Source organism: Miscanthus floridulus, chromosome 1, assembly GCF_019320115.1.
Source record: "Miscanthus floridulus cultivar M001 chromosome 1, ASM1932011v1, whole genome shotgun sequence".
NCBI lineage: Eukaryota > Viridiplantae > Streptophyta > Magnoliopsida > Poales > Poaceae > Miscanthus > Miscanthus floridulus.
The window spans coordinates 176,582,611-176,726,789 of record NC_089580.1 but is presented as its reverse complement, the minus strand read 5'-3'; the positions used below and the strand labels follow the sequence as shown (position 1 = coordinate 176,726,789).

Sequence of the window (144,179 nt, the reverse complement as noted above, 5' to 3'; positions counted from 1 at the left end):
TGTGTGTACATCAGATGATGCCTGAAAGCCAGAAACTAGTGTTTCCTTGGAAGAATCAACAGCATCATCAGAAATGCTTGATGCTTCACTGCTTGAAACACCATCATTATCTACAAGAGAACAACTCCCTCAAAATACACAAAGAAAAAATAGGCATAACAATGCAAGCAGTAAAAATTAATAACATGATACATAGAACATTCATCTCCAAATTAATCATCACATGTTCTATCCAAGTCTTTCTGAAACAGAAATTGGTGGATCTGTGATGACTGCAATATCGATCAGAAATACTATATAAAAACAGTTACCTGCTGGCAGATTTGCAAATGTTGAATATGCAACTGAATAAGACATGTCATAATAGAAGTCCCAATCTTTAGTGAACTGAGCTCTACCTTGGGGAGCCATCTAGTTCAGGAAAAAAAACACATTAAAAAAATTCCGAGCAAACATGAGAAATAACATGGAGCAAGTATGAAAAATTCATGCATGAAAATGAAGGCACTCACATTTGGATTAAGATGAATGATCTTAACCTTTGAGACTATACACTCAATCATGTTATCATTCCTTTCCTCTGAAAGGAAAACTCTCTTTTCATCATGCTTGTGGTCATGAAATTTTAGTAATTTTGGTGAGATAACCTGCAAAGAAATGTCTGTGTCACACATGGTGCCTTCTTTCTAAGAAATGGGCAAATAGCTTGCCACCTACAGTATCTGTTGTACGGAAAAACCACTGGCATGTGAAATAGGATCCATGATCTAGTCCTTCAAAAAACTCTGTAATCCGTCCAATGTAATTTTCCTCGTTGGGACCAGACTGCAGAAGTAAGAATCATGGGCAAACATTAATAACAAAGACTAAATAGAAGTTGCACATGAATTGTTAAAACCATATTATGCATTGAAACACACACACAAAAAAAACCTCCACAACATGTCTACTACCTGAGGTCCTGAATAAGAATTTACTGTGTGAGATAAAAAAGGAATGAAGTTGTTTGCTCTATAAGCAGTAACAGCGCACTTCAAATTTCATGCTATCATAAACATTTAGACCACCAGGAGAATACTATAAATACAAGCATGGGGTAAAAATGTCCACGTGTACTGGAGAAAATATTAGCCCATGTCAACTATAGTTTAGCACTTGTTTTGCAAAACAACCATTAATATCCACCATAGCGAATAAGTAACACAATGGTGTAGAAACTCAGTTTTTTGCAAGCAAGCAAGCTCAGGTAACTAATCACAAAATGAATGCATGGTGATTTACAGCAATGTGGAAAGCAACGATGATCCTATATTTGCGATGAGTACCGTAACAAAAAAGGCAAACGAGGTAGCAAAAGAAGAGACGGGGGGAGCAATGCAAGCTAAATGGAGTAACCTTGACATAGACATCATCATCAAGGTGATAGATCATGGGCGGACCCAGCACTAGGGCAGCCCAGGCCATGGCCCAAGTCGTGGCCCATGTAACAAGAGAGCAGGTCTTCAGTTTTTGGTCCATCAAACAGCCCAACACAAGCAGGCCAGGCAACAGAGCACTAGAGCCGCTCGGGGCTTGCCTTCTCGCTCCATAGCTTGCTCGCTTCGCGAGACTCGTGACTGCCATTGCCGCCCGTCGCACACGCTGCACCGCCCACCGCCGTCGCCCGTCACCCCCTCCAGCCCTCTGCTCCGCGCTCCGATTCCATGGCCTCGCCCCCTCCGCTCTGCGCTCTGCACCGGCGCCGACCACCCGCCCGCTGCCCGCTGCGACGTTGCTGGCTACCCAGCTCCTTCCTTGCATGCGAGCAGAGCAACTGAGCAAGCTTCCCTTCTTAGATTTAGACCTGAAACTGATTTTGATTCCAAATTTCCAGTTTTCAATTTCGCTATGCCGTCGCTCGCCGGCCGGAGCCCCGCGCTGGCAGAGCAGGAACTCTGGAATAGGAAGAGTGAATGGAGGGTTTTGTTTTTCGTTTACATTTAATACTCCATGCATATGCCGCGAGATTCGATGTGACACTTTGAGTTGAAAATTTTTGGAATCTAAACAGGGCCTGATTGCGTGTGGATGGGTGGGGAAAGCAGGGGGAGGGTTCTCAGTCTATCCGTACTCATCCACCTCTATTTCCATCTCTTAGAAGAATTATTCTATTCTAGTCATCGAGATTCTCTACTCTATACTCATTTCTCCCGCATCCGTGTTATTTTTATCACATACTCTATATCCACTATTCCATATTTTATTCTCCTCCTTCCCCTTTCTCTCTCTCCCCCCTGGGATGTACAGTCATGGATAGCGCACGGCACGCAGCTCCTTCAGGAATAGTGGTCCATCGACCGGCCGGTACCGTAGCGCACGCTTTGCAGACGAGCGGTGCAGGCTTTAGCGGTGCGGCCGGTACCGTAGCGCACGCTTTGCTGGTCCACGGTGCGGACAGCCTTAACGCGGCGCAGCCACCTCTTTGCCCACTTCAGCAGTTCGCACGCCGAGCGGCGCGGCGGATTAGAGGGGCTCGATTGGTCCGGTGCGGCCCCCGTTCACGTCCGCTTACTCTCGTGGCGGCATGGGCCCGCGTGTCATTGGCGTTCAGTGGGTGGAGAGGCTGTGAACGGAGAGGCGAGAGCGGGATAATTCAAAATTTTGGTTTGAGATTCGGGATTCTGTTGAACTCAACGAGCCTCTGTGCCCTCTGGGCTCTGGTCGTACTACGTAGTCATCCGATGGACTGGGTGACTGGCGCGTTTCTCGCTGACAACTGCGCTGTTCTGAGGAAAGTGCGGAATTTCCTCGTTTGCCCATTTTGCGCCTCGTTTAGTTGCCTGAATCTGAACCGTCAAAATTACTGTAGTGGTACTGTAGCGTTACGTTTATATTTGGTAATAATTGTCCAATCGTTGACTAATTAGACTCAAAACGTTCGTCTCGTAAAGTACAACCAAACTGTGCAATTAGTTTTTGATTTCGTCAATATTTAGTACTACATGCATGTACCGCAAATTTGATGTGACGGAGAATCTTTTTTTTACATAGTGTCAAAGTTTGGAGTATGGGGTGACCTAAACACCCCCGACGATTTGCTCAGTGATCCGTCGACATGATAAAAAGGAAAAGAAAATTTCTTGCCATCAGTTTTCCGGTACAAACAATTTTGTTGGTCGAGTTTCCCATTGGAACGTTAAGAACTTTCACATAAACTTTTTTGAATAAAACATTGCAAGTCCAGTGGCTAACAATTTTTTTTACGATTCCCATATGAACTAGACCCCAGCCTTTACCAGATTGAATCAACTTATCTCAAAATTAATGAAGTCATCACGTGGTCTCATTATCGACAGGAATGTTACTTACCACCGAAAGAATCTCATCATAAAAAACGCATGCCGGCATGGATATAAGAATCTCTTCATCAAATCACGTGCACTCATAACTTATTATATTGGGTCGGTCTACCCTGCACTCAGGTGTTGCAACACCCGATTTACTGTTCATCGTCCACCTTGGTATGTTCGTCGCCCCCGCAGCGGACACGCTAGAGTTCACCAGAGCTCCGACACGCTAGGATGGCGAAACCTAGCGCGCCCGCGGCGTCCGCCTTCTTCCCTTCCCTCCTCACGCGCGGAGCTCTGCCATTGGCCATACTCGGGGGCGACGCCGCGACGCCCCCGTCCCTCCCTGGCTCGGTTGTCTCCGTGGCCGCCAGAGCCCCTAAGCTATGCGACCGCCGTCCCCACCACCTAGCCGGCTATCGACGAAATACGTCCGGCAATCTACAGAGGGGTATGCCCACGGTAGTAGATGAATCGGTGGAGGTGCACGTGAGGAAACCAGATGGTGATATAGAACGCAAGAGACATCGATTGGTCAGGTTCAGGCCGTCAATCTGACATAATACCATACGTCCTGTGTCTTTGTGGATTGTATTACGAGAGATTGGATTAAAACAAGGGGGTTCCTACCCGCCTTATATAGCCCGAGAGTAGGGTTACGGGTCGGTTGTTTCTATCTCGATCGGTTTACAAGATAGGAATTACAGAGATTGTGGAATCTAGCATATCCGAACAGATCATCCTTGATCGCCAAAGATCTTCACGCAGTCTTGCGAGGCACGCTGACCTATGTCGTGCTCCGCGCGGCGTAGTCTTGCGGGCTGGGCCTCCCCTAGCGGCTCAGCCCATGTACAGCCCTGTGGGTATCGGGGGTCATACCCCCACATCTAGTCCCCAAACATCTTGTATCCGCTGAGCAACACCGTGTGGAGCTTGTTCGAGCTGTCCAACTTGTTGTCGATCATCAGGTGTAGGCTTCTGACCAGTTTAATTGGGAGCCGAGATGTTGAAGCAAGCGTCCGAGCGGTTGAACGAGCGTCAGAGCTGTTGAGGCAGATGTCTGAGCAGTTGGACTGGTCGATGAAAACCGGACTCATTCAAAGTTGAGGTTTGTTAGAAGGATGTAAGGGACATTTGGCCGGAGCCAGTATAATCCTCGTGTCCTCTTAGCACACCATCCGGGTCAGACGCGCAATATACAAATTTACTGGTCAACTATTTGAAACACCGACAGTTGGCACGCTAGGTAGGGGTACTTTTGCGCGTCTTGACATCAACACCAGGCCTCAGATGGCTAGTCACAACATCAGCTAGGTCCTAGGCGCACACGTGCACTTCGGGGACCTATACTTCATCGTCACGGCGGAGGGAGAGCTGGTGCGGGCGCCCATCGTCGTTCAACCCCTCCACTCCACCGGCCTCGACGCGATCATCGAGGCGCTCGAGGAACTGCAGCTGCATGCACCGGAGGCCCACGCCCTCGGGAGCGGCCAGCTCCTCGACTTCGACTACAGGAGGTTGGAGAGTCAGCTCGGCGTATTCCTAGGACTCCAACCGTCCTGGGAGGGCCTGCGCCACCTCACCTTCTCGTTCGCCAATGTCATGGCACAACTTATCGGGGGAGAGCCGCTCTCCCTGGAATACCTCATCCGGAGCGCCCCGACAGTGCTCTCGTTCGGTCTCCGCAATGCCGCAGAGACCGTTGGCCACTTTGTGGTGCAACGCATGATTCCATCCCCCGTGAACGACTAGTTTGTGGGGGTGATTGAACACATCGTGGAGTCTTTCCATGACCTCCTCGCAGAGGAGCCGGAGTTGCCCTCTGGCTCTGACTCTAGCAGGGGGAGCCATCACCCCTCTCGTGAATCGTGAATGCTTCATGACAGGTACCCCCGAGGGACATGTCGAAAGCATCCACGAGGAGGAGGCTACCCCAATGAATGACCTCGATGACGAGGTTGAGGGAGATGTAGGAGCCCCACCCCGCCTATGGGTGGATCAACTGAAAGCTTGGCACCCAGAGCTTGAGGAAGCGTGACTCCAGCTCGAGCAGGAACGCGCAGAGCTCGATCGTGAGATCGAGCGCCATGGAGATGGGGGGCGCGCAAGCGCCATGGCCCGTGACGTGAACTGGAGGATCATCGAGGATGATCAAGCGCTCTCGCCCTTCGTTTGGGCAAGCCAGAACATCACAGCTACAATAGTCTTGCTCAGGGGGCTTATGGGGCCTATGACGCTTGAGGATCAATGGGTCCACCGTGAGATTCACACGCTGCTTGAGCGTGCGGCTATACAGCAGACTGAGAGCTTGCTGTCTCAACGACGGGAGCTCGACGCTAGCCAGTGCACGCCCTTAGTGCAACCCGACAAGGATGCATCAGTCCACCAGGCACCGCATGGTGGCAGGCCATGCATCACGGTTCCGATGTAGGAGCATCTCGACCGCAACCGTGACGCGCACGACACCCTCGACGCTCACCGGCGTACCCATAGCGATGCGGGGGAGGGGGCCAGCCATGGTTACCACCCTCGATGGGGTAGACGCTACGACCGTGAGGAGGACCAGAGTCATAGTCCCGAACCAATAGGGCCCCAGGCCTTCGGTTGGCATATCCTCAAGGCGGCGCTCGCCCTGGATACCGCCTGTCGACTAACATCCCAAAATACTCCAAGGAAACAAACCCCAGTTTGTGGCTCGTGGACTACCAGCTTGCCTGTCGGGCCAGCGGTGCGGTCAGTGATGACATCGTCATCCGCAATCTCCCCATGTTCCTAGCCGATTCAGCGTGAACATGGCTGGAGCACCTTCCGCCCAATTGCGTTCAGAGTTGGGTGGACCTGAAACAAATCTTTGTGGGAAACTTTCAGGGCACTTATGTGCACCCTGGGAACCCCTGGGACTTGAAAAATTGCTGACAAAAGTCAGGAGAGACTCTCCATGAGTACATCCGACGCTTCTCCCAGCGGTGCAACGAGCTCCCCAATGTCGCCGATGTCGACGTCGTCAGAGCCTTTCTATTAGGGACCACATGCAAATCCCTAGTCCATAAGTTAGGACGTAAGGGCCCACAGACTATAAAGGAACTCCTCGATATCGCGACCAGCCACACTTCCGACGAGGAGGCGGTTGGAGAAATTTTCAATCGCCCTAGAGGCAAGGTGAAGCAGGACAAGGATGCCGATGAAGGCCTGTCCGACCGTTCAAATAAGAAGAATAATCGGAAATGGCATGGGGGCTTGCTCGTGGCCGCCGCCGAGCAAAAAGCCGATCGAGCGCCGATCGAGGGCACCCCCGATTACTTTGACAAGCTGCTTGAAGGGCCATGCCCAAACCATGCCTTCCCCGTCAAACACATGTACAAGGACTGCTCCCTCATGAAGCATTTCTTCACCAGTGGATCCAAGAAATGGGAGCAGAAGAAGAAGGTCGAGGCAGAAGCCGACGACGCCAGAGAGAAGGACGGCGACTTTCTGTGGCCGGATGGCCACCTCATGATCTTTGGTGGGCCAGAGGCATCTGGTTCCAAGCGCCGATAGAAGCTCGTGCACCGAAAGGTCTACGAAGTTGAGCCTTCTAGGTTCGCTTTCCTCAAATGGTTAGGGTCTCCCATAACCTTCGACTGATTTGACCACCCGGATAGCATCACACACCTAGGTAGTTACCCACTTGTGGTCGACCCTATCATTGGCATGAAGTGGCTCACTAAGGTACTGATGGATGGAGGCAGCGGCCTCAACATCATGTATATAGAGACACTTGATGCCATGGGCATCAACCGATCGTGCATTGGGCCGACTAGGGCGCCTTTCCACGCATCGTGCCGGGAAAGCAGGCCATACCGATTGGGCAGATCAACCTGCCTGCCACCTTCAGGAATCCATCCAACTATAGGATAGAGACCCTCACCTTTAAGGTAGTTAGGTTCCCCCCGATCTACCATGCCATTTTGGGGTGACTATGTTACGCGAAGTTCATGGCCGTCCCCAACTACACCTACCTCAAGCTCAAGATGCCAGGCCCACGTAGGGTCATCACCATCGGCACTTCTTTCTAGAGGGCCTACGAGTGCGAGGTCGAGAGCTACAAGCTCGCTTTGGCAACCCTTACTTCCATGGAGCTTGTAGCCATCAGAAAGGACATCATTGAAGGAGCACCCGATGCGAAGCGGGCGTCCGGATCCTTTGAGCCTGTGGAAAATGTCAAGGAGGTCCTCGTCAACCCCGACAACTTTGCCAACAAGATGGTGCGCATCGCCACCGCCCTCTCCCCCAAGTAGGAAGGCACGCTCGTCGACTTCCTCCGCACTAATCAAGACATCTTTGTGTGGAAACCCTTGGATATGCCGGGGGCGCCTTTAGCATAGGCGATGTAGTCCTTCGCCGCATCTAGAGCAACAAAAATCGCCATAAGCTTTCGGCACCATGAGAAGGACCGTACATCATCGCATAAGTACTCTGACCCGACACCTACAAGCTCAAGATTGATGACGGCAAAGCCATCGCCAATGCCTGGAACATCGAACAGCTACGTCACTTTTACCCTTAGTCTTTCTGTTCCGAAGCTTCCAATATGCTTATCAAACTAAGTAATGTTTCTAAAAAAATGAAAAATGTTACCTCTTATCTGGTTCGCTTCCGATCTGATCGGTCTTTAGTAACACCCGACCTCGGCAACTACCTAGGGTTGGGTTTTACTCAAGGGCTGATAGGAGTACATATACTCAGAAACATTTTGCCATCTGACCCTTATTTTTTATGACAAGACCTAGAAATAAGAGTTGTCAAAAGCTAACGATGAGTAAAACTGGTCGGAATGCAAAAACCCTACGCCCCGATGGCTATGGCATCGCTTGCTCACCAGCGTAATCATTACTTAGTCGCTCGTAACTTAAGTTTCTAATGCCTTAACATAAAACAAGGGTCAGATCGCAACAAACTTTATATATATATATAGAACTACTACCCTGTAGCTAGCTACAAAATAATTTATTCTATAGTCACTTTGAGTTACAATAATTACTATGTTAATTTACGAGATTATAGTAACTCCTTGCTAAGTGGTTTACTATAACGTTATGGTAAATATCCCCATGTGTTATAGTAACCCAACTATCATAAATATGTATTGACATTATCGTAAATTAATATATAAAATTATCGTAAATGGAGGTGGCTATAGAATAACTTATTTTGTAGCTGGCTACTGAATATACTCTCCCTCTCTATATATAAGCCAAACAACATTTCCATCCATAATAAAAGTCTTTACAAAAAGACCGATGCTGGACTCAGCTATCTAACTAAACATCCTTGGGCAGGATTTCTTCTTCGACCTTCTCTGCTAGGTCCTACGTTGGGGGAGTCGCTTCCTTCTCAATTTTGTCCAGCTTGGTGTCAGTGTAGCCAGGCGCGAAGCCCTCACAGATCACTGGCAGGTCGATGCTAATGTAGTGGGAGCAGGCGATGGCGAACGTGCGATGGACGCCAGTGTACAGGGCCTCCCTTGCGAGCGCGCGTGCCTAATCTTGGACCTGGGTAACCCAGACTATGAGCGAGCTCGTCTCCACGGCCGGGGTGACCCCGAGGTCATTGAAGACCAACCCGATGGCAGCGCACAAGGTGTCGTGGTCGTCGCTCTCCGACTAGAGTTGACCCTGCACCTCAGAGAGTTGCCTCTATAGGACTACCTAAGCCGAACATCAAAGAGCATCAGAAAACCGACTACAAACATCAAGCAAAAAGGTAACCAGAGCCTCACCTTTCACTTGCTCCTCGAGGACCATCTTATCCCTCTAGAGCACGCCAACATCCCCGACCAAGGCGGCACCTAGGCCCTCAGCTTCTTCCTTCAACTTCTGCTCATTTTCGAGAGCGCGCCGAGCGTCGGCGCTCTCTTGACGAGCAAGGTCGAGTGCCAGGCGGAGTAGTCCAAGCTCCATGGCATCTTCCTCGACCTTGGTGACCATAGCCTTGAGCTTGTCCTCAGCCTCATCGGCGTGTTGATAGGCTTCCCGTTCCTTGGTCTAGAGGCTCGCCACCTCCTCCTGCAGCCATGGTACTTTGGTAGCAAGCACCCAAACCTCCCTCTTGCAACAAAGGAACATGGACTTCTCCCGGCTACACATCATAAGGAACTACGAAAAAAAACTTAGGTTAGAATTATATAAACAGGGCTTGAAAGTAGAAAATGTGAAGACACGACAAACCTGGCTGGCTAGGGTGACGTCATCCTTCAACACCCACAATGCGCCGGTCAGAGAGCAGACTATGGACTCAAGTCCCGAGTGCACGCTCATCCAGTCCCTCACCTTCGCTGGGTCACTGAGGGTGAACACCAAGTTGCTCGGGTCCAGCCGCCTGGCCTAATGGAGCTGGTTTCTTCCCCACATGAGCGGATCGACACTAGGCAGGACAAGGGACCACGAGGGCCTAGCCCTAACCATCGACTTTAGCCCAACTGGAGCTGACGGTACCTCCTTCATCACTGGTGCTCCCTCAGGAGTGGACCCTCCGATGGCAGAGGAGGCTAGTAGCTTAGGCTCTGAAGTCCGAGCCATCGTGCCTCCTCCCATCTGCCCCACCTTAGGCATGTTGATAGGTGCGGGCGCCGATTCCACGAGCGCCTCCTTCGGCATAGTCGGTGCCTCTACCTCCCCAGCTTCCTTAGGCGGCACTATGTCCACCTCGGTGCCATCACGGCGTGCCCTGGTGGGGTCAGTCGGAGCAGGGCAGACTTGCTCCGATGACCTTAGGGGCGCGTCCTCCCTCGCTGATCTTGGAGGCGCGTCCTCTTCGGTTTGCACCAGGGCGTGCTGTGGAATCAAGGTCATGTTGGCCTGCCCCGCATCGGCCTACTCATCCTCACGCATAAGCACGCCCCATGGGATGTTGGGGTTGGACTCGTCCTCCTCCTCTTCCTCCTCCTTGTCGTCGTCGCTCTCCTTTCAGCCTTGCCAGCGCTTTACACGCTATAGCTTCGCTCACTCCTTCTTCGCCTTCTTCGCCTTCACCGCCTCAGCCACGGTGTGGTTCACCGCCCTCTTGGCTGCATCCTCTGGCAGTGGCAGGTCAGACTCATGGGCGAAGAGGTCGGGCTACAAATCCTAGTGCTTAGAATTTGAGAACAGAGGAGGGTCAGCCAAGGAAAGAAACTCAAAGAAGGTTTACTAGTTCGATGAAACCTGCATCCGGCCGCATCGTGGGATGTCTTGGGACCGGGTACACTAGGGCGAGATCCATCGATGGATCCATCGGGCACTCCATTGACTCCTTGATGTGTTGTGCCATTTCATTGACGCTAAGGGCCTCATCGATGGCCATCACTGTCCCTTTGGGCGCGTAATCCAGCATCATCCTATACATTGGAAGAGCGTGCACCATCAGTGGCGCCAGCCTCCAAACGTGGTATGCTCTGACAACGCCAGTCCCATGAATACCGTGGCCCTTCAGAGCCGTGATGTCTTTGAGAAGGTCGCCGAGCCTCTTCTGCTCCTTCACGACGGGCCCATACCTCCATGCGTCCGGTGCCTCCTCGATCAGGCGGCCTGTGAAGATCGACAGGGGGCGTCGTCATTCCTCAAGTAGAACCAGAGCTTATGGCACCCCTTGTTGGACTTCGACAGCAGGATGCACATGTACTCCGATGATCGGTTGCCTCGAAGACAGATGCTCACACATCCCATTGGCACCGCTAGGTCCGGCTTCTTCCTTTCCTTCTTCTTCTATAGCTCGATGGTGAAGAAGTACTTCTACAGCTTGAAGTGGGGCTTGATCCCCAGATACCCCTCGCACAGCGCGACAAAGGCTGAGATGTGCTAAATCACGTTGGGATTTAGATGCTGTAGCTCAAGCCCCTAGTAGTGCAGTAGCCCTTAGAGGAATTGGTGGGGAGGAGTCACAAACCCACACTTGTGGAAGGGGACAAAGGAGACGATGTAGTCGTTGGGCGGCGACAGCGCATCCTAACCACCAGGTACGATCCACTCTATCGCCGTAGTCCTTATGTGGAGAAGGCCCTTCTTAACTAGACCCTCCATGCATGCATGGAAAACATTGGAGTGAAGCCACGGCTCCATCGAGAAATGGGGATGACAATGCAGAAGATCCAGCGGTGGCGTAGGGCTGGAGAGTGAGAACTTCACTGGCGGCGGAGCGGAAATAGGGGAGAAACAACTCTGTTTATAAGGTAAGGGTGGAACGGGCGAGGTGCGAACCATCCGCCTAAATTAACGCGCCCCATGCCTCGCTAGATCCACTTCCTTTAGGGGTTGTGCCCTCACTGTTCCATGCCACATCAGTCACATCGATGCCTCGAGAGATGAGTGCGTGCCTATCTAAATCTTCCCCACAAAGGATCCATCGGGTGATGGTTTGCCTTCAAAGGCTATGGGCCGCCGTAGGTAAGTGGGATATGGAGCTAAAAACGGTCATGTGGCCCATTAACACCCAGGAGACCAGTGGTTCATCCTCCTGCCATCCTATGCGATCGATCCCACCTCCTACGCTGTCCAACAGGCGAGCGAGAAAAGGAAAGACGCGATAGAAAAAGAAATTGTCATCCCTACGATCCCCGCCTGCTTTGAGGGAAACAAATCGATCACCTAAGGCCACATGCATGGAAAGAAACAATAATCATGCATGGAAGGAAACAATAATCATGCATAGAAGGAAACAATAATCATGTATGAAACAATAATTATGTATGGAAGGAAACAATAATCATGCATGGAAGGAAACATCAGTGGTGCCAAATAAAATATGTGCAAGTTATACATGGTGAGACTGGTGAATATTCTACAATTTTCTAAACAAATATTCCCACCATTAGTATATAGGTCCATTCCCCTATGTTTCTTCGTGCTCCCATTAACATATAATATGAAAGTATTGTTGTGTTCATCATCACTTTCAGTTGACTACTCCCATTAGCATATACTTCCTCTACCCCAAAATATAAGTCATTATGGATGCGTGTAGGTCAAACTTTCTTAACTTTGACTAGGTTTGTAAAAAATACGTGCAACATTTATATCTCCAAATAAGTTTTGTAGGGGTATGGCCCCTGGTATCCATAAGACAAGACATGGGCCGCACCATCAGAGGTGGCCTAACCCACAAGATCAAGGCGTGCACGGCGTTGCTCGGCGTGCACTGTAAGATATTGTATAGTACCAAATAGGCTACTTTCCTTGTAACCCTGCTCCTCCAGAGTATATAAGGAGAGGCAGGGGTCCCCTAGCGGACAAGATACATACATCTACACAACGATCCATATATCTCAATGCAATACATTAGACCACATGATGTAGGTATTACGTCATACTAACGGCCGAACCTATCTAAATCTTGTGTCTTAGTGCTTGTATTACCATCTCGCTCCTGATCTCGCTCACCTCTACGATAAATCTACCATCGTGGGATACCCCCTCGGTGGACTGCTGAGCATCTTTTGTCGACAGTTGGTGCGCCAGGTAGGGGTGTGCGCTTGATCCATGGTGAGCCAGTTGGACCTCAAATCAATAGCGCGTTCTCATCATCAATCTCGTGGAGATCCATGTCAGTCCACGACGATGATTCATCATTGGCTACATCAGCCCCCGTGACAGTAGATCCGATCTCAGAACCACCTCCGAGGTCGTCTTCACCAACAACTCACCGCCCGCTAGGTGCTCGCCGTCAACGCCAACCAGATAACACCATACATCGCCGACTAGACTTTTTGTCTAAAGCTAAGTCATATTTTAATATTCTTCTAAATATTCTTCAATCTCCGTATATCGCCATGATGTTTCTCCGAACTATTTTCTCCATATTTGCTCTCCAAATGATTTTCCGAACCCCCAAACGGTCCTATTGATGCTCGGACGCCTCCAGAGACAGCCCTGTCTCCGGCTCCTCCGTACACATGCACGAGCGTCTACCCTCTGCGTTACGGGTGGTTGGCAGCAGCTCCTTAGCGACGCTTGTTTCTCCTACACGTGCACGGGCTCCGCGCTCCGCGTTATGGTTAACAGGCTAGCTAGGGCTGGAGACTCAGTTACATACTAACTGTTTGAGCGGTTTATATTACATAAATCTTCACACCAAATAATCGCCGAGCTATTTACACTATTTCATCGCCATTGCTGATTTTTCTCCAGAGTTCATATATCTTTACATCATGTACTACCCGTTCTACATGTTTGTATTATAGGATCATCGTCCAGGTGATCGGATCACCTAGTGCTCGGGCTTCTCCACCGATCAACTGGTCGGACTGCTCAGTTCATAGACTCCGTCGTCGACCAGTTGATTGGACTATTCATCGGTCGCTTCTACTGAATGCTCACTTCGCCGTCGACCAGTTGACCAGACTATTTATCGCTCGTGCTTCATCGCCAGCTACGCCGGGGACTCCTTAACGCTCGGTTTCTTCGTGCTCGAGGAGTAAGTGGGCACACTTCACTACACGGACGTCGCCAGCTACGCTGGGGACTCCTCGGTGCTCAGATCTTGCTACGTCTCATCGGTGTGCTATCAAGCTACTCCATGCTGTTCAGATCAGGGTGCTGATCTTAGGCAGCATGTCTAGGGTCTTGATACGCGCATGTCAGACGACATCAGCAAGCTTTCAGACTTCTTTTTCTTTGACCCTGCTACAAGATTCATTCATCATCTTTTAGCAGGCTTGGGGACTAAGTGGGCACACTTCACCTTACGGTGAATGTGCTTTTTCTCATCTCAAGGCTACACCTGGGGACTAGCTGCTTGTTCGGCTAGTCTTCTACTTTCTGACCCTGGCACCACGTGACTACTGATGAGGACATCACTTCTTCAGAGGTACCCGCTGATCCTCCAACCGTCATGCAAGGTCCAATGACCCGGGCACGAAAGCGATAACTCAATTTAGAGGTGAGCTCGTTCTTAAGCGATACTTTTCTTACTTTTGAGAATAGACTACTACGTAATGATGTTATCTTGCTTAGGAACATTGGAGAGGGTCATGAAGGACTTAGAGGAAGTGGTGGAGGTGATGATGACCAGCAAGGACGTCCAACACAAGCAAGAGGCCCAGTCCAACAAGAATTTGAGTCTGTCTCGGCATTTAGGACCAGTCTGCCTTAAACTGGTCGCCCAGGACGCATTCGGACTTCGTTTTTGATGATCCACATATGGATGGAAAGTTAATTTGATAAGGAAGCCAATCCAAGTGGTTTCACATCAACAGCTATTCGGAATCAACAGGAATCGTCGAAACAAGTCAGCATCCAGAATCTGCCAGGGTGCTGCGACACCGTCTTTTGGTCCGTTGGACCATGTATCGAGTTTGGGCCCATTAGGGGTGCGTCTAGGAGTCTTGAACGACCCTAGAGTCTTCATAAACAGCCACCGCCCCTCTATTAGGGTTTGAGTTTTACTTAGATTATTCTGTCAAGAACAGTTTCGCCGTTCATCGGTTTGTGAGACCCCAACTTCGTGAGATAATCATTCATCTGCAATTTGGTTGCGTTCTTTCTTGTTCTTACTTGTGTTGTTCGTTGCGCAGGTAGGGATTAGCCTTCTTGGCGAGGTCAACCTGGTCCATGACTTGGTTGATAACCAGAGGAGCTGTGGTGCTAAGATTGCAGGGTTCGATCTTTCGATCTGAAGCCGGATTGGTGTGTCATTCTCCGCCACAACGATAGTTACCATCACCTGACGGAAGATTAGGATCCCCGTTCCCAACAAGTGGTAATCAAAGCTAAGGTATACCGTCAGGTTCACTTTTATTCCTTAGTTTGAGTGTTTCGCATTCGTCCCTTAGTCTAGTGCCATACTTGTTTTTTCTGTCCTAGAACCTTCCGCGCCATAGCCTTTGCATATTTCAGTTTCAGAGTTCGTCGTGTTGAGTTTGTGTCCTGGTCGATGTCTTGTTGCTGGTTAGGTCGTGTTAGAGTCCAGTTTGTGTGTTTTCCCCCATTGTTTCCATCAAATCTTTGCTTCCGTGACCAATTTTGTGCACATTGTTCCCGTTTTGTCATCTAATTCGGAGCCAATTCTTAAAACTGGTCTAGTTTTCGCATACAGACTCCGATTTCGACGTTCCATATATGCAAATCAATCAAAAAAAATTTCGGATCTGTCCATCCCCGTCTTGTCAGGGTTCGGAAATTTTAGATTGGTCAAAAAGTGGTCACAAGATCCTCATTTCGTGGTCACAAGGTTTTTGTCGATTTTGATCTAGTTTTCTGAAAATTCCACAGGCCACGTCTTTCAGTTGTTTGAGCTCATATTTTCTGTGGTTACTTCTTTTATGCTCCTAAGTAAAGGAAAAATATCAAAAAATAAAATAAAAAAGTCAAAATTTCCCAAAAAAACAACAACAGCCCAAAAAATAGAAAAGAAGAGAGGGGCAAAAGAGGAACAATATCTAGAGGAGCACATAGAGAAGACCAAAGTGAGCTGTATTAGCGTGTGTTGTCTGGTTCCTTGTTTGTGTTGCTGTTTCCATCGATCATACTTATTTTTCTCATACCTATCACCTTGCTATCCACCATACTTTTGTCACACACCTGGTACTTGCAACACTTTAGACCAGCAACGAGAATAAGTACTTTGGACTATAATTCAGCATTACTTTCTGTTACTGACTTGTGTGCTAGATATACATATTACTCTTTGTTTGCCTTCCAAGCTCCACAAATTCTTCAGATCAGTATATAAAAAGGGCCTTGCAATCTCGGTACCACTACCTCAAAGGTATCACGAACCAGCCACCGGTTGTACCACCCACTACTTGTGTTGGTAAGAACTTTGTAAGAGCTTGGTAAGATGTTTTCACTTGCTGTGAAAAGTGACACCACTACAACCACATAGTCATTTGGTAGGGATAACTTTCACGTTTGTTCCTGTTTTTATGTTTACAATGGCAGGAGGTGATCAGACTGAAGATAACAATCCTAAGGGTTTCAACGAGTGTGTTAGCCAAGAGCAACTACAAGCTGTTGTAGAGGATGCCCAAAAAAGGATGAATGAGGCCGTCAGGAAGGCCATCACTGACGCACTCATTGAACTCAACATTGGCAACAGCATGGAGAGATTGGACAAACGAATTTCCACGCTAACCGACAAGGTTACTGAGTTGGAAACCTTCGTGGCGGGCAACAATGACGTCTCCGACAGCAACATCGATGGTCAAGACATGGTGTATGATTCCAATGGGAACATAGGTCGAGCAGCTGTCTGACAAGAGAGATTACGACAATGTCTTCGCCGCAACACGACAGGTATGGGTGGTGTCCACCACCACCACCGTCAAGGTAATAATCACCGTGTGCCTGATGATCCTTATGCTAAAATTAAGTTCACAATACCATCTTTTTTGGGTCATTATGATGCTGAGGGATATCTTGATTAGGAGATGATGGCAGAACAAAAGTTTAGTGCCCACCTTGTACTTGAGCAGCATAGAGTTAGACAAGCTACTAGTGAGTTTCAGAATTTTGCCATTATTTGGTGGAATGGGCTAGCTGCATAGAATGCTTTACCTAGTACGTGGGAAGAACTTAAGGTAGCTATGCGTGATCATTTTGTTCCTCCTTCTTATCATAGAGACTTGCGTAAGAAATTGATACGTTTAGAACAAGGAGATAAATCAGTACATGATTACTATGGTGAGCTCCAAAAGGGATTGATGCGTTGTAGTGTTGTGGAGGAAAACAAAGATGCCATTTGTCGTTTTTATTTGGGTTTGAGGCGTGAGATTTAGGACATTGGCCCCATTCGCTTGTCTTAAAAATGACTTGTTCGGCTTCTTTTTTCAACCGGAACAGTATTTTTCTCTCACAACAATTTAGCCAGAACAGTGTTTTTCAGCCAGTTTCAGCCAAGTTTCAGACCAGCGAACGGGGCCATTGTTGATTATAAAGAATTTAACACTGTCAACCAGTTATTTTAGTTTGCTATACTTGTAGAAAAGGAATTGCAGGGGCGTGAACAATAGGGCAAGAGCAAGGTCAGCACCAGCACATACACGCCACGCTCAGCACCATCTTTGGGGCTGACAAAGCCAATCACTTTTCGAGCACCTCCACCAGCGAGCAAGCGACCAGCAACCTCTGGAGTTTCCGCTACACCTAAGGCACCTCTCGCAAGACCTTCAGATTCAGGTAAAAATTCTTTGCAGGTGCCTACCAAGAGTTTCTCATCCGTTGCATTAACAGGACACACTTTGGGTATTCAGTGCCACCGCTGCCATGGCATTAGCCATGTGTAGAAGGACTGCCCAAGTCAGCGGGCATATATTGCTATAGAAGATGGTTACATTAGCACCTCTAACATTGAGGATGAAGAAGACCAAGATGCAGATGAGGAGGACGACAAAGTCCTTGGTGACGAGGCCACGACGTCCTATATGAGCATCATTGTACAATGGGTGCTCAGTTCACAAGTCCAGCAACCTAAGAAGCTACAGTGCCATAACTTGTTCCAGATTTTCTTCGTCATCAGCGACCGTCGAGCACGTGTCATTATTGATGGAGGTAGCTGCAATAATTTGGTGAGTTCTGATTTGGTCAAGAAGCTTGGCTTGACCACACGCCCACATCTACGTCCATACCATATTCAGTGGCTAAATGATTCTGGTAAAGCAAAGACAACACAAACTTGTAGAGTTTCATTTTCTATTGGTTCTTATGCTGATTCTATTGATTGTGATGTGGTACCTATACAAGCTTGTTTACTTTTATTGGGTCATCCTTGGGAACATGATAATGATGCTATACACCATGGTAGAAGCAATAAATACACTTTTGTGCATAAAGGAAAGAAAATTACTTTGGTACCTTTGACCCCTGCTCAAATTGTACAAGCTGATAGAGAACGCGCTGCCAGTTTGAATGATGTTCAATCTGAAAATCAGCAAGTTGCTAATTCTATTTTCCCACCTAAAAAGGATAAGTCTACATCTATTTCTAAGGCTAAGGAGATTAAATTGAAGGGTGGTGTTATGCTTGCAACAAAATGTGACTTTGCTGAAATTTCTGATGATGATATTTGCTATGCTTTGATATGCAAACGAGCTATGTTTTCACTTGATGATATTGTTAGCTCGGTACCTCCTACTATCACTAACCTTTTGCAGGAGTATGAGGACATTTTTCTAGCTGAGATACCCCCAGGGCTGCCACCTATGAGAGGGATAGAGCATCAAATCGATTTGATTCTGGGAGCGACCTTGCCCAACCGAGCTGCATATCGAACCAATCCTGAGGAGACTAAGGAAATTCAGCGGCAAGTCCAAGACCTTTTGGACCACGGGTATATACGTGAAAGCCTTAGTCCTTGTGTTGTTCCTGTACTTTTGGTTTCTAATAAAGATGGAACATGGCGTATGTGTGTTGATTATAGAGCCATCAATAATATTACTATTCAGTATCATCATCCTGTTCTTAGGCTAGACGACATGCTTGATGAGTTGTGTGGTTCTATAATTTTCACTAAGATTGACTTGCGAAGTGGCTACCACTAGATTAGAATGAAACTTGGAGATGAATGGAAAACTGCATTTAAAGCCAAATTTGGGTTGTATGAGTGGTTAGTTATGCCTTTTGGTTTGACAAATGCACCTAGCACTTTCATGCGCTTAATGAATGAGGTTTTAAGAGCTTTTATTGAACATTTTATGGTAGTTTACTTTGATGATATATTGATTTACAACAAGTCTTTTGATGAACATATGGATCACTTATGTGCTGTTTTTAATGCTTTACGTGATGCACGTCTATTTGGTAACCTTGAGAAGTGCATCTTTTGCACGGATTGAGTTTCTTTTCTTGGCTATGTTGTAACTCCACAGGGAATAGAGGTGGACGAGATGAAAATTAAAGCCATAAAGAGCTGGCCGGTTCCCCAAACTATCACACAGGTGAGTAGTTTTCTTGGTCTTGCAGGATTCTACCATCGCTTCGTCAAAGATTTCAGCACCATTGCTGCCCTATTGCATGAGTTGACGAAGAAAGGAGTGATGTTTCATTGGGGAGAGGCACAAGAGGAGTCCTTTAACACTTTGAAGGACAAGCTTACACACGCACCATTGCTGCAACTTCCAAATTGTGGTAAGACTTCTGAGCTAGAATGTGATGCTAGTGGAGTTGGCATTGGTGGTGTTTTGATGCAAGATGGTAAACCAGTTGCTTACTTTAGTGAAAAATTGCATGGTCCTGTTCTTAATTATTCCACGTATGATAAAGAATTGTATGCACTTGTTCGTTCTTTAGAGACGTGGCGTCATTATTTGTGGTCTAAAGAATTTGTTATTCATTCTGATCATGAATCGCTTAAGTATCTTCGCTCTCAAAATAATCTGAATCATAGGCATGCTAAATGGGTTGAATTTATTGAATCTTTTTCTTATATTATCAAACACAAGAAAGGGAAGGATAATGTGATTGCTGATGCTTTGTCTAGAAGATATACATTGTTGTCCCAACTTGATTGCTGGATTTTTGGTCTTCAATCCATTAAAGAACAATATGCGCTTGATCCTGATTTTAAGGATGTGTTGCTTAATTGTAGAGAGGGACGCACATGGAATAAGTTTATGATCTGTGATGGGTTTCTATTTAGAGCTAACCGTCTATGCATTCTAGTTGGTTCCGTTCGTCTTTTGTTGTTGCAGGAGACATATGGAGGCGGATTGATAGGATATTTTGGTGCCAAGAAGACAGAGGAGGTGCTGTCCACACACTTCTTTTGGCCAAGGATGAGGCGAGATGTAGAGCGGTACATGGCTCGGTGCGCCACATGTCAAAAAGCTAAGTCGCGGTTGAACCCACATGGTTTGTATATGCCTCTTCCTATTCCTTCTACTCCTTGGGCAGATATATCTATGGATTTTGTGTTGGGATTGCCAAGGACTAAGAGGGGGAGGGATAGTATTTTTGTGGTGGTTGATCGTTTTTCTAAGATGGCACATTTTATTCCTTGTCATAAGAGCGACGATGCTGTTCATATTGCTGACCTTTTCTTTCAAGAAATCGTTCGCTTGCATGGTATGCCTTCTACTATTGTTTTAGATCGCGGTGCAAAATTCTTGAGTCATTTTTGGCGCACGTTGTGGAATAAATTAGGGACCAAGCTGCTATTTTCTACAACATGTCATCCCCAAACTGATGGGCAAACTAAGGTTGTGAATCGAACATTGTACACCATGTTGAGAGCCATTTTAAAGCGCAATTTGAAGATGTGGGAAGAGTGTTTGCCACATGTGGAGTTTGCATATAACAGGGCGGAACATTCCACCACCAAGGAAAGTCCTTTTCAGGCAGTGTATGGTTTTAACCCCTGTGCTCCTATTGATCTTTTGCCTTTACCTACCACTGAGAGAATACATAGCGATGCTAGAGAGCGTGCTGATTTTATTCATAAGTTGCATGAAACAACTAAAGCAAATATTGAAAGAACGAATGAAAAGTATAGAATTACTGGTAGTAAAGGTAGAAAAGAGATTAAACTTGAACCAGGTGATTTGGTTTGGTTACATTTGAGAAAAGATAGATTTCCTGAGCTGCGTAAGTCTAAATTAATGCCAAGAGCAGCTGGTCCTTATAAGATCATTGAGAAAATAAATGATAATGCCTACAAACTTGAATTGCCACCCGAGTTCGGGGTTAGTTCCACCTTTAACATTGCAGATTTGAAACCCTATTTGGGAGAAGAAGATGAGCTTGAGTCGAGGACGACTCCAATTCAAGAGGGGGAGGATGATGAGGACATCACTTCTTTAGAGGTACCCGCTGATCCTCCAACCGTCATGCAAGGTCCAATGACCCAGGCACGAAAGTGACAACTCAATTTAGAGGTGAGCTTGTTCTTCAGTGATACTTTTCTTACTTTTGAGAATAGACTACTACCTAATGATGTTATCTTGCTTAGGAACATTGGAGAGGGTCATGAAGAACTTAGAGGAAGTGGTGGAGGTGATGATGACCAGCAAGGACGTCCAACACAAGCCGGAGGCCCAGTCCAACAAGAATTCGAGTCTATCTCGGCATCTAGGACCAGTCTGGCTTAAACTGGTCACCCAGGACGCATCCGGACTCCGTTTTCAATGATCCACATATGGATGGAAAGATAATTTGATAAGGAAGCCAATCCAAGTGGTTTTACATCAAAAGTTGTTCGGAATCAATGGGAATCGTCGAAATAAGTTAGCATCTAGAATCTGTTAGGGTGCTGCGACACCGTCTTTTGGTCCGTTGAACCATGTATCGAGTTTGGGCCCATTAGGGACATGTCTAGGGGTCTTACACGACCCTAGAGTCTTCATAAACAGCCACCACCCCTCCATTAGGGTTCAGGTTTTGCTTAGATTATTCTGTCAAGAACAGTTTCACCGTTCATCGGTTTGTGAGACCCCAACTTCGTGAGATAATCATTCATCTACAATTTGGTTGCGTTCTTTCTTGTTCTTGCTTGTGTTCTTCGTTGCATAGGCAGAGATTAGTCTTCTTGGCAAGGTCAACCTAGTCTGTGACTTAGTTGATAACCAGAGGAGCTGTGGTGCTAAGATTACAGGGTTCGATCTTTCGATCTGAAGCCGGATCGGTGTGTCATTCTTCGCCACAATGATAGTTACCATCACCTGATGGAAGATCGGGATCCCCATCTCCATTAATTACATCACCTACTGTTAGGCTCAGGGACTAGCTATGGGGGTATGGCCCCCGGTATCCACAAGAAAAGACATAGGCCGCACCATCAGAGGTGGCCCAGCCCACAAGATCAAGACATGCACGGCGCTGCTCGACGTGTACCGCAAGATATTGTATAGTACCAAATTGGCTACTTTTCTTGTAACCCTGCCTCTCCTTTGCCTCTCCAGAGTATATAAGGAGAGGCAGGGGTCCCCTAGCGGACAAGATACATACATCTACACAACGATCCATACATCTCAATGCAATACATCAAAACATAGGATGTAGGTATTACGTCATACTGATGGCCGAACTTGTCTAAATCTTGTGTCTTGGTGCTTTTATTACCATCTCGCTCCTGATCTCGCTCACCTCTACTGTAAGTGCATCTAGCCCTTTAGTGGGTTTTGGTAAATTAAATGACAACACAATTAAAGGTCTAATAAGTTTGCTAAGTGTTGAACAGGAAATTAAGTCTATTGCATATACTTGTGGGTTGTGTATTAACAAGTATATACAAGGTTCAACTAGTAGGCAAACTTGATGATATGCCACATTGTGTTAAAGTGAATGCCAAACTGTGTATTGTTGTATTGGAAGTTTTTGGAAGCAATCTAGTTCAAGCAAAAGACAACAATGCAAATGTAATCAATGAAATGGCTTTTGTGTTGTGGGATATCATAGCATCATGTGAAAGCAAACATACTTGGTAAATGACAATGTATAGTGGATATAAGTCGGTCTCTACATTGGTTTGCTTACATGGATGAATATATGAAAGATCAATTGGAATGTCAAGCCAAAATGAGAAGGGAATAAGGAATTGTGAATTGGCTTGACCATATTGATGTTGATCCATTTATGTCTCTATGTGAGACAAACTGAAGCTTGATTGATCTCAACATTCATATCTAGAAAATATTCAAGCAAGGATCAAAATATTGAAGAAATGGTTTTCAATGGATGCTTAATATAATGTGACTTAAGTATGGCTTGATAGGGTGAAGATAGCAAGGAAAGGGCTTTGAGGTACTAAGCGAATGTGAAGGGCAAGCGACGTCTTGGTGACCGAGGTACCATGGCTAAGGTGAAGAAGAGAGTACTTGCATTGAGTCAAGGTATTAATCAAGCTATAAGGAGTCATATTGTGTTGAGGATCAAATCATTAGTGGAAGTGACTTAAAGCAAAGAAGGTGAACTCATATGTATGGAAATGGTTCAAGTCACATAATCAAGGTATAATGAGAATGAGGAAAACATATTCGATAATAGAAGTTCTCAATTGTCAAATGAAGTGGCAACCAGCTCAAAGGCATTTACATTCTTTTATGCTTTGAATTTGAGTTTAGGGAAAGCCGTACTATAAAGAGGGATTCTAGTACAGTTGGTCAACTGTGCAACCAGATGCTCAAAACATCAGATCTACATCCTCTTACCCAGCCAAAGCAGCCAGCCAAAAATCTCCAGATTCTACCTGTTTTGGCTAGGGTGGCAGTGCCGCCCATAAATGACCGTTGGGACCCAAGAGGTATAAATACCATTTGGGTTGGCCCACAACAGAGAGCCTTCTTCTCCAATGGTTCAGTTCGAAACTGAACAGACCAAAGCTCACCTTTCTCTCCTCCATTATTGCTCCTTCAAGCTCCCAAGCAATCCTTGATTTCCACCATCAAAACTTGAGAGAAAAGGTAGCAAAACTCGATTGGAGAGCAGATCCACTGATTCCCAAAGTCTAAGAGCATTTGGTTCACATTTGGCTGGTGGTTCTAGGGTTTGTTACTCTTGGAGCTTGCTCCTAGCCGGCTAGGCGTCGCCCTTGTGCTTGCCAACTTGTGTGGTAGCCTTGGGAGGTTTATAACCTCATCCTGCAGTTAAGAAATTACCCCTCACTTCAAGAGTTCATTCTCTTGATTTGAGAACAAGGGCAAGGCAAGCCTTGGTGGCGAGCCAATCCATTTGTGGATGCCTCAACAATGTGGACTTAGGCAAGCCTTAGTGGCGAGCTAAACCATGGGATAAATTTTGTGTCCTGCGTGCTTCACTTTGTGTTCTTACTGGTTAAACTCTTTGCTAGCTGTTGTTAGGGTTTCGTAACTCGATCCTCTCTTGTGTGAGATTTCTGTGGTATTCAGTCTTTGAACTGGATTTTGTCTTTCTGTTGTAGGATTGAGCAGTTGAGAGGGTCAGGTTACTATCTATGAAATCTCAACACTATCTGCTTTATTTTTGAAGAGCGGCAGTGCCGCCCTATAAGGCCGGCAGTGCCGCCCTCTGTTCTAATAGAGTTTTGAGTTGAATTTGCAGGATTGAGTAGCTGAGAGGGTCAGGTTACTATCTGTGAAATATCAACGCTGTCTGCTTTATTTTTGAAGAGCGGCAATGCCGCCCTATAAGGCTGGCAGTGCCGCCCTCTGTTCTAATAGAGTTTTGAGTTGAATTTTTACAGGCCTATTCACCCCCCTCTAGTCCCCCTAGGCGACATCAAGGTCCTTTTAATTGGTATTAGAGCCTGGCTCTCAATTTCGGGCTTAACCGCCTTGAGAGAACGATGTCGACAAGTGAGGAGGTATCTTTAGAACTTTTACTTTTAGATGGCTCAAATTATACATCTTGGTTTGCTAGTGTGCTTGATGTTTTTAGGACCATGGGTCCTCAAATAAAGCAGATTGTAGATGTGAGCATTTCACCTCCTCATGATGATTTGATCTACTTATCTAGAGAGGATGTGAAATGCTTACAACTCAATGCTCAAGCTGCTAATGTCTTATTTAGTGCTTTGAGTGAAGATGTACTTGATGCTGTCATATTTGGAGATGGTAAACCACTTGGTGATGCTCATATCATTTGGACCACGCTCAAGGAAATGTACGGCAACTCCAAATGTGAAGAGAGCAACCTCTCATTGGAAAAACCACTTGAGGAATGCTCAACTTCATCGACAAATGATGAGCCTCAAGTGATTCTCTCAAAAGGCCTATTTGATCATGGCACATCCACTTCCTCGCCAACATATGACTTATTGGATGGTAATGAAATAGTTGGTGAGAACAATATTTTTACATGTGGTACTTCTACTTTCTTTAGATCTTGTGAGACTAACATTTTGAAGGAAGAAGAAGCTTGTGATTGGTGGAAGCCAAATGATGAATCCACCTTACCAAGAAGCTCAACTCTCTATTCCACTTTACATATCGGTCTCATGGCAAAGAAAGAGAAGAAAGTGGCAAGTGCGAGTGAGAGTGACAGTGACAGTGACAGTGGTAGTGATAATGATGATATCAATCAACACCTCGCACGTCTAAGCAAGAAAGACAAGTTGATAGTGATCAAGTTCATAGAGAAGATTCAAGAGCAAGAAGATCTCTACAAGCAAGAAGAGCTTCTTGTTGAAAAGATCAAATGCTTGGAGAAGTTGACCAAAAAGCATGAAAAGCTTAAGTGTTCTCATGCTAGCTTGGTCCAAAGGTATGAAAACTTGTCAATTGAGCAAACTCATACTATTAACTCTCTATCTTGTGTTGCTCAATTAGAAGATCAGAATTATATGCTCAAAGACAAGTTGGAAAAGCTTACTAGCAAAAATGAGACTTTGCAAGAAAGTCATGATGGGCTTTTGTGCTCTCATGAGAAGCTTATGGAGTCTCATCTCATGCTAGAAGTTGCTCATGAGGTTGTGGTAACAACGGTAAAATCATACCAACCTCACACTCACAAATGCACATATACACAAAGTTCATCTATTTTATCATGTGCTAACAAGTGTTGCTCTCAAGCAAGCCAACCTTCCATTGAGCATGTAATTGTGGAAACTTGTGATGATTCCATTGCAAAAGAAAATGAACAGCTCAAGGAAGAAGTTGAAATGCTAAAAAGGGACTTGATTCAATGGAAGGGCAAGTGCAATGCTCAACCTTCTCAAGATAACCATGAAGACATGGTGAAGAAGCTTGAGAAGGGATCAACCAATGCATGCATCAAGCCTTATCAAAAGGGTTACAAGTCCAATAATGGCAAAGTGAAGGGGATACTTAAAGAAGTGCAATATGTCCAGAATGCAGTAGTTCAGCCAGCTGCACAGACGGCGGCAGTGCCACACCCCAAGGGCGGCAGTGCCACACCTGGACAGAACAAAAAAGTTCTCATGGCCATCAAGGTGCAACATCAATCAAAGAAGACTCTCATCACTTGCTTCAAGTGCAAGAAAGAAGGTCACCATGTCAGAGATTGCCCCTTGAAGAAAGAAGAGAAGGGCGTGAGCAAGATCCAAGAGAAGAAGAAGATGGCTCATGTCAAGTTCTCCAACATGGGACACAATGCTTCTATGTGTTCCAACAAGGTCGATGATCAAGCCACACTTCCAAAGAACAAGACAAGAAGAAGCAAGAGGAGGTGTTATGGTTGTCATGAGAAGGGACATGAAATTGGCTCATGTCCTAATAAGAAAAGTGAAGGCTTGTCATCATCAACAAAGAGGTTCATTAGCAAGGTAGCAAGCAAAGTGCAAGAAGAGAAGGCTAGAAAGAACAAGAACCGCCTATGCTACACTTGCAAAGGAAAGGGACATTTAAGTAAGGATTGTCCCATGGGTAACACTTCTAAGCTCAACTTGTCAATTGATTTAAATATGCTTAGGAGGCCCAAAAATAACACTTGTGCTAGAAAGGTGATTGGTTCACCATGTGCTAGCACACAGGCCATTTGGGTGCCTAAGTCTCTTGTGACTAACCATAATGGACCCAACATAGTTTGGGTACCAAATTGTGCTTAGTAAGTGTTGTAGGTACTTGAAGGTGATATGAAGCTTCAGGGTGCTTGAGCAAGTTGATTGAAAATATTCACTCAAGCTATCAATCAATTCACATTGCATATTCTTATATGGTTGACCCGAAGATGAATAAATGGAAATACTTCAAACTTCATATTCACCTCGGTAACTAGTACCTAACCCTTGCTAGCTAGCCACTTGACATGTGTAGTCTCTAATAGTTCACAAATATATATGTGTTTGTGAATTATTAAGAGTGGCTAGAGTACTTCAAGTCTAAGTGAATCATTTGCCATATGATGCTTTTAATGGCTCTCTAGTAGAGCAAGATCTTATTCATGTTGTAGGTAATGAGGAACCACCTTGTGGAGCAATCAAAAAAATGGCCATTGGTGATATAAGACCACAAGAAGTACATGCTACAAAAGTGGAAGCTCCTCAAGTTGCTGTTGTACCAAATTCTGCTGACAACTCTGATGCAGAGGTGCAGCACACCCCTGCTGCAAATCAGTAGGGCGACAGTGCTGCACCCAAGGGCGGCAGTGCCATCCCTCCTACATAGTAGCAGCTGAATCCACTCTAGTTCGTGGACAAATCTACAACCTTCATATGTTCAAGATGAAGATGAAAAGACCACCTCATCCATTACAATCAAGAAGGGTGGTAACATCTAAATCTCAAGTGCAATTTATTTGAAACTAAACTCCTTTGTCTTGTGTAGCCACTTAGGATAATAGAAGCACTTGAGGATATTCATTGGTTGCTGGTCATAGAATAGAAATATGATCAAAATTGAATTGATCATCCACATCAAGTAACATAGATGACTTGACTTTCCTTTGTGGACTTCAAACAAAAAAAAACAAGATGAAGCAAGTTTATGTTCGTGCACATTATGAGTTGGTTTGATGGATTTGGAATCTTGGTACACATTGGAGGATACAAGTAGATTTCAAAATGGCCAAGAATAAAGAATCAAGCTCAAGTCAAGTAAAGGGACATATTACTCACAAGTCAAGAACTTCCTACTTGATGGAATCTTGTCATATGTTAGATTGTCAAATTCTCATTCTCATCTTATGGGCATCTACATGCTATAATGGTTGTGAGTATCTCTTGGCATAGTTCAAATTGATTACACTATTGTTGCCATGACCTAGACATAGAATGAAAATCTCAAGTTTTTAAATGAATAAAGTGCTATGTGAGAAATTTAAATACTTAGAGCACTTATAAAAGGAGACTTTGATCTATGGCTAGAGTTGTGAGACTAATCTTTCTCTCTAAGTGATTTATGTAGTCTCACTAAATGAGAATGTGTTTCTCAAATAGAGTGTGCTATTATATGAAGGCTATCAATCCAAAACCATGTGATGTATTTTCTCTCTAGCTAATTTGGATTAGATTTGTCTATGTTAGCCACTCACCATAATATGGGTTAAATCTGCCCTTTGGACTTAAATGACCAACCATGCACATTTATATTTCCTTTCCACTCAAAAGAATGTGCATGAGACATCAAGGGAGATTTAGTCCATGTTATGAGGTTTCTCCATTTTTGTAACCCTCTTGTCATCCACATATAAATGGTTACTAAATGGAAAACTAGTGCTTGTGTTACTAATGTCTTCTTGTGATTGAGCTTATTCATAGAAAATCAATAAGAAGATGTTGTGCTAATTTAATTCACAAGCTTAAAGGTTATTCTTCACCTAAAGAAAGATGTTGCTGCTAAAGGCCATTTAGATCAAAAGTTTCAGTTTCGCTTGAATCAAGTTTGAGGTTGATTTGAATAAGCTATACAAGAAGAATTCACAAGATTACAAGAGTTGATGAGAGAACTAAATGGATATAACATCTTGTATGTATTCTCAACTGAAATCACCTCAAAGATTGGATAGGAAAAGAAGAAGAATCATCGATCATCAAATCTGTCCAGAAAATTGCAAATCTAAGTTGACTGCCTTCAAGCATGGATTTGGAGATTCAAATACTGATAAATTGATCTGAAACTTTGTAAGCATGCTATACACATCTAGTATTGTTGTTGTACAATTGGTATGAAGATTGGTTTTGAAGAAAATTAGTTTTGAGTTGGTTTCTGTCAGCTTCAACAGTGCAGTTTCAGATTTGAGCAGTTTTGGTAGAAAATTATTTTCACAGACCAAATGGAGTTCAAATGAGCTAAATTTTTGAGAGAAGTTAGAGGACTCATAGATGAAGATCTCTACCAAATTTCATGCATATTGGGCTAGTGGTCTGAGAGATATGGATTTTTTTTTCTGAGGATGACAGAATCTGAAAACTAACTGAATGGAATTGGATTGTATTGTGGCAACAAGATTGAGTTAGCTCTCAAGTTGGTCATGAAGAATCAGTAAATATGAGAAATATAAATTTGGTCTAAAGAAGTTTCAATGAAAGAAAAGAACTCACACAAGGGTCCAAATAAGTTGCAATCAGAGTACAAGCAGCAGCAAGTGATTGCAACTAGTTGGAACAAGAAGTAATCAGCTGAGACTACTGAATTGCAAGCAGTTTCAAGGAGTTCAAATCAGTTGAAGTATAGTGCAAGTCACTCCCTTGACCTCATATTGTTAATGTGCTTAAGTGAACTTTGTGTACTCTTGTATGCACAAATTTAGGGGGAGCTTAGCCTATATCTTGTGGGATTATTGGTTTCTTTCAAGTGTTTGATGTGCAGTCCCACACATGAAAAAAAGGAGGATGGGTAGTTCCTTTGGATTCTCTAGGTGTTTCACAATTATTCTAGGAGGTCTCGGTCTTTATAAACCAAGTGCTCCTGGTTTAAATGTTGAATGTCCCAATCCTTTAAATGGACCTAGATTTGCATGAGATGGAGAAAATAATTGAAGAGTGGGCTTTCATTGCTATTTCTCCTCTCTAAGTGCTCATCAAGTACCTATGATCCATCCCATTGATCTCCCAGGATCTTATCAACAAAGAGTGGTAACTCCTAGTTCATAACTTGCAAATTTTATGAATTTTACCTTTGCTCTCTGTCTGAGTTGCTTTAGGTAAAGAAAGAACTAGGAAACTAATATGGATCTTAGATGATCACAAGAGCTCAGTTTTACCACATTTCATCAAGTGAGAACTATAGCCATCCAAATCATTGAAGTCTCACCTATGATGGTCATATCGATGAAAATTTATGTGGTGATCTATCTACCTTGGTGGTGGTATGTTTCCTTGGCATAATTTCAATTGTTGCAAATTTATCATGCCTTGACCAAGATATAGGATGAACTTCCCTCGACTCTTAAACCGATTCTAGTGCATTTCACAAGTAATTCAAGCACTTGATGCACATATTAAGGGGGAGCCCATCCTATGCCTTGTGTCTTTTAAGACTAACCTTTTCTTCTAGTGAATTTGTGTAGTCTCTTGCTAAGAATGAGTCTCTCATGAGTATGCTACATTGACTCAATCCAAATTGGTTATCTCTCATATTCATTTGGATTGTACTTTTATCTCTTAAGTAGTTACTCTCCATAATATAGCTTAAATTCCCTTGTTTGGACTTAATTGACCAAAAGTGCCTATGTTCTTGCCTTCCACATGTATATGTATGCACTATCAAAAAAAGGGAATTTAGTCTATGTTATAAGGTTTTGCAATTAGTGATCTACATGCCTTCCACATCCAAAATGATCACTAGTTGTGAAATTCTCTTGTGCAATTTAATGCTATCTCTTGTCTTTATGAGCATTTCCTAGGCAACATCAAATGTTCAGATCCGCTAAGAGTAGTTGTTAGATTGTGAGTTTAAGAGTCGCTCAAAACTCTATTTTATGAAATATGCTACTTTGTGACTAAATTTGCTTCGGATATGGACATGTATTCATGGTTACTATTTTAGCTTGTCATATTCTGAGTTTAGATTGTTTTATATTCATATGATCTGCTGTAGGAATCTGATTGCTACTAGACTGATATAGTCAGGATGACAGTGCCGCCCTCTGTGGCCGGTAGTGCCGCCCTGTGCTGTATCAGCCAGAGTCTTGTGTGCTTGAACTGATATGACCTATCATATGCATCACTCTTATTCCTATGACACTTTGTTCAGCACCCCACAACAGGCATGGATGTAGGGGGAGGTTCTCATCACACCTAAAATGTGAATTATGGCCTTTCATGCCAAATTGAGAATTCAAATCTCTATTCACATATTTAGGGGGAGGCTCCTACACCCATGGTTCGAGAATCTCAGTTTAGATTTCATATCTTTTGTAAGCTCTAATGAGATTTATCGAGATGACAAGCAGGGAATCGAAAAATGAGGATGATGTACAGATTGCAGGTGTCCTAATTACAAAAGGTGACATTATGAGATACGGGCATTTATTCCAATTGGCATCAACTAGTGAAGATCCTTTCAATAGAACAACACTCGCACTTGTTGATCTTTGGGATGTCTCTTGGTTGGGCTGGATAGCTCTCGAAACAAGCTTTCCAGAAAGTCCAAGATCACTAAAAACGGAGTTCGAAGTAAAGAGATATGATGTTTTCCGTGAGGTGACCTATGCTGTTTCTGAGAGCTGCGGCAGTGCCGTGCATAAGGACAGCAGTGCCGCACCTATACAGGTCTTGATGGCTAGTTTTTAAACTCCAAAGGCTAGTTTTGGTTTTGGGTGTATATATACTCATCCCATGGCCCCTAGGCTAGCTGCTGATGACCAAAACATTACAAAGCCTTGTGAAGACTCTCAATTGGTGTCAAAATTATAAAGATCATATTTCAATTGGTATTGATTGATAATCTTTAACTTGGTATATCAAGAAATTTGTCTTCAGCTGATATCTCAATATGACAACAAGAGCTAGCAATGGACTTTCAATTGATATCAAGCACAAGTCTATGGTATCTCCTTGAAGATGATGATGATGAGAGATGGGCACAAATGAAATTATCTTGCATAAAGAAGTACTAGTCCCATCAGAGCACTAAATCCAAGTATTGAAATCATCTTCATGGTGGAGATTATGAGGCTTAGAACAAAGGTATATCGCTCCATGAACTCATGTATTATCTTTGTGCATCTAGGCCTTTACATGCTAGTGTGTGCATGTGTATGCAATTTTTGAGTCACACCATAAGTTTGTTCTTGTGGTGGCGATTAGAGAATTCTTTAGATATTTGGTTGATACCTCTTGTGGTGATGGCATGAGTTTGTCTCATGTTATACTATCATCTAAGTGAGGTATGAGCCAAATATGCTAACCTCTCAAGAATCTTGACCTAAAAGTTGCATACTTTGTTTGGTAGAAAATAGATGAGAAATCCCATATGCTAAACTTTTACCTACTCTTGCCCTTACTTATCGACCATCATTTCTTCCTTTTGGTGGAGAGATCCTTTTTGGAGATTAATGCCAAAGGGGAAGAAATATTGGGGGAGAATGTAAGGGGAGAGAGATTGATATGAGGATGAAAAGGGGTAAAGGAGAGGCATACATATAAGGTTTAAAAAAAATATTGTGGTGTGTGCAAGGATAGTTTAAATTGATGCTCTTGATAAGGACCATTTATGCTAGTGTGTGGCATTCATGCCTTGAGTGATGCTTGTATTCTCCTGTGCTGGTCAGGCAGGTGCGGTAGTGCCACTCTCTGGTGCGGTAGTGCCACCCTCTATTGGTCAGCAATCTTTGAGTGCATGAACTGTCATGAGCATCACGGTGATCATGTTACACCTTGCACCCCATGGATGCTAAGATATAGGGGAGTTCCCACATTTCATCTTAAATATGTGCATTTGGCGTTTGAGGCCAAAATTTGAATTCCTTCAATGCACACATTTAGGGGGGCTCACAATATAATAGGATTTAAAATCTTAATGTTTATCAATCTCTTGTAAGCTTTAGTTGTGTTGTCATCAATCACCAAAAAGGGGGAGATTGTAAGTGCATCTAGCCCTTTAGTGGGTTTTGGTAAATTGAATGACAACACAATTAAAGGTCTAATAAGTTTGCTAAGTGTTGAACAGGAAATTAAGTCTATTGCATATACTTGTGGGTTGTGTATTAACAAGTATATACAAGGTTCAACTTGTAACAACCCAAAAATCCATACACCAAAAATCACAACTACAAAATTTTTCTCAAAAATCCCATGTGATGATGAGTGTCATGTATGGAACCCAACCTAAGGGTTGCATTAGGCATAACCCCAACCCAAGTCATCACATAAGCATAGCATGACATTTGTTGATTATGTTATTTAATTTCTAAACAAATAAAGAGTTGCATACATTGTTAACCCAAATTGTGAGTTGGATCTTTATTTGTTTTATGTAATGCCTAACAACTTCTTTAAAAGTAATAAACCATCAAATCAAATCAAGAATAAGGATTTCTAGTAAAAAAAGAAAGAGAAGAAACTATTTATATTTTGTATAACAAAACTACACTTACTTTTGTTATACGAAATGGCTAAATAAATTCCTAATATATATAAAAATGTTGTGGGTCACATATTCAAAAACTCTAATGAATTTGGTGCACCAATTTTTGAATTCAAAAACCAAAACCAAATTTGAATTCAAACAAATGGAAGAGAAATGAAAAATAAAGAAAGGAAAAGAAGAAGTGGGCCTCGCAGCCAGCCGCTCGGCCCAGCCAGCCCAGCGCGCGCATGCAGGCCCAGCAAGCAGGCCCAGGCTACCGCAGCCACCCACGCGCCTAGCCCCGCCAGCTGCCGCTTCCACTTGGGCCCGCGCGTTATCCGCGTGCTGTTCACCTGCGCGCCCCTCTTCCCTTCGCCGCAGTCGCTGCCAGTGGACCCTACCCGTCAGCCATCCCCTGCTCATCTTCCCCGTGCCACGCCCAACCGTCAGCCGACCGGAGGCCGACAGCGAGGGCAGAGCGAGCCAGGGGGTCACGCCCGGGCCATGGCCTTGCCCCCCCTTAGCGCAGCGCCCATGCCAACTCTGTGCCAACCACCCATGCCCCGCGATGCCGCTCGATGCGCTCGGCACAATCCTCAGCCGTCCGCCGTGGAGCTCAAAGCTCCGGCTATAAGAGCCCCAGCCCTGGAGCCCTAGCGATCGTCCATCACCCGCCACCATTTGGTGGCCATACACTGCGCACCGGAACCAAGAGAGAGGAGGGAGAAGGGGAAGGAAGGAGAGGAGGAAAGCACCGAAGCCGCTACAGAAAAAGGAGATCGCTGGAGCCGAAGGTGATGCCGTCGTCTTCATCACTGGCACGGGCAACGCGGTACTGCACGGACACCAGAGCTACACGGCCTTGAATCGACACGGCATCACCACCCACTCTTCCACGCCACCCACGATGAGTTTTTCCCCCCTTCCGGTCTCTCTCTCTGCCGCCGGACCTCACCGTCGGCCATGGCGCTCCACACCTGGAGCGCGTAGGCTAGTGCCTTACCTCCGGCCACTAGGAACACACGCACCCTCGCACATGTTAGTAACACACCATGACCACCCTACCAGAGCCCGTAGCGCCCCAGCGTGCGCATCGCCATCGACACCGTGTCGCCATGGCTGCTGGAGCCCCTAGCCGCCACCTGGGAGTCCGAAGCCCCGCTTGAGCCCTGGATGCCTTCGTCGTGCACCCATGAAACCACCAGAGCCATCGTCTGCCCAGCCTAGTTACTGGAGAGCCGGCGTGCGTGACCTTGCCACCGGCGGGCACCGCCGAGCCGCCAGCCGTCGTGGCCAGCGCCTTGGAAGACCCCGGCCACCACTAGGGCCCCAGGATCATGATCGCCGTGGCCTAGGGTAGCCTTTCCCCTCCCTAGTTAGGCACCAGCCTCACCACGGAGGCTCACCAGCAAAGCTCACTGCCGGTAGGAGCGCCGCCGCGGGAGGAAGACAGGGAAAACATTCCCCCCCCTCGCTAACACCCCTGCGTGAACTCGGTGCATATGAGCCGAGCCGAGAGGAATAGACAATGGACTCGGTCCACCGTAGACCAGTCTGCGGTCCATGGACCATGAACTTGGGTCCACCATGAGCCGAGCCCATGCCCACAGCCTGAACACGAGGCCCAGTAAGAGCCCACAGCCGTGACATGGCAGTGTCACAGCGTGCCACGTGTCCGGCCCAACCCGAAGCCCATTTGAGACCCGACCATGTTGACTGGTCACCATTGACCATTGACCAGGCCCCACATGTCAGTGACATGGACACTTTGGACCCACACGACAGGCACTGACATCATGCTGATGTCACACGGGACCCACATGTCAGCAGCCCACGCAACCAGGGTGATGTCATGCTGACGTCATGTGGACATCAGCTGCTGACGTCAGCAGCTAGGCCCCACATGTCAGTGACCCTGACTGTTGACCGTTGACCGTTGACTCGATGTTGACCACCGTTGACATTGATCGGACCCACCTGTCAGTGACCCAATAGCCTTTGGCCCCACCTGTCGGTGTGGACGACGCTGATGACGTCATGCTGACGTCAGCTAGGCCCCGCCTGTCAGCTCGGAACCGTGATGCCAACATCATGCTGACGTCATGCTGACATCAGCAAGCCACGTGGATCAACCACAGCATGACACATGTTAGCCCAGGATTAATTCAGCCTTTTTCCATTTTTAGAAATAGATTTAAACTTCGGAAATTCATAACTAATTCATATGACCTCAGAAAAATACGAAACCAGGACCAAAATTCATCTAAAATCAAGCTCTACGCAATGAACCCATGTTTGAGTGCATTTGGCTCTTTTGAATTTTCATTGTTCCTTTGTGCTATTCTATAGACGTCGCTAACACGACTATAATACGATCGTTTGCAGACTCGGAGGAGAAATAGACAGACGAGGACCGTGAGTACCATGAGGAGTACGGAGACGACTACACTGAAGGTGCCACATCCCACCCAATCTTGTAGCACCTATTACGCATGGCTAAAATAGAAATGCTAGTGCTTTACTTTATTGTTATGATCACGCTATGATAGGACTTGCATGGTAGTACACTTTCTTGATGGCCTTTACCTTGACACAACCTTACCCTTGCTCACCTTGCTGATAGGCTAGTCACACGCTCGCCACTATATTTTGTTGCTTATTACTTCTACTACGCTTGCACTACATTAATGCGTGGTGGAAAACTGGTGTTTTCTGGACTATGGGGAGAGTGCTGCGTGTGTGACTTGGGTGCATGGAGGGTGAGGGTTGTGTCGACCAAGTTGGAGTATACGACGAGCCTGGGGCAAGTCTTACCATGGGATGCTACCTGGGCACCCCTGGAATGGATACCTGTGGTGGGTAAATGGTATATGAGGTGGTCCTGGGTGTGAACCTGTGATAGGAGGAGCCCAGGATGGAGGTGCTGTGGTGGCACGATAAATGGAAACCCTGATGGAGACATTTTGGCTTGGTCACCCCTAAGGACTTACTAGTACTCAGATTCACCAGGAAGCCTTACGTACCACTTGCCCTATATGGTGCGGGATGGCCGGACTACTTGGTAGGATATTGCCACTACTGCTAGGTTGATAGTGGACAGTGTAAGGAGGTACGGGGCGTGGAGGATTTCCCCCACACCCTTCCGAGACTTCATGGAGACCTTGTGGACCTGGCTCATGACTCACAGTTTCAGCCACCCCAGACTAGATTTGGGGTGTATCGGGGCTGAATGGTAGAGTGGCATTATCCTAGGCTAGCAAGTGGCCGAAATCAGCCCAGTTGATGACGGTCAGCGAGGAAGGTAGATCTTGTGGTTATGTAAAACCTCTGCAGAGTGTATGGTTGATCGATCGATACATGTGCCGACTTGTCGGCTATGGACCTTTCCTGGGTTTCACTTAAGCTAGATAGAGAGATGAGTCCTTTTCTTCCCCCTGGAAGTGAGTGTTCGGTCGTAGCTAGGGGCTACGGGCCTTGAGATAGTGCCGAGAGGGAGTTGGCTTGTCGACTGAGTGATGGTATGGTGATGGTGTGGAGATGGTGGTATGTCGATCCTAGGATCGAATCCTGGCTCTGGAATGGAGATGGGGTGGAATAGGGTGGTAATGGTGTTAAAACTTGACTATACTTTTATATGTACTTGATATACTAAATAAATAGGAAACCCCAGCCTTATAGGTTCCTTTTACTATATCCAACTTGCATCCAATTTCCACAAAGCAATGCTCATAGGGTTGGGAGTGGCCAGTACAAATCGTACTGATAAATTTTGGCATACAGGTTCTGCTGAGGAGTATAGCTCCGAGGAGTTTGACGATTGAAGGATTCGTGCCTACGCTCGAGTTTGGCGATCTTATCTTCAAGCTGTTCTGAATGAATGCTACTTTTGATTCCGCCAATGCGGCGATGTAATAATTTACGTAATTCCGCACTATTTGTACTCTGATATTATCATTGTATGGATGTGATATTCGACTGGAATTTGAGTAATATAATCTACAACGGTCTTATTACACTTCGACGCTGTGGATTTCCCTTCGTGGAAATCAGGGTCATTTCAGTTGGTATCAGAGCCATACTCGACCATAGGACGAAACCCTCAGAAATGGACGATAGAATAGGACGTGGACAACCCTTCTTTCGGTTATATACCGACCCTGCATTTACTTTTATGCAAGGCTTATCTATTTATTGACCTGCTAACACCTGTCCCCTTGAAACATGCAGATGGCAACGAACGTCGACTGCCCGCCTCTAGGACCGCTACCTCTGGACCACGCCAAGCTTACCTTTGACCTACGTGAGCTCGGGGGTTTTGCATAGACCCTCTGTCGAGTTCTCGTCACGTTAGGTGTCCTTGATGAGCTTGTCAAGGTCACCTGCACCAGGAAGCCAGCTCAGGAAGGAGGAATCGAAGGACCGATTGTCACCTCAGCCGAGTTCCTAGCTAGCACTACCTTACCTTCTGTCCCAGCTTTCACCGAGTTGACTATAGAGGACACAGTCGAGGAGGGACTGCGAGCTGTCTCACATAAGGCACTTCGCAGAGTGATGAGGGACCACTACGAGCACCTAAAGACGATAGAGTTCCATCTACTACCCCAGGCCCTCAACCTCAGCCTTACCCCTAGTGAGCAGAGTTTTGCAGCCGGCAGAGTTATCCTTGCCGAGGAGGATAGATGCCTTCGTGTCTCAGCTATCCACCTACTGGAGCAGGACAGGTACGTGACCTAGCTAGAGCAGAGGAGATGTCAGGACCAGGCCCTCCGGTGGGAGTACCAGGAGCAAGACTCGCAGGGAGCATAGGAGCAAGCTAGTCTACTGGAGACAGTTGCCAAGCTGTAGGATGAGCTCAACCGTCGTGAGGAGGACCACAGAGCCAAGGTCGTTGACTTACAGGACAAAGCAGCCGACCTAGGCAACAGGAACTGCTACCTTGATAGCAAGGTCTTGGAGTTGCAGAGAGAGTTGAACGACAAGAAGGCCGAGTTCAACCGTAGAGGAGACAGAGAGAGATCTAGGGGAATTGACATGCTGAAGATCCAATCTCAGAACAAGACCCTGACTCAGGATCTAGAGGAGTTTAGGAAGAAGGTTGTTTGCAGCCATGGTCACCTAATCGAGGCACTCAGGTAGACCGAGTACCTACAGGACAAGTGTGAGAGGACATGGTAGGCTTGGCAGAAGTCTGATAGGAAGCGCCTCAGGGAGATGAAGGGTATGTGGGATTAGCTACCCAAGGAGATTTGTAGTAAGATGAAGCCTAGGATAGAGGAGTTTGAGTTAGCCCCGACTTGCCTCAACCTAGATGCCTGCCCTACCCTACCTAGAGCCAAGCCTACTGAGGAGCTCATCGAGGCCTTAAAGTACGTGTCCTGACTTCACAAGTCTGACAAGGAGATCGAGATCGAGAACAGTCGTATCCTAGCTGCGGTGTATGAGTTAGAGTAAATGACCCTGCGTGGTCATGAGATATGTCAGTAGCTTCCATGAGTTGTACCCCTTGATGTACCCCTTATGAGATGTATTAGGAGACGCTATGCGTAGTACGATTCTCGCACATCTTCAAGTGTAGCTACTGGAGATGATGCTATGTAATAAAAACCATGTAATGAATGTTTTGGATCTTATTGCATCTTTATGAATCTTATTGCTTCTTTGTAATGAGTGTTGGATAGTGTACATGTTTTTCTTTAAATCGTCACAAATCATGTAATCATATTGAATTATAAGCACTTTTGGCACAAGCACTAAATTCTCTATGATCCGTGTTGCAGATGCCGAACCGCCGATCTAATCGCCTAATGAACCGTGGACATGCGCCCACCCCTAAACCAGTTGAACCAAATGGGGGATGTGGTGGCAACAACCGTGGCCGTGGTCGTGACCGTGGACGTGGAGGGATACCCTTCCACCTGGAGAATACTCCGCTGCCTGAGGAGAACATTCCACCACCACCACCACCTAACCTGGCAGAAGTGATGGCACAACAGACCCAGCTTCTTGCAGCTCTTGTTGAAGGAGCAAACCATCGTCAGGGAGGTTAACAGAATGACTTCCAAAGGAAGCTAGAAGGATTTCTGAAGCTAAGGCCACCTACCTATGATGGCACCGACCCTGACCCACTTGTAGCCGATGACTGGCTCAAGGAAATGGAGAAGAAGCTTGACCTCACTACTTTCACCGATGATGAGTGTGTTGGAGCTGCCACACACCAGCTCACAGGTGCAGCACGCGCCTGGTGGGACAGTTTCAGTGATTCCCATGAGGACCCTGCCCACATCTCATGGGATGAGTTCGCTGAAGCATTCACGGTGTACCACATTCCCAAGGGTATCATGGAGGCCAAAGCCGAGGAGTTCCGCAACATCTAGATGGGAAAGGACAGGGTGACTGAGTACACAACTCGTTTCACTAACCTTCTGCGCTATGCCCCTTCCTATGTTGTGAACTCTAAGAAGGAGAAGCTGTACTACTACCGCAAGGGACTTAACCCGCACATCAAGCTGAAGTTTGGCGGTATTGAGAGCAACACATTGCGTGCTCTGGTGGATCGCTGCATCTAGATTGAGAAGGACCATGCTGAAGCTGGAGAAGAGTACAGGGAGAGGAAGCGTAAGCCTGAGGAGTCTCTCTATGGTCGTGATCGCAAGAGGTTCCGCAGAGATGCACCATCCAGGGAACGCTCTCGCCACAATAGGGAGGACAACCCTGGATCGAGTCGGGGAAGTGGAGGCTACACCACCAAATACTCCCGCCCTGCTCAGGATCGTTACACCTGGGACCGTTATGCTCAGGACCGCAACAGTCAAGACCATTTCAACCGTCCCTGCTCAGCGAATGAACGCCTAGCATAGAACCGCTCCGCACCAAGCACTGGAAACTAGAAGGCAACCGTGCCAACCCCTACTGGCGGTACGCCTTTCACCTGCTTTGCTTGTGGCCAACCAGGTCACAAAGCCACTGAGTGTCCTCAGAACTCAGCTGCTCAGAAGTCTCAGTTCAAGGGATCTGCTACTCGTGGACGTCTCAACCATCTAGACGCTGAGGAAGCACAAGCTGCCCCTGACGTGGTGTATAGTATGTTTTTAGTTAATGGCAACACTGCATCAGTTCTATTTGACTCTGGAGCAACTTGTTCATACATATCATCCAAGTTTGCACGAGAGCATGACCTGCCTATAACCCCACGTGAAAAGCCTATCATCACCAGCTCACCTTTAGGAGACCTAAAATGCACCCACATCTGTAAGGGAGTGAGTCTTACCATTGAGAGTCTTATCTTTAAAGCCGACCTAACCCTGTTACCTTCCACGAACCTAGATGTCATCCTAGGTATGGATTAGTTAACCATTCACCAAGGTATCATATCATGTTCACCTAGATATGTCCAAGCGACCCACCCATCAGACCAAGTCATTAGATGTGAACCCTAGTCTAGAAAGTCCACCTCTATCCTATGTGCCCTTAAGGCAAGTTCAGAATCACAAAAAGAGGAGAAGACAGTTCATGATGTGCTAGTAGTCAGAGACTATCCCGATGTATTCCCTGAAGAATTACTAGGTATGCCACCAGACCGTGATGTAGAGTTCATCATTGATCTATTGCTGGGAACAGGACCCATTGCCAAGAGACTCTATCGCATGTCAGTTGATGAACTGGCCGAGCTCAAGAAACAGCTCGATGAGCTCATCTCGAAGGGATATATCAGACCTAGTGCTTCACCCTAGGGATCCCCCATTCTGTTTGTCAAGAAGGATGGCTCAATGAGAATGTGCATTGATTACCGGAACTTGAATGCAGTCACCATCAAGAACAAGTACCCCTTGCCAAGAATTGATGATCTGCTTGATCAGCTTCAAGGTGCCAAGTATTTCTCCAAGATTGATCACAGATCTGGCTATCATCAGATGAAGATTCGAGAGAATGACATCCTGAAGATAGCTTTTGTGACTAGGTATGGTCAGTTTGAGTTCACCGTGGTGTCCTTTGGACTCACGAATGCTCCCGCATACTTCATGAACATGATGAATAAGGTTTTCATGGATGAACTGGATAAGTTCATGGTGGTATTCATTGATGACATCCTTGTCTATTCATCCACCATTGAAGAACATGAACATCATCTGAGAACTATACTTGAGAAACTAGCCCAACATCAGCTTTACGCAAAGTTCAGCAAATGTGAGTTTTGGTTACAGGAAGTTGCCTTCCTAGGCCATGTACTATCAGCTGAAGGTGTTGTAGTTGACCCGGCTAAGATTGAGGCTGTGAAAGAATGGGAACAACCCCGTAATGTGACAGAAGTCAGAAGTTTCTTGGGATTGGCTAGATATTACCGCCGATTCATCGAAAACTTTTCCAAGATAGCCCGTCCGATGACTAACCTTCTAAAGAAGACTAAGGAGTTTGAATGGACGCTCGAGTGCGAGCAAAGCTTCCAAGAATTGAAACAGAAGCTTACCACGACTCCTGTGTTAGCATTGCCTGATATCAGCAAAGATTTCGTGGTCTATTGTGATGCATCCCATCAAGGACTTGGTTGTGTATTGATGCAAGATGAAAGAGTGATAGCTTATGCTTCTCGACAGTTGAAAGAACATGAGAACCGTTACCCTACTCATGATCTTGAGTTAGCAGCAGTTGTGCATGCCCTTAAGATCTGGAGGCACTACTTGATAGGCAACAAGTGTGATATCTACACCGATCACAAGAGCTTGAAGTACTTTTTCACACAAGAAGATCTGAATATGAGGCAACGCCGATGGCTAGAATTGATCAAGGACTATGACCTAGAAATTCACTATCATCCAAGAAAAGCTAATGTAGTCGCAGATGCCCTCAGCCGTAAGAGTTACTGTCACACTTTGATTACTGAATCCGTACCCCCTAAGCTCAAGGAAGAGATTGATGATTTCCAACTTGAGATACTACCGCATGGCTTATTAAATGAGCTCCGCATACAATATAATCTCACAGATCGCATCCGTCAAGCTCAGAAAAATTATGAAGAGATCGAATATCTCCATGGTATGATGAAACTAGGCTACAAGACCAACCACCACGAGGATGAACAAGGAACCATCTGGTTCAAGGACAGAATCTGTGTACCTTCTGATCTAGCCCTACGAGAGGAAATTCTGTCAGAAGCCCATGATTCTAAGTATTGTATACACCCTGGGAACTCAAAGATGTATCAAGACTTGAAGAAACACTTTTGGTGGAAAGGCATGAAGACGGACATTGTAGGACATGTGGCACGATGTGACATCTGTAATAGAGTTAAGGCTGAACATCAAAGGCCTACAGGATTGCTAAAGCCTCTTGACGTTCCCGAGTGGAAATAGGAGAGCATATCCATTGATTTCATAGTTGGATTGCCCCGTTCACAGAAAGGCAACGATTCAATCTGGGTGATTGTTGATCGTTTGACCAAGATTGCTCACTTTGTACCAGTAAAGATCAAGACCAATGCCGAAAAATTAGCAGATCTATATATTGAGCATATTCTCAGACTGCATGGAGCTCCCTCTAGTATTGTATCTGATCATGGTCCTCAGTTTGTGTCCCGATTCTGGGAAGCTCTACACAAGTCCATTGGAACCAAACTTGATTTCAGTACCGCTTACCACCCACAGACAGATGGACAGACAGAACGAGTAAATCAGATCTTAGAAGACATGCTTCGCGCTAGTGTACTGAACTATGGCTCTGATTGGGAGAAATGCTTACCCTATGCTGAGTTCTCTTACAACAACAGCTACCAAGCCAGTATTAAGATGTCACCATTTGAAGCTCTGTATGGCAAACCATGTAAGACACCTTTGATGTGGTCCCAACTAGGAGAAAGATCGTTCTTTGACTCCGCTAAGATTCAAGATGCCGAAGAAGGAGTAGCTCAGGTAAGAGAGAATTTGAGAATTGCTCAAAGTCGATACAAGAGCTATGCTGACAAAAGGAGAAGAGAACTTGAGTTTAATGTGGGGGACTTCGTCTATCTCAAGGTATCCCCGCTACGTGGGACTATCAGATTCCATGTGAAAGGAAAGCTTGCCCCTAGATTTGTTGGCCCATACAAAATTTGCAAGAGAATTGGAAAGCTCGCGTACAAACTTGAGCTACCCGAGGAATTGGCGGGTGTACATCCCGTATTTCATGTCTCACAGCTACGCAAGTGTTTGAGGGTGCCTGATGAAATGGTTCCAACTGATACACTTGACATTCAAGATACACTTGAGTATAAAGAACATCCTATCAGAATTCTAGACAGAGATACCAAAGAGACCCAAAGCAAAACTATTCCAATGTGAAAGATTCAATGGAGCAACCACACCGAGAGAGAAGCAATATGGGAGAAAGAGTCTGACCTTCGGCTACAATATCCTTACCTCTTTAAAGAGTACGTTACACTTTAATCTCGAGGATGAGATTCTGTTAAGGGGGTAGGACTGTATCAACCCAAAAATCCATACACCAAAAATCACAACTACAAAATTTTTCTCAAAAATCCCATGTGATGATGAGTGTCATGTATGGAACCCAACCTAAGGGTTGCATTAGGCATAACCCCAACCCAAGTCATCACATAAGCATAGCATGACATTTGTTGATTATGTTATTTAATTTCTAAACAAATAAAGAGTTGCATACATTGTTAACCCAAATTGTGAGTTGGATCTTCATTTGTTTTATGTAATGCCTAACAACTTCTCTAAAAGTAATAAACCATCAAATCAAATCAAGAATAAGGATTTCTAGTAAAAAAAGAAAGAGAAGAAACTATTTATATTTTGTATAACAAAACTACACTTACTTTTGTTATACGAAATGGCTAAATAAATTCCTAATATATATAAAAATGTTGTGGGTCACATATTAAAAAACTCTAATGAATTTGGTGCACCAATTTTTGAATTCAAAAACCAAAACCAAATTTGAATTCAAACAAATGGAAGAGAAATGAAAAATAAAGAAAGGAAAAGAAGAAGTGGGCCTCGCAGCCAGCCGCTCGGCCCAGCTAGCCCAGCGCGCGCACGCAGGCCCAGTCAGCAGGCCCAGGCTACCGCAGCCACCCGCGCGCCCAGCCCCACCAGCTGCCGCTGCCACTTGGGCCCGCGCGTCAGCCGCGCGCTGTTCACCTGTGTGCCCCTCTTCCCTTCGCCGCAGTCGCTGCCAGCGGACCCCGCCCATCAGCCATCCCCTGCTCATCTTCCCCGCGCCATGCCCAACCGTTAGCCGACCGGAGGCCGACAGCGAGGGCAGAGCGGGCTAGGGGTCACGCCTGGGCCATGGCCTTGGCCCCCCCTTGGCGCAGCGCCCACGCCAAATCCGTGCCAACCACCCACGCCCCACGATACCGCTCGATGCGCTCGGCGCAATCCTCAGCCGTCCGCCGTGGAGCTCGAAGCTCCGGCTATAAGAGCCCTAGCCCCGGAGCCCTAGCGATCGTCCATCACCCGCCGCCATTTGGTGGCCATACACTGCACACCAGAACCAAGAGAGAGGAGGGAGAAGGGGAAGGAAGGAGAGGAGGAAAGCACCGAAGCCGCTGCGGAAAAAGGAGATCGCCGGAGCTGAAGGTGATGCCGTCGTCTTCATCACTGGCGCAGGCAACGCGGCACTGCACGGCCACCGGAGCTGCACGGCCTCGAATCAACATGGCATCACCACCCACTCTTCCATGCCACCCACGGTGAGTTTTCCCCCCCTTCCGTCTCTCTCTCTCTCTGCCGCCGAACCTCACCGTCGGCCATGGCGCTCCACACCTAGAGCGCGTAGGCCAGTGCCTTGCCTCCAGCCACTAGGAACACACGCACCCTCGCACATGTCAGTAACACACCATGACCACCCTACCGGAGCCCGTAGCGCACCAACATGCGCATCGCCATCGACACCGTGTCGCCATGGCCGCTGGAGCCCCTAGCCGCCACTAGGGAGTCCGAAGCCCCGCTTGAGCCCTAGACGCCTTCGTCGTGCACCCACGAAACCACCAGAGCCATCGTCTGCCCAGCCTAGTTACTGGAGAGCCGACGTGCGCGACCTTGCCACCAACGGGCACCGCCGAGCCGCCAGCCGCCGTGGCCAGCGCCTTGGAAGACCTCGGCCACCACTAGGGCCCCAGGATCATGATCTCCGTGGCCTAAGGTAGCCTTTCCCCTCCCCTGTTGGGCACCAGCCTCGCCACGGAGGCTCACCAGCGAAGCTCGCCGCTGGCAGGAGTGCCGCCGCGGGGGGAAGACAAGGAAAACATTCCCTCCCCCTTGCTGACACCCCTGCGTGAACTCGGTGCATATGAGCCGAGCCGAGAGGAACAGACAATGGACTCGGTCTGCCGTAGACCAGTCTGTGGTCCATGGACCGTGAACTTGGGTCCACCGTGAGCCAAGCCCACGCCCACAGCCTGAACACGAGGCCCAGTAAGAGCCCACGGCCATGATGTGGCAGCGTCACAGCGTGCCACATGTCCGGCCCGGCCCGGCCCAGACCGGCCCAACCCGAAGCCCGTTTGAGACCCGACCGTGTTGACCGTTGACTGGTCACCATTGACCGTTGACCAGGCCCCACATGTCAGTGACATGGACACTTTGGACCCACACGACAGGCGCAGACATCATGCTGACGTCACACGGGACCCACATGTCAGCAGCCCACGTAGCCAGGGTGACGTCACGTTGACATCAGCTGCCAGGCCCCACATGTCAGTGACCCTGACTGTTGACCGTTGACCGTTGACCGTTGACCGTTGACTCGATGTTGACCGACGTTGACATTGACCGGACCCACCTGTCAGTGACCCAATAGCCTTTGGCCCCACCTGTCGGTGTGGACGACGCTGATGACGTCATGTTGACGTCGGTTGGGCCCCGCCTGTCAGCTCGGAACCGTGATGCCAACGTCATGCTGACGTCATGCTGACGTCATGCTGACATCAGCAAGCCACGTGGATCAACCACAGCATGACACGTGTCAGCCCAGGATTAATTCTGCCTTTTTCCATTTTCAGAAATAGATTTAAACTTCAGAAATTCATAACTAATTCATATGACCTCAGAAAAATACGAAACCAGGACCAAAATTCATCTAAAATCAAGCTCTACGCAATGAACCCATGTTTGAGTGCATTTGGCTCTTTTGAATTTTCATTGTTCCTTTATGCTATTCTATAGACGTCGCTAACGCGACTATAATGCGATCATTTGCAGACTCAGAGGAGAAACAGACAGACGAGGATCGTGAGTACCATGAGGAGTACGGAGACGACTACACTGAAGGTGCCACATCCCACCCAATCTTGTAGCACCTATTACGCATGGCTAAAATAGAAATGCTAGTGCTTTACTTTATTGTTATGATCACGCTATGATAGGACTTGCATGGTAGTACACTTTCTTGATGGCCTTTACCTTGACGCAACCTTACCCTTGCTCACCCTGCTGATAGGCTAGTCACACGTTCGCCACTATATTTTGTTGCTTATTACTTCTACTACGCTTGCACTACATTAATGCGTGGTGGAAAACTGGTGTTTTTTGGACTATGGGGAGAGTGCTGCGTGTGTGACTTGGGTGCGTGGAGGGTGAGGGTTGTGTCGACCAAGTTAGAGTATACGACGAGCCTGGGGCAAGTCTTACCATGGGATGCTACCTGGGCACCCCTGGAATGGATACCTGTGGTGGGTAAATGGTATATGAGGTGGTCCTGGGTGTGAACCTGTGATAGGAGGAGCCCGGGATGGAGGTGCTGTGGTGGCACGATAAATGGAAACCCTGATGGAGATATTCTGGCTTGGTCATCCCTAAGGACTTACTAGTACTCAGATTCACCGGGAAGCCTTACGTACTACTCGCCCTATATGGTGCGGGACGGCCGGACTACTTGGTAGGATATTGCCACTACTGCTAGGTTGATAGCGGACAGTGTAAGGAGGTACGGGGCGTGGAGGATTTCCTCCACACCCTTCTGAGACTTCATGGAGACCTTGTGGACCCGGCTCATGACTCACAGTTTTAGCCACCCCAGACTAGACTTGGGGTGTACTAGGGCTGAATGGTAGAGTGGCATTATCCTAGGCTAGCAAGCGGTCGGAATCAGCCCAGTTGACGACGGTCAATAAGGAAGGCAGATCTTGTGGTTATGTAAAACCTCTGCAGAGTGTATGGTTGATCGATCGATACATGTGCCGACTTGTCGACTATGGACCTTTCCTGGGTTTCGCTTAAGCTAGATAGAGAGATGAGTCCTTTTCTTCCCCCTGGAAGTGAGTGTTCGGTCGTAGCTAGGGGCTACGGGCCTTGAGATAGTGCCGAGAGGGAGTTGGCTTGTCGACTGAGTGATGGTATGGTGATGGTGTGGAGATGGTGGTATGTCGATCCTAGGATCGAATCCTGGCTCTGGAATGGAGATGGGGTGGAATAGGGTGGTAATGGTGTTAAAACTTGACTATACTTTTATATGTACTTGATATACTAAATAAATAGGAAACCCCAGCCTTATAGGTTCCTTTTACTATATCCAACTTGCATCCAATTTCCACAAAGCAATGCTCATAGGGTTGGGAGTGGCCAGTACAAATCGTACTGATAAATTTTGGCATACAGGTTCTGCTGAGGAGTATAGCTCCGAGGAGTTTGACGATTGAAGGATTCGTGCCTACGCTCGAGTTTGGCGATCTTATCTTCAAGCTGTTCTGAATGAATGCTACTTTTGATTCCGCCAATGCGGCGATGTAATAATTTACGTAATTCCGCACTATTTGTACTCTGATATTATCATTGTATGGATGTGATATTCGACTGGAATTTGAGTAATATAATCTACAACGGTCTTATTACACTTCGACGCTGTGGATTTCCCTTCGTGGAAATCAGGGTCGTTTCACAACTAGTAGGCAAACTTGATGATATGCCATATTGTGTTAAAGTGAATGCCAAACTGTGTATTATTGTATTGGAAGTTTTTGGAAGCAAACTAGTTCAAGCAAAAGACAATAATGCAAATGGAATCAATGAAATGGTTTTTGTGTTGTGGGATATCATAGCATCATGTGAAAGCAAACATACTTGGTAAATGACAATGTATAGTGAATATAAGTCGGTCTCTACATTGGTTTGCTTACATGGATGAATATATGAAAGATCAATTGGAATGTCAAGCCAAAATGAGAAGGGAATAAGGAATTATAAATTGGCTTGACCATATTGATGTTGATCCATTTATGTCTCTATGTGAGACAAACTGAAGCTTGATTGATCTCAACATTCATATCTAGAAAATATTCAAGCAAGGATCAAAATATTGAAGAAATGGTTTTCAATGGATGCTTAATATAATGTGACTTAAGTATGGCTTGATAGGGTGAAGATAGCAAGGAAAGGGCTTCGAGGTACTAAGCGAAGGTGAAGGGCAAGCGACGTCTTGGCGACCGAGGTACCATGGCTAAGGTGAAGAAGAGAGTACTTGCATTGAGTCGATGTACTAATCAAGCTATAAGGAGTCATATTGTGTTGAGGATCAAATCATTAGTGGAAGTGACTTGAAGCAAAGAAGGTGAACTCATATGTATGGAAATGGTTCAAGTCACATAATCAAGGTATAATGAGAATGAGGAAAACATATTCGATAATAGAAGTTCTCAATTGCCAAATGAAGTGGCAACTAGCTCAAAGGTATTTACATTCTTTTATTCTTTGAATTTGAGTTTAGGGAAAGCCGTACTATAAAGAGGGATTCTAGTACAGTTGCTCAACTGTGCAACCAGATGCTCAAAACTTCAGATCTACATCCTCTTACCCAGCCAAAGCAGCCAGCCAAAAATCTTCAGATTCTACCTGTTTTGGCTAGGGCGGCAGTGTCGCCCATAAACGACCATTGGGACCCAAGAGGTATAAATACCATTTGGGCTGGCCCACAACAGAGAACCTTCTTTTCCAACAGTTCAGTTCAAAACTGAACAGACCAAAGCTCACCTCTCTCTTCTCCATTGTTGCTCCTTCAAGCTTCCAAGCAATCCTTGATTTTCACCATCAAAACTTGAGAGAAAAGGTAGCAAAACTCGATTGGAGAGCAGATCCACTGATTCCCAAAGTCTAAGAGCATTTGGTTCACGTTTGGCCGGTGGTTCTAGGGTTTGTTACTCTTGGAGCTTGCTCCTAGCTGGCTAGGCGTCGCCTTTGTGCTTGCCAACTTGTGTGGCAGCCTTGGGAGGTTTGTAACCTCATCCTACAGTTAAGAAATTACCCCTCACTTTAAGAGTTCATTCTCTTGATTTGAGAACGAGGGCAAGGCAAGCCTTGGTGGCGAGCCAATCCTTTTGTGGATGCCTCAACAACGTGGACTTAGGCAAGCCTTGGTGGCAAGCTGAACCACAGGATAAATTTTGTGTCCCGCGTGCTTCACTTTGTGTTCTTGCTGGTTCAACTCTTTGCTAGCTGTTGTTAGGGTTTCGTAACTCGATCCTCTCTTGTGTGAGATTTCTGTGGTATCTAGTCTTTGAACTGGATTTTGTCTTTCTGTTGTAGGATTGAGCAATTGAGAGGGTCAGGTTACTATCTGTGAAATCTCAACACTATCTGCTTTATTATTGAAGAGCGGCAGTGCCGCCCTATAAGGACGGCAGTGCCGCCCTCTGTTCTAACAGAGTTTTGAGTTGAATTTGCAGGATTGAGCAGCTGAGAGGGTCAGGTTACTATCTGTGAAATATCAACGCTGTCTGCTTTATTTTTGAAGAGCGGCAATGTCGCCCTATAAGACCGACAGTGCCGTCCTCTGTTCTAACAGAATTTCGAGTTGAATTTTTATAGGCCTATTCACCCTCCCTCTAGGTCCCCTAGGCGACATCAAGGTCCTTTCATCTACGATAAATCTACCATCGTGGGATACCCTTTAGTGAACTACCGAGCATCTTTTGTTGATAAGTTTATTATGAAAATATTTTCAACGTTCTATGTAATGATACTAATTATGTATTATAAATATTAATATTCTTTAATATATAATTGGTCGAAGTTAAAAAAAAGTTAACTTCTCGTAAAGCGAGAATGAATTTTATTTTGGGACATAGGGAGTATATAAAAATCAGTGTTGAAAATATTTTAACAATCAAGTTCATCTCTGTCTGATTGGTAAGCTTAGACATCATAATGGCATAAAAAATTTCGACTCTCATGGACACCCTCATGGATCAGTGCAAAGCATCCTAATCCTACAGCATATACAAATGACAACCTTAAAGTTATGATATTTTCAAATGGTGGACAATAAAAATCATCTTAGACGTTCTGACATTAGAGTATATACGTGTAGACACATATACATGGTGGTGTAAGTAAGTAGCCAGCAGAAGTCGAGAGTCAGGGGTGTTTGGATTCTAGGACTAAACTTTAGTCACTGTCACATTAAATTTTTAGATATCAATTAGGAGGACTAAACATGATCTAATTATAAAACTAATTACATAAGTTGTGCCTAATTTACTTGCCAGTGCCGTGTATAGGATGGTATAAAAATGTGGTGGAACTTATTCATGGATTTGTTGGCGCACGAAAGAAATGGATATCGAAAATCTCTTTCTGCCGGTATAAAAAATAATCTTAGCCGCATCACGGAAAGATCTACACAGTAGAGTTTATGAGCCACGACGCCACGCTCTCAGTGACTGTGTAAATTTCATGAACTTAGCTTTTTGTATTAAATGTCACTTTAACGTCGGTCATATACTTTTACAGTATTGTTATCTTATCGTGCGATCCGTGTCTTTTTAGTATAAAAGTTTAGCTGTCCCGTAGCAACGCACGGGCATGAATCTATTTGCATATATACTCGAACCTGTGTGTACATGATTATATGGAGATGTAGCGAAACTTATTCATAGATTTATTGGCGTAGGAAAGAAATGGATATCGTAGAATTCTTTTTACCGATATAAAATATTATCTTAGCCGTATCACGAAAAAGTCTATACAGTACAGTTTGTGAGCTTGTGATGACACGCTCTCCGTGACTGTGTTAATTTAACGAACTTTGCTTTTTGAATTAAATGTCACTTTGACGTCGATATTTAATTTAACAGTATTGTTATCTTATCGTGTGATCCGTGTGTTTTTAGTAAAAAAAGATTTAGTTGTCCCGTAGCAACGCACGGGCATGCTACCTAGTCTAATATAAAGCAAAACTTCACTAGCATTTCTGTGTCGACATACAAGTCATCCACATTATCTCCCACTAGATGCCACGTTATCCCCACTAATTTTTAATCTCTTAATGTAAGCTATTCACATCACCTCCACAAGGTACAACTATATTCTCAATATATAAGAAATTAGAAATATACAAGGAATCCATATATTGTTATTTGTTTTGTTGTTCCACCATGTTATAACCACACCTAATTCTATTAGCTTTTTTTTATTTGATTTTTTCATTGTGCTGCCCAATTTTGATAAGAACCAATGCAAAAATATGTAGATCTAACTCATTCAGGCCCCGTTCGTTTCTCGGGGAACAGACACCGGGAAGAATTCCTGGCCGGATTCGTTGCTTCATTTATATACGAATTTTCTTGGTCGGAACTATTCCTGGCGTGATATGCCCGAACGAGGCCTCAAGCAACAATTTATTTTTAAAAAAGTCGCAGCATAGCGCCCTTTCTGGTAACAAAGGGGAAAAACGGTGAACTTATAGGGAACCTAAGACTGTCTCCAACCGGGAAGGCAAACGGCGACCTATACCCAAAATACATCGCGCACAGTGTTTTGCGTCCTCAAATTACGCTCCAACAGAGGACGCAAAGACGGCACCCATTTTGCGTAGGAACCGAGTGGGAAGGCAAAAAAGCGTCGTCGTTCTCGGCGACGCAAAACGCTGCAGAGAGAGAGGGAGGAGCGACCGACGCTGCACAGGGGCGGGGCCGATGGAGGTCGGTGGAGGCGCGGCTGCCGTCGTGGAGCCCGGATCCGCCCGGCCGCCATCGGAGGGAGCAGGGGTAGGCGACCTGGTGCCCCTGCAAAGCGGATCCCAGCGAGGTCGCGGCGAGCGGCTCTGCTCGCTCGGCGAGCCTGTGTGCATCCCCAGCGAGCGGCTCACATCCCCGGCGACGTCGCGGTGAGGCGTGCCCCTGCGGGAGCGGCTCCTCCGGCGTCGTCTGCACCTGCGCGCAGATCCGGAGGGGGCGCTGGAGGCGCTGCGCCTAGGGAGGAGGGGCACGGCCGGAGGAGCTCCTGCCTTCTCTTCCCCGGATCCAGCCGGCTGGCTCCTTCCCCGGCGCCCCTGCCTTCTCTTCCCTGGATCCGGCCGACTCCTGCCTTGGCGCCCCTGCCTTCTCTTCCCCGGATCCGGCCGGACTCGGTTGGAGGCAGCGCGGAGGGCTCGCTGGAGGAAGGGCGTGGCCGTGGTGCTGCTTGGCGACAAAGGGAGGACCAGGCGCGCGGGGACCGGGCTGGGGCCGGAGCAGCGCCACCGGCGAGGAGCGCTGAGTCTTGTTTTGGGTTCGTCGTTGGAGAATGAGGGATTTGCGTCCGTGACGTATTTTTCTGTACGGGACTCAAATGTGGAATGGGTCTGATATTTGCGCTCTGATGGTTGGAGACAGTCTAACGCCCGAAAAATCTTTACTTCCGGCCCATGAATTTTATCGTGCGACGCTCTAGTCCTCCGCACAGGTAGTCCGCAAATCTGCAACGTTGCCTTGTCGCTTGTCAGTTGTGACGGACGCCTTCCACCTCTATCCCCCGGACGCCACCGCCTAACGCGGCCCCCATGGCCGCCGCCTCCACCTCCCTTTCCCTTGGCTTCTCCTCTCACCACCGTCCCACTCCCAGAATCCGACCCCAATCCCAGGCCCAGTCGCAACCACCGAACGCAAAACCACCTAAACCCCTCCGCCTTAGCCTAACCCTCACCCCGGCGACCGCGAAGCCCCGCCTCGCCGCGGGGCCCGACGACGTCGCCGTCGCTGACATCGTGGAGAAGGACTGGTCGTTCCTCGAGTCCGCGGGCGCAAACCTCCAGCGCGCGCTCGCCGCGGGGGCGCTCTCGCCGGCGTTGCGGGTGCTGGCCCTGACGCCCACGGCGTCCTTCGTGAGCTCGCTCCTCGCGTCCTCGCCCTGCGAGCTACTGGTGGCCGCGCACGAGTCGATGTACGTGCTGGCGGGGGTCAAGGAGGCGCACGACGAGGTGAGGTGCTTCCACCTGGAGGGTGGGGGTGGGGGCAGGGGCGGCGGCGTGGTGGAGGCCGTGCCGGTGAGGTTCGACGACTTCGATGTCGTGTTCGTGTGCTACTTCCCTGGAATGGGAGTCTCCGCCGCGGCGCTCCTCAAATCGCTGGCCAGGAGGTGCTCAAAAGGTGAGACCTGTTGAAATGGCACCTTATCCTTTCTTAGCTTTGTTGTTTCAGACTTCCAGTGGACTGAGCCTGAGGTGCTTAGAAGGATGCGGCTTATTAGGCTGTGCATTGCGTTTTCTAAACCATAGCTAAATCATTTGAGATGGCAAATTGGTGGGGTTGAGAGTTGAGACATTGATTGATCAGATTGGGTTATTATGAGACCGTTGTTGCCAGATATCATATTGCATCAAGCCCTTAACATATACTTGAACTACTTGGATGGCTAATTTGGCTTTGTTGTCTTAGTTTAATTGGAGCAGCAGTGATGCAATTCATGGAACATATTTATGGTTCTGATTATGCATACAAGGGCGTTCTGATTATGCATACAAGGGCGTTCTGATATGTTCCGTTCCTTTGAGTTGTTAGGCTAGTTTTAACGACTGATAGCAGGCTGCTAGTATAATATTAGCATGCATTACTCTTTATAAGTTCATTTGAGATAGTACTATGAGTGATCAATACTTCGATATGTGTGATCAGGATTAAAACTATGCCAATACCAGAAGCATATCCATTTCAAGTGAATGGTGGCATGCAATGGTGAATCAGGAGATGAAGAGGGAGCTATATTGTCTTCCATCATAAGTTTGTGTTAGGATATTGTAGGGACAAAAAATCTGAATGAGCGGCAAACGAGTCACAAAGTGGTAAATAGTGCACCCAAAATAGCTGAGGCAGTGTAGAGTTTTGACATCCAAACCCAACAATCCAACCCACCCGGAATCCAGGTTCCTAAACAGCAACCAGCTTTTGGACCTTTAGCTTTTCACAATCCAACTTTCCACAATCTACAATCCATAAGCTGCTTTCCAAAATTTCTAGCCGAAATAAATCGAGCCTAAGCCTTGCCTAACAGATATCAAGCCTATCAACTCTCATTAGCTTTGCTGCGCCTATAGAGAAAATGCAAGACATGCTTAATTTTGAAACATGACATTTCCTGTGAGTGCATCATATTATTGTTTGTGGTTACACATGCAAAAAATTTTGGGTTCAGTTTTAGAACTTGATCTAATTATATTTTCCCCAGGTGCAAGAGTTGTCATGTTCTTAGATCAAGGCAGACAGAATTTTGAGCAACAACGGAGAGAGCATCCTGATGTTGTAACTTCTGATTTGCCCAATAAAGCCTTCCTGGAGAAGGCTGCATCTGGGAACAAGTATGAAATAACAGAGTTTGTTGACGAGCCTAGCTTTTACCTTGCTGTTTTGCAATTTCAAGGATGATTTTTTTTTTTTGTGTAACATTTGTAAAGCAAATTGTGACTGTCTGTGAGTTGTGACGGGCATAGTTTGTGGGTGGCTTATGTCGTACTGTATATCTCTTTGGCGGGCTTGTTTACATTTGGCGCGACGTTCAATTTGCTTGATGAATCCCCCAGGCATCTCTTGAGCCTATATAGATTCATATTCTTGAAGTTTGAATGTTGATTCTTAGTGTTCTGTATTAATCAGAAAGTCCTGTTTTGGCTATCGAACTATGACTAATTTATTTTGATAAATTAGCACCATTTTTTTTAAACTATAATCTATCTATCCACTACCTCTATCCACAAAAGTATGCAATTTTTGGTGCATTTTTTTTGTTAAGTGAAGTTTGACCAAATATATAGGTAAAAATATTAATGTTTATGATACTAAATAATATAGTATGAAAATATATCATAATAAAACTAATGATATTTATTTGATATTATGAATATGAATTTGTTTATTTATAGTTAGTCAAACTCAAGATACTTCAACTTGGTACTGTGTGCTCGAAATGCATTTTTTATATGGATAGAGGGAGTGTGCTCTATTTAGAGTTTTTCTTGTCTTACTTTGTTTGCTAGTGTTGTATTGCTAGTAGTCGTGACTATTATTTATTTAAATTATTCTTTTTGCACTTTACTTTGTGTTGATTGCATGATGTTTAAGCCACTGCTTCATTTGAAACCTATTACCCAGTCAATCTATCAAAATAAAGTAACTCATTAGGCATCAACACGTAGATAGGATCAATATGTAGAGCATGGCGTCTATGAGGTCGGTTGGTGTCACTTTTGAGATCTCTGTACCCTGAACTATTTGATCTTTTTATTAATTGAACTCGTGGTCTAATATAGTGCAAAACGGTAACTTAAATAAATAGCAGTCACGACTGCTAGCAATAGGAACAAGTAAAATCCAAATAATTCTAAATAGGAGCCCTCTTATATGTATTTTTAGAAAATTCTGGCAGTATCCTATTTTTTATTTAAAATGTATTTGCTGAATTTTTAGATACCTAATTATACCTTGTTATTTAAAGAAAAACATATTGGAAATGATCGCAGTCCGTCCGGACGCGACTCCCCAGGAGCGGGTCCCAAACAAAACAAAATCCTCCACTCCCTCGTGCTTACCCCTCCCCCCTGGCCCAACTCCTTCGTGCTTATCCGTCAAGCCCCGAAGCAGCGTGGCCGCTCATTGTCCGCGCCCCATCACTAGCCGCGTTGTCCCCCACAGCCCCGCGTTGCGTGCCCGTCCTAGACACCCGTGCAGCTCGCTCCCTCACCGTCCGTCCGTCTGTCTCCCATCGCCGTCGCGCACGCTGCTAACCTCACCATGGCCGTTGGGGTGCATGTGTCGTGGCGCCTCATGTCTTCCCAGGCTGACCCAAGTGCACCCACGAGCGTGGGTGGTGTTGGTGGTGCTCGCGCGTCGTAGCTCGCCGCCGGCTCAGACCTCTCCCCTATGTTGTATATGTATATTTCAAGTGTTTCAGGCATTTTAGATGTATGTTGCAATTATTTCATTTTAATGTTGCAAAAGTAGATCGATGGATGTTGCAAGTGTTTGTTCAAAATATTTCATTCTAGACGTATGTTACGATCGTTTTTTATTTGGATGTTGCATATGTTGCAACAATATTTTCCAAATGTTTCATTTATTTTAGTCTTATGTCGCAACAAGTGGTTTAATGTTGTAAGTTGCAAGTATTTTATTTTGGATGTTTCATGTGTTTTACACATATGTTGTAAAAGCATGTTTCTAATATTTAATCTGTTTTCAGTCTTGGCGAGTCGGGGCACGCTGGCGGTGTGCTCGTCCTCAGCTGCTCATCCCGGCTCCTGAGTGACGCCCGCGCGGAGAGATAGGAGGGTGTTAAGGACGACCGGTGGGTGCAGAGACGGGGACGAGTGTGAGCGTGGGACGGGGCGAAGGCGGATGGGGTCGGGGCGAACGCGGGGGGGGGGGGGGGGGGGGGGGGGGGGGGGCTGCGGTGGGCCTATGACTAGGAGTTGGACCACGGTTCGGTTCGTTAGGACTAGGAGTTGCGCTCGAACACGCTGTGGGCGCCAGACGTTTGGGCACCAGTGCCTCTGAAAACATATATACGCAAACCGCCATTGAAACCAGCCTTATGGGTAAAATTGTTTGACTTTGATAGTAAGCGGCCACAGATATCCAATTTTTAAATTTGATGGCCAGAGTTGGATTATCATCCGATGGACAAAAATAGATTTCTTCCTTGTTTTCTTTGTGTCAAACTACGTAGCGTGTCTATTTATTGGTACCATTGAATATAATATTGTTAGTACGGATTTACAAAATTAAAATCTCCTTGGCACCTATGATATGGTGCTAAGGGAAAGCACGAGTAGCTTTTAGGGAGGTGATGCCAGCAATTGCCCTTATTGTCTAGTTGAAAGGATTACAGATATGCTCCCTTTGTTTTAAAGTGCAAGTTATTTTAGTTTTATTCTAAGTCAAACGTCTAATTTTGATGAAATTTACAGAAAAAATATGATAACATCCACAATAAATAAAAGCACTATCAGAATATATTTCAAGATACATATAAAAACTAGTTTGATGTTATAAATGTCTGCATTTTTCTATATACTTGATTAAAAGCAAAGAAGTTTGGCTTATAACTGCTAAAACAACTTACAATTTGGAACTTAGGAGTATTCTCATTTCCCAGTTAACATGTTCTCAGCTGTCAGGAGACTTACAATTTGGAACTTAGTATTTTCATTTTCCGGTTAACACGTTCTCAGATGTCTGGAGCAAATCATGAACCAATCAATACAGAACTATGTATTCTATTCTATATAAACAAAATTCAAGATTTAGCAGCATTGCAGATTAGCTAGCTTTTAGCACACACGGTAACAAACATAAATGTAAACGAAGATACAGACAAGAAGAAGAAAATGCCAACGTCCTTTATTTTTCTTCGGAGAACACAAATCATTCACGAAGTGCAGCAAGATCCAGCAGAAACGAAGGGTACCAGGTTTGTCACAGTTTTTCTTTTATCTACATAAACGAAAATATACCATTATCTTTCGAGGAGAACAGGTTATACTCCTTCACATCTGCCTGTTCCCTCGAGCAAAGCTGAGCTTGAACCTGAACCAGTGGTGTCCTTGCAGCCAGCTCTTCGCTCTTATCTTTTGATGATGGTGTTACAGGCGAAGCTATTGGCAAGTTGAATTGGAACAGCGAGAAGGATGCATCCGCATCCCATGGTTTGTTCTTGTCTTCTGGGAGATCCTTTAGGCCCGACTTGTTCTTGTCTTCTGGGGGATCCATGCCTGTCGGCATAGTCACCTTTGAAGGGTACCTCTCTAGATTCATGTCTCTCTGAGTATGGCCAGCAACCTGCCTATGTCCGTTTCGAAAAGGCGGTGACAGAGGCATGGCTCTAAAGCTGGCTGAGGCCTTGTGAATAGGCTCTGGAGGTATATGGCTGAAGGCAGGAGCCATGTAAGGATAATCAATAAAATGATTCCCAGGTATTCCGAATACGAGCGGACTAGAATAAAGGTGGGATGGTCGAGCATACTGGAAGTTTCCATTCATTGGTGCAGCCCAAGAACGGTCATGAAACCCCATTGTTATTGGCGGATGTTGAGGTGCATGCATGCTTTGGTAATGCAGCAGCTGGTCCTGGACAGGGGATACATTGTACCCAAACATGTCATTCTGTGCTGGGCGGGTGGCTTTTGGTTGGTATTCTCTGAAACCATTTCCTGCACATGCTTCAAGCAAAGACCATGAATCAGCTCTTGATGATGGTGTACCTACTTTGCTGTTTATTCTCTTGGGTGATTCCTCAGACTCAGAGGACGATTCCGGACTTTGAGCGCTCGAAGAGGTTGTACTGCTGGAGCTGCTTTCCCTATCTCCCTCGCTCATACATGAAGAGGAGCTATCAGAACCGGCAGAGTTCATCATCATCTCTTCATCATGCCTGGAGCCTTCATCATTTTCTGAGTAACAATTTTGTTTATTCACCATAGGAGTACTAGCACAGGAAGTAGTTTGATTTCTCCCACCATTTGCACATGGTTGATCTGAATTACAAACATCCCTGGAACTTTCAGAAACCTGAGGCTGTGATTCACATCCTACACCAAACTTTTGAGATCCGCTATTATCAAAAACCACATGTTTCAGTGGATCAACATTGTTAATTGAACCTGAATCATGAACTGTGTTGTGTAAGTTAGTCTTCCTTCGAGCATCCATAGGCTCCCATACTTGCTTTGGGATAACATTTTTCTGTGTACAACCAGCACGGTTTCCTTTTGACACTATAAAGCTATCCAAAGTATAGCATCTGTGGTACTGCACCCTGGGTTTCTCAACTCCTGATTTTCTTGCTATCTTCATCTCTCTGCCAGATCTAGCTGTTGGCAAGAAACAGCTGTCCATAACTCCATAGTCTTCCGGATGGCCGCAGCTGCAAGAATTGTATGAGTGCCTCTCTCTTGTTCTGTTATTTGAGGTGGATGCTGCATTGCAACTTCTATCAATACTTCTTGTCCTTTCCCTTGACTTCCATTGTGATTCACCAATTCTTCCAGATTCATCTTGGCAGTCATCATACCAACAGGACTGATCTCGAGGAAAATCCTCTCTTGACATTGGACTTCGTCTCGATGACTTGGATTGATCTGGTGTGCAAAGGTCACTGCTGTCCATTGGAGAAAATTCTGTAACTGCATTGCACTGGACACTGTTTTCTCCATTAATTTCTGTACATGAAGATTGATTCACACAGCTGTCAGGAGAGCACAGATTCACAACTTCAGCACTGTCTTCCACTTCCGTAGCTGAATCTCTTGAGTCCAGAGTATTTGTCGAATAATCATTGGTAGATGTTGAGGAGTTGCTTGGAGCTGAAGATGAAATATCGTCTGGTGACTTTGATTCATCTAGTCTTTTCCCTTTATTATTTTCCTTTTCTTTCAGCCTTTCTTTTCTCTTGTTCTTCTTTTCTCTCTCTCTTGTTCTCCTCTTCATCCTGCGCTCTTGTTCTTCACGCTTTTCTTTCTCCTCTTCCTCAAGAAGTTTGTTCTGCAATAAATGCAGCCACAGTTGATGTTCCCAGATATGAGCAAGTCAACCTTATCTGAATTTTATCTAGAGGTATAATAAGCACCTGTTTTTCCAACGTAATGATTTCTTTGCATGCTACATGAACTCGATGTTCCAAAAGTTTTAAAGCAAGGGACACAAAAACACTATGTGCATTTTGCTGTGCTGTACCTTCCCTGAAGGCCTTCTCAACCTACAAAGATATCCACATTTATACTTAATATTTGGAGTATAAATGCTCGAATTTCTGAGAAATCTAAACAGGTAATGGTCAGATGCTGTTAACCACAGTACTCAATAAACAACCATGTCTGAAAGCCACACAATGCAGAGACTAGAAACTATATTAGCCATGAATCCTTTATAGGTACTAAAGTGACAATCAACCTTGCTGTACGATAACAGATGAATACAAAAAGTATTCAAGGTGCCAATCCCAAATAAAATCTTCCATTGGTAAATAAGGAATGGTGCCGAAAAAATATGCTAAGAGAAACAACTAATAATTATTTAAACATTACTAAATCAGGTGGCACACTTATAGAAGTCTTCACACAGGAACCACGGAAACTGATAAGTTGATATACTTTCTTACTAGTCACATTAGTTGTGAGCTGGTCCAACTAGAGGATGTGAGCTTGAATATACAGCTAGCTAAGCCATCTTAATCAGTTAATTGTGAGCTGAGGTTCACAAATATAGAAAAAAAATCAAGTCGTTTTCCTTCGTTTGAGTTGAAAGTTGAAACCATTATATCAAGTATTGATTTTCAATTATATCAAGTATTGGTTAGTACCTGATCTTTGAATATTACAGCAGCAGCATCCAAAAGAAATTCTCTTGCCAGTTCAGGGCTCTTGGCATGCTTCTGTGGATGGGCACCATCACCATCAAAATCATTTCCATCCCTGTCCATGGCATCATCTTCCTGCACATATTTTCATCGATCAGAATAATATCTTTTGACACCAACAATGAATACTCTATTTATGTCTATCTCAGTTAAAGATGTCGCCATAAATGGCAAGTGACGTACATCCTCTTCCTCGGCCTCTTCAGCATGCTCAAAGAAATTTCTAATACTTTCGCCCTTTGTCATAGTCACAAAGCCATCACCCACAACTAGCCTGTGGTGCACACATGATTGACCCTTCAATGCATGTGCTTTTACACACAGCTCTGTGCACTGGCCATCAAGCCTCCAAGCTCGCAGCGTTATGAAGTAGTCCTCAAACTGATCAAGATCGATTCCATTTCTGTGGACTTGTGCATTCATTCCAACATTTTCAAACCCAAAAATATCGGATTCTCCTTCATCTGTCCCAATAGCCCATTCAAAGTGATCATAAGATTCATCTGGTTCTGATAAGCACTGGCGCCAATCAACTACAACAGCATCCTCAAACACCTGAAAATCAGAGCAGCCAGATTTGACTCACATAGGAAGTGTACATAAGGTACCAAGCAATCAAATGGAAATTTTGTTGGTGAGTTGGGTTTTAGGAAGGCATCCTCACCTCACACTGAAAAGCAGTATCTGCAACACAAAACCAACTGGTGCAGCGAGGCTCCCTTCGCATGCGCTTCAGTTCCTTCAGCTCCTTGAATTCACGGATAACGTTCCTTCGACACTCTCGGCAAAATCTCTTGCTATCAAACCTGTTCACAAATTTCCACCAAACTGTTCAAATTTTAACCTGATCTATAGGCTGTTGCTAGAGAAATCCCAGCAGACAGCAGACTAGGACTATTAGGAAAAAAGTTACTTGAACACCCAACAGGACAAGACAGAACCAATCAGTAATATCGTAAAAATGACATATACTACTACTCAAGCATTCATCGCTCTGATCAGTTGTGATTGCTGCTGCAGCGCTGCTGGATGCAGCTGCAAAAACACCAGCCAGCCAGCACCAATACCAAGAAAATCTGGAAGCGGCAAAGCAGCAGCAAGAAGTAGCACTTCCGATCACAGTGCATATATAAAATTCCAATCAATCTTCAGTGAGGCTCAGAGCACCTTACGAGTACTTGCAAGGTTCCTTCTATAAAAGGATTGCATTTTGTTGGACACAATCCTTCAGGTTGTTATTAACTCACTAGTTAACTTGGTTACTTTGTTGGTAATCCGAATGCCTATGCTCACCTGTACATAAGTTTTTCAATGAAATCTTCCTCCTTCATCCGCAGAAGAGATGATCTAGTTTCTTCACCAAGTGCTGACCAGAAATCCACCAGCGTATCACATGAGAGGTGGGCAGTGTGTAGAGCACACATTTCTCTTATTCGATGACCCCTATAATTAGCCATCCCTTGGTTAATCCATCCTCTGCCACCTGCACCACAGGCATCAGGATAAAGCATTTCCCGTTCCCTTTCTCTTGCCCGTGCATTGTCAAATACCTGATTAAATTACAAGGCCAAAATGCATTAGGCCACTAGAGGGTTAAATGACCGACCTAGAACTAAAACTTCAGAGTAAACACCATGATTATATTTACTGATTACTCCACATAAAGTAACACAAAGGACCAACATACAAAATAGAAAATTATTTCTCAATCATATAGTCATCAATAGAGCACAGACAGAAAATAAGAAGCCCAAAAGTTACCGCACACTTACATTCTGAAGCACCCGTAATGATTTCGCTTTTATAAAGCAGTCAAGAAGTGTAAGGATACCATCTTTTGTGGTTGAAAGGCCTCCCCAGGGGTGAACTGATGGGTCCTGAGCCCCATCTTGCTCTCCTTGTGTAATTCTTGACTCAGTAGCTGTCCTCGGACAACCAATATCTGAAGCTTCTTGCTGCAGTGACTTCCCATAGATAACAATTTGTGCAAAACTATCCAGAAGCAACCCATTGCACCTTGAGCAGTAGAAATTCTTGCGTGCTTGTTCAATGAGAGTTTGCTTATTCAATTTGAGGAGTTCCTGCCGTGCTTGAGGAGGCAAGTCATTCCAGAACTGAAAAAAAAACAATTCACAGCCATAAAGTAGTCAGTTCCTCAATTGAGAACTTAGTTGCTGAAAAAGAATATCCAGTAGAATGAACTCGATGACAGAAACAGCTTGACGAGAACCTTACTTACAGAATAACGATCAATCACAATCCTATTCAAGAGTGATGCAATGTTACATTTACAAACTCAAATAAAGGTGATGGTGAAGCAAGGCTGTTGTAATTCAAACGCAAGGTCATCACAGTAGACATGGCACAAACCTTGAAGAAGATTACAGAACATGTGACAATACCAAAATGGACTGGACAAAAGCATGTTTTAATTATTTGAGTGCAATCACCAGTTTTATCCAGTATGATTCTACTTGCAACTAGACCTGCTACAATGAAAGAAATAATAGGAAGTGCTAGGATTTAAGAGTGAAGACTTCACGGTTTCGTTGAAATTAACAAAGACCCATCACAACCTGATGATTTCATCTGATAGCAACTTGATAAAAGTTTTTGAATTGAGTCTGTCTACTATACAACCATGTGTTTTATACGATTCTAACACATGAATTTTTTTGCACCATAAGATTAAGATCCAACAGCCTCCATTCTTCTTCTACATCTAGCCTTCTTCTACCTTAAGACAATCACAAGATCACAGATCCACATATCACAAATTACATATCACAGAAAACAATTTTTTTTTCTATGGAAAGACAAAATACAGAGGTGCACTGCTGGTGTCGCGTCATGTACAGAGGGGTTGGTTCCACTTGGTGCTGCCGCCGTCGCGTGCGCTGCTGGTGCTGCCCTGCCGCCGTGCAGGTGCTGGTGCTGCGCTGCCCACACGACAGTCGAGGCGCAGAAAGAGAAAGCGCGCTGCTGGTGCTGCGCTGCCGCGTGCGTTTGTTTGTGCAAAAAATTCATGTGTTTTTTTTTTCTAAAACACATGTGTGTTGTATAGCATTTCTGTTTTGAATTAGCATTCCTCTTTGGGGCTACAGTTTACATTCCTAACTTTCCATGGCAATTTGTTTTCTGAAGCAGTGTCCCTACCAGGCATCATTGACATTTGGCAGACATTATTGCCAGATGTCAGAGCAGAACTTTTACAGGCCACTAAAATTAAGCATCAGGACAGACTTTTAAACACTCACTTCTCAAATCAAGTGCCTGAATTGTTTGAAACGAACACAACAATGTAACGAAAACAGCACAGGCCAGTCAAATTTCATACAGAGCAGAATGGAAACCCCAACCTAGCAGGCTAGCACTCCCCCCACCCCCACCCCCACATTCAGGTACGAACCAAAAGTGCAGCAATACCGTCACGGACTCGCCATATCTTAAGGGCAATGCACTAGAATTAACGCAAAGACAGTACAAATGAGCTGCTACAAAAGGTCAAAATTAGCCCGTATGCTTATTAGAAGCAGCAACAAGCGTAATCTGATTGAACTCCACCAACAGAATTTGCCGCACAAATGAATCCTCGACTCATCAAAAAATAAATAAATCCCGAACCCAGCAAATAATTCCCTTACATCCAGTCCCCCAAACCAACATGCCCATGCAGCTTTTCGCGACTCGGGAGCTCAGAGCAGCCAATCAAGCCAGGCGGAGGGGCACGGCACCAGCTTCGTCCCAGAAATTACGCCAGGGCAGCAGGACCGACCTGCCCCCAATTCCCATCATCCAGATCGAGCTCAGCCTACGAACGAAGCAGAGGGCACGCGGATGGTACCTTCTGGAGGCGATCGAACGTGATCTCGTCACGCCGGCGCGACCAGATCCCCGATCCCGCTGCGGACGCCACCCCCGGCATCACGTCCTCCCGCCGCCGCCGTATTCAACTCAGCTAGGTCCTGTCGCCAGCTCCGTGGCGCATCCAATTCCCGCCGCCGAATACGACGACGACGACGACTCCCCCCCGCCAACGGCCCTCGGAGGATGCTGCGGCGACGGGGTCCCCTGAGCTGCTGCCGAGTCGGATCGACCGCGGCGGTGACCGAGAGAGGGTTTCAGCGCGACGGGCAGGAGGGAGGCGGCGAGGCCACGCGATGTGCGGGGTAAAAGGCGAGGAGGATAGCGAGGAGAGGAGGGGGGACAGGGACGAGATGGGGGGGACTGGGGGAGGGAACGCGACGACGCCGTACGCGTTTTTAACTGTCGCGGTTAGCGGGCTCGGAACAGCGCGCGTTTTCAAGTTCGCGGTGGCGGTCTCTGGCCTGGCGACGGGTGGGTTCTAGTGAGGTGCCGGGATTTTTACAGGGGTCCCGAGGTAAATTTCGAGCTGCGGCACACGGCCGGTCACTGCCGTGGCGTGGGGGTCAAAAAATTACTACACGGGGAGTGTTTTATGTTTAGGACCTTGTACAAGGATGAAATTGTTAATACACTCCTAGTTTTAGGACCTTGCTAGCAGCGTCTGACAGCCGAACTTTAGCGGGAAAGATTTAGGGGGTGTTTGGTTCCATGGACTAAATTTTAGTGCATGTCACATCGGACGTTCGGATGCTATTTAGGAGAATTAAATATGAGTTAATTATAAAACTAATTATATAGATGGAGACTAATTTACGAGACGAATTTATTAAGCCTAATTAATCCGCCATTAGCACATATTTACTGTAGCACCACATTGTCAAATCATGGACTAATTAGGCTTAAAAAATTCGTCTCGCAAATTAGCTACAATCTGTGCAATTAGTTATTTTTTCGTCTATATTTAATACTTCATGCATGTGTCCAAACATCCGATGGGACAGGGACTAAAATTTTCCTGTAGGAACCAAACACCCCCTTACACGCATGGTCGCTTTTGTACTGGAATAAAGCACGACCTGCAGCTTTACTAACTGCAGCTTTTTCCCGTGTTGTCGCCTTAGACTGTCCACGGTGTGAGCGGAGCCAAAAAAAAAAATTCAAAAATTTCAGTCTAACATAGAGCACCGATGCTTCAGCTCTCCAATTCTCACAGCGTGGGCACCGGTGTTTCACTATGCTTATGGACCCGTGACACACCGTCGTAGCGGCCGCGGAGGCAGAGACGAACGAGGAATAATACTCCCTCTGTCCAGTAAATTTTGCAATCGTAGGACTGGAGGGAGGTAGCAATGCACATGACAAATGACCGTGGCCTCAGTTTTTTATTTTCTTTAGCGTTCTAGAGACATCCGTGGACTGTGAGGAAGAGCAGATCACCAACAACACATGGTCTAATGTGGGTCCCCTTGATGTGATAGCCTAGCATGATAGACCCTATGAATTCTACGATTGCAAAATTTGTTGGACAAATTTGAACTCTTAAATTGCAAAATTTACTGGACGGGGGGAGTATTTTTTAACGTTTGAAGCACCGGTGAACGAACATGCATCGGTGGCCACTTTTTTTTATCTCAGCACCGGCTACAACATGGGCATCGGTGCTCCAAATAGGAGAGAGAGTGTTTGGGCACCGGTAAAAAGCAACGCTGTGGCTAGTGTTAGATGAAGAAATGGTATGGCATTGGCATGGCACGTGAGCTATAGAAATATAGCATAATGACGATTTTTCCTGAAAATTTTACAGTATGATTTTGAAAATTCTCGTCACTATTATCACAGTACGTTGGCCTTCCAAATGAGCTTTTTTTTTCTGGGGGTGTGGGGGGCGATTTGAAGCGATATTATGAATAAGAAAGGCGATGATTTATGCTTTAGCCTTGAGACACTTGTTTTGCGTTAAAAGAGGAAGGAAAGGCTAGCTCGACTGATGAGCAAAAATATCTTAAGGAATAAAATCTCCACCCGGAATACATGTGAAAATGATGTACATTGGCATAATACGGTGGCAAGCTTCACAGCATTAATAGTGGAGGACCAATAAAAAGGATTTAGATGCAAAGTTGTGATGGCGCCTCTAGAGCAACTTGTGCGGCACACACACTTAACAGCACGGGGCCAATCTTGTCAAATATGAACCGATCACATCTCCGGGAAGTTGCAGTTTATTTAGTACTCCTATTTGCTTTTAATAAAATTTGGTGAGCTCTAAGCAATTTACATTAATAACAACCAGGTGGGTCTTATAATCATAGAAGCAATAAAAGTGCTGACCTAGCACAATCTCTAGGGACGGCGTCATCTTCAATGTTTGCAACATATACATGTGTCGAATTTAATTAATGGTACCACGAGTTTTGTTGCCTGATTATTTGAGTTTAGGATAAATGCGCAAATACACGCTTCTCGTTTCATTAGCTGCGAGATTTGCTTTTCGCACCAGAAGACCGCTTTTTCCTGTTTTGGAGGCACTTCTGGAAAAGAAAAGAAAGAAAAAGTTTTTTCCTGTTCGATCAGGAAGCTTCACGAACGAGCTTCTTGGCTTACCGTCCGCGCACGTCATCGTTCTCTCGCTCTGCTCAGTCAGTTCGAAACCAGGGGTGAATCGCGTGATTTGCTGCGGGTGAGCCACCTGACGGCGAAAACCGCTGGACGGCTGGAGTATGGAAACTCTACGGATTGGAGGGAGAGCCATCGTGTCATCATCGTGTCGGCAGGCGGATACCGGGTGCTGTCTGCTGTCGGCCAGGAACAGCCAAAAAAGACCAGGACCAGGATCCAGGGGGCGGTGCCGTGGTGACGACATGGTTTCATTAGCGGCACGGCCCGCCGGACAAGGCGCTAGATGCAGATCTTCTTGATGATCGACCTCGATGGCAGGGCTCAAACGCTCCCACCAAACGTATGACGATTGTCAGCATCCGGCGTGTTGAGTACTACCAGCAGTCTAGTGGTACCCAAATCTGGACGCCGCGTGTGGACTATTACTACTGGCTGGTTTGGTGTGAGAGAAAAATACTATTCTAACTTAAAATCCACGATCGTTTACGACCAAGCGAACAGGCTGTAGTACGACGCAACACATGTCTACCGCAATTGTAACACAAAGTTTGAAGCACATGACAGAGTTGTTTAGTTACGGACTACGCAGTGTTTCATTCTTTCAGAAGAGGATGCTTGTTGCACGTTTTCTTTGATCCTTTGCCTGTTTCTTAATTTCATATAAGAGGACCGTTTCGATTTACTAGGCCTGACGGTTTTCCGCAAAGAAAGTAGCAGGCTTGATTCTTGGCACAAAAGAGCAAACCACTAAGTACTGGGCCGGATGGTGGTCTTGCAAAGAACAAATGTTGAGAAACGTTAAGCAAACTCGAGCTTAGGTTTTGGGCCACTATAACACGTATAGATTCAGTATCATCCCCTAAAAAACGAAGCTTCAGCTTTCCCTCATCAGAAAGCAAAAATGAAGGTTCAGTAGGATCCTGAGTTTCAGACAAAGAGAAAAAGGAAATGGAATTTGCTTAAAGCAATCCAGGATCTACTCTCTTTCTCCCAACCGTTGGTCTAAACATCACCATAGTCCATAGCACACAGCCATGATGCCAACAGCAAAATGCCTAATTTCGCTCAAAACGACGACCAGACCAACAGAACCACAAGGGGTTCCATACTCATTGCAATCTCTGCCTTCGGCACCTGCATCTCTCGTAGTCTTAGACGCGCCTGATCTAAAACTCACGACGACAGAACTAATTGAACTCTTAGTTTTTGTCACACAGCACAAGACACCAAGCACTTTGCAGCAGATTCTGCACGACAATCTACCACGCAGGATCCGTTCAGATCAAGGCTGGCTGCTGGGTAGCTTGCTGAGAATTGAATGCTCTGGCTTGTGGTCACACTCGAAATCGAGGTGAACGAATGCTCGCTCCACTTCAGGGAGCTCCTCAATCTTGATTTGGAGAGATTCTCCGATGGCGTGCGCCTCCTTAAGTGGCAAGTCCTCTGGGAGCTCGATGTCAACCTGTGAGAGTCCATAGATCATATGAGATGAGCATGTTACAATCTAACAGTCGGCAGGTATGATTCTTGCCCAACTGCTAGATTCTACACTACAACTACCACTTGCTATATATATTAAGTGAGATCATAAGAGAACCATGGCATCTTACTCCTATTTTACCATTCTATATTAAGCACTACAGTATCACTGCAGGAACAGAAAAGTTAAGATACTTTAGAAAAAAATAATGGTTTTGTTTCCAGTAGTGCCAGAAGGAGACAACTGAAACCTGCTAGTTTCCAACAATGACATTAACCTTTCGAAACGACAAATTGAGTTGTTGAGACAACAACATTATCCAGTTCTAGCATCTAGGGATTTGAACAGATTAAGATAACACTATCACTTGGTTAGCCCCCAGCAAAGGACAAATGAAGGAATATAAGATATTACTCCCGTCCCAAATTGCAGGTCGTTTTAGTTTGGTCCCAAGTCAAACTTTCTAACTTTGATCAAGTTTGTATAGAAATATATTAACACCTAATATTTATGTGGATTTAATGAAATCAATTTGATCTGGTAGACGTTGCTGCATTTTATTATAAGCTTGGACAAAGTAACAAACTCTTTTTCACTTAGAACAAAACTAAAATGACATATAATTTTGGACAGAGTGAGTAAAATAAAGAAACACTAACCTCAACAAAGTAAAGCACCCCAAAGGTGTATGCCCGAACTGTATCAACGCGCTTAATTTGAGGATGGTGTCTGATAGCCAGATATGTCAACTTCTGAAGCATCTCCGGAGGAGCTGATTCACCTACCAGTGATACTGCATGGAGGATAACAATAGATAACAATAATAAGACTCTGTCAGTCCTAGCCAACCTACCAGTGATACTGCATGGAGGATAACAATAATAAGACTGTCTGTCAGTCCTAGCCAATTTGTAACGTGCAAGTAACCTTGGTGCTACATGTGGCAACTACTCTGGTTGATAGTGCAAAGTGATTCCAGAGCAAGCATTTAACTCAAGTAATTTCTATTTGTAATGGTAACACCACTTCAAGGTTAAATATCATCCATTTCTAGTAGGCTAGTATAAATAATAAGTCCATCCAACCTAGGAGGATGTAGGCATTTTTTTCATTAAGAAGAGAAGTCCAGTCCATCCATCCAACCTAGGAGGAATTAGGTGTTTTTTCATTAAAAAGGGAAAATAGGCACCCAAATTCAAGGCGAGGACTTATACCTAGGTGGTTGGGTGCACAACCACACCTCTCACCTAACCACTTGAGCTAGGCTCACTTCCTTATCATGAGTACGATTGGACGGATGTAAATGAGTGCAGGTAATTCTCTTTCATTAAAAAAAAAATGAGTGCAGGTACTGTTGCGTAAGCAAATGTTCAAACTGAACAAGTAACACAACACAAACCTGCATTTTCCCACACCGTTCCGGACCAGTTTGAAATTGTGTACACTGCAAGGGCAATTGCACCAATTGGGTCAATCCACCAGTAGAATCTATCACCAAGGACAGCAGCAGCCAAGCCCACGACATTTGTGACAACATCAAAATAGTGATCCTGTGGAAACCAATCCACCACAGATATTTGATAAACTATGTTCAATTTTAAGTAAAAAATATTCATGCCAAGTTGAGAAATGGAACAAGATATTAACCTTAGCATAAGCACGGACAATCTTGTTACCAGACGTTCGGCAGTAGAGCCACAGAGCTAATTTCACTACTGTTGCAAAGATCATGATTGAATATAGCCACAGTAATTGCACTTGGTTCAGTTTGTCTGGAGCCTCATTCACTATCAGCTTTTCAACAGCTTGAATAAATACTTGGAAGCCTGCAGACGTGACACCAAATTAATGTAGATGACTTTGGCAGGAAGATCGCACTCAGTTGAGTATAGTTCTAACATGGCAGTACACATGTCGCAAACAAGTAAGTAATCAAGAAAAGACGTGACTAGATTGCTTAACCATTTCCCGTTGGGAGAAAAAGCAAGCATACCTAAAGTGGCCATGACAGCAGCGAAGATGATAATGCCTACAGGCTGTACCCTCAGTTTGCCAATGGGGTACTTGTAGACATTGGTGCTCTTCATTGACAGATGTGTGAACCAAAGGATACCACCAGCCATGAGATCAAGCAGTGAATCCAGTGTTGAGGCAGCTATAGCAATTGATCCACTTTTGATTGTAGTGTATACCTGAGGGGAAAAATAGTCTAATCATCCTAGACGAGTTCATGAATAGGAATTGAAAAGTGGGGGGAGGAACCAACCTTCAACGCTAAGAGAATAATGTTTGCATAATTTGATATCTTCATGGCAAATTCACTCTGGATTTGCTCCGCAAGCTCCTCATCCTCGTTGATTCCATTGGATTCTTCTAGTGAGTCAACTTCCTCAAAGGACCTCAATGTGGCAAATTGTTTCTCATAGTACTCTCTCTCCCCTAAATAATAGACCCAAAACACACCACTTTGTTAGGTTGTCGATAATAGAGAATTAAACTAAAGATATATAAGGAGCTTTTAAATTTAAAAGAAAAGGCAGAAACTCTACTGTTAATACATATGAAATAGTCTATCTCAGTCTCAAAAAATAACAGGACATGAAAGAGCAATGTTAATAATATGAGGCTAGAAAATTATGATGGAAATACAGCATAGAGGCTAGAAAATTATGATGGAAATACAGCATACACCAAAGACTATTCCCACTGTCCCAAAATAGTTAACATTGTCCAGATTCATAGCTAAAGTGTCAACTATTTTGGGACGGATGGATTAAATAACAAGAACAGTATTCAGACAATTAAGTTGGCATATACCAGAAAGGCTAGGATAAAAAAAATCTCGGTTTTATTAAAGAAACATCGAGTGAGGAAAACCTGAGGATCAAAATGTAGAACCAACAAAATTGCAAAATCAAATTTAGCCTTGTGTATCATTGCAACCTGCCTTTTTCTGAGCACAGAATGCAATATTTCAATCAGGAGAAGAAAAAAATCTGCTATCCTGGGATATTCAGGAAAAGGGGGCGCATAGGCACTAGGCCACACTACGCAGATCCAAAACGTGGTAAATAGAAACTGCAATTAGAAACAAACACCGGCTGGTACTGTACTATATCGATGTTCCCACCCTACATAGTCTTTTGTCTTGATGAATCTTAGTGTTCCAACTACAATCAAAGATTCAAAAGATAATACAGAGATCAAAGCTGCGGAGTGAACCATATGCAGGCACAGACGCACAGTTCAAAAATCACTTAGTTTGCTACGTGGTATCTGTAAAACTCATTTGCATGCCTGCTGCAGAACATAAGAAAGGAACAGCGTTATCTTCAGGGATTTTGACAAAAACAAACACCATAGTCCATAGTTTCACAGTTGTCTGTGGCAGCCTGTTCGTTTCGGCTGAATTGGCTTATAAGTCGTGGCTGAAAGTACCGCTGGCTGGTTTGGTGTGAGAGAAAAATACTGTTCGTTGGCTGATAAGCCAAGGCTTATAGGCTGCTAGAAGGCCAGGGCCATGATAAGAGAACAAACACGTCAAAAAGGTATTTCCTCAACCAAATATGTAAAAGGAACAGGGACAAGAAGCACCAAGTGATAGTAAAGTCACGAGCTGTTCAATCATAAAAGTAAGAAGGGAAATCCTAGGAACCCAGAAAAGTCTGCGGCAAGGATAAGTGTCTGGGTCATCCACAAAAGCATCGGATTATCTACTACAACTCCAGAATCTAGGATCAAAAGCGCATCAATCATATCACCGAGATACTCTGTAGATAAAGGAGCCCGATAGTAACGCCAGCTTTCTAGCACAATATTTCAGACCAGCCGGCTGCTCCCCCTCACAAAACACGGTTCTTCAACCAGCCGCTACAGCATTCCTCCCTAACGAAACCAGCACCAGCGATCGGGTCGGGGACAGATCGAACCAACCAACGACAAAGAAAAACAACCCGAGAATGCGGCGGGTAGTTGGGATTCCGGGATGAACCTTCGAGGAGGCCCTTGGAGCGGGAGAAGTCGACGTGCGACGGGCGCTCGGGGTCGACGGCGTCGAGCACCTTCTTGGGCAGCCGCGAGACGAACTCCCCGCGCATGGACGCGACCGAGTTGCGCCGCCGCCCGGGCCCGGCCAGGAGCGGCGCCCGCGCGTCGTCATTCCCCCCTGCGCCCGTTGGCGTCCATCCCTCGCGCCCGTTGGCGTCCATCCCTCCGCTCTGCTCCTCCCTCGGCCGCCCCCCTCCGATCGCCTCTCGTCTGGCCTAGATTACCGCTCGCGATTCGGTCGCGGTCAAGGTCGCGGTCGCGTCGTCTCCTCCCCCGTCTGCGGCGCCTTGCGCATGGAGGGTGGGAAATGGCAAAGGCCGCCGTACCCGCGCGTTCTGCGCCGTGCGGTCGCGCCTACCTATGCCGATAAACGTGGGCCGCCGGCCGCGGTCGATACTGGGAGGCGCAACGCAAACGGGCACGGGCGAGGTCGGCGCACGGCTCCTACTGTCCTGCACCGCGGGATCGCGCGGTCGACGGCTCAGATCGTACCTATCAGAACCGTTGGCGCAAACTGCATTATTATTATTATTATTATTATTATTATTATTATTATTAGGGACAAATCGCAAATTCAGTGATGCAAGTCTATCTCTTTTATTTACTCTAAATGGAGTGAGTTTTAAGTTCTGTGCGTTTCATTGTTGGAGACAATAATAGATTTAAACCTTTCGTTTCTTCATAAAAAGGGGTTTAAATCTTTCACGAGACATGATACTTTTGTATGCGTACTAGAGTATACTCAGATGATGATGTACCGCAAATCCGCAACGAGTCTGCGTTTCAAAAGAAGTTGTCAAGATATGGGTAAGCTCCGGGGTGGCCAAGGCCAAGGTACACCCGTACATGTAGATCTATAATTCTATATGGTTCTTTTGGTAAGAATTAAAACAGATGGAGATGGCCCATCGCTATATTCTGAATAAGCACAAACAGTATCAATATGGTAGGCAGACTGGTCCACTAGTTTCTTTTCCTGTTTCTCGTCAAGAGGGCAAGGAAACGTGTAGGGAGCATTCAGGCTAAGAAGCCTCAGCTGCCAGCCCTACAGACAGCAAACATGTGCCACCGGACATGTGCAGTGTTCTCGCCTATGATTTTCAAGATGCGCACACTCTCCATGATCAGAGAGCCACACCCAAGAATCCGTTAAGATATCATGTTCAGGACCGTTTCTTCTACGATGCAAAAACTCCTTGATGTGTATATATATTTCTCTGAAAAAACACAAACTATGCATTCAAGATCAGTATATTTATTTCTAGGGCGCTTGATGGTTTCTTTAGCCGAGTCCATTCTAAATCTAAGCAGGCAGTCCACATATGAATTTTCAGCCTATGACGAAACGGTGTCACCTAGGGGAGGAAGATCCCGACAACTGCAAGTCTGCAATGCACGTCCTTGCCGTCTGCTAGACGCCTTGTCCGGTACCCGGACCGAGAGTTTCCTGGACATTTCCACTGTCCTTGTCTGAAATTTGTCGAAATTGTTCAGCGCAGTTAAGTTGAAAATGTCTGAAATTTGACGATATTGTTCAGCACAATTATGTTGAAAATGTCTGAAATTTGACGATATTGTTCAGCACAGTTTATTTCATTTACTTCTCTGAACCAGTTTATATAGAAGATCATTAATATTTATGACATCGATAGTTACACCATGAAACTATTTCGTGATGAATTCAACAACGCTGGTTTAGTAATATAACTATTGGTGTACAAACTTGGTCAAATCTAAGATGACTTTGACTTAGTATAAAACTGGAATGCCATTCTTTTTGTGTGTGTGTGTGGGGGGGGTGGGTGGGGGTGGGGGGGGGGGGGGGTATGGAGGGAGTAGTATTTGACTATTTGCGTCTCGTTCATCAGAAGATCCGTGCGTCTAGTTTTGTTGTTTCCTTTTTATTTATAATGCATTGGTTGTAAGGTCAATTTACGCAAGGTTTCAACGTTGAGCAGCATTACCAAATGGCATCATCTGGACTAGCAGGTGGCCATCATTTCCCTGACGAGAGTATTGTCAACCAACTCGCTCCAGATCGGAGTACTAAACCGGCCATGCATTTGATATTATGTAAAGAAACAATTCAGTAGGTTTCGCATCAGTCTTTTGAGGCTTTGATTGCTGTAATCCCGGTTATTACAGTTGGCTTCTGTAATCCCTGTTATTGCAGTTGACCTAATACGTTCAAAAAACATTTGTAGTTGACCTAATTCGGGAAACCCTGAGTCATCTAATGACCAGATGCTGTTGTCAGAAACCTACTCTCGGACTGGCATTTACTAGACCGGAGAGTCATCAGTGGAAAAAAAACTTAAAAAATTAAGCAGATATTGTTTGTAGGTCGGTAGATCATTTAGCCTAAACTAGCAAAGATCATTTGTGATTTTTGCTAGTTATGTGGCATCAAAGAAAAGCTCAGGTATACTGAGATAATTTATTCAGGACCTACCCAATTGGTCAATTATTCTTCTTAACTAAGGCATTATGGCCATTTGGTCACCATTTGAGGTTCAAAGTACTCAGCACACCACATATCAATCCGTGAGGAGATTAATAACTGGGTACAATTGGCAAGAGTCAGACGACCATGTTTGCAACCATTCACATAGTCCAAATCAGAAAAGGCCATTTAGGTTTTTGCTAGTACCAATATATAATAAATGCAGCTTCAAAGAGAAGTTGAGGTATCTTACTACAGAGAATAAATATTCAGGACTTGGCCAGCCACTGACCTGGGCATTTTTCTTGAGATTCAATGTAACCCATGTATGGACTTTTGCCTACGTAATCTCTTGCCTTGTTTCTACTGAACCGAAGTTGAGGTTACTGAGCAGAGGACTTGTAAGTACTGGACGGCTCGATCGGCGGTGGGTAACCTACTATTCTACTAACCTCACATGCCTCCAATCAGGAATATATATGGTGCAAATGACTTGACATTCACATGATGCATCACGACAAGGAGAAGGAGAAATAAAAGAATAAATTTCACAACACCCACCAATGGGCAATGGTTAATGGTCATAAACTTATAAACATTTTATGTAGTAGATTTGAGAAACCTACCACTATTTTAGGCTGGTTTCTCACAAACTTGAACTTTGTTGCTTTTTCCTCATTCATGTCCATCCAGGCCCTATCAGCATGTCACTGATGGTTCCATCAGACTTGTAGTTTTGTGACAAGCCAATCCAAAGTAAATGGTGCGTTTGTAAAATGAGCACGCACATTGTATGAAACTCGAGAGAAAAATATCTGGACGTAGATGGGCCAGCAACCCTGCCCCAGTAAACTATGGATGATGTGATTTTGTCACCCTCAAGCTGCCAAGGTAAGGTTGCATGGATTCATTTTGTTTTGGAAATAAGCCAACAGCCGCTGATTGCTTGCAAGAAAGCTCTCACGCTACTGAGTGAAAAAAAGGCCAGGTAGTGGACTCCGGAACCGCAAGAATCGAATGGAGCATTGGAGTTACCAACCCCGACCGCGGCAATGCCAGCATCCTCTCGTCGGGGCGCTCTCGTGTCCTCTTCCACGCAGCTCGCTTGCTCGGGCAACTAGGGCTGCTGCAGATTCCCTTCGTCCTTCGAGGTCGCCGAGAAGAGGACAACCCAAACCGATGAGCGATGAGAGCCGATGATGCATCGCGCAGTGGACGGGCCCCCTTCGGTCATCAGATCTCGCCGCGATCCCCACGCGATGTGCGTCAGTCACAAGCGTACGCGGCCCTGTCGCTAGCTTCACTGGCCGGCCGGCGATTACGGCAACAGAAATGGACGCTGGCCTGACCTCGCTCTCCGTGTTTTGTTCGGATGCTAAAAGTAAATCCTGAAAGCGCCGCGTGACGCTGACCCACGTGACACGTCGATGCCCGGGACCTGACTCGGCCTTAGCGCGAGGCGTTTTCAGCTCGGCGGCGTGCTCTCGCCTCGCCTGCCTTGGATTCTGCTGAAACCAGAGCAGCAGTAGAGCTAGAGTAGCAGCAGTACACGCAACGGGGGAAAAAAGAGTTCACTTTCAGGAGCGTTGTGTTTTTTGAGGTAAGCTTCGGGGAGGATCAAAACGATCCCCACCTGATTCATTTCCACAGATCCAGGAGCGTTGTGTTTTCACGTGCTCAGCGGTTTTTCCACCTTTCTCTTTTACAACTGCATGAAATTGTCGCTGTGCACGTCGAGTCGTCGATCAACTCAAGTTTGGAGTGAAGTATTCCTGTGGAGTGTGGACAGGAGGGTGTGGAGCTAATCCATGCGATTGCGATGCGAGAGATAATTGAATAATATCAGTACCCGGAAGTACTGATTCTGCACTGAATGTAACGTGCCTACATCCTCCATCCGTGCTGCAGGTTAGAGATTCGTTTTGATCGAGTAGACAGGCTCATGCCATCATGTCCAGGATGGTCCCACCAAGGTATACGGTTAAAGAGAACACCGATGATTACGGATTGCAACTGCACAAGGTCCATCGTCTCCTCTCGCTTAGCATGTTCTGATTCCGTGGAATCTTTGATCAGTAGTCAGGAACAGGATAAGAACAAAGCAGTGCGGCAGGTCTCTCTGCCTGTAATAACTAGTCCTGTGGGGCAAGCAAGTTCCTTTCCTACCAGCTACCAACGGAAGGGGACAAGGAAGACTCTGGTGATGTGGAGTCTTAACTACATTGAAGAGTCCCCAAAAAGGTGATGAACACTTGAATCCTTTGCAGATTGATCAGTCAGTACATGCATGTTGCGTTACAACCACTGAAGATGAGATGTACACACAAGCGCCCTGTTCGGCAGACTAAAAAAACGGCTGATGCTGATGTTGATTTGTTGTGAGAAAAAAACACTGTTATTTCGCTAAAACGGAACAGGGCCATATAACCGAGAACAGATCTTTGGAGGACATGTGCTGGAGATATGAATGCTTGTGTATCATTATCATCTATCATGAACTGCATGCTAGGCCCCCCCAGCTGTGGCTGCGGCGGCCTTCACAAGAGGCTGCAGCGCCTTCACCACGATGGTCATGTTCGGCCGGAAATCGGACTCGTATTGCACACACAACGCCGCCACGGCCGCCATCTGATGAAACACAGAAATTCTCTCAAGTTTAGTTTTTGACTGACAGGATGTGAAGATCTCAAGGAGGATCGGTTAACAGCAGAGCGTGATCTTGTTACCTTTGCTACGGCTTTTGGAGGATAGTCGTCCCCTAGCTTCGGGTCCACGCATTGGCTGACCTTGTCCTCGCTCAACCTCGGCGTGGCCTTGGTTTTGTCAGGGAAATTCAGATATCAGTAAGCTCTGCTTATGGATTTTTACTGGGGCAGGAGTAGATAATAACAAAACTGCAGCAGGAACATTGAGCATTGCATGGCTCACCCAAGTCACCAGACTCTGCTGTCCCTTGGGCATGGTGTGGTCCACGGGCTTCCTGCCGGTTAGCAGCTCCAGCAGTATCACTCCAAAGCTATACACATCGCTCTTGTGCGTCAACACTCCAGTCATCGCGTACCTTTGGAAAAGGATACCACATGTCAACAACAGCATTGTTAAATCCGTTTTGCTCTTGCTCTAGCAATCTGTTTCAAAACTTGGATAGCTTACTCGGGAGCATGGTAGTCGAAGGTGCCAAGGACGCGCGTGGAGTGCAGGCGCGCGGCGCCGTCGGGCGGCTGGCTGGTGAGGTTGAAGTCGGCGAGCTTGGAGTCGTGGCCGTCGAAGAGGAGGACGTTGCTTGAGCGCACGTCCCGGTGCACGATGGACGGCTGCACCTTCTCGTGCAGGTACTCCAGGCCCCTCGCCGCACCGTAGGCGATCTTCACCCGCTGCGCCCAGCTCAGCGCCGGGCCCGGCGCCGCGTCCTTCACGCCCTTCTTGCCTGCATGCGCGCGCGCGGTTCAGCAATCCTCACATTTCCCTCACGTCAGGGTTTTCAGCGTGCCAGACTGACTGACAGATCACTGTTAGAATCGTGGTGTACCTTTATGTGTAACTGTAGATCCGGGTAAGGCTCCTCGCCTTAGCGTAGTTGGGCCGTAGCAACGTAGACGCCAAGTTCGCCCTGGATGCCGCCTCGCGGACGCCGGTGCTTGGCACGGTGGTGAGGAGGCGAGGTGGCGATCCAGTGAACCGGTGGAGACCCTGCAGAGGCGACAGCGGTGTGGTGGGGCATTCCGTCGCTGGCAGCACACTGTAGATCGGATTAGGGTTTCTATCGGTGGGATCATGGCGGCTCAAACCAACCTCGTGACTCGAGTCGTGATCCCCACCTATCTTTATATGTGCTGTGCGACAGGAGTCCGCCAACTTATTAGGGTTGGACGTCCCCGATTAGGACGCAGAGGCAAGGGCCCATTAGGGCGTTGGACCTATTGGTGGAGATCAACTAACATTCTTCCCCTTGATCTCATTACATCTTTCAATTTCATATCATTTACTTTTATTCATTACATTACAGATTAGCGTATAGAGCATGTCCCATCGTCACGGTCCATTACCGATAGATTTAACAGCTACAACGAACTACTCTGTTCTGAAATAGATACTTATCTTTGGGCCTTCTTTTGTCCAGGAATTTTAGGCTTTCCCTTAAACCCATGCTAGCTACATGTTCTCTGAACACGTTGGGTGGTAAGCCTTTTATAAGCGGATCCGAGAGCATCTTTTCTGTACTTATATGCTCAAGACTTATGACTTGATCCCGGACTTTATCTATCACAACATAATACTCTATGTCAATGTGTTTGGCAGCACCACTTGACTTATGTTGTGAGTATACTGTACTGCCAGATTATAATCGCAGTATAATTTAAGTGGTCTATAGATGTCGTCAACCACCTTCAAACCGGGTATGAACTTCTTTAGTCAGTTCACCTGCCCCATTGCCTCATATCATGCTACAAACTGTCATATATTGTGGGCAATGTAGTGACGGTTTGCATTTGAGCTTTTCCATGAAATAGCTTTCCTTTTCGACAGTGAATACTATCTCATCGTGGATTTTTTATCATCTCTCACATAATCAGAATCTGAATTTTCCACTATGTGTAGTGAATCAGATCTTCTATACGTCATCATGAGGCCTTTCGTTCCCTGCAAATAATGCAAGACTTTATTTACTAATTTCATTGTTCTGTTCCAGAATTGTTCTGAAATCTGCCAAGTAACCCGGTAACAAATACCAAGTCAGGGCGCGTACATACTTGAGCATATTGTAAGCTTCTGACAGCTGAAGCATATGGAACCACTTTCATTTGATTGAGCTCATATTGGTTCCTGGGGCATTGAAAATCTCTATATCTGTCGCCCTTGACTATAGGAGCAGATGAGGGACTACATTTGTGCATACTGAATTTCTTTAAGATTCTTTCTATGTATGCCTTTTGTGACAGTCCTAATATCCCTTTTCTTCTATCTCGGTGAATCTCGATCCCTAGAACGAACGAGACTTTACCAAGATCTTTCATATCAAGTTTTGAGGATAAAACTTCTTTGTCTCCTGTAGTAGACTGACATCACTACTAGCAAGTAAGATATCATCCACATACAGGACAAGGAAGATAAACTTCTCATTCTTAAACTTTGCATAGATACAATTATCCTCTACATTCTCTTTAAAACCCAAAATCCTTTATTGTCTGATCAAACTTTAAGTACCACTGTCTTAAAGCTTGTTTAAATCCATAAATGAATTTCTTTAGGCGGCATCACATTCGTTCTTTTCCTTCCATGACAAAACCTTTCGGTTGTGCCACGTAAACATTTTCCTCCAAGTTTCCGTTGAGAAATACCGTCTTTACATTCATCTGATGTAATTCTAAATTGTAATGTGTCATTAATGCCATTATGATTCTGAAGGAAACTTTATATAAGACTAGGAAAAAGGTCTCATTGTAATCAATTCCTTCTCTTTGCATAAAGCCTTTTGCCATAAGTCGCGCTTTATATCTCTCTATATTCTTTTGAGAGTCAAGTTTTATTTTGTAGACCCATTTACAGTCTACTATTTTAGCTTCTTTAGGAATTATATCCAAATCCTAAACTTTATTGACATTCATTGATTTCATTTCATCTTCCATGGCCTCAAGCCACTTTAATGAATGATCACTACTCATGGCTTCTTCAAACGAGGTGGGATCATCCTCCATTTGAAATTTTTTAGTGTTGTGCACTTCATAATCAGCAGGAATAACTTATTTTCTAATTCTTTGAGACCTTCTAGAGGTCTTCACATTTGGCACATCTTCTGTTTGAGGCTGTTATTGCTCCCCCTCATGTGTGGCAATAGGTTCTATAGGATCCTGAAGAATAGGTTCCTCATTGTCATTTATTATTGCCACAGGTGGGATAACAATAGATGCTGACACCACAGTATCTAGCACTGTCACCATAGTATCTAGCACTGTCAGTGCAGCGACAGCAGGTAGTGAGAAAAATGGCTCATGAATCATTGGAGTGGGCGCATACACCAGCTTCACTTTAAGATCAATTTCTCGAGCTACTATGCTCTCCCCCATCAATTCATTCTCTAGGAAGACATCGTGTCTCGTTTCCACAAACTTTGTATGTCTCTCTAGACAGTAGAAAACGAAAAACTTTTGACTTTTCTGGGTAGCCAAATAAATGGCAACTTACTATTTTGGGATCTAACTTCCCAATGTTTGGCTTAAATACTTTAGCCTCAGCAGGGCTCCCTCACACACACGCAAGTGGTTTAGTGAGGGTACTCTTTCTGTCCACAACTCATACGGTGTTTTTGACACCGACTTTCTTGATACTCTATTGAGAATATGAATGACGGTTTTTAACGTCTCCATCCACAGACTCAACTATAAGGTGGAGTAACTTATCATACTACCCACCATATCCATCAGGGTATGATTGATTCTTTTAGCTACTCTATTATGTTGAGGTTCACCTGGTGTAGAATAGTGGGCTATTATGCCATTCTTTTAGGGTATATCGACCGTAGTACTCCCCCATGGTCAGACATGAGTATCTTAATCTTTAATATCTTAAATTTATCTAATGCTTCTGTTCTTTCTTTGATTAGATAAATGTAGCCATAATGGGAGTAATTATTTGTGAATGTTATGAACAAATTATAATCATTCACACTCTTTACAGAAAAATGATCACAGATGTTTGTGTGAATAATCTATAAAATTCATGTGCTTCGTTTGTCATCTTTCTTTACATACTTTCTTTTTATGCATTTTGAGGGCTCTAATGGATGAAGAATATTATTCTTAACTAGTCTTTCTATTTTCTCTCTCGAAATATGGCATAAACAACAGTGCCATAATTTTGACGACGCATCGTGAGCACTCTTATGCCATCATTATCAGAGTAACACTCTGTCACCAGCTGCTTTATCAGCTGGGTAGCATATGTCTTTGAAGAGCCAGTGAACTGACTATTTATTCTATCGAGGTACTCGATGACCGTGTCACACTCTAGGATTGAGCCCACAATTGTAGGCTCAATCATGTTCTTTATCATAGCCAAATATTTTTTGTTGGTAGTGACACACTTCCTATGCTCAAGGGCATATAACATCTTTTGGGATTCAAAATCCCTCTCTTTAGTTGCCCAAACGGCATCAGCCTCGTTTGTCTCCCTCACCGGTGCCACAGACTCAGTGAAACACGGTGAGATGACTACCCAGTTCACCTTAGACAAGATAAAAACCAGGACAAACATTTTCATAACATAAAAATAACACCATTTGCACGCCTTTATTCCAACGTTGGTCAAAATCAAAACATACAACTGTTCGTATACACTAATTCTACATCATCGTTGGGCAGAAATAGAATTAATGCATAAATCATTAACTTTTACAACTGTTCTCATACACTAATTCTACATCATCGTTGGGCAGAAGTAAAATTAATGCATAAATCATTAAAATTATGATATTATTATTAACAACGTTGATCAGAAAATAACAACATCGTAAGCATGTCAAATCTCTTTTTCTCCAATTAAATAGCACATTGGTTCAAAATAACTGGAGAATAAATAATTTCTTTAGCAGCGGACAAACTTTCTTTTTCTCTAATTAAATATCACGTTGGTACAAATTAATTAGAGAATAAATTATTTCTTTAGCAGTGGAAAACGTATACTCAATTTCTTCAATTTTACCCATAGAGAAAATTTACTTTTTCTATTTTATTTAAGCCATTAATCAATTTCTAGGAAATAAAACCTTTACTGGAAAATGAAAAATGAAAAATGACTCAAATGCTCACTATTCTTTCGGCCCCGCCGTCAAAACAGCCCGGCCCATCTACCTTGCGCGACGCCCGGCCACAACCTAGGCCTGGGCCGGCAAGGCCGCTCGACCGTGCGCGCCCGCCTAGGCCGCATCGCTGGCCCGTTCAATCTCGGCCGTCCGATGGAGATCGACGGCTGCGCGTCGATTTCGCGCGAACAAAACTACGGTCGCGGCCTCCGACCGGAAACCCTAGGCCATTCGCACTCTCTGCTTCTCTCTCTTCTTCGTCGCTCTCTCCTCTCTCTACCTCAGCGCAACCAACAATGACCGAGTGAGACGAGCGGCAAAACGGTGGACGCAGCGAGCGAGCGGCAGCCATGGCGTCGTCGAGTGGCCTTGGCCACGACGCCCCCTTGGCCGAGCCCGGCAGAAACATCTCCCCCCCGGCTCGACCCTCTTCTCCCACACCGGCGAAGGGTTCGCCCGGTGCACGGCGAGGTCTCTTTCCATTCTCTTCCTTTTCTTCTTCCCCTTCGGATTTGAGTTATTCTTCTCTTTTTCGAACTGGTGTGGGGAATTAGGGTTTGGGTCTTCTTTTGATCGGTTCTTTTCTATTTATACCGAATCTTGCTCTTCCCCTTCTTCTTGCGAGTTAGGGTTAGGATTCGGTTGAACCCTATTCGTGTTTTCTTTAGGTTTGATTCGAGGTCTCCGATTCAGGTTTTCTTTTGGTTTGATTCAAGATCTGTGAGATTATCTCCTTCCCCTCTTCCCCTTCTTTTCTTTTGAATCTGCTTCTTTCTACGGATTCAACCGATTGGGGTACTAGGGTTAGGGTTTCGGGATTTGCACTTTTCTTTTGATTTCTTTTCTTTTGATTTCTTTTCTTTTTAGAGTTCATCCGAATCGCTTCCCTTCTGAAAGGTCCTTGTTGGTTTTGGTAATTGAGTGACAACCTAAGTGGACTAATTGTGTTTATGTGAGATACACAGGTGATTAGTCCACAGGTACATGTGTGTGAGCAACATATGCCATGAAGGTGAAAATGGCTTGGAGATGTTGCAAAGCTCACACATGTGATGATGAAGGAGCTTATTGCACATGAGACATGACATTGAGTCATGTGATCAAGGTGGAGAAGATCAAGACATGACTTGGCTTGATGGACCGGTTGCAAGCGTGAAGGGCAAGTCGAAGGCTTTGGAGTGATGGACCGCGTGGCGGTGAAGCTTGAGCAAGACTTGGCGCCGATGGACGATGGCAACGGTGAAAAGCAAGTGGAGTCAAGATCGATGAACCAATATGATCATGTGATGATATGAAGTGGATCATATCATTGTTGATCGTGTTGGTGCATGTGTTGCATCGACATTGAAGGAGATGGAATAGAATGCGCAAGGCAAAGGTATAACCTAGGGCATTTCATTTCACCGGTCATATGTGTGTAGAGAAGTTTATGACCGGGTTTAGGATAGATGGCCGTACTATCAAGAGGGGCAAACTTGTTTGCATATCGGTCATCTAGTGCCACTCGAGTGATCTAACTTTGCATTGTCACTAGGATCGAGTGGCGTGGCAAGTTGAGTGGCTAACATCCTTTGGGAAATGATTGTGAAAATGCTAACACACATACACATGATGGTGTACACTTGGTGGTGTTGGCACATTTACAAAGGAGGTGGTGTTTGCAGGGGTGAGATGGGTTTTGGGTCCCTCTTTCGATTATGCCGGATGCAAACTCTTGGTGGTTAGCACATTGGACCAAGGGTGAAGAAGATAGAGAAGAAAGGAATTCGGTCTCACTGTTTAACAGTGACCGGACGCTGAGTCCGAAACGACCGGACGCTGAGGTGGTGCGTCCGGTTAGGCTGTCGGTCGGCACAGTGCTTAGGGTTAAGCACCGGACGCTGGGCTGTGTCCGGTCGAGTTGACCGGACGCGTCTGATCATGCTCGGGAGCTTACTGGAAACGACCGGACGCTGAGGGTCCAGCGTCCGGTCAGTTGAAGTGCTGCGTCCGGTCGGCAGATGACCGTTGGGATCGGAAGATGACCGTTGAACGCAGGGGACACGTGGCGAGTATCGCGTGACCGGACGCTGAGGTCCAGCGTCCGGTCGATCGGACCGGAGCGTCCGGTCGGCCCGAGTTTTGCCTAGTGAAGGGGTAACGGCTTTATTTGCCCATGGGGTTATAAATAGAGGCCATGGCCGGCCTTGGGCCGGCAGCTGAGCACACTAGAGCCTTGGTGGCTTGTGTAGTAGTGCTTGGGAGCCCTCCATCTCACACATACATGATAGTGTTTATCCGATAGTGTGAGAGAGCGATTCTAGTGCGATTGCATCGTGAGGTTGCATCGAGTGGCACTAGGTGATCGTGTTGCAAGCCGGTGGTGCTTGTTACTCTTGGAGGTTGCCACCTCCTAGACGGCTTGGTGGTGGTCTCCGTCGAAGCCCGCAAGAAGATTGTGCGGAGCTCCGGAGAAGAGCTTGTGAGGGGTACTTGTGCTCGCCCCGCGGGAGCCGCGAAGAGCAACTCTAGTAAAGCGTGTCATTGAGCTACCCTCACTCAAGGGGTAGGTTCTTGCGGCGCCCGACGTGCGGGCTTAGCGGGTGATGCTAATTAGCCGCCGAACCACCAAGTGAGCGGTCGACACAACGGGGACTAGCGTGTTGGCAAACACGTGAACCTCGGGAGAAAAATCATCGTGTCAACCTTATTCTTCCCGTTAGTTTGCATCCCCATTACACAAGCTTGCAATTACTTTTATACATATTAAGCTTGTGTAGTTGCTCTAGTAATTAGATAGCTTGTGTAGCTTGCTAATTACCTTCTTGCTTGTGTAGCATAGAAGTAGCTCCCTTGCGTGGCTAATTTGGTTTTAGTAACCTTGTTAGTCACATTGCTTAGTTTATGTAACTAAGTATTTGCGCTCTCTAATTAGGCATTGGTTGCCTTGTTATTGAGCATTGCTAGTGAGCTTAGTTAGCTTTGTGCTTTTGCTTACTAGCATATGTAGGAGCTCCCTTGTCGCTTAAAGTACTAGTGGCATAGGTTTGTGTAACCTTGCTCCTAGAATTGTTTAGGAGAGCTCTAGCTAGCCCGGCACCTTTGTTGCATAATTGTTAACTTTGCAAGGTGCTAGTGAACATATATAGTGGGGTATAGTCTTGGCTAGACCGATAGTTTTAATTCCGCATTTGTATCGGTTAGCCGACGCGATTAAGTTTTAGAAAAGACTATTCACCCCCCCTCTAGTCGCCATCTCGACCCTTCACCTTCTCCTTCTTCATGCGAGTCAGGGTTAGGGTTCGGTTGAACCTTTTCTTTTGATTTCTTTTCACGGTTTTGATTCCGATTGGGATTAGGATGGGTTAGTTCATCCGAATCGGGTTCACTATTGTTCTTCTCCTTCACCCAGTTAGGGTTAGGGTTGGGGAACCACTGTTCTTCTTTCCTTTTACTCCTTTCCTCAGACCCGAACTGGATCTGTTCTGTTCTTGCCGTGCGCCGGTAAGAACGAACGGCGGTGCGGCATCTTTTCCCCGCGCGGTGGTGGTGGTGACCGGGGTTCCAGTGACGTCCGCCACCCTCGGTCCCTTTTCTCTTTGCTTTTACCCGGTTAGGGTTAGGGTTACACTCTGGCAACCTTTCTCCGATACCATTGTTAGGATCGTGGTGTACCTTTCTGTGTAACCGTAGATCTGGGTAAGGCTCCTCGCTTTAGCGTAGTTGGGCCGTAGCAACGTAGACGCCAAGTTCGCCGTGGATGCCACCTCGCGGACGCCGGTGCTCGGCACGGTGGTGAGGAGGCGAGGTGGCGATCCAGTGGGCCGGTGGAGACCCTGCAGAGGCGACGGCGGTGTGGTGGGGCATCCCGTCGCTAGCAGCACATTGTAGATCGGATTTGGGTTTCTATCGGTGGGATCATGGTGGCTCAGACCAACCTCGTGACTCGAGCCGTGATCCCCACCTATCTTTATATATGCTGTGCGACAGGGGCCCACCAACCTATTAAGGTTGGGCGCCTCCGATCAGGACGCAGAGGCAAGGACCCAGAGCCTATTGGTGGAGATCAACTAACAATCGCATGTTGCGAATAACCCTGATAAAAGTGTACTACCGTGCAGCATGTCGTGCAGCGAGCCGTGTGAGGCGAACTGGTAGACGAGGAACCTGCGGCTGTCATCCAGGTAGTAGCCCATCAGCTGCAGGAAGTACTCGTTCTTCAGCCTCGAGACCATCGACAGCTGCATCAGAAAACCACACCGGATGGTTTACCATTCCCTTCTTTTCAGTAAAAGGTTTGATCTGTCTGATGATGCGCCATCTGTTGGATTCAGTTGCTGTAGTGTAACCTGAGCAGAGAAGTCTGCCAGAGAGTCGCTGGACACGCTGGGATCGAGCTTCTTGATGGCGACGGGCTCCGCGGAGGTCAGCACGGCGCGGTAGATTTTGCCGTAGGAGCCTTCGCCGGTCAGGGCATTCGGCCCGAAGTTCCCCGTGATGTTGTTCAGCTCGCCCATGGAAATGGACGGCACATCGACGGGGAGGACCTTCGGCGGCCCGCTGCACCTCGGCGCATTAGGCCCTCTTGGTTTGCCGCGGCCTGGCATTGTAGCAAACTGTGTTGTATCGCGTTGTATTGAGACCTGATGATGAGGAGATGTTGGAATTCAGATTTTACCTGCGTTGTATTGCGACGTACTCCTAGGTGCTGCTGGGTGACGGCTGGCAGGTGCGGCGTACGTATCCTCCTCGGTACCACCGCAGCAGATCATCTTGTTGGCCGGCTTGCACCACGTGGATATATGCAGTTTGGCGGCCGATCCGGTGGATGGGATCGGCCGGGGTGCCTTCTGATGAACAGTTGCTGTAAAATCGGAAGGTTACACGACCAATGCTTGCTTCCATTGATCATACACATACTACCAAAAGAAGAAGAAAAATCAATCTATTGACCTATCAGCCTGGTAGGAATCAGAATCGAAACTGCCCGAACATACATCAGAGCAAGGAGAAAAAGAAGCTGCAGTGCATATGCCAAAAAGAATTTGACGGGAGGCGATGAGAGAGCAAGGGGAGGAGGAGGAGCCAGACGAAGGCGAGGCGGCACACGTACGATTCAAGGCACAAGGCCAGAGGTGACGCCGCTGCTCCCCCTCGCAGACGAGGTGGAAGGCGTGTGGCGACCGGACGACCGAGGGTACGGCCGTCGCGTCGCTGGGAGGAGGGGGAGGCAGATGGCAGGAGACGGGGAGGCTTACCCCATATTCGGGCAGATTCGGGCAGCCGAAATAGTATTTTTCTCTCACAACAATTCAGTCAGTACAGTATTTTTCAGTCAATTTCAGTCAAAATTCTGCCAGCCCAACCGGACCCGTAAGAGCAAGCATGGAGCTACCAGCACCAGCCGACCGACGCGTTTCTCGGGAAAACAAAGGTGCGCCATGGCACCTGCCGCCTGTCCCAAATTCGGAAGCATGCAATGCATTGGGATCATTTGAGCTCCCGCAACGGCACACGGGGCAGTCATATAAGAAAGAAAACATAGAACAGAGATGCAGCGACAGACAGCAGTACAGCACCGAGGCGTGCTGCAGGGGGAGCTGGAGTCGTTCGCGCCTTCGTTTCCTGACAATACTCGACAAGCATAGCATGTCAACCTGCGAGCAAAGCATGTCAACCTGCGAGCACTGTACCGAGGCCACTGCTTGCCTTCACTTCGGCCTCCAATGTCTCAAAACAAATTAATTCCTAAAATCACCTTAGTTTGACCAACAAAAAAATAACATCCATCACATAAATAATTATAATATATAAAAAGCGAGTATTCTATAATGCATCTAGTGGTACTAGTTTAATGTCATAAATAGCGATACTTTCTTTTATAAAGTTAATCAAACTTAATTAGTTTAAAATACTTATGACAACTTTAGAAATTAATTTAGTTTAAGATGGAGATTACTAATTTGAGATGGAGAAAGTACTTATCTTCTGTTCTGGACAAGGAGACTATAGGAAGAGTGAGGCACCGAGGCACTTTAGTTGTCCTAAATTAAACTTCTCTAATCAAGGTTGAAAATTAGCATCTACAGTTTTAAATAAACACACTATCGAGACATTTTTATGGAGAACGTATTTAAAATATTTAATTCTGTACATGACGTGTTCTTTACTAAATTGATCAAAGTTAACAAAAATAGTACAACTTAGGACAAAGCCCAATTAAAGTTTACTAACTTGAAATGGAGTAGCAAGGAGCCAAGGACACGACCCCCCCCCCCCCCCCCCCCCCCCCCCCCCCCCCCCTAAACAAAATTGCTGCACCACACTGACCAAAACTACAAGAGCACAATAGCTATCGGTATATTGTACCGTCTGTCATCGACAATCGACAAGGTGAAACATCACAACAGTCCCAAATGTTGGGGGTAAACAAACACGGTTCAACAACCAGACAAGAACATAGTACAGCATACATTGCTACAACAGAGGACTTAAATTGTCCATGAAACTGACTATCGGCAACACCTCAGTTCTTGATCTTCTTCTTGGGCCTGAGCTGAAAGGAGAAAAGCAATAGAGATTTCAATAACTTAGTTGAGCTTCAATGCTTTAAAAATGGCAGGACAGAGAAGACGTGTGCTAGCCTACATACAGGCACAACACTTTGCAATGCAGTAACACTAACCTGGTTGCTGTGACCACACTTCTTCTTGCGGCAGTTGACAGCCCTGGGGTGCAGACGTGCATAGCATCTGCAGATAAATGGTAGAACATCAGGCCAATGAGGCAATGACCTAAAAGGACTTCCTGATACAATAACATGGAAAAGGGCAGGTAAAATGGCAAATCAGAGAAAAAATAGGCCTCAGTGTTTCAGCTCATAAGGTCACTTTGTATATCTAATTGATTCATCACTCCTGCCAATCAATTTCCTCAGAAGAAAATAACACAGTTTCACATTAAGAACAAAAACCAACACCAAGAGTGCACCAATACACCTCTAACAGGTCCAAATAATAGAAGTGTACCCATAGAACACAAAAGGTGAATGAGCAAAATCACCTTGCATAATGCAACATCCCAGCTGCAGCTTAGCTTAGGTTGCATGTGAAAGGGCAAGCGAACAGGGAACCGGATTTGTACAAAAGACACAAGCATAAACAGGAAAGTCAGAGTACAGAAACGCAACTTGAACAAAAAGAACCAAACTCCAGGTAAAAGTACACAGTGATGTCAAACAATGAGATGCCAAATACTAAATGTTAAAGCAAAGCAAATGTAATAGGTTATCTCAAATGTAATACAGTGTCATGTGGGGGCGCACGTACGTGAGACGCCGTGCGCGTGACGTGCGCCGCGCTGCAGAGCGCGCCCAGCTCTCGGCTGGGAAGGCCACCGTTAGTGGCTAAGTTTAGAAAGTAGCAATTAGTTATTTGGCTTTCCTATTAGTTTGTTGGCTTTCCTAAATTGTAGGCATGGCCGTTCCAGCCATGGGCTATTTATTATTGTATCCGGCACTTCGCAAATTAAGAAAGATCATTATCCCTAATCTCTCTCTTCTCTCTAACCAAACCTACGGTGGAGGGGCAAAACCTCACCGGAGACGACACGGACCGCGGCTACAACCTCCGTAGCCAAGGGCCGGCTACCCTGGGCGTCGAGGCCCTTGACAACCTGGTATCACGGTCACACCGATCCCGTTCGTCCGCCGCCGCCGCCGCTTCATCCTCCGCTGCCACGCTGCCCACCTCTGTCGCGCCTATTCCCAGCGCACCGGACTCCCCACCATCAGCCGCCTCCGCTACATCTCCCATGGCGGATCCCTCCAACGCCGACATCGCCAAGATGATCGAGAGCCTCACCGGCACGATCGCCTCCCTGCAGTCCGACGTCGCGGCCTTGAAGAAGGACAAGGACAAGTCCTCATCGTCCTCAGGTCCGGGCGGGGGCATGGACGGCCAGCACCACAACGATCGCCCTCCGCGGTTCCAGAAGATGGATTTCCCGCGCTATGATGGTACGGTCGATCCGCTCATCTTCGTCAGCCGCTGTGAATCTTATTTCCATCAACAGCGGATCATGGAAGAGGAGAAGGTGTGGATGGCCTCGTATAATCTTGAGGACGTGGCCCAGCTGTGGTACCTCCAGCTCCGGGATGACGAGGGCGTTCCTCGGTGGAGCCGTTTCAAGGACCTTCTCCAGCTGCGTTTCGGTCCGCCCCTGCGCTCTGCACCCCTCTTCGAGCTCGCGGAGTGCCGGCGCACAGGCACCGTGGAGGAGTACCAGAACCGGTTCCAAGCGCTCCTACCCCGCGCCGGGCCCCTGGAGGAAACGCAGCGCGTCCAGCTCTTCACGGGGGGTCTTCTGCCGCCGCTGAGCCATGCGGTGCGGATCCACAATCCGCAGTCGCTCGCGGCCGCCATGAGCCTCGCCCGCCAGGTGGAGCTGATGGAGCTTGACAGGCAGGCCTTGGCGCCGGCTCCTGCCCGGCCGGCACCCCGCGGCCTGCTCCCAGCACCGGCTCCGCGTCTCGCGCTTCCTGCACCGCCGCCACCACCGCCATTGGCCGCCGGGGGTGCCCGCCAGGAGCCCAAGCCGGTGAGACGCCTCTCGACGGAGGAGCAGGCGGAACGCCGTCGCTTGGGGCTGTGTTATAACTGCGACGAGAAGTACTCCCGCGGCCATAATCGGGTCTGCCGCCGTCTCTTCTACATAGCCGGGGTCACGCTCAACGACGACGAAGACGCCGCCCTGGACGGCCCCGATACGGAGGCTCCGGTCTTCTCGCTGCAGGCCGTGGCCGAGGTGCCGCCTTGCGACACGATGCAGGTCCGGGTGCGGGTGGGCGCGGTGACGCTGACCGCCCTCCTTGACACTGGCTCCTCTCATAACTTCATCGCCGAGGAGGCGGCGCGCCTCTGCAAACTGGCCATCCAGCCCAAGCCGCGCCTTACCGCCATTGTGGCGAACGGCGAGAAGCTCCAATGCCCCGGCGTCCTACGCCAGGCGCCCATTTCCGTCGAGGGCGAGGCGTTCGAGGTGGATCTCTTCGTCTTGCCGCTGGCGGGCTACGATGTCGTCCTGGGGACTCAATGGTTGGTTACCCTGGGGCCGATCACGTGGGACTTCAAGGCACGCACCCTGTCGTTCGCTCGCCAGGACCGACTGGTGTGCTGGTCAGATGTGGCTGCGCGCCCGGCTCCGTCTCTCGCAGCCACAGCCGGCGCAGGGGACCTCCTCGACGAGCTGTTGGACTCCTTCCAGGGGGTTTTCGCTGAGCCCTCTGGCCTACCTCCACAGCGTGGCCGGGACCACAACATCGTCCTCAAACCCGGTGTGCAGCCGGTAGCCGTTCGCCCCTACCGCTACCCGGCGGCCCACAAGGATGAATTGGAGCGGCAGTGTGCCGCCATGATCGCCCAGGGCATTGTCCGCCGCAGCGACTCCGCGTTCTCGTCCCCTGTCCTTCTCGTCAAGAAGCAGGACGGGTCGTGGCGTTTTTGCGTCGACTACCGCGCCCTCAACGCAATTACGGTCAAGGACGCCTTCCCAATTCCTGTCGTCGACGAGCTCCTTGATGAGCTCCATGGGGCGCGTTTCTTCACCAAGCTGGATCTCCGCTCGGGGTATCACCAGGTGCGGATGCGGCCAGCCGACATCCACAAGACCGCCTTCCGCACCCACGACGGCCTCTACGAGTTCCTGGTCATGCCGTTCGGCTTGTGCAACGCGCCGACGACGTTCCAGGCGCTCATGAACGACGTCCTCCGCCCGTTCCTCCGCCGGTTCGTTCTTGTGTTTTTTGATGACATCCTAATCTACAGCAGGACATGGGCGGACCACCTTCGACACATCCGCGCCGTCCTCAGCGAGCTCCAGCGCCAACAACTCTTCCTCAAGCGCGCCAAGTGTGCCTTCGCCAGTACCTCCATCGCGTACCTGGGCCACGTCATCTCCGAGGCAGGCGTCGCCATGGACCCGGCCAAGGTACAGGCGGTGCGGGACTAGCCGACACCGCGCTCGGCCCGCGCTGTTCGCGGTTTCCTCGGCTTGGCGGGGTACTACCGCAAGTTCGTGCATAATTACGGCACCATCGCTGCGCCGCTCACCGCTCTGCTGAAGAAGGAAGGCTTCCTGTGGTCTAGTGAGGCCTCGGCGGCCTTCGACGCCCTCAAAGAAGCAGTCACCACCGCCCCGGTTCTCTCCATGCCGGACTTCTCCAAGCCCTTCATCGTCGAGTGCGACGCGTCCTCCCACGGGTTCGGGGCCGTGCTGGTCCAGGACAGCCACCCTGTGGCTTTCTTCAGTCGACAGGTGGCACCTCGCCATCGCGCGCTTGCGGCCTACGAGCGTGAACTGATCGGCCTCGTGCACGCTGTTCGGCACTGGAGGCCGTACCTTTGGGGGCGGAGCTTCACCATCAAGACTGATCATTACAGCCTTAAATACCTGCTCGATCAGCGGCTCGCGACAATACCTCAACACCATTGGGTGGGGAAGCTGCTTGGCTTCGACTTCACGGTCGAATATAAGCCGGGCCAGGCGAATGCGGTGGCCGACGCGCTGTCACGCCGTGATACACCAACGGAGGGCTCTATCCTGGCGCTATCGGCTCCACATTTTGACTTCATCGACAGGCTTCGCCAGGCACAGGCCTCTGACCCTGCCCTCGTCGCCCTCCAGGAAGAGCTCGCCGCGGGCTCCAGAGGCTCACCATGGGCGCTGGTGGATGGGCTCGTCCAGTTCAGCGGGCGGTTGTACATCCCACCGGCCTCGCCCTTGCTGCCCGAGCTGCTGGCAGCCGTTCACGCGGAAGGACACGAAGGCGTTCAACGCACGCTGCACCGACTGCGGCGAGATTTCCATTTTCCTAACATGAAACAGCTCGTGCAGGACTGGGTGCGGGCGTGTCCTACATGTCAGCGCTACAAGTCGGAACATCTCCATCCGGCAGGCCTCCTCCTTCCGCTGCCCGTGCCCCAAGGCGTGTGGTCTGACATCGCCCTCGACTTTGTGGAGGCGCTGCCTCGGGTCCGGGGGAAGTCCGTCATCTTGATGGTGGTGGACAGGTTCAGCAAGTACTGCCACTTCATCCCGCTGTCCCACCCATACTCCGCGGAGTCGGTCGCCCAAGTCTTCTTCGCCGAGATCGTGCGTCTCCACGGCGTGCCACAGTCCATCGTGTCGGACAGGGACACTGTCTTCACCTCCACCTTCTGGCGCGAGTTGATGCGGCTGGTGGGCACCCAACTCCACATGACGACAGCCTTTCACCCCCAGTCCGACGGGCAGTCTGAGTCGGCCAACCGCGTCATCATCATGTTCCTGCGATGCCTCGCTGGGGACCGGCCGAGGCAGTGGCTCCAGTGGCTGCCATGGGCGGAGTACGTCTTCAACACCGCCTACCAGTCTTCGCTGCGGGATACGCCATTCCGCGTCGTTTACGGCCGGGATCCCCCATCCATCCGGTCTTACACGCCGAGAGAGACCAGGGTGGCCGCTGTCGCGCAGTCCCTGGAAGAACGGGATGAATTCCTCGCCGACATCCGCGCCCGCCTGGACCAAGCTCAGCTGGTCCAGAAGCATCAATACGACAAGAACCACCGCCAAGTGTTGTACAAGGTGGGGGACTGGGTGCTGCTCCGCCTACGCCATCGACCGACGGCCTCTATGCCCCAGTCCGTCACCGGCAAGCTGCGCCCGCGCTTCTACGGCCCCTACCGCGTCACCGAGCTCATCAACGACGTCGCGGTTCGCCTCGCTCTGCCGCCGCGTGCCCGTCTGCACGACGTGTTTCATGTTGGGCTACTCAAGCCGTTCCATGGCTCACCGCCGGATGCACCACCACCGCTCCCTGTTGTCCGCCATGGTGCTGTCATTCCGGAGCCAGAACGCGCCGTCAAGACGCGCCTAGCGCGCGGTGTGCGCCAGGTGCTGATTCACTGGAAGGGCGAGTCGCCTGCCTCGGCAACCTGGGAAGACGTTGACGCTTTCTCCGCCAAGTACCCAGATTTCCAGCTCGAGGACGCGCTGGCTCTCGAGGAAGGGGGAGATGTCATGTGGGGGCGCACGTACGTGAGATGCCGTGCGCGTGACGTGCGCCGCACTGCAGAGCGCGCCCAGCTCTCGGCTGGGAAGGCCACCGTTAGTGGCTAAGTTTAGCAAGTAGCAATTAGTTATTTGGCTTTCCTATTAGTTTGTTGGCTTTCCTAAATTGTAGGCATGGCCGTTCCAGCCATGGGCTATTTATTATTGTATCCGGCACTTTGCAAATTAAGAAAGATCATTATCCCTAATCTCTCTCTTCTCTCTAACCAAACCTACGGTGGAGGGGCAAAACCTCACCGGAGACGACACGGACCGCGGCTACAACCTCCGTAGCCAAGGGCCGGCTACCCTGGGCGTCGAGGCCCTTGACATACAGCAAGAAAAATACACCTCCTCCGATCTTCAGATTCAGTGTGGTTAAAGCAAGAAGTCGTCATCAAGCCAGTAATAGGTTATCTCAAATGTAATACAGCAAGAAAAAAAAATGGGAAAATGAAACAATCAGGCTGCTCAATGATTTGTTCAGTGTAGAAATGGAACAATGATTGGCTGGTGAGAAAATGCTGAAATACACTAGAAGCCACATGCCCATAGGTCAATGCTTGAATACACTAGAAGCCACATGCCCAGAGGTCATGAGATGTCTGGCCTCACCCCCTCACTTCAGCAAAATGCTCAAGCAGGAAACATTTTGAACTAAGAGTGCACCCATAGGGCCAAATCATGTTTCTTTGAAAAACAAAACAAGGAGTTTTTGCATATTTGCTTGAATGATCTCTGGTGGTCTCATGTTATCAAGGTGTGCACGCTGATAAGCTAAAAATGAGAAGTACAATATAGCACCTGAGCTAGTTCAATCGCATAAGAGAAATTTCAATATTTAACCCTGAGTTCGTAGGCCTCTCAATATTTGACATCCAATTCGTAAGCCTTTCAATATTTGACCCTCCGCACGCGAATTCTTTCAATATGAGGGATTTCTCAGATTTTCTCTCTTTTTCTATTTCTAAATATCTGTTCTCACTCCTCAGAACATGGGAAATGACAAAACTACCCACGCCTTCTTATCCTATCCTGCAACCGTTTGCGTTCCTTCGTCGCGATCGCGACCGCACGGAGGAGCGAGGCCGCTCGCGGACACCGCCGCCTGACCCCGACCCCGCCCGTATGCAGCGGCGCCGCCTATCCAGTTCACCTCCGCGTGCCTAGACCCCTTCCGCCCGAGGCGCGACAAGCGCAGGTGCTCGACCAGCCGCCGCCCGCTTCCGGCCACTCCGGCGCCGGTTGACTAGCCGCCGCCGGCCCCCACTCGCCGAGCACCGCTGGTGGGTGTTGTCGCTGCATACTAGTTCTAGTCGTCGCAGTCGCCCTCCACCTCCATCACGCCGCGCATGCAGCATGTGGTGGCCGTCAAGGATGGGATCCGCCCGGAGCATGGCCGGGAGCGGGCGTCTGACCGCCCGCCGGCTGCGCGTGCGATGTCTCCTGCAGCTCCGATCCGGACATGCATGCTATATACCATATACACGAAGTGGTTATCACACATGCCTAGCTAGCTGGATTTAGATTAAGCTAATACTACTACTAACATGCATCGAGCCCCCGTTCTAACACGATGTTAGCTTAGCCAAAAAAAACATCAAGCACCGGCCATATGCCTGACGACGACAGAAACCAGGCCAGCCGGGAAGATGTTGTGAGAAATGCGCACAAACCGAGGGAACCGAGGGGCTGAGCAAGCGTCTAGGCCATCTGATAAGAGCGGAGGGTAGTATTGTCATTTCCAGTGTCCTAAACAGTGTAAAGAAGCAACTAGAAATAAGAAATGAGAGAAATCCTTCGTAATCCCTAAGATTGAAAGAATTCGTATGCGCATGGTCAAATATTGAAGTGGCGTTCGAACTCAGGGTTAAATATTGAAATTTCTCATCGCGTAATTACATATCAAGCTCCTACTAATGCTGAGGTTAAATTCCGTTTGCCAAATTGTTCATTTCTTAATAGCATTAGATCTCAAAAGTTTTCCATACATGAATCCCTGTGGTTATAAATTCCACACACCATGTGAAGTTCCTACGAATAGCCATCGTCGCTACAATTCGAGATGACGTTTTCGAACGATAATATTGCACTGAACAGAACAAAGTTTCCATTTCGGGGCCACAGAAATGTTAACAGGATGAGGGCGTAGGTGGTAACTTACTTGCGGCAGATCATCTTGTCCTGGTTGTACTTGCGAGCGAGCGCCTGCAGCGAGGGCTCAATGATGCCACCGCGGAGCCTGAGCACGAGGTGGAGCGTGGACTCCTTTTGGATGTTATAGTCCGCAAGTGTGCGGCCATCCTCCAGCTGCTTCCCGGCAAAGATCAGCCGCTGCTGGTCCGGCGGGATTCCTACGGACGGAAGAAACCAAACCGCTTAGCGCCTGCGTTACATGCTAATATTCTTGCTACCGAAAGATGAGCTAACGCGCTCGCGTACCTTCCTTGTCCTGGATCTTGGCCTTGACATTGTCGATGGTGTCGCTGCTCTCGACCTCGAGGGTGATGGTCTTCCCCGTCAGTGTCTTCACGAAGATCTGCATCTTGTCGGACCTGGATGTTCTCGGGGCTGGGGGCTCCTGTGATTGCTGCGGCGGCGAAGGGAATAGGGAGGCGGCGGCGGCGCGTGCGGGGGTTTTATACGTAGTTGCGGCGGCGGTTTAGGGTTTGGTCAGGCAGGCTGGTGGAGTGAAATGGGCCGTTGAAATCGGGCCGTGCGTTTTGCTTTGTGGTCCTCGGCCCATTGGATGCGGTGGAGAGCTGAGAGCTGGATCTGGCACGATGCTTCCATTTTGATACTCTCAAAGGAAATTTTGATTCATTCTCGCAGTAATATAAAAAAGTAAAAATAGAAGAAAGCATTATTTTATACAGATTTTTACGATAATTTTATACAGTTGGATGCATGGAACTTGCTAGCGTCAGCATCACGACTGTGCGGGGAAAAAATTGACGCAAAGAAATATTCATGCCAATATGAGGAAGACACACTTGAGTTAAATCCCCACGACACTTCGAACGCGCTGTCAGGTAGTTCTTGAAGATTAAACGGAGACGAATTCTTGATTTAACATTAAACTACTCCTGTGACGGTGAAGTTCTAAGTGAAGTCTTCACGGATGATTGAAGCGAGTGAAAAAGGCACGGAGCATCAACATCGCCAACGCATATTCAGACGCACTTTTGAAATGTCTTATGCGATTAGTTGTGCAATAATTTAAGCATCTATAACGACAATTAACCGCACTACATCTGCAGGACCATTTCCTCGTCGCCTCTGCAATCAGAGACCCTTTCTGAATATAACCAGTACGCGTTGGTGCCCGGAGTGAGTCTTCGCGCGCACTGTTAGTTGCCTGCTTGATTTATTATTTGCAATGAAAGCATCAAGAAGGCCCGTGCCGGGAACATGTCAAAACCTCGCTTGCACTGCGTTACTATAAGTAGAACCATCGCCATGCCCCGATCCACGACATACAAGGTCACCGCTAAAGCAAGTGACAACCGGGCGAGCTAGCCTGTAGCCACTAGCCAGCCATAACCCATAAACCTCGCTGCACACGCGACAAAACAAGCGCGATCACGAGGCAGAGGTTTGGAAGAGAGTCTTTCGGCAAAGATCGATGGCGGTCCCAGCGATGCCAGCAGTGGCCGTAGCAGCCCTGTTCGCGGCGGCGTTCGCCCTCGCGGCGCTCGGCGGCGCGGAGGCGCAGCAGCTGAGCCCGGCGTACTACGACGGCTCGTGCCCGCACGTCTACGACACGGTGCGGCGCGTGGTCCAGGAGGCGCGCGCCTCCGACCCGCGCATCCTCGCCAGCCTCCTCCGCCTCCACTTCCACGACTGCTTCGTCAATGTACGTGCACGCCGCCCATGCATGGCGCTACGCTAACTTATTCCTCAGTTGCATCGGTTGCGACCGGACACCAAGCGGTGTGCCTGAACGACGGTGCTCGCGTCGCGTGCTCGATTGATCGTGTCGTGCTCGTGCAGGGTTGCGACGCGTCGCTGCTGCTCGACGAGACCCCGACGATGCGCAGCGAGAAGGCAGCCGACCCCAACAACGGCTCCGCGCGGGGGTTCCCCGTGGTGAACGACATCAAGGCCGCCCTGGAGAACGCCTGCCCAGGCGTCGTCTCCTGCGCCGACATCCTCGCCCTGGCCGCCGAGGTCTCCGTTGAGCTGGTTAGTGCCCTGACACGACACATATATATAGACGGTGCAACGTACAAGAAGTTACCGTCGATCGAGAGCAACACTGCGGCTGGCCGTTAATGCCGTTTTCCTGACTGGATATATGAGCAGGCAGGAGGTCCGTACTGGAGGGTGATGCTGGGCCGGAGGGACGGCGTGACGGCTAACTTCGATGGTGCCCAGAACCTCCCAAACCCGAAGGAAGAGTTGAACGATCTGAAGCAGAAGTTCGCCGACCTCGGCCTCGATGACACCGACTTCGTGGCCCTCCAAGGTATTTCACTTTAGCACACGGACGGAACGACACACCAACGACCGGTCCTGTGGCCGCGCGCGTGTTGAACTCAGATAATGATGACGTGCATCGTTGCACCGTGCAGGGGCACACACGATCGGCCGCGCCCAGTGCACGTCGTTCCAGGACAGGCTCTACAACTTCAGCGACACGGAGCAGCCGGACCCGACGCTGGACCGGTCCTACCTCGCCGCGCTCCGCGAGAGCTGCCCGGCGGCGGTGAGCGGCAACACGCGCCTGAACAACCTCGACCCGGCCACGCCGGACACGTTCGACAACCGCTACTACGCCAACGTCCTGCGCAACCGCGGCCTGCTCAGGTCCGACCAGGCGATGCTCTCGGCGCCCGAGGAGGGCGCGGGATCCACCGCGCCGATCGTCGGGCGGTTCGCCGACAGCCAGGCCGAGTTCTTCCAGAGCTTCGCGACAGCCATGATCAAGATGGGGAACATCGCGCCCCTCACCGGGGGAATGGGGGAGGTCAGGAGGGACTGCAGGGTGGTGAACTGAACCTGATTCTGTTCTTATTGTAGTTTGTTCCTCAATATTCATTCAACATGTAAATTCATGATTCTTTTTCCCTACAGAAGTCCATGAATTGTTTGAATTAAGAATATTTAATAAATCAATATTTTCTAGAAAAACGGTCTCCCTCTTAACAAAACACGTGTCCGTTGACACGTTCTCAAAAAAAAATTGTCTCGGTCTTTTTATGAAGCACGCTCATCGCCATAGTCCTAAATGTACATGCACTCCGTTGCCCTACGCCTATAATTGCTCCAAAGCAGTAATTAAGTTGTAAATCTAAGATTGATAAAGCCATGTAACATTTGTGTGTTGATTTGAAATTGTGGAGGTTTAGCCCCACAGTACATAGCTGTTGTTTGGTTCGGCCTTTTTGCCTAGTTATTGGTTCAACCTATGAGACGTCACTCCTGGTTTCGTTTAGCTAGGCCAAAAAAGGGTGTGTTTGGTTCATGTGGATATCCATGGATACAAGGTGTTTTGTTGGATGAACAAGCTGAACCTGGATATCCACAACAGGGAATATTCTGGGTAGATGTTGAATATCCTACCCCTAAAAAATCTAGCAGATGAGGATATCCACACGTTGATTAGCACATGTTTTGTGTGACAATTAGAGTAGTATAGTGCTAATTAATATATTTTATTTTTAATTAGTGATTATAATGACAAGATTAGTGTCGGTGCATATTTATTAGGGTATAATTAGTTGTTATTATTTTTAAATAATAGATATAATTAGTCAAGTACTTTTATCCCATGCAATCTCATCCATCCAACCAAACAGAAAAATGGCTCGTCCCATCTATTCAACCAAATAGAAAACATGAATATCCATATCCCGAAATTCATGGATGGTCATATCCCATCCATCCTTGTCCTTAAACCAAACACACCCTTAGTTCATGCAGTATTGGATACAAACCTTCAAAACGGCGATGCCACACCTCTCCTGTCGGTATCTAATTACAACACGCGACTCCCGAACTCTGTCTTCTCCGCTCGCAAGCAACTCCAGACGCGATTACTAAACCAAACAAATGTCGTTTTTCCAGCGGCAGAGCCAAGAATTACACATAAGGGGCCGTTCGAAGAATTTCAAAATATGAGAATTGAGTGTAGCTTATTTGTTTAGATTTTTGTCTCGGGGTTATGTTCCTATTTTTTTGAATTTATTCTAGTATTTGACGATTTAACCATGATCGCTACTCTTCACGTAGTAGACGACCGTGTATATCGACAGTAGGGCGCATGTGATGACTCATGAATATTGAAGTCTACCGGCTTAATATTTCAGAAGTGCTCATACCCATGGTAGGTGATCGTGACTGTTGATAACAGGGCACATATGATTACTAATGAATCTTGAAATCTACCGGCTTAGTATTTCGTAAGTGCTCATAGTCGAGTAGGACGTGTGTTTGGTCATATGAGTGTGCGTACGTGCATGTACATTAGCGTCTACATTTATAATGTAATTCATAATAAAAAGGGATGGTCACCGAATTGTTATTGCTAGTTAAATGCATATTTAATAAAATATGAAGTATAATGAAATATAAGTATTTTAATAAACCAAATAATTTAATAGATATATCCTATTATGGTAGGCAAATAAATTTAGATAAATCAAAATATTTTATTTTAATTATATTATGTGATTTTGTTGTCTAAAAGATATTAGTAAACATTATAACAAGAATTTTTATTATACTCTTTTAATATAAAGATAGAGTATCTACTATATATATATATATATATATATATATATATATATATATATATATATATATATATATATATATATATATATATATATATATATATATATATATATATATATATATATATATATATATATAAATGTATTGTTAGGGGGGGGGGGGGGGGGGGGGGGGCTCCGCCAGTGCGTTTTCCCTTACACTGTAATGGATCACCTTGCTACTTGATCACATTACCATTGCCACTAGTGGGTTTTAATAGACTTACTAGCAGACCAACTAACTTAGCTAAGGAGCTTCTAACTATTAGTTCTACAAGTTGGTTTAGGGCTACTATTTTGACCTCCCATACCCTTTGTGATTATTTGTTTCTTTTATATTTAATATAATTCAGTAGGTGTCTTGCCCCTTCTGTTCCTTGAAAAAACCACTTATTAGTGACATGTTAGTAGATGAATCCAACAACTTCCTTGGTAATAATAAGCTAGTAGCTGTTAGCTATTAGTTAGCTAATTATTAGCATAGTAGATCCAAATAAGTAGGTGATGCATATTCCACAAGTTTGAATCTACTATGGACGGACCAGGTGGGTGTTAATAAAAATAATGCACTAATGTTGTATCTAGACGTATTTGTTGAGGCTGACACAAGGGACTCTACAAATCCGTTACAAGCTCTAACGCAAGCTTGTTTGTGAGCAGCTTTCCCATTAGCATATTAGCTTCGCAAAGCTATGTATACTAGGCCAACCCAATACACCAGCGTGGTTGTTATCCTCGCAGAGCCATGTAGGCTTGAACACCAGGTGGAGAGAGAGTGGATGATGGTTTGGCAATGTGTCAGGTAGCCTGCAGAAGCAATTATACAGTCTGTTCGGTTGGCTGGTTCGTATCGTTGCTGTCTTGCTGGTTCGTAAAGAAGTACTGCTGGCTGATTTGCGTGAGAGAAAAATACTATTTCAACTGAAAATTTACGATCGTTTACGATAAGCCACAACCAAACGAACAGGCTGATAGCTTATCAGAAAAAGTAAAGCCTCGAGGAAAGAAAAGAAAGTGCCTAAGGGAAAAGGATGGCTCGTAGCCCTGCTGTTGTGTTACATTTTTCGGGTGAAGTAGCACTTCATATCTGTATGCGTTCGAATAATAGTTAGTCCAGTCACCCAAAGCCTACATGGCAGTAACTTTTTGCTCAGACCACTAGCCGGTGTTGGTATGCGTTGGTGATGCTCTAATTGGCTTATGGTCCCCTGATCTCTTCAGTTTTCAGCAGAGGTTGGGAGAGCTCACCTGGCCCTCCTCCTCCCGCGCCCGGTTTGCACAGACAATTAGCCCTTCCAATATTTTTTATTCAATATGAACAAGAGGAAGAAGGAAAAATAGAGAAAGATGAGGAGAACAGAAATATTAAAAACTTTTAACCGGTCAGTCTAGACCTGCTACTAGTTATAAGCGTTTTGGAGTAGAGTGATTAATATTCAAGTTAATTCCCTCAATGCCATTGGAAATTTTATCTCTTCTCTCACTACCATTGAAATTTCGAACTTCCCTCACTGCCATCGGAATAAATTAACACTTCCCTCATTGCCATTTCTGTCAAAATCTGTTTGGTTTGCTGTTAAGTTGAATCTAGAAATGACCATTTTGCCACTCCCAAGCAAATGATGTGAAAATTAGGGAAAAAAATCATATCTTTTTCATATGATCTCGGATGAAAATGATTTTTACACGAAAATTGTAGCTCTCGATGAGATATACATCTTCTAATTTGAGTTTTTTCATTTGAGATCGTTAAGATGATTTTTTCGTAATTTTCACATCATTTGCTTGGGAGGTGCAAAATGGTCATTTCCATATCAACTTAACAGCAAACTTAATGGTTTATGACGGAAATGGCAATGAGAGAAGTATTATTCCGATGGCAGTGAAGGAAGTTCGAAAATTTCCAATGGCACTGAGGAAATTGGCTCTATGTGGCCGGTAGGCCTCCATGATAACTCAGCTGTGAAGACGTCCGGTCGGGGACGCTTTGTCCGCTTGGCAAAGATTTGATTATTCTCTAGGCATATCTCAGCACGCAACAGTTGCAACTCCTGGAGATCAATCACCAGAGTGCGCCCAGCCCCTTCTGTCTTCACCACGGCGGTTCTGAGAAAGTGGCGTTCGAGCATTTGGGCTTCTCGTCGTGTGTGAAAGCAGTGGTGCCGAGGTCATCCTCCAACCGAGTGATTTGTTTTTTCTTTGATCTGCAACTTGGTATTTGCATTTGCAATGACCCTCGCAATTCGCAAAGGTAGGTGAGCATTTCAATTCTTGCGCTCAGTCCAACGCATTGTGACCTCTCTGGCTTCCAAGTAGTTGCTCCTTGATCTAGTCAATCGATTGTTAGCTCCAGCTTTGGAGTTCCCGGCTTCTCGCGCCATGTTCCTGAGAAGTTTCATAGCCAGACACAAAATAAATTGCATTGAATTTTTTTAAGAACCTTTTTGTAACAGGGGACCGGCGCTGGGAAACGTTGCTAACCCAACGGAGACTTCTCTCATGTTGATTCAAAATTTGCCAAGCAATTGGGACGACAAATTCTTGGTTTTAAGCGAGTAACCGAGAAATGAGAGAGCTCTTCACCACGCAAAAATAGAAGCTAGAAACTCAGAATACTCAGCATGCCCGTGGGCCGGATTCAGCTAACTGTATCATGAAAACTTGAAAAGCATCAAAGATAACTATGGTTTCAGTTTCATTTTATTAGATAATGTTGGCAATCAAACATCCAGATGGTCCTAGACATAAAATGGTAGTCAATAAAACATCTTAACAAATTCCAACACGGAAGTTACAACCTACAAGACAAACACCTATGGTTTCAACTTTATACAGTCACAGGCCGATTCTACAAAAGAAGTGCAAGGCGTTGCTTGTATCTTTCAATCCGACGACTCCGATCCTTTTGCAACCTGTCAAAAAACCATTTGTAAAAAAAAAGGAATAAGAAGTTGAGAACTAGTTGTCCCATCGAGATCACTATCTTGATATGTTGTTCGTTTACGCTTTACAAACAGCAGTTGTACTGGGGCAATAAGCTATCAACTTTGAACATAAGAACATGTACACTAATCTAGTTTATAACAACCACACAGAGGCATGGACCAATAATTTCTATTGCAATGCCATGTATCTGCCTAATATTAATTATTCTGATAATTGATTAGCCCTGTAGAGAAGGGGTGAAATAAAACGATAACAAAATATGCATACCCAGCACGTATCCTTATGGCACGCTTTACATGCTGCTTCAATAAGTCGCTTGTATTGTATTCACCGTTGGCATCCTGCACGATGAAGGAGTAAATACTATCCGGGGTCCAATATTGTAATGTTAAATGGAACACTTGTGATCTGATGAAAAATAAAGGCGCTCAACAGACTAAAAACTAGTGGTAGATGATGCAGAATAAGAAACAACTCTTCTGAAAATTTCATTACCAAAGAAAAAAAAACTATTTCATCACTTAAGACAACCAACGAACAGTTCATTGGTAAATTTGGTAGGGTACATGAGTATGAGACCGAATTTTGCAACATGTTGGCTTCAAATAATCCGTTACTTAACTCTTCCCCAGGAATAAAGAATGTATTGCTTTTTAGATGGGACACATAATGTCTTAAGCAGAAGAAGATGCAAACAAGAGTAACCTATGTGGAGCATCAAGCTCGGGAAATACTTCTGCAAACACAAAAACTGGAAGGGTACCAAGGGGAGACAAAAACAAGTGTAAAATCTAAAAGGCTCCACCCTACAGAAGTTGTCTTTGTCTAGTCGCAAAAAAGACATTTGCAAGTCTATATCATAATGCTAGTTATGAAGGCCCAGATGCCAAAATTTTGTAAATGGCCCCATGAAGGTCTAAGAAAGATGAAAAAACTGTGGCCTATTGCGTCAAATGTATTTAGCTACATCTTTAATCCACTCCTTCATGGTCAAAACCAAAGATATAAAACTAAAAAACATCATTATCTGTCTGCTAGTGACCTGCCACATAGTTCAATCAACAGTGGATTTTTCAAACTTACAGCCTTTTATATTTTAGAAAGTGGTATTGGTATGGTATAAGTTTAATGTTCAACTTTCAAAAACCCAAAACTAACAATATGGACAACGCAACCAAAAAAAAAAAGGACAACAAACAAGTAGAATCCAAAACTGAGTGAGGAAGATAATCCCAGTTGTGAGCATCATAGTGCATTTATCAGAAGATATTAACTTAGTGAGCCAAACTGCAAAGCAAATTTTATAGAAGATACCTTCTGTGGCTCTTCATCTGAATCTTCACCTGAGGCATCATTATTGTCCCTTTCTGATATTCTAGAATATACAACTGAAGCAGGCAAAGGTCTTGGAAGAAGGGGTTCACCATTTCCAAAGCTTGGCTGAGTTAGTGAATAGAACATGAATCATGTGCACTGATAACATGGCAACAAAGGAGTTTGGACAGCAGATGCAATCAAACATCAAGAAGAAAATGGGAAATGAAAACACAATCCATCCAGACAAGAAATAGTAGTGTCGATTGGGTTTCTGGACTGTGGAGTCAGAAAAAAGAAGAAAAGGGAAGGCAGCATCCATCTACACACAAAAAAAGACATTACTCTGTGTAAACTGATAAACTGCACTTAGCAATTCAGACAGGCATGGAGCTTCTTAAACTACATGAACTAAAATAATCGAACACATGTAGCCTCTAGATGAAACAAAATCAAAAGCAATAAACACAAATTTACAATTTAAGACACACATCTTTCACTGATCATTGCAGAATATATTTGCCTTCATATAACTCAAATCATGTTTTTATAGTACAGCATAGAATTTAAATCATCCTAGACATAAATACATAAGTAAATATTTGTCAAGGAAAAATATCAACACTTAATTTCTGAAAGCAGATTGACTCCTAAGCAAAGATTCAGATTTTTGACATATACTGATCAAATATCCAAGATAAAGGGATCTGAGCAGGAACGTATTACTTCTCATACATCATACAAATACTGTACGAAAAACACATAATTTTAATCAAAGTAAAAGATTTAGATAATGAGAGAAGGCACCATAAAGACACTTGAGGAATGTTAGACAGCTAATTTAGAGAAATTTCATAGTAAAGGAACAATGCTAATTCAGAATAGTTTTAACAAGCAACCATGTGACCAACTGCTACATTCATATGAAAGAAGAAAAGTATGCTAACCTGACTTTCATGTGGAACACCATTACGAACCCACGATCGACAGAGAGCGTACAAGGATCCTGACTCACTATCCAGCAGGTTAACCTTTGAGCAACCAATACAAAACCATAAGAAATGTTAACCGTTCTGTGCAACCCATGTTATTTATCTATAAACTTAGCAAAATGGTCCTTATTTAGGCAGCATAACAATCCCTTCATAAATAAGATGATAGTCCTGACTTATAACTTAAGTATCAATATGATCATAACTGTTTGAAGAATATGAAACCGAACCAGGTTGTCTTGCTCAAACAGGAAAAGAGAAATGAAGATAGCATATAACATTGTCATAACCTTTTCCGCCTCTTTACTAAATACTCCCTCCATTCCAAATTGTAAGTCCTTCTGGTTTTTCTGGATACATAGTAGTATCCAGAAAAGCCAGAACGACTTACAATATGGAACAAAGGGTGTATTAAAATATGTAAAGTCAAATGTCATCACGGATCCTGTGATCCATTTCTATGCGGATTATTCACTGGAAAAATTTAAAACTATCCAGAAAGTACAATCATCGCAGTCTAACTAGACCATGTACTGAGTTACCGACAATAACACAATGATTAAACTATTGCAATTCGCCCAAAGAACAAGTACTTACTTTGCGGTCATTAATCACCACAACTGTAGGTTCTTCTCTGCTATTTTCCCTGTAGTGAAGTCAAATGCAACATTTTATGCTACAAGTTTTGATTCCAAATGAGAAACACATGTGCTTATTGTTTTGTTGCATACCTGTCTTTTGGGTTGCTCTGCTCATTGGATGGAGCAACAGGTGGTATTGGATTAACCTATGATGTTCCAACAGAAACAGAACAAAACATATTAATATTCAACTTGAGGAAGTCTTTCAAAGTATGATTTGGCTATTAATTTCTCTTACAACATATAACTACTAGAAGGCATGTAAAATATGAACATAACATTGACTTTTTAAAAAAAATCCTAATATGCCCCTGCATTTTGAAATCGACGGGAGTAACATGCTAAGACGACAGGCTACCCTGATTTATCTCTCCAGTATTCCACGAGGACTGAATGACCAATGACTAACCACACACGTGCCATTAGATCACTTTAGCTACATCGTAACATCCCACAATATAGCCAGATATTTAATCGAACACCTCAAAAGCATCAGGCCCAAGCCTCCAAATGCTCCATCAGACTTAAAAAAATCAAAATTTACCGATAGCAATCCAAAACTACAAGCAAACGTTTAATTGGAGGACCGAAGCTTTAGTCCAATTCACCTTCCATTCAGAGCTGACGAACAAAAATTCACTGACCTTGGGCTGCGAAGCTATAGGAACTCCTCGGGGAGGCTGCTCGGGCCGCGCCGCCACGCCCGCCACAAGCGCCCGAGGCACGGCCGCGAAGGACCGGGGCAGCTCGCGCACCAGGGGCTGCTGCTGCTGCGCAATGGGGACGGCGACGGCGTGGGTCCGGGGGTACCCGACGGCCATCGGAGGAACGCGGCGGAGCTGCGCGGTAAGCGGCCGCGGCCGCGGAGTTGGACGTGGACGCGGATCTCAGGACGGGGTAGAGGATGCCGTGGGGCACGGAGGAGCCGTGGCCCGGAGGGTTAGGGTTCAGCGGCCGGCCGGTGAAGAGCGGGGGCGCCGGTGCCGCCGCTGTGGCACGGGGGGAGGAGGTGGCGAGGAACGCGCGGGGCAGCGGGTGGGATGCGGCGGCCGCGGCGGCGGTGGCGGGCTGGGGCTGCCCCCGCGGCGGAGAGGCCATGGCGTGTGGTGTGGCGCGGGCGGAAACGGGAGCCGTGGACCGCGGCGGTGGGGTCGCGCTTTTGAAACCGTTTGAATCCGGTTCGTAGAGTGCGCGTGTTGCACTTGGCCACTTGGGTAGACCTTGTCGAATTTTCAGGCGCGCGGATCGGATCGGCTCCACCATTCACGTTCAAACCAAAAGACCAAAATCCAATTGTCCATGATCAAAAGACCCATAAATCAGATTTGCTCGAGCGATACAAGTACTCGGTTGGTTTTTGGGCTGATAAGTCTGACCGGTGCTGGTTTATTGTGAGAGAAAAATACTATATCATGGCTGATAAGCTCTGGCTGAAACCAACAAGCTAACAGACTGACATGGCTGCAGTTCTGCTGGAAATCAATTGGAATTTTGTGTTGGTAGTACAAAAATACTCGCTCCATTCTGAATTACAGGTACAAGTCGTTCTGACTTTATAATTTGATTTGAAATTGAGCGATACAAATGGGCCGCTGGTGACGGTTGAGAAGTGTAGCAAACCGTCTGAAACTGAAATCCCCATCATTCATTTTTACATGGCTTGGTCATATAAAATTGACCTTTATCATATAACTTTTTTGTTAACTTTTTTGCGAGAATTTTTTATAACATATTTAAAATGCAAATAAAACTATAATCTTTATAGATACTTTTAAATATATTAAATCATATCGATTTTGTAGAATGTATATAACTTGCCTGCCTTAAATTGAACGATGATGGTCCAAGCGTTAACTTGAAAAGTTTTTGCCAAAAGGAATCTTAGACTTGGCAAAATATTTTCGCAAAAATAACCCACTTTGTGACACTAGACTTTGTTGATACAGGTGAACTTTTCTTGTATGATTTGTATTTTATTAAGAGTAATTTATAGTGAAATGGATATACCGGGGGAGGTTCCTTTTGATCAGGAGTAATACGCCACTCATTTTTGTGGCCTTGTATTAATTGCTAGAAAATAGTCTACCCTATTACAATTTCTATAGCAATGCAGTAAGATGTCAGCTCTAAATTAATTAGATTTCATGTGGTAGAACATGTCAACCCAGGTTTAAAGCTCCATCCAAAAACTTCAGTGCGGGATTCTATGAAAATTGGAGTGTACGTAGGCAACTTCAAGATTTATGGAATTTTTTTGCAAGTTGCAACATAGTATATGACCCAGACAAGCCATTTTGTTAGGAGATATGCTTATGGCATACACATTTGTCTCAGGGCAACTGCCACCTCTCCTCTGCAAGCATTTGTAGAGATGCCACTACGGTGAGTTGCGCCCCTCAAGCTGATTTGAATTCGAGTCCAATGCCAATACAAATGGTGGTTGCATTGGTGGAGCTCAGGCAAAGATTTATGGCGAAGGAGGTTCATGATCAGCTTGATCAAATTCAAGTAGTTAGGATGTCTCCAACATTTGCCAAATACTCTATCTGTCCTAAATTATTTGTCATTTTTTGTTTCCGTGCCGCAAGTTTGACTCGTTTTGTAGAAGATACGTGCAACATTTGTATCTCTAAATAAATTTATTAAAAAACTAGATTCAAAGATCTTTCCAATAATACCAATTATATACCATAAATATTAATATTTTTTAATATATGTTTTGTCAAATTTGTTTTTTTGAAGCGAAAACGATATATATTTTGGGACGGAGGGAGTAGCTATTTAAAGTGAAATTCTATTGGATGTGAGGGGCAAAGAGCAGCGCGCTAGCGAGAGAACAGTCGCATTTTGTTTGATGATATTTTGGCTGAAATGTTCATACTTGGTGAGTTGTATACGAACATAAATCATAGAGCTAAATGAGAGTAATAAAGGGCTAGAGCCTCAAGCCTGAACATGGCTAAACGCTCATGTTTTCAGGCGCATGCATGGAAAAAGAGTCCGATCGAGCATGCAACGAGACGGCTGTCACGTACGGCGTCCGGGTACTTGAAGCTGGATAGAATACGGAGCCTGCTCGTACCCTTGCCGGCTGCATCTGAGCGAGATATATACGTACGCGCGCCGTATACGCAAGTCAGCGAACGACGTCACGGCTTGGCCCACTGGTCAGCCCGGCCGGTAGTACCCTAGCAGTTCGTGATCATGGTCATGGAATATTGGAGTCCATCATATCAGATCGTGAATGAACCGGACCCGAGTAGGAGGAAGAAGGGAAGCTAGCTAACCATTTTTGCATGGAGCTCACGTCATCACCAGTTAGAAACAACAGAATCAAGATGCATGTATGTGTGCGTGCGTGCATGAAGGAAATTAAGAAACTAGCAACTGCATGGGCTGGTACGTGACCTCGATCGAGCCGGGCAACTAGCGCATACAGATACGCCTCCAAGCCAACGTGTATAAACGTATCCGTCGGCCGTACGTGATACGACCGGCACCGCGGTATAGCCAGCAAGCTCTAGAAGATTTTGGACACATGCGGCAGGTTCTAGAGGCCCTCGTTGCGGGGCGGCTGTTGAGACTTGGCACGTTTATCCCTTGCGGCCGGGAGATAAACGTACAACCAGGCGAAAAAAAAAAACGTACAACCCACCAGACTCTCCCCTGTACGTTGGGACCTTACTACGACTCATCTGGGTAGGATAGCTACCGGGATTCTGGATAGAGATGATCATCTTGACCGGCAAGCAAGTAAACGACTGCCTAGAGATATTCTCGTTCAAAGGATTGGATCGGAGGCGGCGCCGGTCGATGACCCACACGGGGCAGCCTGTAAAGTGATACGCTGCTCGCGGTGGGACAGACGCTGGAAAGGCTTTTAACTGCTGCATTGTAGCCGCGGCAAGAGCAGACGTAGAAAGGCTCCGCTGTCGCACTGTAACTACAGTAGCGGCAGACACTGAAAGGCTCATTTGCTGTCACATCTAGTCACTGTAGCAGTATGGCAACCTGACATGTCTGTGTACTAGAAATTAGATGGGTATAGCTGTATTTATAGCTTTCTACCGTAACTTAGTAAAGAGAGCGAGTTCAATTTTGTCATCTCATTTGCAGAGCTCCGGCCAACGATGGTGTTTGTGATGTGTGTGCGCGCTCTATTCTCCCTCCCTTATTCTATCTCTAGCCATAGTGTGTGGTCGGCAACGCCGGTGAGTGGTCGCCTCATCCGTTGGGAGATCCAAGGGGCAACAAGTGGTATCAGAGCCGTATAAACGCCGTCGTCGGACTAACCGTTGGTGATGACGGACGGTTGGGAGATAGACGACATCAGCGGCGCTGCTGTGGCTGCCCACCCACGATAGGAGGTCGTCGTGCGCATGGTGCGGGAGGTCAGCGGCACCAGTTGGCCGACACTGACTCGCACCAACTATGGTGAGTGGGCGGTAATCATGAATGTCAAGCTTAGAGCCCGACGATTCTAGAATACTATTGACAAGGGCACCGACAACGAAGAAGATGACATGTCAGCGTTGGAGGCAATCCTCGCTGCTGTGCTAGCGGAGTACAGGGAGCCTTTGGGGGCGAAGAACTCTGCTAAGGAGGCGTGTGAGGCCATTGCAGCGATGCGCGTCAGCTCCAACCGCGCAAAGAAGGCGACGGCCCAGCTGCTGAAGCAGGAGTACACCAACCTCAAGTTCAAGGATGGTGAATCAGTGGTGGACTTCTCCCTCCGCCTACAGTCGATTATCAGCAAGCTGAGGAGCCATGGCATCACCATCGACGAAAAAGAGGCGGTCTACAAGTACCTCCACTCCGTGCCAGTGAAGTACTTCCAGATCGCTCTCTCCATAGAGACGATGCTAGACTTGTTCACCCTCACTATTGAGGATGTGACAGACCATCTGTAGGCGGTGGACGAGCGCATGGAGCAGGCCACAGCAACGACGGACAACGGTAAGCTGCTGCTGATAGAGGAGGAGTGGGCTGCCCAGAGGAACTCTAGGAAAGCCTCCTCTAGCTGCGGTGGCAATGGCAAGCGCCGCAGCAAGGCTTATTTGGAGAAGAAGAAGGTTGACCCCAACGCCTGCCGGCGCTGCGGGAAGACGGACCATTAGGTAAAGGAGTACCCAAATCGTAAGCAGGAGAAGAAGACTGAGGCTCATTTAGCGTTGGCTGATGAGGATGATGAGGCCACTCTCCTGATGGCGACGTCGCACATAGGCGAGCTATGTGACAGCTGCCTAGCCAGGAAGCAGAGGAGGTTGTCAATCCCAAAGGCGGCCAAGTATCGCGCGGCGGACGCTCTCGAGCTCGTCCATGACGATCTCTGCGGGCCAATCACGCCAGCCACCAACGGTGGTCGACGGTACTTTCTCCTGATTGTGGATGATTGTAGTCGCTATATGTGGCTGTAACTCCTGACGAGCAATGACGATGCGGCAGAGGCGATCAAGAAGTTCAAGGCACACGCGGAGGCGGAGAGCGGCAAGAAGCTACGCGTGCTGCGAACTGATCGCGGTGGCGAATTCACTTCGATGGAGTTCGCTGCATACTGCGCGGATCAGGGTATGGTGTAACACCACACCACGCTGTACTCGCCACAACTTAAAGGCGTGGTGGAGCGGCGGAACCAGACGGTGGTCAGCATGGCTCGATCCATGATGAAGGCCAAGAGCATGCCAGCAAGGTTCTGGGGTGAGGCGATGACCACGGCGGTGTTCATCCTCAACCGCGCGTCCACAAAGGCCCTGAAGGGAGTGACGTCATTCGAAGCTTGGTATGGGCGCAAGCCGAACGTATCCTTTCTCCGGACATTCGGCTGCATCGGCCATGTCAGGAAGACAAAGTCGGTCCTCACCAAGCTAGAGGACATAAGCACAACGATGGTGCTCCTAGGCTACGCGGAAGGTACCAAGGCGTACCGGCTCTACGGCCCACGTGGAGGTAAGGTGGTTGTCTCGCGTGACGTCGTGTTTGACGAGAAGGCGGCCTGGGACTGGGACAGTCCGGGCACGGGGGAAGCTGGCGGCTTCACTAGGACCTTTGTCGTCGAGCACTTGGTCATCCATGGTAGTGGAGACGCTGGAGAGGAGGTGCCGACCACTCCAGCAACAGAGCTGAGCACTCCTGTGGCGGTGCCAAGCACTCTAGGAGTGGCGCCAAGCAGTCCTATAGTGGCGCCGACCACTCCAAGAAGGGTGCCGAATGCTCCCCTAGTGGAGCCAAGAGGTCTTACAGTGGTGCCGACCACTCCAAGACTGGTGCCGAGCACTCCGGGAGGGGTGCCGACCACTCTAGGAGTGGTGACAAGCGGTTTAGGAGTAGTGCTGAGCACTGCAGCCAGGATGCTAAGCACTCCAGGTGCTGTGCCGACCACTCCGGTGGAACAGGGGACTCCGTCAACGTCGATCGAGTTCACCTCACCTCCAAGCGATATCACTGAGTCTGTGGATGCTTTCCACGACGGTGAGGAGGTGCGGTTCCGTAGGCTAGATGACATCATCGACGGCATAGGGTCCTCAGGCCTAGCGAGTCGGCTACTCAATGACCCAAAGCTGCTTCTCGTCAGTGTAGAGGAACCAACCACGTTCGCGTTGGCCGAGCGTGATGCAAATTAGCGACGGGCGATGCTGGAGGACATGAAGGTGATCGAGGAAAACAAGACTTGGGAGCTCATCGATCCACCTCTAGGATGCCATCTGATCAGCATGAAGTGGGTGTATAAGGTCAAGCGGGACGAACACGACGCCATTGTCAAGCACAAGGCCCGCCTCATCGCCCGAGGCTTTGTCCAGCGCGAGAGCATTGACTTCGGCTGGCTTTGGCAGCAGCGAAGGACTGGCACGTCCATCACCTGTACGTAAAATTGGCCTTCCTCAACGACGAGCTAGTGGAGACGGTTTTTGTCAGGCAACCTCTACGTTTCGTCGTCAAGGGAGCGGGGCACAGGGTGCTCCGACTGTGCAAGGAGCTCTATGGGCTACGGCAGGCCCCGTGAGCGTGGAATGCTAAGCTTGACTCCACGCTGGGTGAGCTTGGGTTCACACGGTGCGCAACCGAGCATGCACTCTACACGCGGCGATGGGAGAAGGAGGAGCTCATCGTCGGCGTGTACGTGGACAACTTGATCGTCACCGGTGCGTGTGCGGGGGACATCGACAGCTTCAAGCATGAGATGGCGGCTCGTTTTTGAATGAGCGATCTCGGTGCACTCTCCTACTACCTCGGCATTGAGGGGAGATAGGGGAAGGAGGCGCTTACGCTCAGTCAGAGCGCATATGCCTCGAAGCTATTGGAGCAAAGCAACATGGCTGAGTGCAAGCCGTGGGTGACTTCGATGGAGGAGTGGCTGAAGCTGACGAAGGCCAGTACCATGATGAAGGTAGATGCAACACTCTACCGGAGCATCGTCGGCGGTCTACGCTACCTAGTCCACCTGAGGCCGGACATTGCGTTCGCCGTGGGCTACGTCAGCCGCTTCATGGAGGATCCCCGAGAGGATCACTGGGGCGCGGTGAAGCGGCTGCTGTGCTACATCAATGGGATGGTGGATCAGGGGATCGTCTTCCCCAAGACCGACGGAAGTGGGCTGTAGCTCACTGTGTTCAGCGATGTAGACATGCGTCGGGGGACATCGACAGACGACGGAGCACCTCTGACATGCTCGTCTTCCTCGGGTCAGCTCCAATCTCATGGCTGTCGCTGAAACAGAAGGTGGTGGCGCTGTCCACGTGCGACGTAGAGTATGTGGCGGCGGCCATAGCGACGTGCCAACCTATGTGGCTGCACCGGCTATTGGGCGAGCTGACCGGTGTGGAAGCTCACCCACCAGCATTAATGGTGGACAACCAGCCCACCATCGCCCTCACGAAGAATCCGGTTCTCCACGACTGGAGCAAGCACATCGACATTAAGTTCCACTTCCTTAGGGACTGTATCGATGGAGGGTAGATCGTCATCGAGTTCATCGAAACTGGTCGGCAACTCACGGACGTCCTCACTAAGCCGCTCGGCCATCTTCGGTTCATGGAGCTGAAGAAGATTATCGATATGGTGGAGGTTCTAGGGTTAGCAGCAGAATTAGGGAAAGAATTATAAAGTAATCTGTTGCTCCCTGTGTGAACGCGCGGTAGGGGCAGACGCCGAAAGGGCTCCCTGCTGCTGCACTATAGCCGCGACAGGGACAGGCACCGAAAGGCTCTCCTGCCATACTGTAGCCACAGCAGGGACTAACGCCAAAGTTAGCCCTGCTATCACATCTAGTCACTGTAGCAGCATGACAGCCTGGTATGTCTGTGCACTAGAAATTAGATGGGTAGAGTTGTATTTATAGCTTCCCACTGTAACTCAGTAAAGGGAGCGAGTTCAGTTTTGCTATCTCCTCTGCAGAGCTACGGTCAACGTTGGTGTTTGTGCCGTGTGTGTGCGCGCTCTGTTCTCTTTCCCTTCTTTTACCTCTAACCATAGTGTGTGGTTGCTAACGTCGGTGAGCGGTCAGCTCACCTGTTGAGAGATCTAGGGGCCAACACAGCCGCGTACCCTAGCCTTCGGCCTATATAATAATAAGGCCCCTGACTCCCTCACATCGAGGGCTAATACTTTAATTTCCCACGGAGGCAGAAGCTTGAAGCTCATCCGACATCCTCGAGTTGGAGACCCGTAGCAGCTCGACGACGACCCTCAACCGCACCGAAGGCAAGCCAGAGCCAGCGAGCAAGGCCAGGAAGCCATGGTGCCACCGTCCACCCTCATTGGCACCATAGGTTGATCCTTCACTCCCACTTTGTTTCCCAGATTGCATCCATGCATGCACGTCACACACATCGCATGGGTGAGGGAGGAGCTGGAACCAAAGGAGATCCAATCTGTGCCCGACGGTGAGCCGATGGAGGCGACGATGAGGCTGCCGGAGACAGCGCTGGAAGTGATGAGCGGACAGCGGCAAGACGACGGCGGCCAAGGACAACATGGAGCAGTCGTAGAGCTTCACCATCGAAGGACTCTTTCGAGCCTAGAGCCGACAGCAAGGGAAGGGCCATCGGGACGACGACGACGGAGCCGGTGACGACGATGAGTCAGCACATGGCCGATCGAGGATCCGGCGGCGACGACCATCCAGCCGGTGCCATCGAGCATGCTTCAGGCACCTGCGCAAGATGTGGCTACATGCACCTTTGCACGTGCACTTGTGCATGGATGCACATCACCGAAGACAAGGAAGACATGGATACATGCAAAGAGAAGCAAGTTGGAATGGAGTGAATAATAGAGTGAATGGGCACGTGAGATTTGAGGAAGTGCTTGATATACATAAATTCATGGACCCAAGGTAATATGTTTTCCAATTTTACTAAATATGTTTTCCTTTTACCATTCAACCTGCATTTTTTATTGGCAGCAAAGGTTCTTAAAGTTAATGTGATCATCACTATTTCTTATTATGTGCAGCTCCAAGGACCTCAACAGAACCAAATACCATCTCATTGACGTTGCCTAGCATCACACAATAACATCTAAACTAGGTCATTATACTGCTTATGTGAGATGTGGGCAGGATTGGATTTTTACTGATGATCGTTCAGTCAGTGTCTTCACTCTAGATGATGTTCTTCGGTGTGAAGCTTACTTACTGTTTTATGAAAGGGACAGAGATCTAGACCCACCTCCTCCTTGATAAGAAGGATAAGAAAGAAAAGAAAGCAAAGAATAATCTGAATCTTCTTCCCCCACAAGAATATATAAGCATGCATATAAGAAGCATTACTTGAAAGGAAGTGCAACATCAGAATCTGAGAAGCATGGGAAGGATATGCAAGGAATACCATGGATCCATCAAATTCCTGCTGCCACCACAGTAGAAGAGGTAAAGTTCACTCCCCCAGCCCACCACACATTGCATTGCATTTATTTGCTTTGTATCCTTGTAAAATATGATTTTGGGGGTTTATATATGTTCCTGAAGGGGGGAGATCCTTTATTGAGATGGCGACCATTGACCAGAATGAGAAAGTGGAAGAAGGATTCAAGAGGTTTCCTTAACACGTATGTGTATTCTTCTATATGTCCCTAATGCTCATCCTTATTGTTTTCCGAAAGACCAATGCTTATAATCATTAAAAATGATTTGGTTTGTATGTCATGGAGAAAGCCAACCATATTATCATTGCCACCTGAAAGGGATTCATAGCAGTGGTACATCCTCCTATGTATTACATGCACCCTATTCACACATTTGAGAATTTTCACCACGCCTTGCTATGACTGTGTGCAATAACTAAAAAAAGGGGCAGACCCAGTGCCGGAGGCTCCCACATGAGTGGGGTATGGGGAAGGAAAAAACCGAGGCAAGGCTTCCCCCTGTAAAATCTGTGGAGAGACTGCTTCGAACTCGCGACCTGGTGACTCAGTGAGACAGCTCTCACCACTGCACTAGGCCTGCCCTTCCAAGTGACATTTTTTTTGCTTCATTTCCATGAGCCAATTTATTCCATTGGATGCTCAAGATTTATTTCTGGTGCAACAGGCTAAAGAAGAGTTTGAAGACAGCCGCAAGATCATTCGTGAAGCAGTCCTTACAAATGGAATCAGAGCCTAAGCTTACTTTGAAAATCCTTGAATATCCTGTGAAGTAAGTGCACAACACCAACTTATGTAAGCTCCTGAAAGACATATTATAGGGATATGTATTGACAAATGCTGTTGTCGTTGCAGGCACCAATGGTTGAGAGAATATCTAAAAGAAAAATGTTCTGTGGAAGTAATGAAAGTCTATGGCCACAAAAGAAATACCATATATAATCCTACACCAGATTATACCTTGGTGTTGCAGGGCATTATATGGTTTATCCTCATGAAACACAAGATGGTTTCTCTTGGAATGGCGGTTTCAGTATTGATGATATTGAGGTAATAAATGAGAATATTTTCATTATCACCAAACCTCCACAAAAGTTTACAGTTTTAGAAAAGTTGATAGAGGCCATAGAAAAAGATTTTCTCACATATGCAGAATTATTCCTAAAACAACGTATCATGATGGTTATGTCCAGTGCTCACCATAAGGCTCACCAGGTTAATGGTCAGCACCACGTTCCTTATTTTACAGAGTTCCATAAACTTTGGTCAAATGATGACTCAGAGAGTTTCCGTGATTTTATAAGTTATAGCACATTTTTTATCAGGCATCTACAGTGCTTGCTGCTCCCATGACCTTAAAGATCCTGATGCTCACTTCAAGGCGATTGTAGAGGAATATGTGGAGGATTGGACGTGCCGCCTGGACTCAGATAGATCAAAGGTTGATGCTGTCTTCACATTCAGAGTGAACAAGATGATGGCGGTAAGAAAAGGGAAGGGCCAAGATGGTAAAATTGTACCTTATAGTGATAAGAAACCACAAAAAACAACTAATGAGGACTTCGGAAGAAACTGAAGTTGCTGCTACAGTTGCACAAAAAACAACTAGTGAAGACTTTGGAAGAAACTGAAGTTGTTGTTGCAGTTGCTGTTGCAGAGTTTATTTGCAAACTTATTCTCCTTTTGGTGGAAACAAAAATACATTTTAGGAACGTAAGTTGCCCATGCACTTCATATTCTTTTCTTGTGGAAATGTATGGTTGCTTATTATTGTATTCTCTTTTGTAGGTGGCTCTAACCTATATGGACAACTTATAAAAACTCCTCCTCTAGGTATATCTTTTTTTCTTCTGAAGTGTTTCTATTTGGTGTTGTTATGGTGGCTGGATCCTATATATAGGATAAATATGGGATATATATTAGAATGGCTAACCAAGATCATAGGCTGAGATCAGAGATAGACTTCTTTTTTTATAAGGATTCAACCAATACTAAATCCACAAGCATAGAGAGAGGGAGAGATTACAGATTGAGTAAACCTTTTACTTACTGATGAAATGGCTTATTATAGGAATGAATGTGGGGTCCATATCTAATCAAGGACATTGTTCTTTCCCATGTCAATATTTTATCTCTTGCCCCACCACTAACATCACTTTTGCCACTTTTGATTTTTGTAGAACTATCATATATTTTCCAATGTGTCATTGGACTCGTATTAAAGTGCTGCTGGTAAAGGAACATCAGTTTTCTTAATGGAGTGTAAATATTATTTCCATAATTGGTGAATGTTGCAACATGGCTAAACTACCATTACAAGTACATTTAGATTTCACGGAAATGCTAATGGCCTATTTTGAAATTTGGAAACCTGTTAGGAATGCCTTTTACAAAATCTTAAACTAACCACATAATTCATTGTGTTATACCATGATACAAGATTTGCATATGAACTACCTCCTAATACTATCCTGTCTAATAATATCCTGTCTCTCCTGTTCCTTCCTGGGTGTTTGGTTTGATGGATCAACCCATTCTAGATAGAATCAATTCTCTTGTATGCCACTAAAATTTGTAGTGTTTCTCTAGAAAGAATAGAGATAACACCTCACTCCATTAGACAGGGTTGACTTTCATATATATAGTTGCAAGAAGCTCAGTACAATTATAATTAGACCCCTAAATATATACACGTCTAACAGTTTTCAAGTGTGCCATTCAAATTCGTGCCACTAGATAAAATTCCGCATCCCTTCGGTGCCATTATGTTAATTTTTCACCGCTAGATGCTATTGGTAGAATCACGTTTTGTTTGTAATGCCATATTTGCCCTTCCTTGTACTGAAGAGTTGGGCCCATGTGATGCCCTTCCGCGTGGAGGTCACTACGTGGAATATGATTTTTAGGGGTGGCTCTAGAGGCTGTGTAAGGGCGGTTTGCCCAGCTGCCCCTACGCAAGGGTCTCTACAAATCATGCATTTGTAGGGGCGGTTCTCAGGTCGCCCCTACAAATCTATTTATAGGGGCGGTTGGTACTGTAGCCGCCCTTACAAATTGATTTATAGGGGCGGTCTGGGAACACCAGCCGCCCCTACAAATCGATTTGTAGGGGCGGCTACAGTACCAACCGCCCCTACAAATCATTTTCTGCCAAAAAATTTAAATTTACAATTCAAATTCGACCAGAACATATATTTCTCATGCACAACTCCAGCATGACTTATCTGTGTCTGAACTACATGTAGGATGGGCGTTGGTCAGGCTTGATAAGCAAATCTGAGACAAGTTTTCAGATGCTTTGCGAAGACTAAAAATGAATGTAGTCAAGTAAATAATACTATGAGCTCTTATTCTTCTCCAGACACACCTGCTACCCGACCACAGACAGCTCTATCGACATTATAGATTTGAAACGCCTTGGAAACTTCCTTCTCATTCTCAATCGCATCAGCTATCTGCAAATTAGATAATATAAATAATGGTGCTCCAAGCAGATAAAACTTGGGTTCCTAGCAACCACACTTCATTTTAGACAGGTTAAAGTTGTGCATGGACCATAAATACAGTTCTAGTTTCATGAACATGGAATGATGAGTTGCTTTGATTGATGATACAGGAAAAACATGTTTAGTGGACAACCATTAGTCAAGTTAGTCCATGTAACTAAGAGAACTTATCAAAAACACTACCTCAGGATCTGCAAGGCTAAGACAAACAACATCAATAATGAGAATCATGACATACCTCCTCGGCAACAAAGAGGAAGTAGTTAACAAGATCACCAGGAACACTAGGAAACCTTGCACGAAACTCTTCTCTCTACAAGAGCAAAGAATGTAAGAGGTAGTCCAATAAGAGGAAGATAAAATAACTTGTGTTGTTACTACCTGACTAGCCACTCCAACTGGGCAATTATTTGTGTGGCAAATGCGTGCCATGACACACCCAGTAGCTATCATAGCTACAGAACCAAAGCCATATTCATCAGCCCCCATAGCAGCAGCCATAAGAACATCTTGACCACTCCTGAATCCACCATCCACCCTAAGTACTACCCTCTCCCAATGTAGCAAGTCATGGTAACACTTGCATTGATTATAATTCATATATATAGTATAAGGTAAAGGAGAAAGAACCAGATAGCACAAAAAAAAGTAAAGTTGAGAAATGCTTGAAAAGAAATGAACTATGATAATCCACCTGCTTAATGGCACTTGTGGCTGTGTCACCATTCTGAAGACCTTTGAGATGAGGAAGTGTTGAAGAATAACCTCTACAACATCTGTGAGGGGATTCCAACGGATTGGATCCTGTGCAAAATGACAAGTCCATAAGCAATTCTGTGTTGCAGATTCCACTTGAAAAGCCTGACAGAGATAATCAGCTATGTTGTAAAGGAATTTATATGACCCACCTCACCACCTTCTCCTGAGTTAGATTTTCCACCTATTCTATTCATTGCAATTGCAATAGCTTCATGTGTTGTTGGTAGACAGTGTACGCATTATCTCTTTTCTCACGAATTGCTTTGTGCAGCAGCTTGGTCATCTCAGGATTATTCGCATGGTATTCACCTATTCAAAAGAAAAACATAATTCAGTACTGAAACCAGAGTATACGGCAAGAATTAATATATTGATTAGAGAGATACATGGTACATGTATATATATATAGGTAGGGACAGGGACAGCTTATAGAAACAGAGCCGTCCTCTGATATCCCTGACCAAATACAAGTCAATCTACAATACATGCCAGACTTGGAGTCCAAGGCACATTGCCTGGCGACTATACCTGGGCCACAAGGCCCAAGGCATGTCGTCTAACAAGTACTATGCTGTACTAACTAGAAGATAGTATGTTTGAGGGAAAGATAGAAGGTGGCATTAAATCTAGACTAAAAGAAGCGTAGCTATGCAGTTGATTCTAGGCAGTACTGCTGGAGAGAGATCTCCACAAGTAAAATAAATGTGCTAGAGTACAGCTTAAAATTGTCATGCTACATGACAGGATGAGGCACGGAGACACTTCTTTGTTGATAAATCTCTAGGAAAGCTGAAATAAACTTAAATCACAATTCACAAACTAGTGATGCAACAGTATGCGTTATAGCATACAATACCACACCAAAACCAGATAAGATCATGAAAAAACCACATCATGATAAAACAATGTAGTCCTGTAAGAAAACGCCAGGTTACATGCATCCAAAACATAAAATTTAGCATGAGTTATAGGATAGACACTACCTCCAGGTCTGGATTGGATAAATCCAAAGTTTTCTAGCCTCTTCGCAGTATCTTCAGAGAATGCCTTCACCCAGAATGATAAGGTCTCTCTACCCAGCTTTACAAGGATAGTGCTAGAAGTGTTAGTAAGTCACAAAGATATAAGACGTAAATCAACTACAGGAGAGGGGAGAGGCCTTCTAAACAGTGCGCCAGAAAAAAAAGAGCTAAAGTGGAAAAAAGGGCAGATAGGAATACTAGACAATTTTTGTGGAATTTGCTACTTGATTTTAACTACCTCGTCAAGTGTGAGACCTCCAATTTTTGATACACTTCCACAGAAGGCAAGATCAACAACTTCTTGACCAAGACCATAAATTTCAAAGATCTGAGCTCCACAATAGCTGTCCGAACAATGTGTACGGATTAAACAATTGTAGTGGAAATTCAGACTTCATAATATCGACAGTATAACTATGTTAACTGGATGGCAAAGATAGACAGACCTTGAGAGCAGTGAGATACCCATTTTGAAAGAATTTTGAGCAGATCTGAGCTCCACAATAGCTGCCTCTGCGGAAGAAGCCCCACCAGGATCGATATGTGAGGGAGAGGGAGAGGGAGAGGGTGAGGGTGAGGGAGAGTTAGGAAGAGGGAGACAGGGTCCGCCAGGCACTCACCTAGGAGATGAAGCTCCACCTTCAGAGCTGCGGCTATGGGCAGATTTGGGCCGTCGTCGAGCAAGGGGAGGAGATCCGGAGGCCAGAGATCCAGAGCGTCGTCTCCGGCGGTAGGGTCGGCGTCGGCGTCGGCATCTGAGGCCGCGACGTCGGAGAACGAGGCGGCGTCCGGGGAGCGGGAGCAGAAGCCGGAGCAGGAGCGCGGCCTGGGGCTCCTGGGCTTGCACGAGGGCGACGACGCTGCCACCGCCTTCCAGGACGCGGGACGGTGGTCCGCGTCAGAGTCGTAGGCGGCCTCGGAGTCGGATCCGAACACGGTGGAGTCCTCTGCCACCGAGGTGGGGCCAGCGGCGGCGGACTTAGGGTTAGGGTTGGGCGGCGGCGTCTTGGATGCTCTCTGTGCTCGGCCGAGCGACTCGTGGGTTTGGTCGGGTCCTACCTGTACTGGCTGATTTTTTAGGGCGGGCGGAGCAGATACCTGGGGTGACTCGGTACTGTACGGTGGGAATTTGTAGCGGCGGCTCAATCATCGGCCGCCCCTACAAATAACAATACTGGGGACGATCGGTGAGTGAGCCGCCCCTACAAATTAGACCCATTTGTAGGGGCGGCTCGTATCACCAGCCGCCCCTACTGTTTTATTTGTAGGGGCGGCTGGTCTCGTGGGTCTCTAGCACTCCACTGTAGGGGTGGCTCCATCACCAGCCGCCCCTACAAAAAAAATTGTGCCATTGCTGTAAACTGTTTTTCACGTGGTGGGTAGAGCGGTGGAGGCGATATCTAGCTGTACGTGGAGGAGATCGGGCAGCGACCTTGACCTTGTTGACGCGAGAGAGCAGCTTGGTGAGGCCATAGCTGGCCTTCCATGGCGCCGGTTCTAGGTGGCCTGGAGGCTGTACCTCTAGTCGTAGATCGTGGGCAGCGAGGCGATGGATAGTGGCTAGTGGTGCCGTGAGTTGAGCAGCTTGGTGATCTCCATTTCCATTTTACCAGGAGTGCCACGTATGCCACCGCCGCTGTTGTGATGGTTGTTGTGGGCAAACCCGTCGTAGTAGGCTTGGTGGTGCAAGTTGTCGCGTTCGCGTTGAGTGTTGAATAGTCTAGTCGTGCAGCTTGCATAGAAGATGTGCTGGGAAGGAAGACTCTGAGATCTAGAAGGAGGCAAGGAGGGGAGGCAAAATGGTCTTTTCCAGTCTCGGTTAATGGCCATCCATTGAAAATGGCAGACAAGGGAGAGTAAAATCTATTCAGTGGCACTCAAGGGAAAACCAAATTTCTAATGGCACATAAAGGAAGTCTCTTCTGGTCCATCATGAGTTCATCCCATTATTTTTGTGGGACTACTTCATCTCTCATATTTGTATTAATCCTGCGTGCATGAAGAATGAGGTGGTGATATATTTATCCAGTCTGAACAATGTGTGCATACATTAGAAATTTTATATTAGTTTTTGCTCTTGTGCATACATTAGAAAATTTATTTTCTTTACATTGCAGGTGTTTTTTTTCTGAAAGAAAACATAAGTTCAGTTTGGCTGAATTTAATCTTCATGCAACCTCAGTAACCTTTAAGTTATTAGGTGCAGTACATATTCTAGATGCAATTGTGCATACATTACACTAGTAGAGAACAGACCTTTGATCATCGGTCAAAATAGGCTCTAGTTCTGGAATTTTTTGCGCCCGGGACTAGAGATACCTTTAGTCCCGGTTGGTGGCTCCAACCAGGACTAAAGGTCCCTGCCCAACGGCTACTGCGCCAGACAGAGGTGGCAGGGACCTTTAGTCCCGGTTGGAGCCACCAACCGGGACTAAATGTATACTTTTACTCCCGGTTGGTGGCTCCAATCGGGAGTAAAGGTCTACTCCCGGGCCGTGGCTGCGCCCGGGGTTGGAAAGTTACCTTTAGTCCCGGTTGGAGCCACCAACCGGGACTAAAGGTCCCCCTTTATATCCCGGCCGTCTCCTTCCTCCCCGAGCCCGAGCTCAGCATATTTTGAAGCTCACTGCAGTAGTGTTCTTGCTTCCTCCCTCCCTCCATTGTTCCTCCATCCATTCTTCGATTCCTCCATCGATTTCTTCGATTTCTCCGTCGATTCTTCAGTTGTAAAGGTTACCAATCTCATACTCTCATTTTTCACCATTGTCTTATCTCATTTTGTTCACTATATATATGGTTCTTTATTGTGGTTTTTTCATTTGTAAGCAATTTGAGCTCAAAATCACTTCAAGCTTGCATATTTACATGAAAGAAGGTTAAAGTAGCTAGTTGAACTTGCGGACCGTGTTCATCTCGGCGACCATGTTCTCTGCCGAGCGGTAACAGACGTCAAGGAGGAGCTTTGATTCTACGAGGGAGAGCGGCAACGGTCGTGGAAGACCGTGTTCCCTTCCTCGTAGAATCGGAGCTCTTCCGTGGCAAGTACGGTGCCATCCGGTGGAGAAATGCTCGCCGAGATGATCACGTAAGCAAGTTCAACTAGTACGGATGGTTATTTATTCACATGTCCTGATATCGTCGCAGTAGTCTGTCAATCACCGTACTTTTTATTTTAACTTTTTATGAAATAAAAAACTTAGAAAATAGTTAGAAAATTATAGAAAATCCGTACTAGTTGAACTTGCGGACCGTGTTTAGCTCGGCGAGCATGTTCTCTGTCGAGCGGTAACGGACATCAAGGAGGAGCTTTGATTCTATGAGGGAGAGCGACAACGGTAGTGGAAGACCGTGTTCCCTTCCTCGTAGAATCGAAGCTCTTCCTTGACCAAGTACGGTGCCGTCCGGTGGAGAAATGCTCGCCGAGATGATCACGTAAGCAAGTTCAACTAATACGGATGATTATTTATTCACATGTCCCGATATCGTTGCAGTAGTCTGTCAATCACCGTACTTTTTATTTTAACTTTTTATGAAATGAAAAACTTAGAAAATAGTTAGAAAATTATAGAAAATCCGTACTAGTTGAACTTGCGGACCGTGTTTAGCTCGGCGAGCATGTTCTTTGTCGAGCGGTAACGGACATCAAGGAGGAGCTTTGATTCTACGAGGGAGAGCGACAACGGTCATGGAAGACCGTGTTCCCTTTCTCGTAGAATCGGAGCTCTTCCTTGACCAAGTACGGTGCCGTCCGGTGGAGAAATGCTCGCCGAGATGATCACGTAAGCAAGTTCAACTAGTACGGATGGTTATTTATTCACATGTCCTGATATCATCGCAGTAGTCTATCAATCACCGTACTTTTTATTTTAACTTTTTATAAAATGAAAAACTTAGAAAATAGTTAGAAAATTATAGAAAATCCATACTAGTTGAACTTGCGGACCGTGTTCATTTCGGCGAGCATGTTCTCTGCCGAACGGTAACGAACGTCAAGGAGGAGCTTTGATTCTATGAGGGAGAGCGACAACGGTCGTGGAAGACCGTGTTCCCTTCCTCGTAGAATCGGAGCTCTTCCTTAACCAAGTACGGTGCCGTCCGGTGGAGAAATGCTCGCCGAGATGATCACGTAAGCAAGTTCAACTAGTACGGATGGTTATTTATTCACATGTCCCGATATCGTCGCAGTAGTCTGTCAATCACCGTACTTTTTATTTTAACTTTTTATGAAATGAAAAACTTAGAAAATAGTTAGAAAATTATAGAAAATCCATACTAGTTGAACTAGCGGACCGTGTTCATTTCGGCGAGCATGTTCTCTGCCGAGCGGTAACGGACGTTAAGGAGGAGCTTTGATTCTACGAGGGAGAGCGGCAACGGTCGTGGAAGACCGTGTTCCCTTCCTCGTAGAATTGGAGCTCTTTCGTGGCCAAGTACGGTGCCGTCCGGTAGAGAAATGCTCGCTGAGATGATCATATAAGCAAGATCAACTAGTACGGGTGGTTATTTATTCACACGTCCCGATATCGTCGCAGTAGTCTGTCAATCACCGTACCCAAACGTAGTATATATATAAATATAAACGATAATCGATTGTTATGTGTGTACACTCCTATTCTTCTGTTAATTTGCGGAAATATCATGTGAATTACTTACCTGCCGTAGTAAAAGACGAGAACACAATGACCATTAAAAATATCATTGTTTAGAGATATAGATAATTTTATAGTTTCTTAATTTTATTTGTTTATAAAATGAGAAATTTATAGTGTATTAAAAATGAGTTTAGAGAGTAGATGACAACTGCTTCCGGGTCCTCGGCCTCTCATGGGTTTCCAAAGCGACTTAGGCCGGGCCTCCCTCTCATTCCATGCGGCAAGTGTCGTGATGAGACGAAGATTGTGATGGAGTACCGAGTGAAGAAGGAGGGTCCCAACAAGGATCATATCTTCTACAAGTGTCCAGATCGCAATGTGAGTTATTTTATCGTATTTAATGATTAGGGTTAGTTTATACCTATTTTCATGATGGTTGTGATTAAAGTTCTAATTTTTTGTTTTAATTTCAGTGGGATGGCAGTGGACGATGTTCAGGCTTCTACTGGGAGGAAGAGTATGTTGAACTCGTGCAAAAATATCTTGCACAATAGGCAGATACGGTGGCTAATGAGGCAGTGATCCAGCCGAAGAAGCCCAAAGATGTTGCATAATCGAGGGATCTGTCTGTTTTAGTTGAGATTGGTCGCGAAATCCTTGTGCTCCTGAAATGTATTTTAGCTTTAGTTCTTTTAGTGGTAGTTGGGATTGTCTACATTGTAGCGATGCTTTCATAAATTTGTACCTTTTGTGGTGGCACGCATGTTGTATAAATAATTAATTATGATCTAGGTTTTAATATGGTATTTATGTCATATAATGCAGATGAGCCGGCATTGGATGTACAATGCTGATCGCCGCTCCCAAGAGTTCATTGATGGCGTGCATTCTTTGTTACGTGCGGTCGAGGCAAACAAACGCGACGGTTTTATGTGCTGCCCATGTGCCATATGTAAGAATACGGTGGAATATTCTTGCTCAAAGACTCTTCATTCACACTTGTTCAAGTCGGGTTTCATGTCAAACTATATTTGTTGAACGAAGCACGGAGAAACCGGTGTTGTAATGGAAGAAGGTGAAGAAGAACAATGGGACGACAATGATATTATTCCCGATGGTGCATGCTTTAATGATACTGCAATGGGAGAAGCTGAAGAAGAGGTAGCCGCAAAAGATGATCTGGCTGATGATCTTTGTCAGGTCATTCGTGACGCACAAAGAGAATGTGAAAGTGAAAAGGAGAAGATCAAGTTCGAGTGGATGCTAGAAGATCACAAGAAATTGTTGTACCCAACTTGTGATGTAGGGCAGAAAAAGTTGGGAACCGCACTAGAATTGCTACAATGGAAGGCAAAGAATGGTGTATCTGACAAGGGATTTGGAGAGTTACTAAAAATCCAAAAGAAGATGCTTCCAAAGGACAATGAATTGCCCGCCACTACCTACGAAGCAAAACAAGTTGTCTGTCCTATGGGGCTAGAAATCGAGAAGATACATGCATGTCCTAATGACTGCATCCTGTACCGTAGCAAAGAGTACGAGAAATTGGATGCATGCCCGGTATGCCATGCATCGCGGTATAAGATCAGGCGAGATAACCCTAGTGATGTTGAGGGCGAACGTCCGCGGAAGAAAATCCCTGCCAAGGTTATGTGGTATGCTCCTATAATACCACGCTTGAAATGTCTGTTCAGAAATAAAGAACATGCAAAATTGTTACGATGGCACAAAGAAGACCGTAAGGTAGACAATATGTTGAGACACCCTGCTGATGGGTCCCAGTGGAGAGCAATCAACAGAGAATTCCCGGAGTTTGCAAATGACGCAAGAAACTTAAGGTTTGCTTTAAGTACAGATGGTATCAATCCTTTTGGAGAGCAGAACAGTAGTCATAGCACTTGGCCTGTTACTCTAAGTATCTATAACATTCCTCCTTGGTTATGCATGAAGCGGAAGTTCATTATGATGCCTGTGCTCATCCAAGACCCGAAGCAACCTGGCAATGACATCGATGTGTACCTGAGACCACTTATTGATGAACTTCTCATTTTGTGGAATAAAGAAGGTGTACGTGTGTGGGATGAGTACAAATAGGAACACTTTGATCTGCGAGCATTGTTGTTCGTAACAATCAATGATTGGCCTGCTCTAAGTAATCTTTCAGGACAGTCAAACAAGGGATATAATGCATGCACACACTGCTTCGATGATATTAGAGGTGTATTCTTGAAAAAATGTCGAAAGGTCGTGTACCTTGGCCATCATCGATTTCTTCCTACAAATCACCCCGTAAGAAAGAAAGGCATGCATTTTAAAAGGAAAGGCAGACCACTTGACCAAGCCTCGCAACCGAACCAGTGAGGATGTACTCGATATGGTCAATGATGTGAAAGTCGTCTTTGGAAAAGGACATGGCAGCCAACCTGTTCCGAACGACGCTAATGGTCACGCACCCATGTGGAAGAAAAAATCCATATTTTGGGACCTACCCTATTGGCAAGTCCTAGAGGTCCGTAGCTCGATCGACGTGATGCATCTGATGAAGAATCTTTGTGTGAACCTGCTAGGCTTCATGGGTGTGTATGGAAAGCCTAAGGACACATTTGAAGCACGACAGGACCTGCGTTGTTTGAGAGAAAGAGACAACCTGCATCCAGAGAAGACAGATGATGGACGCCATTACTTACGTCCTGCCAGCTACACTCTAAGCAAAGAGGAGAAGGAAATCATGTTTGAATGCTTAAACAACATCAAGGTACCATCTGGATTCTCCTCGAATATAAAGGGTATTATAAATGTGCCAGAGAAGAAATTCTGTAACTTAAAGTCCCATGACTGTCACGTTCTCATGACGCAATTACTTCCAGTTGCATTAAGAGGAATTCTACCTCCAAATGTACGTCTAGCCACCGTGAAGCTATGTGCATTCCTCAATGCAATTTCTCAGAAGGCAATTGATCCAACTGATCTAGCTAAACTACAGAATGATGTGGTTCAATGTCTCGTCAGCTTTGAGTTGGTGTTCCCTCCTTCCTTCTTTGATATCATGACACACCTCCTAGTTCACCTAGTCAAGGAGATTTTCATTCTCGGTCCTGTGTTCCTACACAACATGTTCCCCTTAGAGAGATTCATGGGAGTCCTGAAGAAATATGTTCATAGCCGTGCTCGCCTAGAAGGAAGCATCGCCAAGGGCTATGGAACAGAAGAGGTCATTGAGTTCTGTGTTGACTTTATTCCTGACCTTGACTCGATTGGTGTTCCTGAATCGAGACATGAGGGGAGACTAAGCGGAAAGGGGACACTAGGGAGGAAAACATATATTGGTACGTATGATGATTATTTCAATAAAGCGCACTACACAGTTCTACAGAACTCCTCTTTGGTAGATCCATATATTGAGACACGATCCGAGTTTCCAAGGAAGACTGAAGCTTGGATTACGCGTAAGCACATGGAAACTTTCGGTGGTTGGTTGCGAAAAAAATGTCAAGGTGATGAGAGCATCCATGAGCAGCTGTATTTATTGGCTATGCAACCATCACGGCATATCGTCACATACAAAGGGTATGAGATAAATGGGAACATATTCTACATAGTAGCCTAAGATAAAAGGAGTACCAACCAAAACAGTGGTGTCCGCATAGATGCCACAGACCCGAATGGGAATAAGCAGACATATTATGGACGCATAGATGAAATATGGGAACTAGAATATGCACCTACTTTGAAGATCCCATTGTTCAAGTGCCAATGGGTCAAGGTGACCGGAGGCAGGGTAACAGTAGACAACGAGTATGGAATGACAACAGTAGACCTTAGTAATATTGGGTACAAAGACGAACCATTCGTCCTTGACAACAATAGACCTTAGTAATATTGGGTACAAAGACATGACACCGGAGCCCGCGCCTCGCCTCATGTGGCCCTCCACCACCGATGACCTCGTGCGGCCCTCCACCGTGCGCGCCCATGGCCCTCCATCGCGCCCACCCGAGGTGAGTTCATCTCTCGGCTTTCGTGGCAATGGCGCGTGGCTGTCATGGCCACTGGCCGAGTTCCAAAAACCAGTGAGCAAGACAACGCTAACAACGCTAGCAACGATGAGAGCTTCCACAACATTCAAAGCTTCCATTTTTTTTATCCCACCCAATCCAGACTACCTAGCCAGGCAGCCATGGCCGCCTCGCCGGAGGATTTCGTGGCTGACCCTGCCGAGCCCTTGTCCCCCTCCATCTTCCTCGACCTACCCCTGACGCCCTGCCCGGACGACAATGGCGAGGGCAAGGACCCGGCCTCCGACGACCTCGGCCTCCCCTTCATCGAGCGCATGCTCATGGAGGAGGGGATCGACGAAGAGTTCTTCTACCAGTACCCGGACCACGCATGCAACTAGGGGAGGCTAGCGTCCGGAGTGACGCTGCCGCTGCGGAGGAGATGGAGAAAAAGGCCAACCGTACCATGCTTGCAGCCGTCGATGGTGACCACGCCATGCTGGCCTCGGCGTTCTTCAGCACCCAGCAGGATGGAAGCAACGCCATGCTCAACTTGGCATTCCTGAAGGGCATGGAAAAGGCCAACAAGTTCCTGCCTAGAGACATCGATCTACTGCGTGGCTCTGCCACCGTCCTTCAACAAGGTCGCCTTTCAAGGTTCAAGCCTTCTGTTGGTAGCTAGGGAGCATGTAACCATGCCGTAGATATAAGGGTCGCTCGCCTGGGAGCCGTCATCCACATCCTGGTAATGGTAGGTGGCCTCTCGAAGCTACGGCGCGCGAATCATTTCCTTGATTGTTACTGGCGAATCATATACGTCGTGGAGCACCGGCCCACCGCCCTCATTCGCCTATGCATTTCTATGTATACGGCGGAGCACCGCCGTCCTCGTTCACCCATGTGTACAAACGTATACTTAGCTAATTTTCATGGCACGTCGCACACGGCGTTCAGACGGGCATTATTCTCTATCGCGCTAACTATTATAAGAAAGAAAGCGCCGAAGGAATAGATCGAAAAAAATTCCAGTGTATACGCGCCATCTATAAGCGCCATGCGTTTCTATGTATAAGCGCCATGCGTTTCTATATATACGGCGGAGCACCGCTGCCCTCGTTCGCCCTAGGGTTTATACGGCGGAGCACCGCCACCCTCGTTCGCCCTAGGGTTTATACGGCGGAGCACCGCCACCCTCGTTCGCCCTAGGGTTTAGGGTTTATACGGCGGAGCACCGCCACCCTCGTTCGCCCTAGGGTTTAGGGTTACGCCGCCCTCGTTCGATCATTTTTGGTGGGTGAAGGTTGGTTTGCAGGTGGTTGTGGATGATATAGCTGAGTCTATGAAGGATATAGCTCAGTCTATGAAGAGTGTGCTTGAAGTGGTTTTGTTGTAAATTTGGCGTGTTGTTGTGAACCTCTTCGAGGGTTCCAATCATTGTAAACATTATTTGGAGCTGTTTACTCGACGAGTCAGGATGCAGTGCGATTTTGTTGTCACTTTGGTTTGCAGCAACGCCCCCTTTTCTTTTAGGCGATGCTCATCGTTTATTGTTCTCAGAAACTTGACGCGCAACGATGCCCCCTTTCTTTCAAGCGAGGCTCGCTATTTTTTGTTTAATAAAACCTAATGCGTAGCGACGCCCCCCTTTTGTTTCAGGCGGGATCGCCGCCAAAACCTACTCGCTTCCTGATTCTTCTTATCATACAAACCAACCTTCACCCGTCAAAACCTACTCGTTTAGGGTTTAGGGTTTATATGGCGAAAGATTTTACGCATGTAAGCAAAGATTTGGCATACTATATATTGGTTTTGTTTTTTGAAGCTAGATGGCTGACCTGAGAAACATGGATGAGGAGGAGTTGATGATTAATTTGATCAACACTGGCACTCAAGTTGCCGGCGATGATGGTGCTAAAAATAATGTGCAAGAGGATGCAGATGACGGGAGTCAGTACTTAGCTCTTGAACAAAATGAGCAACAACATATTGTCCAAGTATATATTTTTTATTATTAGCTATATATATTATCATATGTCTTATGTGTGCTCATGACATTAAAAATAATGTTTATGTTTTGTAGCCCTCTGGATCGACATCAACAACTACAACGAAGAGTAAAAATGTTTGAGGTCCCAAAAAGCCATTGGAGGGCCGCTTCATCATCTCGGAATTCAATGTGGATATAGGAGAACCGGGGGGGGGGGGCGAATAAAATGAAATTCATGCACCACTGTGGTTACCTTGTACGGGACCGGCTCCCGATCAGTACCCACGAATGGAAGAAGAAGACCAATGCTCCTCATATCAGTTTTGTCTCCGATCGTGACAAGACGTTAATTTGGAAAGATGTCTTGGTACATTTCACGCTCCAAACAGATGGTTATGATGATATAATAGATGGTGATGAATTGAAGGAGCGAGTTAGGGATTGGGCAATGAAGAAGATGGCCACCCAGTTTCAGACTTGGAAGAAACACCTATACACGACGTATGTCAAGAAGAACATAGCACCAGATTTTACTATCCCAGGCCCGATCTCAAAGCAGAGGCCCTATTGGGATGAGTTTGTACAGTTGAAGACTTCGGAAGAGGGTGTGAGTCGGGTGATAAAGAACCAACGTAATGCGCAACAGAAGACATACCACCATAACTTGGGATCAGGTGGCTACCCGACTGCCATTAAGAAGTGGAACAAAATGGAAGTAGACCTTCTTGCCAAGGGTATCACACTAGAATCACTCGAGTGGGGAGAACGTGCAAAGAATTGGTTTTTCGCTCATGGGGGAACACTGGACCAGGAGACAGAGAAGTGCGTTTGTGTCGCAAGACTGCAAGAAGCAGCAGAAAGATTGTTTTATGCTCAGAGAGCTACTGCTAGTGGTGCGTTCAGGCCCAACAGAGAGAAGGATGAGCTGACATACGCCATCGGGACTATTGAACACGGTGGCCGAACTAGAGGCAAAGGAAATGTCTCGTGGGAGCATGGATTCCCTCAGGACAGACCTTCCTACAGAAGCCGCCAGAGAAAGAAGGAAGAAGAGGCACAGCGGCTCCAGAGGTTGGAGGAAGCGGTGCGTGAAGCACAGGAGCGGGAAAAAAACCTTGAAGCGAGAATGCAGGAGGAAATTAGAAGGCAAGTGCAAATAGCAGTGAGTGCAAACGAGCAGGCATTAGAGCCAGGAATCAACATTAGCCAATCTGTTCAGTTGAAAAGCAGTTGCGCTTCCATGGATATACCAAATCAAGGGAACATAGGACTGCGCTTCCCTGTGGATGACGTCACCGAACCTTGTACATCGTGTGAGCTACACATTCTGAAGGGGAATTCCACAATCAAGGTGGCTATCGGTCTTGTTAATCCTATCGACCGAACCAAGACACCAAGGATTCATGGGAATATAATCCAAGAAGGATATGCTACCATCTCGGTAGATAAAGCTGAAAAAGGTTTTAGTGATTTGCCTCTTGACATTCCTGGAGGTGATGGCGAGAAGACTCTAGGAGAAGTGGAGAAGACATTCATTCTATGGCGTAAGCACTACATCATCATTCCTGGGATGTCGGCTCCACCTCCTCCTGAACTACCTCACCATAGGTACGTGCGGATGAAAATACTACATCATTAATTTGTATTGGCTTAAATAATTAACAATCTGCTTATAATAATATGTCATTTCTTTTTTTGTAGCAGATCCTCCCCCAACCTAAATCTAATTGTTCAATCGCCAGATCATCATAGTGCTCTGTACGATGACATTGTGTTGGAAGGCGAGGCTGCATCCACACCATCTCCAAGGAGGTCTCCAATGCCGTAGCCGCCACCTCCAAGGAGGTCTCCAACGCCGCTGCCAACACCTCCAAGGAGGTCTCCAACGCCTCCCCCGCCCCCGCCTACCAAGAAGCCTAGCAAGAGGCCAGCCCCGCAAACGAAGAACCAGTCCCCGCCGGCAAAGAAAGCCACCGTGAAACCAAGGGTTATTCCCAAAATAATATCTGAAGAGAAGGAAGAAGGAACTGATGCATATAAAAAAGATATGTCTAGATTCTATGACAAACTTAAAAAGAATCAAGAAGCAAGGAGAAACCTGGAGAAACCGTACTTCTTCGTAGCTCCAGATATTCTAAGAAAAAGGGTGGCTTCTTACCAGCAACAACAGCGGGAATCTCGTAAGCCGTCCAAATCAACATTATCGGACTATGACCGCACTCTCACCAAGTCAATTGAGGCGGCACAGAAAAAGAAGCGGGCAGGGAAAGGAGTTGCCCAACTCGGACAACAAGCGCACCAATCAGTCCCCCCGCTAGTTGTTGGTAATGAATATGGTACGAATTTAGGATTAATGCATCAGGCAAACATACCTCCGGATATCAATTTGGATCACCTTGGTGAATTTATTGATGAGACTGGTCTCGACCTTTACCAGATGTTTGGTGATGGAAACATTGAGAGTGCGGCGGAGGTTGATATTTGGAAGAAAAAATTTGTACTAGGCCAGAGTCTATACAACCCTCAAGCCTTATCTGATCTGGGGACACAAATGTACCTGCTAAATAAGTGGTACATGCAGGCGTCTACCGGTGAAGACTTCTGCATTGGTGTCAGAATTAGAGACGAACATTGGTTCCGTGGCGATGATGTTATGTATGTTGACTTTGCAGAATTTCATCAACTATGCCACCTGACCTCTCTGGACAAAGTTATCATTAGCTGCTATTGCCTGTAAGTAATAATTCTTTCGATCTATTATTAAACTCATCATATGTGAGTATATGCATATAAATTATCCTAACAAGTACTATATATGCAGATTTACAATGACAGAGCTCAGAAAGGAAGGCTACAATAAAATTGGTTTTGTTGATCCCCATATAGTATTCAAAGACCCAGTTACTCTAAATACTAATTGGAAGTCTGAGTCAGAGAGTAACCTCATGAACTTCTTAGTGAACCAACGCCACAGGAAGGATATACTCTTTCCCTACAACTTCAAGTGAGTGTTAATAATGTCGATCATTCTTAATGGCTCATATGTTGATTCTAGTTAATTAATGAGTGTTATGCGTTATATCCTATAAACACATGCAGCAATCACTGGATATTGATGGACATCGATCTGGTGAAAAGTCACTTGATAATCTATGACTCGATGAGAAAACCACAACAAGACTACCAAGATATGATAGATATTATCCAGAGGTAATTTCGGTATCTCTAGCAACTATATATACACACAAACATGATGATTAACTATATCTGATGACGTGGCAAATTTTTTATTGGGCAGTGTTTGGAAAACCTTTATTGAGAAGCAACACATGTGAAAATGCAAAGCGCCACTGAATGTAATCCCTTTGAAAGTAAGTCCCCTAAATCGCATCATCTTTATTAATTAAACATATAGCTTTCACCGGATCACCAGATTGGATGACAAATCTTTTTCTCGTAAAGTGGTGTCTGAGGCAGGAACAGAGGAACAACTACTGTGGTTACTATGTTTGCAAGTTTATCAAGGTGGTCTCCCAAAGAACTCCTACAGAGAGACTAAAAGTACGTTAAAAATACACTATATATTCATTTAATTATTATTATTGATTGTGTTACTATGTCTTTATATATATATATATGTACATATATTAATTTATTTTTCTTTAAATCAAACCTGTAGACTCGATGGTTGGAGGAAAAGGTCATACGGCAAGACCAAATCAAAACAATTCAAGAGTCTATAGCCGGATTTTTTAATGAGCAGGTCATCGATTCCAAGGGCGAGTTCTACTTCGACCCAACACTGCCATGGAAGCCAAGCTAGAGGATGAGAGAAAACTTGTTATATCACAACAACTGTAATGCAATATTTTTGTAATATATGCACATGAAATAATATAATGTAAAATACACATATGCATGCATGCATATACATATACATACATATATATATATATATATATATATTTCTATGCTTGTATTGTGTGATTTAATACGTTCATTGTGCTTGAATCGAAACATACTATACGCGCGTATAAATGTATAATTATCAGCGTACAATACGACTTCGAAAACCTATTTTGAAAAGAAAACAAAAAAATGAAAAGAAAAGAAAAAAGAAAAAAACCTTTAGTCCCGGTTCGTATTACCAACCGGGACTAAAGGTGTCGGCCATCGTGGCATGTCAGGAGGCACCTTTAGTCCCGGTTGGTGTTACCCACCAGGACTAAAGGTCCTCCTTTAGTCCCGGTTCCTGACCCGGGACTAAAGGACCCTCTTTAGTCCCGGATGCTTGCTCCCGGATGGAGAACCAGGACTAAAGGGGTTCTCCACCGGGAGTAAAGCTCTGTTCTCTACCGGTGTTAGTAGACTCATCCACCTGGTGGCTGGTGGGTTGAGTCACACTTTGGCCAAGTTCAATATTCAAATTTGCCATGACCAAACTGGTTCCACCGCATCAACTTAGTTATAAGTGCCCGCCGGCCATTGAGACAGTTTCATGGTTGAAAGATGGGGGCTAGACTTGTCTGGTCGTTATTATTTTGTAATCTTGCTTTTTGTTGCAGTTCAACTCCCATTGATGAGAGGGCAATGGAACAATGGGACAAGTGGTGGCAGCCTGATGAGGATGTAAGTTATTGTCCAGCAGTCACTATGACACTATGTGAATAAATACGTGTCATTCTATGAATAATCATTTTAGGATTCTTAGAAATTCATAGAATGACTTGTTTTTTAGTACATCATAAAAAAATGCGATAAAAGCATCAATGTAATGAAATAATAAAAAAAGAGAGAATTCGAAATCATAACTTTTGAAACAACAAATAAAAATTTATAAAGAAATAAAAAGAGATATTTTGTGTAGATTAGTTAGCTCTGATTTTCTAAATTTTATTTTATCTGTGCATACTCGTATCAATAACTTGGACCTAATATGATCGTATTGTCTGTTCATTCGCAGGACGAGGAATAGTGAACAGGATGGTGTTATAAGATTAGATTATCAGATGTTACACGATTATCTCTTCTAAACTGCTGAAGTGTTTTTTTTTTTTTTGCCTGTCAACATATTGCTGCACAGCGTAGTAATGAACTGTGTGTGACAGCGTAATGACCTGCGTGTGACATGTAATGTAACTTTTTTGAGATAAAGGATAAAATATCCGGCTTCATCTATCAATGATAGAATCAGACCAATTATTACTGACTCCAACCTGGGCACAAAGTTCGGCTGAAGTAAAACTTACAACCACACACACAACTAACGGAACAGGTAAAAAGTTTTTGATTAAACAAAACCAACATGCCTTTGTGAAAGCCAACCATTGAAACCAAAGAAATGTAAAGCCGACGTCTCTAGGTGTTGTGCCACAGAGATCATTTGATCTTTAAGATCTTCATGCCGCTGTAAGTTTGCCCAATGACGAAGCCAGTGCGTTCCTCGGAATAGTACCTGCAAAAGAGATTTTGGTTTGCATTTGTCAAAAACCACCTCATTCCTTGTTATCCAGATTGCCCAAAGAAGTGCGGAAGCTGCTGTTAATAACAATGTATTGTACTTTTTGTTTCCCAATTTAGACCAATGATAGAACAAATCATCTATATTTGTGGGAGGTGATATCCCAAAAAGTATATGTATAGAGCGCCACAAAAATTTGACATAAAAGCAATCAAAAAAGAGATGGTGAATTGTCTCTGAAAAATGGCAGAAACAACAACTTTTGTCTCCATTCCAATTTCTCCTAGCCAAGTTATCTTTGGTTAGAATCACTCTTCTTTTTAGATACCACATGAAAACTTTTATTTTCATTGGCAGCTTTGTTTGCCAAATATCTTACGACACTCTCACCCCATTGTTAATTAATGCAGCATACATAGACTTGACTGTAAAAGCCCCAGAGGCATTTAAATTCCATACAAACACATCTCTTTCCTGTAGTAAGTTAATCTGTTGTAAAGAAGCTATAATTCGATGCCAATTTGTTAAGTTCGCACCCACCAAATGTCTCCGAAATGAGATATTTAGTACCGGGGAACTCAAGACTGTAGCTATAGTGTCTTGTTTTCTTCTTACAATATTAAACAACGCAGGAAATCTATCTTTGAGAGGTTTGTTGCCCAGCCAAGTATCAACCCAAAATCTGGTTTGTGTCCCATCTTTGACATTAAAATGTCCTAACTCCATGAAGTTATCTTTAATATTCATAAGGCTTTTCCAGAAATACGAGTCCGTTGGTTTCTTTTCACAGCTTCCAAGAGTCTTATTTTTAATGTACTTATTTCTTAATAATTCTTGCCACAGCCCATCCTCATTTAATAACTTAAACAACCACTTACTGAGCAAACATTTATTTTGAATCTCTAAATTCTGTATCCCTAGACCTCCCTGGTTCTTAGGCTGACACATAACTTTCCACTTGACTAATGTAACTTGCACTTGCACCAACACAAATATAGCGTTGCTGCTCAACATAACGTTATTTGGCTTCGCACAATAAAGCCTTGTTCATCAAAGAGCTCCCTCTCTGCTGATCTATTCGTTCTAGCTGAATCTTTTATTTAATCATTCGTAACGGGCACGTAGCAGATGAAACTAGTGGATTTTCGCACGTGATCTTTGATAATTGACAGATGCATTATTCTTAGAACTTTTTTACTATGGTTGGGAAGGTAAAGCGTTAGATGTGTCTATGATTGGTGGGTCCATATGAGGGAAGACGTTGAGAGGCGTCAATGAGGGAGACGTCGGGAGGCGTTAGATGTGTCTATGGTCGGTGGGCCTATATGTACGGTAACGCCTCCCAACGCCTCCAAAGTTGAGAGGATTAGGATTTCAAATAAAAGAATGATAATTCTTTTTTCGTAGTTATTTTTTTAATCAAGGGTAAAACAGTAAATCCACAATTGTAAAAATAATATTTTGAGTAGTATAGTTGGGATGTATGATTTAAGTACTATAGTGAATATTTGCTTTTAAAAAAAGATGAATATTTTTGTCTTGTTAGGGTTCATTCGCCGTCGTCTCTGTATTCTCTGTCTCTGTGCCGTCGCCGTCCACCGCAGTTGATCCATCCACGGGAGGACCTCGGCGTGCTGCGCCGCTCCTGCATCGTCTCCGTCGACATCCGGGCCCAACCCCTTCTCACCAGTCCTCAGCTCCCCAACCGAGCATGTGGAGGCCGCGGCGGTGACTGCGCTCCCGGTTGCGGCGGCGGCGGCCGTCCCCGCTACCCGGGGGGGGGGGGGTACGGGTGGCGAGGTGTGCGCGTCCACGGACGCGGTGATCCGTGGTGGCGAAGCTGGAGGGAGGGCTCGGCAAGCCGGTGCCCACCACCAACTGCCGCGCCTGCTACGAGTACGAGCGACGCGAGGGCTACTCGCGTGTGGAGGGCGACGAGGACACGGCGTCGATGACTTAGAGGGTGAGTTCGGCCTGCAGGATAGCGGCGCGGGGCACGACGATGACCCGCAGGACGTCGCCGAGTCCATGCTCAGGGCGCAGATGAGCTACGACCACGGCGGGGACGCGCATCCCGGCTTCAGCCCCGTCCCCAATGTGCCGCTCCTCACCAACGGCCAGATGGTACACACCTGCTGCTCTCCTCTTCCTCTGCTGCTTGCATTGCTTGCTTTCGGTTGAAGTCTGCAGGCTAAGACAAGCAAGCAAACTATGGCATCATTGTTATAAAGCAACAAATAGTGATACTTAAGTGAATAAGAATTGCTATAGCTTGTTTGTCCTCTGCATGAAACTATGTTGTCTAAAGGTCCATGATTGCATAGATAAGTCACCGAATTGTTGTATAGAAATATGAATATGCCAATATGACACCCAAGTGTTTTTTTCTTCTAATTAAACATTGTCATGTACTGAGTATGTCCCTTTTCATATTGGTTGTTCCACATGGGATGATTTAAACAGTTGATTCAGTTACCTATATGAATAATATCGCTTAAACTTGTCTTGCCTGTTACCTTGGCATTTTACATGTCTCGGTTCTGAACTCTGAATATTTGCCAGCTCTTTTGGTTCAGATGATACTATATTTATTTCCAATTCCATTGGTGTCATCACCCCTGCATCTCAGCATGGATGGGATCAAACCTATAACATCATGATCTGTATGGTGTACATTCGTTTCCTTATTGTCTTATGCTTCTGTCAGGCACTTGTTTGATAGGAATTGCATATTGTTTTTCTTCCAAATGAAGCAGCTCATCTTCTAATGTTTGTTTATTTTTCAGGTCATCTGAACCAACAGGTACCGGTGCCACTTTCAAGGCCTTGAGAGCATGGCTTTTCTAGATTCATAGTTCTTTTTACTCTGATACATAGCAATTATAAAAGCCAAAATGATGTACAATTTGAAACGGAGGGAGTATTATAGTAGACTTGTCAAGAATATACTGTAAAGCACCAGGCTTGGGTTTTAAAAAGATCTACCAACATAGAAAATGTATATTGTTGCTTGCACCCTCTTTTTATGTTCAGCACTTCTATAGAGATGATTACCCTAAACCCTAAACCACACTTATCTATATTTTATTGCCTAACTTTGTATTGCATCTTGCTTCCAATACCTTTGCTGTGTGTTTCTTTTTAAACTGTAGCTCAAGAATAAAGTCAGTGACTATAAATGGTGCCCCATCCCAGTAAAGTATAGAATATCCCCCATTAAAATCATGTCATTTGTGTTTTGTCCAAACTGCATGTGACTGTTACTTAGTAGTCAGAGCAACAGTGTGGGCTGTCTGAAGCCTGCAAACTTACTTAGTTCTATCTAGCAGCCCATTTACTAGCTTTACTGTCATTTTACAGTTTTCGGTTGGCATTATCTTCTCTCTTTTATCAGCAGCTTCATCCTGAGTGCAAAAGGTTCAGTAGCTAGCATACTTGCTGATCACATTTCGATAGCTCCTTTGTTGTCGACAGATTAATTCATTGGTAAATTTATGACGTGATGAACATCTGTTGTTTCACTATCCAGGTTCTCACTGCCATAGGGAACTTTTGCATCTGTTCAATTGCTGTGGGAATGGTCTTGGAGCTTATCGTCAGAAGTTTTTGGGTTTGGGACTGAACTGAGTGCATATGGTTAAAAGAATAGGTAGAAATATGACCAAGCACTTTGTAGCTTGGTCCATGTGTCATCAGGTTGAATAATGATTGGTTCAATAATGATAGTTGAGAAGGATAATTTCTAATTGTGTCGTCCTCTCCGCTGATCAGTACTTCCTTTCTAATGACAACAATTTGTTTCTTTCATTAGCTTGCGCCTCAGCATTTCCTAACTCTGCTTCGGACTATGGAATGCTTGTGGCAAATGGAACCTATGCACTGACTGCTGGTAACTACGTGGAGTGCAGTTGTGGGCCAGCAAATCTCAAGTAAACTTATAATCCCTTTGTTCAATGTAGTTTTCTTGCCTTTTATTTGTTTCGGACTATAACACCCTCATTTCCTTACAGTTTGTATTGCACACCTTACGAGCTAGAACAGAGGATGGAGCATGAGCCTGAAGAAATAGATAGTGTGGTCATGCTTCACCGTGTTGAAATGGACATCAAGCTGCGAGAAGAGCGCGCAATGACGATATTGCCCTTCGACCAATAAAAACAATAAAAATGGCTATTTTACGGAGGCGATGAGAGGCGATAGGAAATGATTCCAACCATTGTAAAAGATCTCTTATTATTAATGTTTTCTAAAACGATATCATGCAGCTGTGCACGTGCATGTATTACCAAATGACGCAAGTACGTGTATCAGGCTGACCTCACCAAATTGTGTGTGTGATTTAAGTGCACTTTTGATGAAAATGCAAGCGAAACTAACATCAGGTGTTAGCGGCGAATTTTAGCTGTCAGCCAATCAGCCAAAGACCGCCGGCGCGGTTTCTAATGGTGGAGCTTCTCAGTGCCGATGACCAACGAAATAATGATCACGTTATCGATTCAACTGGCATGTGGAAAATATAGAAAATCCTTAACCGATCAAGCAATCTCACGCGCACCATTAAGATCTTCTGTATTAAAATTTTAGCCACCTCATATACAACCAAGATGAACTGGTGATGGGAGCAAATAAGTTCAAGTTGACATAATTCTCGACTCTAATAAAGCAAACACAAGACAAGATGAAACATAATCCAAAGAGCACACACTGGAATCTACATATGACCGTCACACACTGATTTCGGAATCATAACAGACCACACAAATATATGGGAGCGTTTGGTTTACGTCCAAAAGATGCCACGCCGTGCCGCAACTTCAGCGCCGCAGTTGCGGCATGTGTTTGGTTCACTGCCGGGCATGCCGCAGCCCTGTCGTGGTCTTCTAGTGCATTTTGGGTGTAAAAACATGTGCCGGAGGTGCGGCGGCCGATTTCAGCGCAGCAGTTATGGCGCGGCCAAAGATTCGGTGCGGCAGCTTGTGGACACCGTTCAAACGCGCCCTAGTCCCAGTCCCATGTGGGTTGTCACTTTAAACCCCGGCAACGGCCATGTCTTTCTCTGCACTTGCGGCTTGTTCCGTGAACTTTACTAAGTTGAGATTGCACGCCCTCCCTTCGAAGCTCTTCCTTGCCAGCTTGCACAATTCCATTCGTACTTGTTTCAGCATTCCCTCTGTACATGTTCATGTTAAGTAAAGATATGTATATTAATTAGCAAAACAGCTCCGGTGCAAAAACAGCTTAAATCAAAATGATAAGAGGTCTATTAA

General features: G+C 46.0%; 6 protein-coding genes, 1 long non-coding RNA gene, 1 other non-coding gene and 1 pseudogene across 8 annotated transcripts in view; 2 read left to right on the top strand and 7 right to left on the bottom strand.

Annotated features, from left to right (window-relative positions):
* Positions 1-647, bottom strand: part of LOC136503347 (uncharacterized) — a 742-nt gene extending 95 nt beyond the window's left edge. Inside the window, exons 1-3 of the long non-coding RNA XR_010770753.1 lie at positions 513-647; positions 312-411; positions 1-110 (exon numbers count right to left, since the gene is read on the bottom strand). The exon at positions 1-110 is cut by the window's left edge and continues 95 nt beyond it. This is a non-coding gene — a long non-coding RNA (uncharacterized lncRNA). The remainder of the gene's footprint in view (positions 111-311; positions 412-512) is intronic.
* A 52,104-nt stretch (positions 648-52,751) lies between these two features.
* On the top strand, positions 52,752-54,981 carry LOC136503336 (uncharacterized). The gene is made up of 2 exons (XM_066498450.1): positions 52,752-53,488; positions 54,564-54,981. The coding sequence occupies exons 1-2, from the start codon at positions 52,903-52,905 to the stop codon at positions 54,758-54,760; spliced, it is 783 nt and encodes a 260-aa protein (XP_066354547.1). The 5' UTR covers positions 52,752-52,902; the 3' UTR covers positions 54,761-54,981.
* Positions 54,982-57,706: 2,725 nt separating this feature from the next.
* Positions 57,707-64,970, bottom strand: LOC136549360 (uncharacterized). The gene is made up of 8 exons (XM_066540610.1): positions 64,588-64,970; positions 62,516-62,857; positions 62,037-62,293; positions 61,408-61,549; positions 60,927-61,298; positions 60,687-60,818; positions 59,955-60,083; positions 57,707-59,869 (listed from the first exon to the last, which is right to left on the bottom strand). The coding sequence occupies exons 1-8, from the start codon at positions 64,666-64,668 to the stop codon at positions 57,824-57,826; spliced, it is 3,501 nt and encodes a 1,166-aa protein (XP_066396707.1). The 5' UTR covers positions 64,669-64,970; the 3' UTR covers positions 57,707-57,823.
* Positions 64,971-68,093: 3,123 nt separating this feature from the next.
* LOC136549349 (metal tolerance protein 4-like) lies at positions 68,094-73,132 on the bottom strand. Its single transcript, XM_066540599.1, has 7 exons — positions 72,701-73,132; positions 70,976-71,148; positions 70,703-70,901; positions 70,357-70,535; positions 70,109-70,259; positions 69,369-69,502; positions 68,094-68,691 (listed from the first exon to the last, which is right to left on the bottom strand). The coding sequence occupies exons 1-7, from the start codon at positions 72,915-72,917 to the stop codon at positions 68,512-68,514; spliced, it is 1,233 nt and encodes a 410-aa protein (XP_066396696.1). The 5' UTR covers positions 72,918-73,132; the 3' UTR covers positions 68,094-68,511.
* A 4,435-nt stretch (positions 73,133-77,567) lies between these two features.
* On the bottom strand, positions 77,568-87,748 carry LOC136549320 (probable protein kinase At2g41970). Its single transcript, XM_066540560.1, has 7 exons — positions 87,655-87,748; positions 87,326-87,576; positions 87,091-87,217; positions 78,353-78,626; positions 78,128-78,260; positions 77,926-78,012; positions 77,568-77,827 (listed from the first exon to the last, which is right to left on the bottom strand). The coding sequence occupies exons 1-7, from the start codon at positions 87,746-87,748 to the stop codon at positions 77,705-77,707; spliced, it is 1,089 nt and encodes a 362-aa protein (XP_066396657.1). The 3' UTR covers positions 77,568-77,704.
* Positions 87,749-89,302: 1,554 nt separating this feature from the next.
* LOC136549243 (ubiquitin-ribosomal protein eL40z fusion protein) lies at positions 89,303-97,676 on the bottom strand. The gene is made up of 4 exons (XM_066540488.1): positions 97,506-97,676; positions 97,228-97,417; positions 89,662-89,728; positions 89,303-89,532 (listed from the first exon to the last, which is right to left on the bottom strand). Exons 1-4 carry the CDS (start codon positions 97,606-97,608, stop codon positions 89,503-89,505), a joined length of 390 nt encoding a protein of 129 aa, XP_066396585.1. The 5' UTR covers positions 97,609-97,676; the 3' UTR covers positions 89,303-89,502.
* Positions 89,814-89,902, bottom strand: LOC136512298 (small nucleolar RNA Z266). Its single transcript, XR_010773033.1, has one exon. It is a non-coding gene; the product is annotated as a small nucleolar RNA Z266 (small nucleolar RNA).
* A 1,012-nt stretch (positions 97,677-98,688) lies between the features above and the next one.
* Positions 98,689-100,062, top strand: LOC136549234 (peroxidase A2-like). Its single transcript, XM_066540483.1, has 4 exons — positions 98,689-98,919; positions 99,057-99,248; positions 99,369-99,531; positions 99,638-100,062. The coding sequence occupies exons 1-4, from the start codon at positions 98,689-98,691 to the stop codon at positions 100,060-100,062; spliced, it is 1,011 nt and encodes a 336-aa protein (XP_066396580.1).
* A 4,444-nt stretch (positions 100,063-104,506) lies between these two features.
* Positions 104,507-108,882, bottom strand: LOC136503327 (uncharacterized; annotated as a pseudogene).
* Positions 108,883-144,179: the final 35,297 nt, after the last annotated feature.

Bases quoted from the DNA above. Each gene is read 5' to 3' on its own strand.
- LOC136503336 (XM_066498450.1), top strand. From the start codon at position 52,903: ATGGCCGCCGCCTCCACCTCCCTTTCCCTTGGCTTCTCCTCTCACCAC. The intron at 53,489-54,563 runs GTGAGACCTGTT...TATTTTCCCCAG, and splicing joins GGCCAGGAGGTGCTCAAAAG to GTGCAAGAGTTGTCATGTTC.
- LOC136549360 (XM_066540610.1), bottom strand. From the start codon at position 64,668: ATGCCGGGGGTGGCGTCCGCAGCGGGATCGGGGATCTGGTCGCGCCGG. The intron at 62,858-64,587 runs GTACCATCCGCG...TTTTTTTTTCAG, and splicing joins CGTTCGATCGCCTCCAGAAG to TTCTGGAATGACTTGCCTCC. The intron at 61,299-61,407 runs GTGAGGATGCCT...TCTGATTTTCAG, and splicing joins ATACTGCTTTTCAGTGTGAG to GTGTTTGAGGATGCTGTTGT.
- LOC136549349 (XM_066540599.1), bottom strand. From the start codon at position 72,917: ATGGACGCCAACGGGCGCGAGGGATGGACGCCAACGGGCGCAGGGGGG. The intron at 70,536-70,702 runs GTATGCTTGCTT...TCACGTCTGCAG, and splicing joins TGCTGTCATGGCCACTTTAG to GCTTCCAAGTATTTATTCAA. The intron at 69,503-70,108 runs GTTTGTGTTGTG...TCCTCCATGCAG, and splicing joins AACGGTGTGGGAAAATGCAG to TATCACTGGTAGGTGAATCA.
- LOC136549320 (XM_066540560.1), bottom strand. From the start codon at position 87,748: ATGATCTGCTGCGGTGGTACCGAGGAGGATACGTACGCCGCACCTGCC. The intron at 87,577-87,654 runs GTAAAATCTGAA...CTACAATGCCAG, and splicing joins TACGTCGCAATACAACGCAG to GCCGCGGCAAACCAAGAGGG. The intron at 78,261-78,352 runs GTAAGCTATCCA...CCTTTTCCAAAG, and splicing joins TTCGACTACCATGCTCCCGA to GTACGCGATGACTGGAGTGT.
- LOC136549243 (XM_066540488.1), bottom strand. From the start codon at position 97,608: ATGCAGATCTTCGTGAAGACACTGACGGGGAAGACCATCACCCTCGAG. The intron at 97,418-97,505 runs GTACGCGAGCGC...TTCCGTCCGTAG, and splicing joins CAAGATCCAGGACAAGGAAG to GAATCCCGCCGGACCAGCAG. The intron at 89,729-97,227 runs GTAAGTTACCAC...ATTTATCTGCAG, and splicing joins GACAAGATGATCTGCCGCAA to ATGCTATGCACGTCTGCACC.
- LOC136549234 (XM_066540483.1), top strand. From the start codon at position 98,689: ATGGCGGTCCCAGCGATGCCAGCAGTGGCCGTAGCAGCCCTGTTCGCG. The intron at 98,920-99,056 runs GTACGTGCACGC...GTGCTCGTGCAG, and splicing joins TCCACGACTGCTTCGTCAAT to GGTTGCGACGCGTCGCTGCT. The intron at 99,532-99,637 runs GTATTTCACTTT...TGCACCGTGCAG, and splicing joins CGACTTCGTGGCCCTCCAAG to GGGCACACACGATCGGCCGC.